Raw genomic sequence first — 144,179 nt, 5'->3', positions numbered from 1 at the left:
CAATTCCTGTAAAGTCACTTCTAATTTTTTTAAATGAATGTCAGAATGTGATATATTGTATATTTTAAAGTACTTACCATATTTATGTACTTGTATGTCACTGTTATAGAAATAAATATCTCTATCTATTAAGTTTTGAGTTTTGACTTTTTTTGTGATAGGAGTGAGAAGCAGAACTAAGAGGAACATATGCTAGGCCAGATGCAAAAAATTCTCTTTGTTATTGATTTCTTTTAAGGAATCCCTTGTACGTGTCGTTTTGTGTAACTTTTTTCTCAGGGCTTGCCTAGGCATCTTGCTATCTGTTCTGCTGCCATTCGGGAAACATCCCCTCATGCATTTCCCTTCCCCACCTCCTATCCCATCCCCGAATTTTTTGCTTCTTGAGCTTTCTCTGGAAACAGCAATCAATACAATAAATTGCTGTTGGAAAGGGTGCAGAGGGAAGGAGACATAGCCTGATGTATGGCTTGAGAAAACCTTGACTGGAGAATCAAGAGTTGTGGTTCTAATCCCATTTGAAGATGTTAATAACTCAAATTTCTCTAGCACCAGTTTTGAGTTGTTTTTGTTTTACTCCTGTCCAACTCTTTCTGACCCCATTTGGGTTCTTGTCAAAGATAATGGGGTGGTTTGCTGTTTCCTTTTCCAGCTCATTTTACAGATGAGGAATCTTGAGGCAATCAGGATTAAGTAATTTGCCCAGTCACAAAACTAGTAAATGTCTGAGGCTGGATTTGAACTCAGGTCTTTCTGACTCCAGACTTTTATCCACTGAGCCACCTAACTGCCTGTCTGACATATAGTAGGTGCTTAATAAAGATTTATTGATTAATTGGTTGATGTACAGTCAGGCTTGAAATTACAAAGAAGTCTACTAGTTTCTGGAGAGGAAAGATTAGGAGGGGAAAGGAAGAAAAGGGAGGAGAAAGGGGAAAAAAAGGAAAAGGAAGGGATAGATGGAACTATCAAATGAGATAATATATGTAAAGCACTTGGCAATGCCTTATAGTTATATATTAATGATCTCTAATATTGTTAGTCTTTGAACCTGTATTTTCCTTGGAAGTAGTCAATAGGGGGAGCTATTTATTCTAATGATCCGCAAAATATTCTTTTTGGGATTGCCTTTTGAATAGATTCATGAGAGATATAAGAAAATCCATTTCATCATTTAATAATCATACTTCTTTTTTAAAACCAAAATTGTATTCTCCAACTTGGGCACTTTATTAATAAGATTTTACTCTGAATGACTTGCTGGTTGTTTCCAAAAGTCAGATCTATTTTGAAAAGATAAAGATTTGTCACAATTGAGGATAAAATGACACAAAGGTCTTAAGAAGAGCTCATTCATACATGCATAAATAAGCAGGGGCAGCATTGTTGGATTAAGTGTACAGACATCCAAGGAGGGACTACTTTGTTAGAGGGCAACACCCATTTGGATATCTAAGGTTTAGCATGTTATAATTGTATTGCTCCGTAGTCATACTTTGAGTTCATGGTGCTGAAGGGAAAAAGGAATTTGAGATGTTCCAAGTTTCGTCCATAGCTGTAACACTTTGCAGAGCCCCCATGATATAATGGAAAATGCACTGGACTTGGAGTCAAGAAAGAACATATTTTCAGTCTTATCTCTGACAATTGTTAGCTATGTAGTTCCTGGATAAATCAATTCATCTCTGAGCTTCAGTTTTTTCATTTGTAAAATGGAAGTTAACACTTGTGAAAACACTTTGTAAACCTTAAAGTGATATAATAATATCATAATAATTATTGTTATTGTCATTAGACTACAAGTTCCAATAGGCCAGAAACATGTATTGTCTAAATTGTGTATTCCTTTCAAGCAGTGAAGGCATTGTGCACACATAAGTATCAGTATTTGTTTAATGATTAAATGGCCAGATAGATGGGTGAAAGAGTGATTGGAGGGGGGAGGAGGGAAGAGGGAGAGCAGAACTCCCACGTTTACTTCTTATTGTGGACTCTTGATAAAGTGAGCAACTCAGTTGTTTAAATCCAAGGGAGGTTACTAAAGTAGTCCCTGCCTTCTTACATGAATAGAGACTGAGACTATTATTTCTGTAGTATAGTGAAATCCCAGGTGAAATCCCTGCCATGATGTTTACTTGTATGGGTTGACACTTCCTTTGAAACTTATAGTATTAGAGGGAGTCTTGCATGGAAGGATGAAGTGATTTGTGTGTAAGTAGTATGTGTCAGAGACAGAATTTGAAGCCAGATTCATTAAGTTTTGAGAGCAGTTTGTTAGCCATCATTTCCCCCACTTACCTTCCCACCTCCTCCCATTGTCTGCTCATAAGAAGCAGAAAATTCCAGGTAAGCAGAGACTATTTAGGCCACTGAAAGTATCAGAAATTATCAGAAGATAATTGGATTATGAAGTTGGTAGCCTGAGTTCTATTCAGTTGAACAGCACTTATTAAGTGCCTGCTTTGTGCCAAGCATTTTACCAAATGCTAGTAATAAAAGAAACAGATAATTAAATCATCTCTGCTTTCCTTGGACTTGATTTTACTATAAACTAGGAGGTGATAACTGACAAAACCCCAGTCTCTCTTATTTACATAGTCTTATTGGACCCGTGATATCTTTTTGACTTGGAATGGATCACTTCCCTGATCTGTACCTTGATTTCCTCACTCATAAAATGGGGATAATAATTCCTGTCTTAACTCTGAATGAATAAGGTTTTTTGACTTATAAATACCCAAATTAACTATAAAGGACATATATAGAAAGTTGAAATTATTTCATCTAGAGAAATGATTGATAAATAGAAGTGCATATAAAATAATTTTACATATATGTGCTTATTTCTATCTAATGATGATCATCCAGGGAGAAGAAAAGAAATTTACATGACAACTTTGTTGTGTATTTAAAAGGAACAGCAAATTTGAAATTTGAAGTTTCATATATAGTCACCTTTTTTAAATTACACTATATTATGGAAATAGCTTGTTTAATTTCATAAATTAAGAAAATAAAAATAAAAGCACATAGAAGACTCAGAATAGTCTGTAGTGAGACAGTTAAAAAGAATCCTGTCCTGTCTTACCAAGGTTATTATTATAATGTAAAAGTTGTTTTGATTAATAAAAAGTTATATATACAAATGCCCAGTTCTGTTTATTATTTTATTGAAATGACTGAGAAGAGATGTACTTTCTTACCCCACCCCTCCTTGTCTGCTCTCTTAAGTCACATGTAAAACTACAAATACCAACCCTTGGAGAGACCTTTCATATCACAGGCAGAAATCAGCTGCCCATGACACTTCCTGCAAGACTGAGAACCTTATGATAAGTCGCAGTGGGAGCAGACCCATTCCACTGGGTGGGGCCTGGCTTCCTCCCCAGGAGGTTCTCGTTTCCACTTGTCAGGCCAGGTTTCCTCTCAGCCAAACCCTGACTGCCAAGGAGCCCCCAGGGGACAGGAATCAATGGCTCGCTCTCCAAAGTGTTGTAAAAGCTGTGAGTCTGTCACTGCTCCTTGCTGGTGGGAGGGATGTTAAAATCACACCAACGGTTTGTGGGCAGCAAATCATCATCCCCACCACAGCCTTCCAGCCGCAAGCCCAGACAGGAACACTACACTTTCCGTTCAGGCCCTGGACGATGGTGGAGACCCAGATTAAGGAAGTCTTGACTAGTCTGCATTGATGAATAATATGAATTGTAGGATCTTTAAAAATGCTATTTTTACTTTCTACCCAACCTTGCCCAAGCAAAGATGTATAAATAAAACTATATATATTATATATCCTATATATGTGCAAATATGTGTGTGTGTGTGTGTACCTATATTTTCTCTGTTTATATAACCCATAAATGAGCTCTTTGAAGGTAGAGATTATTTTGTTTTTATGTCCCTAAGGTCTGGCACAATGCCTGGGACTGACTTAACTATGGTAAGTGCTTAGTAAATGCTTCTTTATTGGTCTAGGTAGAGGTGACTTTCTACTAATCATATTATCTATTGGAGGCCTCCAAGTGATCCACAGTAATGATTATCATCTGGGGACACTCAACTGCATGGCAGACAAACCCAAAGCAGGGAATCCCAGATTCAAGTTACTCTGTGACTTAATGTCCACTAAAGCCTATCAATGTGTTTACACTTAATAGTTTGCCAGAGAATACAATTAGGTTTTTTTTTTTTTAATGCCGTTTAATGAAATATTGCAATAAGAAAAGTAAGAATTACATTTTTTTTTTTCCTTCTTAAAGCAACTAGGTGGCTCAGTGGGCAGAGCCCTGGGCCTGGAATCAGAAGACCTGAATTCAAATTTTACTTCAAATATTTATTAGTTAGATCTTGGAAAAATTATTTAACCTTGTTTTCTCTTTCCTTTCCTTTCCACTCACCCCAGCCAAGAAGTCATTTTCCTTTCAAATTTTATCATTTTTCTGACCTCTTTTGTACTTAGCCCTTTCTCCCATCATGTATTATAGTATAATTAAGTCCACAATCAAAATTGCCCTTCTTGTTCCCAACTGAGCATTTGAGAGCATGGGGACATTAAAGATAATGAACTCCTTGACTTCTAGCCATGTGATGACTCACAACCACATGGACTTGATCTTTTGATGGTTATTACTGTTGATCAGTTCACTCATTTCTAACTCTTTGTGACCCCTGGATTAATAATATGCCAGTATTGTCCATGGAGTTTTCTTGGCAAAGATACTGGAGTAGTTTGCCATTTCCTTCTTGTGGGGACAGTTATGACCTCTACCCAAATTAAAATCAGAAACCCTCTCAAGGTAGAAAAGCCAAAAAAGCATATGTTACAATCTTGGGAGAAAGGGCAACTTCCAACAGATGAGGTATCTTTAGTAAAGTAGTGCAAACCACAAATTGCAAAACAAGATTATATGGACCCTAATGCAGAACCTTGCCTTCCCTGCCTTTTCCTGACCCTTCTTCCTATGGGCTGGGAGTCTGGACTCCTATTCTGATGTGAAAATCTACCCCAGAGACAAAGAATAAATTAACTTAAATGCTAATGAAAAGTTGGGGGGATTGGGGAGGAGAGGAAGGGAAGTGGGAATAAGAGGGGAATATAAGTTTGGAAGGGAAGTGGGAATAAGAGGGGAATATAAGTTTAATATAATTGAACATTTTCAGCTTTTAGCTATAGTACAACTTGTTAATGCAAAGTCTCAGGTTACAATTAGGGCACAGATATAGGCTTTTTTTTTTTTTTTTTGAGATTCTAAAGACTATCAGGAATGTAAATGAAGTATAGGCTAGCTGAGGAAATATCTGCTAGCTTAGGTTACTCCTAAACAAGTAGGTATCCTCAAACAACCCACCTAATTTCTTTTTTAAAATGATTTTTTTATATTTAAGCCTTTTATTTTCAAAACACACATGGATAATTTTCCTCCTTCACTGTTTCAAAACCTTGTGTTCTAAATTTTTCCCCTCCCTTTCCCCATCCTCCCCAGATGGCAAGTAATCCAATATATGTTAAACATGTGCAATTCTTCTATACATTTTAACATAATTATCATGCTGCTTAAGAAAAATCAGATCAAAAAGGAAAAAATGAGAAAGAAAACAAAATGCAAGAAAACAACAAAAAGAGTGAAAATACTATGTTGTGATCCACACTCAATTCCCATAGTCCTCTCTCTGGGTGCAGATATCTCTCATTGGAACTGGAGGCCATATTCTTATGAGAACTCTTCACTCAGTTCATCCCATTCATTCTCCAGCTCATTATACTGATGAGGAAATTCAGGCAAACAGGGGTAAGTAACTTGCCCAGGGTCACAAGACAATAAGTGACTGAGGCCAGATTTAAACTCAGCAAGATAAGTCTTCTTAACTCCTAGTTGCCTAAATGTTATAATCCAGTTAAATGACTCAAAATTCATCTGACACAATAATTTAAGATTTACATTCCTTTTCAGGCATGCTATTTACTTATAGATCATCCTTGTATTCTCTTCCCTACTTCCCCAATCAGTCATGGGATTTTCCAGGACTAAAAGGAAACAACTCTAAAAAGGAAAAAAAAGATTTTCCTAGGGTTCCCATATATTACTTTAAAAATAGTTTCGGTGTTAATTGAATTAGAAGCCCCCAAGATAAGAATTTGTGAGGGAAGGAGGTAGAATTCATCTTGTTTCCGTGGCTTTCAAGCCAAGATGGGGGTTAAACCTATAAGCAGGATTAAACCAATTGTGGCTGGGACAGTCAGCCCTAGGGTAGTGAAACTGCATTTTCAGGGGTCACTACTAGTCTCCTCATTGCCAAATTCTTCAATTCTCCTTGCCATAGCACTGGTATTGTTGACCACCCTCTCCCTGTGAAGACTCCCTCTTCCCTGCTCCCTTTCTTGATCAGCATTTTCCAATCCCTCAAGGTTTTGCCCTTAGGCCTCTTTTCTCCTCACTCCCTCATCCAATAGTCTTTCTGATCATCATGGCTTTGCAAGAATCCCCAGGTCTGATCTCTCCTCTGAACAGAAGGTTACATCCACAACTGCCTATAAGATACTTCTATTTAACTGTCCCAGTTTTAAAGCTAAAACTCAACATATCAGGAGTTAAATTTATCCTTTTCCCTAAGAATAGACTCCTAGCAAGTATTCCCCATTTCCACCCTTGAACCCTCTGTGGTTCCTCCATCTTTCATAAGCACAGATCTGGTCATAGCCTTGTCTGCTCAAAATTGCCTATTGCCTACCAAGTAAACTTACTTTGATATTCAAGGCTCTCACAGTCTGGTGTTACACTGCCTTAATAATAGTCTACTACTTTTCCCGGTCAAACTTTCAACAAAAGTGGCTTACTATTCCTCCATCCATCAGTGCCTTGTAATTTCATGCCTTTGTTGTCAATATTCCCCAAGTGTACAGTCCCTTCCTTGTTGAATTCCCCTTGCTTTCTTCATTTTATATTTTATATTTTAATTATCTAAGTATATGTTAAAGCTCTATATTAGACTAAAGATCTATAAAAGGCAGAGACTGCCTTTTCTATTTTCAGAGGATCCTGGATTTAGAATTGGAAGACTTGAGTGATCATCTAATCCATTCCTCTCACTTGACAGATGAGGAAAATGAGAGTGACTAGTCCAAGACCACATGGGTCATAAGTGACCCACCTGGAAATCCAACCTAGGTTCTCTAACACCAAGCCCATCACCTTTCCATTATCTCCTTAAACTAAATTTTGTATATTCCCTCATGCTTAGCACAGTGCCTTGTACACAGCATATGCATAATAAGCATTGTTGAATTACTCCTTGTCTTTTTCCAGTTTATCTTGTATTTAGATTGTACATAGTTAATTTGCATGTTGTCTCTAACATTAAACTGTAAGCTCTTTGAGGGCAGGGACTTTTAACTTTTTTTTTATTTTAGTATTCCTAACACTTAGCACAGTACCTAACACATTTGTTATTCAGTCATGTTTGACTCTTTATGATTTTATTGGGGGTTTTCTTGACAAACTGGAGTAGTTTGTCATTTTTTTCAGCTTATTTTACAGATGAGGAAACCGAGGCAAACAGGATTTAAATAACTTGCTCAGGGTCAATAGGTAGTAAGTATTTGAGGGGGGATTTGAATTCAGGTCTTCCTGATTTTAGGCTGAACCCTCTATCCGCTACCCCATAGAGTGCTTAATAAATGTTTATTGACTGATTAACTTGGAGGCAGGTAGGTGTTACAGTACATGGTGCTGGAGTTGAAATCTGGAACGGTGATATTAGCCCAGTCACTTAATCTTTCTTAGCCTTGTCTATAAAAGTTGGAATAATAACAGAACTTAGAAAATTGTGAGAATCAAAGGAGATAACATAAATAAAATACCTTGCAAACTAAAAGTGCTTTATAACTACTAGCAATTATTATTATTGATCTGAAAATCCCCAATTAAATAGAAAGCAGTACCATGGGGGGAGTGTCATACTGAAATGGTCACTGTAAAGTGAAGGGCAAAAAAGACTCAATCCTTAGTATGAGGGTTTGAGGTGATAATTGAAAAATCTCCAGGACACTTTCTAGAACCTAGAAGCCAGGGGGTGCCAGAAAAAAATCCAGATACTCCAGATCCCTCTGGAGTATCCCTCTGTCCCTGCTGTTATTTTCTTAGAACTAGGCTCAGGCCCTGGCCACCAAGTCCTGATATCATTGACATGATCTGATACATGTTCCTCACTATATAGTGATGGTCTATACAAACCTTGACTACAAATTAAAACTCTAAACATTTATAATTATGTTCACAATTATATAGTTTGCTCTTTCTGTTGCATTGAGACTCTAAAAAATAATCTAGGACAGAGTCACTTGTGTCACTTTAAGTCTCCAGTGAAGGTAGCGTTCAGTGGGAGTCAATGCTCAAAAAATCCTGTGTCCAGCTTTGTATGAGCCTACAGTCTAAAAATAGCATGATTGAATCAGGAGGGGAATGTGCAAGCCAGGAGCTACCATAAAAGACATGCTTGAGCTCAGATTTTCTGATCGATCTTTATATTGCTATGGTGTTTAGTATTAATGTGGAGGTTTGCATTTTCATTACAACAACTCAGTTTCTTATCCATCTTAATCCTTGATACCTCTACTCTACAAAGAAATCCTAGAACTGACCTGGCTTGCTTTTTGGTTACTGATAATTTAGATTTCATTTTAGGATTCCACTCCCTTCTCCAAAAGGGAATTGTTTTTCCCTTGCCCTAATGTTTTCCTAACCAATGAAATGAGATAGTTCTTCTCAGAGAGGATACCCCTTGACAATTATGCTAAGAACTCACTTATTTGCCATTATTGTGTAATGGTATTTTCTTTTCATTTCCTGTTTTTCTTTCAAAAATTTATTTTCAACAATCATCAAGATGAACAAACATTTCAAAACACAGAAAAGAACAAGGAAGAGGCATGTACTAGGAACTATATATAAACTTATACCCTGTATAGTAATTTAAAAAGAAATACAGGATGTTCTAAAAGCCTTTTTGCTGTTTTAAACTTTAATGACCTTTGGTGTACAATTCCAAATTATTTTCCAGAATGGTTGAAGCAGAACTCCATAATTTTGAACTAGTTTGCCTTGTCTTTGATAAACTCTGACAATATATTTTTGTCTTTTGCCATTTTTGTCACTCTATGGTGTGCAATGGTAAAAGAGAGGTTTTTAAGGTCCTTTTTTCATAGCATTTTAGATATATTTTTTCCCATATGGTTGTTAATGTTATATTTTTTCTCTCAAGATCTACTGATTCTTCTCTTCTGACCTCTTATTTATTGATGAATGGCTCTTTTTTTTCATATATACTTAAATCAATTCTTTATGTAAATGTATATCATATAACATAGACTCATGGGCCATTTGTAACAGGGAGTTATAGATAGACTTTTTAATACCGTATTCCATTTCTCATATATTCTTGAATTCTTCTAGGGGTTCTTAGCCCTTTTTGTGGGTGTGTAAAAAGAAATTTAAATGTCAACTGGACTGGACCTGTCTCTAACTTGTGGGTGGTTGGAGCTTAATAAAGCAGGCTAGAGACAGATCAAACAGAACTCAACAGAAGTTTAATTTCAAAGTGAGAAATAGTATGCAAGCAAAGTCCATCTTCCTAAGAAAGGGGGATCACTTGCTTATGGCAGGGATAGAGCTTTTAAACATGAAAGCCACAGAAGGCTGGATTACAACACAGGCATTCTTGGGTCTTGTGTGATTAGCCTTGTGATTATCTCCAAGTCATTGGTGTTATTGAGCCTTGTGATCATTTAGGAGGGCACACTGGTTCAGTTCACTTGATGGTTACAAACACAGGGATTCTTAGCAAAACAGGGGATCTGATTGATCAATTGTGGCTGCAAATGTCAGCTGCAATCTCTGTTTCCATGTCAGGATCCCCTGAAAAGTAGGGGCGCTTCAACAAATCTAAATAGTTTGATTAGCCATTATCAATTAATCATCAATTAATTAATATTATCAATTAATCAATTTATTGTCAATTGATATCAATTAATAGGAAAATTAGAAATCTCAAAACAACAAAGACCAGAATGGCCCTAGAGATGGAGCAGAGTTGACAATCTAGAACATGTTCTTGTGCAGGATAGAAGTGGAGAGGTGAGATACAAGACTTACATCTCAACAGATGATAAGATAGATGGTAAATAAGGAGGTGTATAAAGAGGAGAGACATTAGACTAAAGAAGACAGAGTGGAGAATACTTTCAAAATTTCCAGGTAGCCATGAGAAAAAGTCAAAGGAAGGTGATGAGGAGAAATGTTTTAGTATATTTTGGTCCCTATTCCATAAATCTTTTACTTGTTTGAAACACTAAGATCCTCTTCTATAAGGAAGAATAGATTGATATAAAAGCAACATTCCTCCCAAAAATATCCCGTTGGCAGGGCATCCAGCATCTGGCAAATTTGTAATATCAAGAAGGCAAGAGAATTACCTTAAACTTGGAGACTGGTGATGAGCCTGCCAGTTGCTCTAGGGCTAATTCCACCAAGAGGAGTACAGCATGCCCAAAGTGGCTGTGGTACAAGTCAAGGATCCAGGGCTAACAGAGCCACAATGGACAGAAACGTGAACCAGGGGAACCAAGCAAGGTATCTAGAGGAGCAACCCACCAGGAATTCAAAATGAAGGTGGAATTCACATTGTTTGGGATTGAATGATCCTAAGTGGGGGCCCTGCTGCCACTTGTATCCAGGATACAAAGCAGATCCTGAGCTTCTAGAGAGACTCCTAAGAATAACAGATCCTTAGATAAGGCTCTGAGATACGTGGGACCTTAAATTCTGTGGTCAGATTTTCTATTTTTTGTTTATGATGCTCCATTTTCCCATATGGAAGGGCTGTGAGAATAGGGGTGGAGATAGAAATTATGACCTGCTTTGCTTTCAAAAACCGTAGGGGTGTCTTCTTACTATGTTGTAGGGACTGAGGTTGTGGAGACCAGATGGGCTATATCTGAATCCTAGAAGAGCTAAAGGAAGGACTTGGGGCCAGGGAATGTCTAGCTCCTCAGAGACTTTAGCAAGTGAAGTTTTAAATATCCCTTTAACTCATAACTACGTGTGATGACTGGGGCTGGTGCTGAGTAAATGGCCAGGATGAAAGCAGCTTAGCTAATGAAGCTCCCTTAAATTGTGTGCCTCCATCACTATGTATTTTTTTAGGAACTCTCCACAATGCAATGGTTTTTCTCCAAGAGGATTTTTGCTACCCCAGCGTCAGTAGTAGCATGACAGAGAAAGATCTCTATCACCAGGAGAACTTACAGACCATAACCATAGCATATTTGTAACCATGGGCCTGTGGCAATTGAATGAGGTTGATCTGCCAAGTTCCAGAGGGTGCTTCTAGGAGAGGTAACTGCTCTCGAGCAGACTTCAGAGGCTTGGGTATATTGTGCTTGGGCCAAGTGGAATACATCTCACAGAAGAACTTTCCTACCAATGTTTTCAGGAGAGCTCGACTAGCTTGTCAGGTCCCTGATGGTTGAATGAATGGAGGTGTTTCATCATAGGAAGGGATCCGTTCTTAGGGAGTACTACAAAATGGTTTGGGTGGATCCAGTTTTTTTCCTTTTTTTTAATTAAAGCTTTTTATTTTCAAAACATATGCATGGATAATTTTCAACATTCACTTTAAAAACTTTGTGTTCCAAATTTTTTCTCCCTCTCTCCCCACCCCTCCCTCAGGAAGCAAGCAAACTAATACAAGTTAAACATTCAATTCTTCTAAACATATTTCCGTATTTGTCATGCTACATAAGAAAAATCAGATCAGAAGGGAAAAAACACAAGAAAGAAAAAAACCAAGCAAACAAACATCATCAGCAACAAAAAGATGAAAATATTATGCTTTGATCCACAGTCAGCCTCCATAGTTCTCTCTCTGGATGCAGATGCCTTTTTCCATAATGAAATCTTTTGGAATTACCTAGCATCACCTCATTGCACAACACATAGTCTAATAAATGGAAAACTTGTTTCTGATTCTTAATAGGCTGTCTTGAAGAGATGAAAAAACTGCAATGTTTCCATAATATCCCCAAATCATGTGCTACCCCAAATGCAACCTGGCTGTCAGTATAATTGTTAATCCTTTTTCCCTTCCTTAATTCACAGGCCCTAGCTACTGCCTCAAGTTCAGTTTGTGCAAAATGGACATCAACTATTTCTATGATTTGTTGTTTCATCCACTCATTCTTTAGGATCAGATTATTTAGACCAATTAATTTTTGGTCTATTTTCCCTGGCTCTTTATTACATGTGATTCTTATTGCATCATGATCTAAAAAGAATGCATTTACAATTTCTGCCTTTCTGCATTTGATTTTGAAGTCTTTATGCCTTAATACATGATCAGTTTTTGTATAGGTTCCATGAACTGCTGAGAAAAAAAAGTAAATTCTTTTCTGTCTCCATTCAGTTTTCTCCAAAGGTTTATCATCTCTAATTTTTCTAGGAATCTATTTACCTTCTTAATTTCTTTTTTTATTTGTTTTGTGCTTCAACTTTTCTAGTTCTGAGAGAACAAGTTGGTGATTCCCCCACTAGTATAGTTTTGTTGTATAATTCTTATTGCAGTTCTCTTTAACTTCTCCTCTAGGAATTTGGATTCTATATCACTTGTGCAGATATGTTTAGTATTGATACTGCTTCATTATCTGTGGTACCCTTTAACAAGATATAGTTCTTTCCTTATCTCTTTTAATTAGATCTATTTTTGCTTTTGCTTGCTCTGAGATCAGCATGGCTATCCCTGCTTTTTTTTTTTTTGAACTTCACCTGAAGCATATTAGATTCTTCTCCAGCCTTTTACCTTTACTCTGCATGTATCTCCCTGTTTTAAATGTGTTTAAATTGTAGGATTCTATGCCAAATGGACATCAGGTAAAGATGAAGCTTCAGTCACTTCTGTGGCAGTGACAACTGAGTCTACTTACTCATTCATAAGGCAGGATTCATCAGTGTAACAGTCAAAGTCCACTTGATCTAAGGGAATTTCCCAAAGGGAAAGATATAGAAATAAATCGTGCAATGTTGTTTTAAAGTGTCGTCATCATCACTTTCCACCTCAGATAGCTAGGTGACAAGATTGAGTATATTTACATGTTTGATGGACAGATTAGTTTTGAATAGCAAAGTCACTTCAAGTTTGGCTAGTGTGCTGGAGGAATGCTGGCTATGGTGTAAATTAAGACACATTTCAAAGGCATGGGGAATGTGAACCTTCAAGGAACAGTCAAGACAAATGTCTTCATTGTTATTAGAATAACTGGGCTCACTACTTAGGCAGTCTGGGAAGCCCTTGGTGATGCTGTTCAAAGTCATATATTATCCCATGAGGCAAAAAATGTCATCAATTTTTGTGTGTGTGTCAGAACACTTACCTGCATTCTTTTTCTCAGAGCTGAATAAATCAAATAAGAGAGAATAGTTGGGTAAACCTAAAGCTGGTAGTTGTAGAGGACCAATTTCAGAGAGTCAAAGCAATCCTGAGCACTGGGGAGAAAACCAGGGACCCAGGTAGAGTGTCCTTTAGGAGATCATAAAGGGGGTAGGCAATGCATTACAAATCAGAGATCCAGAGATGGCAATAGCCGGCCAAACCAAGGAAGGCACGGGCTGATGCTTAGTATGAAGTAGGGGGGACTGAGTGATAGCCATAAAGAGGAATGACTCAAGGTAGAAGCCAGAGGCAGAGAGATGTCCTAGAAATTTTACAGAGGAAAGAACAGATTTGAATTTGTTCCAAAGGTTTTATGACCCCCTCACAACTAAACCATTAAGAAAGTATACAGAGTCCTGAATGGAAATGTCATGGGACAGGGAACAGAGGAAGAGGCCAGTAAGTTACTGGAAGAGAACAAAATCCTTAAAATCTGATGAGGAGAGATATTAATATCTGTGAAAGATAGGATGGTGATTCAGTGAATCCTGGAGGAAGAATGGTCCAAATGAAAGCAAAAATGATTTGGCTTTCAGGAGCAACAGGGCTGGAGGAGCAGGCAGGACTCAGATTAGCCTCCATGAAGAGTGCTGCCTAGGGAAGGACAAAGTTAAGCAGAGTCTGAGGGTTTGGGGCCACAGGCACTTGGGGCAGTGCAAGAATGGTAAGCTCTCAGAGATCATCATGCACAAGTCACCAGTCTTTTCCATCAGACTGCAAAGAGGGCGTGTTCACCAGGGAAGCACAGGGGACAATACCCCTGGACCCCTGGACAAACAGGCATTGATAAGGGGCCAAAGCCCCTCAACGGCCTCAGTGCTAAGTAGCTATCAATGCATCAAAGGTAAGGATGAATCAGTACAAATGTGCAACAATAGGTGGAACCTTAATGACTGATCTGATACTGGGGGATGTAGAGGGCTGAAACTATTGAGTCAATGCACTGAGGTCAGGACAGCCAAGCACTTGAGGCTAATTACCAATTGGACAACACTCTATGGGCACATGCTTGGACAATGGTCCTTCCCACTATCCTTTGCTGGCTCGATGATTGGTGTATACAGAGGATTGTAGGAGGGACTGGGGGGTGGAGTAAGACGAGCCAGAGTCACTTTAGCAGTAGATGAGGAAGAAGGCATTTGTGGAGATCCTACTTCCATCCCCTTCACTTCTATCCCAAAGACCAAGAATAAAGACTAAGGACTTTTGCTTATCCTGACTGGCTGATTCTGGGGTGGTCTGGGTGCTAGCGTGGTCGTTAAATTTGGTGCCCCAGCGTGGAACCCAAGGACCCTACTTTCACTGAAGAAGTCTCCGGTGACCAGGAAATACAGGATTTAAATAGACAAATAGGGAACTTACTTTGTTAAGGGCTAAACTAGTAACTTTTTCTAGCTGTAATGGGGCAAATATTGGGAAAAGATTCTCCCTGATCCCCACCCCACCCTGAAGGGATGCTGTAGAAAGCATACTTAAGTTGATCAAGGGACAAGGCTTACTTGTAACTTGGTTGCAGATTGCTGGACTCTTGGGTACATTAGAACGCACATCCCCTTGGTTCTTAAAGGAAGAAGAGTTAGGGCTAGATAATTTGAAGCTAGTAGGACAACAATTATACAAATATTACAATGATAAAGGTCCTCATTCAATTTCCAAGGAGACAATCTATCCATACAACATAATACAATTGGCCTTAAAGAATCCTGCAAGTTATAGACAAAAGGAAAATTCTAAGAATGGCCAGATGAGGAAGTGTGAGAAAAATAAGGAGCACAAAGGAGGGATTAAAAGCGGTATCACCAGAGGGCATGGGGAGTTAAGTGAGGACAAAGGGCACCATGATTCTCACTCTCACAAAGCAGCTTCAACTCTGCCTAAACTAGAACTGGTTCTTGACACACCCCCATCAACTTCACCTTCCGAGATGGAGGGGGGAAGAGTAGTGGGAGGGTCTGTGACACCACCAGCACCTCCCCCTCAGAAATCATCCCCTCAGAAATGACTAGATTGCAAAAGGCAGTACTTAAAGCCACAGAAGAAGGGCAGGATATAGCTGATTTGAGAATAGAAATTTATCCTGTGATTCAACAGTTTGACTCTTCAGGTCAAGAAAGTAGAAGATATGCTCTTTTGATATAGAAATCCTCAAAGACCTGAAAAAGGCTTGCACTCTTTATGGGGCTACATCAGCTTATGTTAAGATGTTATTACAGAATTTGGCTTATGAAGTCTTAACCCTTAGGGATGGGAAATCTATAGCAAGGACATGCTTAGAACATGGACAGAACTAGTTGTGACTTTCTGAATATAGTGAGCTCTGTAGGATACAAGCCCAACAAAATAGTCAAAGTGGAGTTAATCCTCTAATCACCTGTGACCAACTAACAGGTGTAGGTTCTTATGCAGAAATTTCAGTACAAATTAATTAACCCTTAGCAGCATATGAGCAAATTGCTGCTGCTGCTATCAAAGCATGGGCTTCTCTCTCCAGTAAAAACGACAAGGATGAGGACTTCACAAAAATAACACAAGGGCCAAATGAACCTTTTGCTGATTTTGTGGGACATTTGCAGACAGCTATCACAAGAACTAATGTTGAAAATGCAGTAACAGACATGATAAGACAACTGGCTAAGGAAAATGCTAATGAGGTTTGTAGAAGAATTATACTAGGATTGCACAAGGATGCACCTTTAGAGGAGATCATAAGACTCTGTGCCACAGTGGGCACAAATGCCTTTTATAGCCATACTATGATGCAGATTTCCCAAGATCCCAACATGAGAAGACAGGGTTCCTTCTGGCAAGGGACTTGCAGAGAGACTCATCAATGCTTTCAATGTGGTAAAGTAGGGCATCTGAAAGCTCAATATTGGAATAGAGACAGAGTGAGAAAACAGGGTGGGAGAACGAGACCCAATACCCCATGTCCAAAATGCAACAGAGGCTTCTATTGGGCTTCACAATGTAGACAGACAGGTTCAGTGAAACAGGATGAGGGGCCCAGCCCCAGGGCCCCAGGCAAAAAACACTTGGGGCATGATGGCAGCCAATAGTGCACCCAGAAAGTGCCTAGAAGTCCAATACCTAGATAATGACCAATCATCCAGGAAGCAACCTGATGGGAGAAAGGGATTACACAATCAATCAGTCAGTAAGCAACCTGATGGGAGAAAGGTATTACAGTTGGGGAGAATAGAGTTGTATGCAGCTGGGACAACTGAGATACCCCCTGAATAGGTGAAATCTGTTCCTCTCCAGCCTATGGATCCCTTGCCTCCAGGCACAGTAGGCTTGACCATTTCACCTCCTGAGAGTACTTACAAAACAGTGTCCATCCACACACTGATGTGGGAAACTGGGGAATGTGTAGATAATATCCCAGTCACTAATACAGGTAGACAATGTGTGACTTATCACCCAGGAGAAGTAGTAACATCAGGTTTATTAATACAGACTCCTAATAAGCAATCTGGTGATAGTTGCCCAGATTCTGACTCCAAGCAACAAAATCCAAGAATATACTGGATAGCAGCTGTAACAGCTGACCGACCTCTACTCACTATCTATATAAATGGTCCACCATTAGGAGGATTGGTAGACACAGGTGCAGTTCGTAGTCATTAGAGATGCCAACTGGCCTAGTCCCTGGCCAAAGGTTAAGGCAGACACCTATATGTCTGGTGTAGGAGCAGCAATAGCAGCTGAAGTTAGTGCTACCCCTTTGAGATGAACTTTTGAAGGTGAAACAGGAGTTTTTACTCCTTTTGTAGTTGAAAAATCCCCATCAATCTGTGGGGAAGAGACATTTTACAACAATTAGGATTAAAAATGAGTATCTCGGTTTTTTAGGCTGGGCTGCTGTTGAAGGCCTGCCAACACTTTCACCTGTTCCTATCCAAGGGAAAACTGATATGCCAGTGTGGATAGAACAGTGGCCCTTAGGTAGCAATAAAATTCAGGCCTTATTAGGTATAGTACATGAGCAACTTGACCAAGGACACTTACAACCTTCTCTAAGTCCTTAGAATCCCCCAGTATTTGTTGTAAGAAAGAAATCTGGAAAATGGAAGATGTTGACTGATTTAAGAAAGGTAAATAAACAGATGAAAACTATGGGAGTTCTTCAGCCTGGGCTTCCATCTCCTACTCAATGGCCAATGGCCTCTTTGGATTGTAGACATTAAGGATTGTTTTTATTCTATCACTCTAGATAAGGATATGAAAAGATTTGCCTTTACAGTGCCCAGTGTTAACTTAGCTGAGCCTTATAAAAGATATGAAGGGACAGTTTTGCCACAGGAAATGAAAAACAGCCCTACTATGTGTCAAATGTATGTTGCTGCTGCTCTTACACCAATAAGAAAAGCTGGCATGGTAAGTTTAAAGCACTGTCTCCCCTTAAAATGTCATATAATGGTTGCAATTGATAGGTAGTCAAGTCTAACACTGGACACATCCATTGGATATCTCCTATCAATTTCTGAAAGTCATTTAAGGTGTTTGCCTTCCTTTCCATGCTCCTACACTGCCTCCAGGGGAAGAACCCTAGTGGTTTGAGACCCAATGAAATTTGGCAAATGGATGTGATCCTTTATAAATCTTTTGGTTGCCTGTCTTTTATCCACATTATGATAGACATCTTTTCAGGATTCACTTTTGCAATACCAGTAGCAAAAGAGACAGCCCGAGTGGTCACTGAATTCCTTATCCAAGCATTTGCATTTATGGGTGTGCCACAAGCAATAAAACCAGACAATGGACCTGCATATACTTCTAAACATTTTGCACACTTTTGTACACAGTATAAGATTTTACACACCACTGGCATACCTTTTAATCCTCAAGGACAGGCAATAGTAGAGAGGAGAAACAGAGACATTAAGGCGCTCCTCCAAAAACAAAAGAAAGGGGGAGCCACAGGTAACCCTAGAGAACTTCTATATCTAGCCCTTTATACTATTAATTTCTTGATTTTTGACAAAGATGCACTGGCTCCGGCAGACAGGTTTTATAACCTACCAGAAGAGCAGTGTCCAGTGCAAGCAGCTCCACTATCTTTAGATAATCACCAGGTGATGTGGAGAGACCCAGAAAGTGGTGAATGGAAGGGACTAGATAGGCTAATTGCTTGGGGGAGAGGGTTTGCTTGTATCTCCACAGGTGGAGAAGGAAATCAGATGGGTGCCATATTCGCCTTGTCCATCGCAGAGAAATGGAGCAGATCCTTGAAATGAAGGAGAAGACCCAAGAAACATCGGGTGGTTTTGTTGCTGATTGTGCCCACCACTGAAAGAGCGTGGCAGTTATGGCATTTGGCTCACGGACATCAAAAATTGTTGGACTTGAAAACCCTCAGGAATCATTGGATTCTCTGAGACATGAAAAGATTGTTGTAGGACTTGAAAATCCTCAGGAATCATTGGATTCTCTGAGACATGATAAGATTGTTGTAGGACTTGAAAACCCTCAGGAATCATTGGATTCTGAGACATAAGATTGTTGTAGGACTTGAAAGCCCTCAGGAATCATTGGATTTTCTGAGAAATAATAAGACTGTTGCAGGACTTCAAAAACTTGCAGGGATCATTGGATTCCCTGACTCGTGAAGCAATGGACAATAGACTGGTTTTGGATTATCTCTTGGCTGCTGAAGAAGATGTATGTGTGACTGTTGTTTACATACCCTCCTCCTAGAACTTCTGGCGATCTTTTACAACACCATGCTGATTCATATTGTCTGTTATATCAGTACTTGCATGTACAATTCATGTTTGTTACACCACATTGAGCCTCCACTGGCTGTGGGGAGAGTCATCACTAATAGCCTGAGCATTATTGCTATGTGCTTGGGCAATACCTCCCATGCTGATAGGTTTGTGCATACCTGTTTCTAGTAAGACCTTTCAGCCCAGAAACCTGCTAGCAATCCCCACTTCCCTGTGGTACTTTTCATCTCCCTTCCTGAGAAGTCAGGAGGGATGTGATTATCTCCTTTTGGGGGTTCTCACCTCCCTGAGAAGTTTGGGATGGTGTGACCACCTGTGTTCTAAAACAAAAGAAAGTGGGAGATGTAGAGGGCTGAAGCTCTTGAGTTGCTGCACTGAGGTCAGAACAGCTGAGCACTTGAGGCTAACTACTGATTGGACACTACTCTATGGGCATGTGCTTGGAAAATGGCCCTTCCCACTATCCTGTGCTGGCTTGATGATTGGTGTATACAGAGGATTGTAGGAGGGACTAAGGGGTGGAGTAAGACTAGCCAGGGGCACTTGGGTGGTGTAGGAGGAAGAAGGTGGTTGCAGAGATCCTACTTCCATCCCCTTCACTTCTGCCCCTAAAGACCAAGAATAAAGACTGAGGACTTTTGCTTATCCTGACTCCAGATGATTCTAAGGTATCTTGGGTGCTAGCACAATCGTCACAAGTGGGGATGGTCAGAAGGGGTTGAAGGGAAAAGACCTAAAGGAATGGAGACAATCTTAGAGGGGCAGGGTACTGGGGACAAAAGGCACAAAGAAGGGGTTCTTTTGAGATCCAATGAAAAGATGGCTTGTAATAATATATGGAGCAGATCACTGGTAAAAGGCACAAAGCCCTCCAATAAAAAGGGGTAGAGGCTCTGAGACATGATCTTCGGTGGTCTTGTTAGCGATCCCTATACTCGTGACTTGGGGGAAGGCAGAGAGCTCTAAGGTGAGAGTCAAGAAGACCTCCTCCCTCGTGTGAGTAATGATACATCCCCAACAGGAGTCATGGGGATAAAAGACATAGTCTGAATATCACCCATCTGGTGCAATCCCTCCCCAGAGCCACATCAGGCTGGGTGATCAGGGTTGTTGTTTTTATTCTTGTGTGTATGTGGGGGATGGTCCCCTTTCTAAAATACTTTTCTTTTTTTAATCATCTGACCTAACCTTCATTCTACGTTCTGTCACCTAGTGACCAGATCTGTTTGTTTTTAATCTGTTATCACAGTTTCCTAGCTTGCATTTCTTGTTAATTTATGGGACCATACTTTCCTTTTCTGAGGATGCAGAAAAAGAGACTCTTTGCAGTTGCAAGGGAGTTACAAGGAAAAAAAATTTTTTTTTTTTTTGGCATTTTAAGTTCTTTCCTATTGATTTTGTTCTCTGACAAAATGGAAGATAGTCATTGTAGTCTTGAGGAAAAACTCAACGGATATTGCCAATTAGAAAAAGTCAGCTTAATTTGTTTAGAGATGGGTAAATGAAAATTATTAACCATAGGAAAATGTGGTTGAAAATGTTGCTTCTGCAGTCATCAAAACCTTTGGTACAGGCTAAGAAATAGAGTAGCTGATCAGTGGAATAGGTTAGGTTCACAGGACAAAATAGTCAATGACTATAGTCATCTAGTGTTTGACAAAACCAAAGACCCCACCTTTTGGGGTAAGAATTCACTATTTGACAAAAACTGCTGGGAAAATTGGAAATCAGTATGGCAGAAACATAGCATTAAATCACACCTAACATCCTATACCATGAAAAGATTGAAATGGGTTTATGATTCAGACATAAAGAATGATGTTATAAGCAAATTAGAAGAATATAGGATAGTTTACCTCTCAGATCTGTGGATGCACAAGGATTCAGCAAAGATGGTGTGGGCCATAATAAAATGCTTTGAACTATTGGGATTATTTTTTTTTTTGTTACAGAATTAACAATTATTATCCTCCAATAATGTCCTTAGCACTGTGTAGAAGTGAGTCTGGGTTTCCAAAAGTAGAGGAAATTTAATCTCCGGGCTTTGACATAATTCATATTTCTGATTGGACACAGCAAGATGGAGCTACCCAGGACCTCCAGAGAACTATAAGGTTGAACTGATCCCCATCAGCCAGGTGGAACTTCATTTTGATCTGTCCCTGACCTCTCCCCAATTTCTCCCTTACTCTCTAAAGCCTGCCTCTGCTCCCCTGAGATTTGAAAAAATTGTGTTCCCCCAAAAGCAAATTGCTCATTCATGTATGACTCTTCCTTGCCTAGTTGTATTTGCTTGAGCCTGTGAAGCTCTTTCATGTAAAATAAAATAGCAAATCTTGGTAATCTTGTGACTAATGCCTGTGACATAATTTCTTTATGCTATGTAACAAATCTCTATTATACTATTTTTATAATATTTTTTTTTGAGGAGAAGAATTTTTTTTAATTAAAGCTTTTTATTTTCAAAATATTTACATGGATAATTTTTAACATCCATCCTTATAAAACCTTGTGTTCTAAATTTTTCCCTCCCTTCCTCCCACTGCTCCCCTAAATGGCAAGTAATCCAATATATGTTAAACATGTGCAATTCTTCTATACATATTTCCACAAATATCATGCTGCCCAAGAAAAATCATATCAATAAGGAAAAAAAGTGAAAGAAAATAAAATGAAATATAATAATCTATTACAATTATGCTCTCCCAAATTTCATATTACCACTCCTACTTCCTTTACTTTCACTTCAGCAGATAATACAGAACAATTAAAGTCATGCAAAAATAGTTTCCTAATTTGTTTTATCCTTTCTCTAGTCTCTCTTTTACATCACTGCCCAAGGAATCTTTCTAATATACTGCTCAGATTTTGTTTCTCTTCTATTCAAAAACCTGAAATTGCTACTACCACATTAAATATAAACTCACCAATTCAAAGGCCTCTCCAACTTGACCACAATTTTTTTCCATGTTTCCTCATATTAAGCCCTTTTACATACACTATATTCCAATTTGTTTATCACTCTTCTTGCCCACTATTGTCTCTGTGCCTATAATCATACTGTCTGCCCCTCCTGAAATGATCTTTTCTTTAATAATACTTCAATTTGATGAAGTCTCTCCTTCCCCTTAATCCTAAATTCAGGTGCTGCCTCTTCCAAGGACCCATCCCCGAACTTATGGAAATTCTCCTGTTCTAAAGTGATCATTTTAGAACTTCAAATTCTATCAAAATTTATCTTCAAATTTATCAAAAAATTTACCTAAACATGTCTCATTTGTACATATTTCACTCTCACTCTATTTATATTCATGTCTAACCCTTCTCTATGAGACGGAACTCTTTGAAGGGCAAGATGTGTTGTACCTCTTTTTGTATACCCAATATCCAGCACTTTGCATGGAGGAGATGATTAAAAAAGGTTTGCTGAAAGTTGACCCCCCAAAAATGAAAATTGTAAATGCTTTGTAAGTAAACAGGTACATTAATACACTGTTGTAGGATCTGTGAACTAATCTAACCATTGTTAGATTAAATTATTAAACTAAAGTTATTATACTGTGTATATACTTTGACCTAGTGATACTGCTACTATGTCTGTATCCTAAAGAGATCAATGAAAGAAGAAAAGAACCCATAAGTATAAAAATATTTAAAACAGTGCAAGAATTGGAAACTGAAGGAGTGCTGTTCAATTGGGGAATGGCTGAACAAGTTATAATATATGAATTTAATGAAATGCTGTTGGGTTGTAAAAAATGAAGAGGAAAATGGTTTCAGAGAAATCTGGAAAGATATGTGCTTTGATGCAAAGTGAAGTATGTAGAACTAGGAAATTAATTTATATAATAACAACTTGTATTGTATTGTATTGTAAAAACAAACAGGACTTGGAATTTGGATAGAATAACCAGGAGTCCAGCTGACTCATGATGAAATATGATATCTATTTTTAGATAGAAGTGGATCATAGGAACTTGAGATGGAAAGAATTTTAAAGATTATCTAATTCAAGTATTTCTAACTTGGGATTCTTGAATCTTTTTTATCTTTTTGAAATCTTTTATCTTTTTGAAATCTTGATCTCTGTAATTCACATAATTGGTTTCTTTTGAAATCTTAGGTATTTTGTTGTATGTATTTAAAAACTATATTCTGAGGAGGTGTCCATGATCTACCAGGCTACTAAAGGAAACAATAATATAAAAAGTTTAAGACCTTCTGATCCAGTCTTTTTTTTTTTCTTTTTTAAAAAATTATATTATAGCTTTTTATTTACAAGATATATGCATGGGTGTTTTGTCAGCATTGACAATTGCAAAACCTTTTGTTCCAACTTTTCCCCTCCTTCTTTCCTACCCCTTCCCCCAAATGGCAGGTTGACTAATACATGTTAAATATGTTGAAGTATAAGTTAAATACAATATATGTATACATGTCCATACAGTTATTTTGCTGCACAAAAAGAATCGGACTTTGAAATAGTGTACAATTAACTTGTGAAGGAAATAAAAAATGCAGGTGGACAAAAATAGAGGGATTGGGAATTTTATGTAGTGGTTCATAGTCATCTCCCGGAGTTCTTTTGCTGGGTGTAGCTGGTTCAGTTCATTACTGCTCTATTGGAACTGATTTGGTTCATCTCACCGTTGAAGAGGGTCACGTCCATCAGAATTGCTGATCCAGTCTTTTGAGAGTTCCTTGGATAACTAAGATGAAAATAAGTCAATAATCAGGCTATTCATTGGAAGGTGAAATACTGAAGCTGAAGCTTAAATACTTTGATCACATAATGAGAAGACAGGATTTGTTGGAAAAGACTGATTTGGGGGAAGATTAAAGGCAAAAGGAAAAGACAGAAGAGGATGAGATGAATAGATAGGATCATAGAAACAACAAACATAAATTTGGACAGAATTTGAGAAGCAGTGGAGAATAGAAGGACTTGCTATGCTTTCATTTATGGGGTCAGTCACACATGACTGAACAATAAGAATAATAATGATGGAGTCTAACCCCTCATTTTACAAATAAGGAAACAGATATAGTGAAATGAAGTGACTTGTTGATGTTTACACAAGTAGGAGGGTTAGGATTTGAACTCACCTTCTGTGATGCTAAATTGAGAAGATTTATAACTCGCACTATTTTCATATCTATGAAAACACCACAAAATGTAGTCCAAGCAATCTATTTTAATGGTGCCTTTGGATCAATATTTAACACAAATTCGGCTGAATTAAGGTAGTAGGGAATAAGAAACCTTGGATTTTTGAGCACAAGGTCCTATGGGGAAGATGCAGGAATCTAGGGCAGTTTGGGCAAGTCCTGGGGAGTCACTAGGTATGAGAGCATAGCTAGTTTAAGTATTGGAAAAACTTCTTTGAGGGAGGAAGCAGCCATCTGGGGGATTTCTATTTAAATTAATTATTCTTGCTGACTAGATGTCAAGCTCAATTGTTTCTGCCTACAAGAGGAGTTCAATCTTGGTCAATGTTTTCTAGACTACAAGTCCCTGAGCAGAGCCCCATTTACCTCACCTTAGATACAACTCTAAAATCCAGTGCTCTTTCCACTTCTCCTTCTCTAGAGAAGTTGGCCTGATTTAATAGGCCTCTGCAAGCCAGAGGGGTTTGAGAAAACCAGGGTAATAACAGGGAGGTGAGATTCCTGAATTGATTTAGTGACTTGGGCTGCCTTTATAGTTCCTTTGGGAACCTGTAGCTCTGATTAAGGATGTCAACACAAACTTTTCCACTCAATAGCTTTGGGGATTTTTTGTTAAAGGGTGGGAGTAAGAAATAACTTAAGGGTTTTTTTTTTTTTAAATTAAAACCATAGCATTATGTCTCGAGAGTGGGTGTTTTGCTTTCTCAAGCATATCCAGAAGCCATTTTCTCAAGTAGAAAAAAAGTATTCTCATAATGCATCATCCACCCGGAGTGGCTACCCACTTCCTCAAATGCACGGAAGCAGAGGCTTCAAGAAAAAGAAAAAAAATAAAGAGAGAGAGAAGCAAGGTCAGACGTTGCTTATCACAGCCTCTCAATGAAGTCTGAGATTCAGCACCAGAATTTCTTGGCCTTTCAAGGCCTGGGTGGAGCTCTCCGTGGGGCACCTGCCAGGGAGAACTAAAAGGATCCAGCACCTTGGGCAGGGGTTTTTAGAGCCCTGCTGGGGCCTGACCAACTTCCCCCTAAGGCCAGAGTGAAAGAAGGTACTTTTTTGTGAGGTGCTTACCAAACATTTGAAAAGGAGGAAGCTTTCTGGCAAGTCTTCCAGAAGTCCAAGGCTGGTATCTTTCTTCAAGCAATCTGAAGAGAAGGCAAGGCCCCAGGGGAAGCTCGGATAAAAGACCGAGAACGGCAGCAGCCCCTTACTTAGATCCACCCAACTGCTTCTACCCCAGATCTGGCACAAAAAATGTCTCTGAAGTTACCGAGGAACTGGGAGTTCAACCTGAGAGCAGAGGCTGGGAAAATAGGTATGGTGTCTTGTATGTGCTTCTTACTTATAACTGACTGTCCAATCATTTGCATGTGGGTCAGCAGAGAGAGAATGAGTGGTTTCCTTAAAAAAAAAAAAAAAAAGTCAGGTTGGGCTTAGGAAGAAATTTGCATTAAATCCAGATATGGGGCTGAAGTTTCTTGTCTCTAGTAGACCCCAGTTGAATAAAGAGCAAATAATCTTGATTTCCAACCCCAGAGTAAAATAGAATTGGTTCCATCATTCATTCAGTGGATAGCTGGTCAGTGAAGTGCCCTTGTGAGGCAAGGGTTACTGAATAAACACACTTACACAGCACATGAGACTGCTGAACAACGAACCGCATACTCTAGTTCTTAGGTTCCTTTATCTTTCAAACAACGGAATTTTTAATATCTCTCTCTCTCTCTCTCTCTCTCTCAGTCTGGTGAAGCCTATGGATCCCTTCTCAGAATAGCATGTTCCCCTCTACTTAGTATTTTATTTTTTCCAACTCCATGTAAAGTTAGTTTTCAACATTCATTTTTTGTAAGATTTTGAGTTTTGAAATTTTTCTCCCCCTCTCCCTCCTGATTCCCCTTCCCAAGATGACAAATAATTTGATATAGGTCATTCATGTACATTCCTCTTTAAATATATTTCCACATTAGTCATATTGTAAAAAAAAAGAATCTGAACAAAGGGGAGGAAAAAACATTAAAAACAACCCCCAAAAAGTTAAAACAGCACGCTTGGACCTGCATTCGGACTCTATAGTTCTTTCTCTGGACATTTTGGAATTTTTTTTTTGGAATTTTTTTGGAGTTTTTTGGAATTGTCTTGGATCACTCTATTGCTCAGAAGTACTGTATCTCTTACAGTTGATCATTGAAAGAGTTCTAGTTCTGCCCTCTTTACTCAGCAGCAGTTCATTTAAGTCTGACTTTTTCTGAAATCATCATTTCTCATAGCACAATAATATTCCATTACATTCATTGTTCAGCCATTCTCTAATGATGGAAATCTCAATTTCCAGTTCTTTGCCACCACAAAAGGAATTCCTTTAAATATATTTGTACATGTGGGTCCTTTCCCTTTTTTGTGATCTTTTTGGGGCACAGACCTCATAGTGGTATTGCTGGAACAAAGGATATACACAGTTTGATTGTCCTTTGGACATAATTCCAAATTGCTCTCCAGAATGATTGGATCAGTTCGTAACTCTACCAACAATGCATGAATGTTCTAATTTCCCCACATCTTCTCCAACATTTATCATTTTCCTTTTCTTTTATATTAGCCAATCTGGTAGGTGTGAGGTGGTTCCTCAGAATTGTTTTAATTTGTATTTCTCTAATTAATAGTGATTTCGAACATTTTTTCATATGATGATAGGTTTAATTTCATCCAAAAACTGCCTAATTATATCCTGGGAAATGACTTGTATTCTTATAAATTTGACTCAGTTCTCTTTATATATATTTGAGAAATGAGGCCTTTGAGTTTATTAAACAGTAGATTACTGTAGTCATTTACTACTGGATCTTGTATAATTAATCTGTTCCACTGATCTACCACTATGTTTTTTTAGCCAGGATCTACCTGTAAGTTTTGATGATATCTGCTTTATAATATAGTTTTAGATTTGATATGACTAGGTCACCTTCCTTTGCTTTTTTTCCAATAATTCCCTTGATATTCTTGACCTTTTGTTATGTTTTTTTTCTAGCTCTAGAAAATGATTTTTTTGATAGTTTGATGGGCATGCTGCTAAATAAATAGAGTCCATGCAAATTCCTTCCAACTGTCCTCAAGAGTTACAAGTATCATCTTTGTATCTAGGGATGTAAACAATTTAACCTTATTGAATAACGTTTTTTTTCTTTCCTGTTTATGTTTTTATGCTTCTCTTGAGTCTTGTATGGTAAAGATTGAATTTTCTGTTCAGCTCTGTTCGGCTTTTCATGAGGAAAGTTTGAATGTCCCCTATTTCATTGAATGTCCATCTTTCCCCAGATTATGCTCAATTTTTCTGGGTGGTTGGTTCTTGGTTGTAATACAAGCTCATTTGCCTTTTGGAATATCATATTCCAAGTCCGCTGATCTATTAATATAGAAACTGCTAAGTCCTGTGTCCTGACTGTGGCTCCTTGATATTTGAATTGTTTCTTTCTGGTCCTTGCAGTATTTGCTCTTTGATTTGATAATTTAGCTACAATATTCCTTGGAATTTTCATTTGGGGATCTCTTTCAAAAGGTGATTGGTGGATTTTTTCAATGAATATTTTACTCTCTGGGTCTAGGATATCAGGACAGTTTTGCTTGCTAGTTTCTTAAAAGATGCTGTTCAGGCTCTTTTTAAAAATTATGACTTTCAGATAATTCAATAATTCTTAAATTATCTCTCCTACATCTATTTTCTATCAATTTTTTTCCTCAATGAGGTATTTTAAATTTTCTTGATTAGAAATTTGGAGAGTAGAATCAGTCCTACTAAGCAATTGTCTGGATGGGCTAAGAATCAGAGGAAGATTTGAGGAAGAGGAAAGATTCAAAAGATGATCCTAAAGTTTTAAGTCTATGTAGTTAAAAGCCTATTGGTACCATCAATAAAAATAAGAAATAATAATTAAGACGAAGAGCAAAAGAATTTTTTTTTTCTTGGTGGAGGAAGATGAATTCAATTTTAGACATTTGGGACTTGAGAGGTGCTTGTAGAATATCTGGATGGAATTCTTCATCAGGTATTTGGAAATATGTGACTAGAGTTTGAGGAGGACTCTGGTAATAGTGTTATAGATTTGGGAGCTATATAACTAGTGTAAGTGAAACCATAAGAGTGAAGGAAATCGTCAATTGATAGGCCTATGGATGGAGTGCCGAAGGGCATTTGTACTGAACAGGAATTAAAAGATGAAAAGACAGAAAAAGAGTAAATAAGGAAGAGATATTTCTCTTTTATTTGCGCCTGAATTGTGGTGGTCATTTGTATATTGAATATTTTTGTGAAGGAGACTAAGAAAACATGAATTGCTAATGAATATTTCATAGTAGTTCAGTAATTTCATACATGCAGGTAATAAGATGTTAGAACTAGAAAACTTTCAAAACCCATCTAGTTCATCTCATGGCTTTATTTTATTTAAAGACTTATCTAGGTTACAAGTACACGGGCTATATATAGACCTGGTACCATTGCTCATAGGCATTGTCCCTTAGCAAAAGTGACCTGTTCTGATTCTGGCCTGGCCTGATTTGCCCCTCCTTGGGGCTTCACCTTTTCCCCCCTCCACTCCCAGGGGCTCACTATATTGATGCCAAACTTAGACATAGAGCAACCTGATCCATACTAGGCCTATCCTCGTCATTTTACAAATGAGGTTATTGAGGATCAGATAAGTGAGATGATTTGCCTATGATTATATAGATATATAAATGGTGGAGTCATGACTAAAACCCATACTTTTGAATGCAAGTCCTGGGATTTTTTCATTATGTGCACCAGAGTTACCAAAAGAATCATTCATAATAGAAGGGGCTACAGGGTACCTGGAATCTATCAAAAAGAAGAGGAAAAAGAGAAAGAAACTGGAAGTATTTTTTAAATTATAGGAAAGCAATATGGGATTGGGTATGAAATATAACAGAAAAGTTGAAAGGAGGAAAGTATTCCCAAAGAGTAATTATCTAAAGGTATTCTACCTTATATTCCATCAGAAAATTTCCCCCTCTTTTCAGGTTCTATTCCTTAACCTGCTATGTCTCATATCCTCTTGGTTCCTAGTTTTCTTCTCCATACACTTCCTTCTCAGAGTATTTGATTTACTATGTATGATGGCATGTCTTTAAAGTGGTTTAAATTCTGGGTCCAAGCAAATCATCCTGTGAGTTTAGTAAAAGTATCTTCTTATTAGTATGAAACTGGCTGTTCTCCTAATGAAAAGCTGACAATAGTTATGTTGAGAAGATGTACTTAAACTTGCCTCAGATGTGCTTAAATTGCTTCTCTTCTAATGAAGAACTATAATGATAAGTTATTTAATTTAAAGGGAAAAAGCATTCTGGTAGAGGGAGAGAGATAGACAGGAGAGATTGGAGTTGGGGAGAGGGGAAGCACATCCATTCACATCTTATCGTCATATTTTGTCTAAACATGAAGAATATCTGGCTAAACTGTTATTTTACAGATGAAGAAGGAAAAGCTAGAGAAGGGAAATGAGGAGGGGGAGATGAGTTTGAGTTGGGCCATCCAAGAAGGGTAGAAATTCAATAGGAAAAAAAAAGAGAAAGAGAGCTTATAAATAGCAGTGTTGGCATTTGAATATTCCCTGCAGTAGGATGTTTTGTCAGGAGTTCTGGACCCAGGTAGAGAAGCCTGGACTCTGAATTCCAGCTGTACTGCTAACCAGCTGTGTGATTTTAGAGAAGTCACTTTCCTTCTCTGGGCCTTATTTTCCTAATCTGTAAAATTAAGGTATTGGACTAAATGATTTCTAATGCACCCTTTATCAACTGAGATGATAAATTTAGTTTTCTAAATCTTATAAGCTACTCTTATAAGTATACACACACACACACACACACACACACACACATATATATACTGCTTATAAACTGCTAAGTATAGAGATGAGAACTAAAATTATATGAGGAACTGTATAAAGAGCACTAGATGTGAAGTCAGGAAATCTGGGAAAGTCCTGGTCTTCCATGTAACAGTGGTACTACTTTGTACAAGTCCCTTTAAACACTGTTTAAACCCCATTCTCACCCCGTACCCCTAGGTTGTTTTCCCATATGTAAAATGTTGAGATTCTCCAGAGAGGCAGTGTGGAATTGTGATAGAAGCCTGACCTTGAAGATAAAACCTGAATTGAAGTCCTGTTTGTGATACATTCTCTGTGACGGGTGTTATATTTGACTTTTCTGGGACCCAGAAAAGCCTCTAACTACAAGTTACAGATAAGCAACTGATCTTCATTGGTACAATGAGTATCCAGGAGTTCCTTCCACTGATGAAATCATAGGTCTGAGTCATCTCCACCTCCATCCCCCAGCTCTACTCTTTCTTCCCCACTCTCTCAGGCTCACTCTCCCCATACCTTTCAGCACATGGCCAGGGAAATTCTTTGTAAACCTTAAAGTGCTACAGAATTTTGTCTTGATTGTTTCTGAATAATACTTTGATTCTTCAAGAAATTAACATTTTCCTATTGCCTTTACTAATCCAGATTACAACCTTTCCATACCTTTGTAGATGTTTGATGGGTAGGTGGCTGGAGTGGGGGAGCAGGGGAGGAGGCAAAAAGAATTCATCACCTCATGGCTCACTTTTATATCTGTAAAGTTAGCAAAGCTCGCTCCAGGATTATACACACGCAGCCTGTCACTGTTTGCTGTCACTGTTCCCCAGACTTGTCTACTTTGAGAGGGCCTATATTATTTTACCTTCTACTGTCATAGCCTCCAAGAACCCAGAACCCCAGAATTCATGCTGTGATGAGACACCCAGGAAGACTTAATTGCAAGAGGATTATTATTATTGAGTCAGCTAGTGACCCACTGGATAGAGTGCTGGATCTAAAGTCAGGACTCCTGGATTCAAATCTGGCCTCTGATACTTCCCAGTTTTGTGATCCAGGCCAAGTCTTTTAACCCTGTTTACATCAGTTTCCTCTCTATAAAAGTGGGGAAGGAAATGGAAAACCACTCTAGTATCTTTGCCAGAAAAACTCTAAATGGGGTCACAAAAAGTCAGATTAGAATAAACAACGACAAACATTTTTATTTTTCTCTTCATAGCTTTTATATTTTGCTATAGAATATTGTAGGGATCTCAGAAGTCACATAGCCCAATGCTTTCATTTTATAAATGAGAAAACACAAACCTAGAGAGATTAATTTACTTATCACACGGTTGATAAACATCAGAGGTAAGATTCAAACTTAGAACAACAAAAGTTATTATCATTAATGTTAGGATAATACTTGTTATGAATGTGCATCTCTCCCTCAGCACAGAAAAGCTTCATGGCATAGTGGATTAGAGAGCATGCATTAGAACCAGGAAGGCAACATTCAAGTCCCACTTTTGACACCCACTGTTTACAAAGGCTTATCTCTTCGGTGTCTTCAGGTACCTTTTTAAAACTATTAGTTGCAGAGGAAATGCTGACCTACTTTAGTTAAGAGTTTCCTCATCCAGAGATAGACCCTAGAAGGCACAGGTCTGGTTCCTCTCCTTATTCATGCTTCAGGAAATGTGTCAGATAAGCCCATGTATTCCCTTCCAGGAAACTGGTCGTGCAGATAAAACTGAGACTGAAGAAAGTAAAATTGGTTTTTCCAAAGTCATTCAATAAGATGGTTATTTTGTAATTGATGAAGATAATGATGGGGGAAGAGAGATTTGACCTCATAAGGCATCCATAGTGAAGAATCCTTGGACAAGTAGATCTAGAGAAGTTTCCAAAACCCCTTCCCCACCCCCATTGAATAGCTGCCATGCTGCCATATGCATCTTTTATTTCAGCAACAGGAAATGCTTTCATAATCTATGATAGAGAACTCACCTCAGAGGAGGAGACAGTGAGAAAGAAAATGAGCCCCAGTGCTCTTAAAAAACCAACACCCCATCCCCCCTTTTCCCTCCAAAACATTTACCAATTGTTTATATAATCAAGGATGCTCTATCATAGCTTATAGAGCCTGTGTACTTACACACAGCAAACACCTTATTTAGTGACTAAAGTTCTGAAAGTCTTCAGAACTTTTCATTTCTTAAGGGTTATTTATTAAAATGCCCCCAGGAGAGGAGTACTACATAAGACTGGCCGGAAGCAAAACTGCCTTGAGAACAAGGCAATGAGGGAGTTTTACATCTCAGGGATGTAAAACTTAAAGAGATGGGAGGGTACCAGTTTTGCATCTTTTGTTGATGCTGTTCAGTTATTTTAGTCATTTTTGACTTTTTTTGTGACCCCATTTGGGGTTTTCTTGGCAAATATGCTGGGATGGTTTGACATTTCCTTCTCCAGCTTATTTTACAAATGAGGAAACTGAGGCAAATAAGGTTATACAAGGTCCTACAGCTGATAAGTATCTAAAGCCTGATTTGAACTTAGAAAGATGAGCCTTCCTGATTCCAGGTCCCTAGGAAGGAGACCAGTTAGTAGTAGTTAGTACTAGTTAGTACTCTAACCATTGTGCCACCTAACTGTCCATTGAAGGTGTATTTGGTTGAACTTTACCACTTTATGTGGTGGAGTGCCTTTTTTTATGCTATCTCCCAGTGTCTTGAGGTAGCTGACACCTGCAGAAGGCTGTGATGGGATTGCTGAGAAGGCAACATTGGCAGCTATTAGCTGTGCTCCTTAGTACAGAGTATGGCCCAAGGCCAAGACTGACCAGGCCTTCAGCCACCGGAGGCTTCAGGATGTGTGGGATCACTGTTTCTGGCTGGGGAGTTTTCTGGGCCTAGGCTACATTTGATCACAAGGGAGGTACTGTTTCTTTTCTTTTCTTTCTTTCTTTCTTTTTCTTTTTTTTTTTTTTTTAAATATACTTATCGGTCACTATCTTATTGTGTAACTTTGGACAAACCACTTTTACTTTCTTGGTTTTGGCTTTATCTGCAAAATGAATGAGGTGTGAACTAGATGATTTTTTCTCCTTCTAGCTGTCTGTGATCTCTTTAGGAAATAATCATTCTTTAAATATACCTGGTGAGGAAATAATGAGAAGGCAAAGAAAAGAGACTTATTTGGAAATTGAATCAAAACGAATAATCTTACTTTTTGAATCCTGTTGTGGCTTGTCTTTCCTTCTCAAACAGGACCATGACATCAGGAAAGTGATGCAAGTGAATTGGATGTCAATGAGGGTGGGCTGTGCAAGGTCACTTGCCTCACATTCCTCTCCAGAGTCATCTGGGTCTAGTGGCAAGATTTAGATTAGGAGGAGTAGAAATAGTTCTGGATGCAGTGGGAGACCTTGGCCTTTTTATTTTTATTTATTTTTAAAAAGTTTTAAAATAATTTTTACTTTCAAAATATATGCAAAGATGATTTTCAACATTAGCTCTTAAAACCTTGTGTACAAATTTTTCTCCCTCCCTTCTCCCTACTCCTCTAGACAGCTAGTAATCCAGTCAAACATGTGCAGTTCTTCTATACATATTTCCACATTTATCATGCTAAACAAGAAATATCAGATCAAAAAGGAAAAACAATGAGAAAGAAAAAAAGCAAGTAAACAATAATAGAGAAGATAACATGATCCACATTCAGACTTGACAGTTCTCTCCCTGGGTGCAGATGGTTCTCTTCATCACAAGTCTATCAGAATTGCCTTTAATCACCTCGTTATTGAAAGGAGCCACATGAGCTTGGCCTTTTTACATTCAAATCTTTCAGAGATCTCAGTTTGGTTGAGGCAACGTTGCTCAGTGACTAGGCTAGGTAAGAAATGAGGCAGAGGATGGCTTCTTTTACCTAGTTCAAAAAAAAAAATCAATCTTGGAGGAGCAGACTGTAAGGATTTCTGGCCAAAAGAGAAAGTCAATTATATCTAAAACAGAATTTATTATCTTCTCTTTAACCTCTTTCTTTCCTTCCCTCAGCCCTTCCTGCCTTCCAAATCTTCCTATTTCCCCTAAGGACACCACCCTCCTCCTCAGTTCAGCCTCCTTATCTTTCAGGATGTAAGAAGTACAATAAAAATTCACCTTCCTTATCTCAGGATATAAGAAGAACAATAAAAATTTTTATATATTATATATGTAATTTACATAGATAATAGCCTTGCAATGTGATATATTGATAGTAATACCAATTGTAATGATTACTACTCTTTATTTGAAATTAATTTTATGAGAATTGTAATACTATGTAGAGCCCTGGATGTGGAGACCGGAATATCTGTGTTCAAATCCTGTTGATACCTACCTTCTTTGTCATATGGACAAGTCACTTGATTTCTTTTAGGCTGGGTTTTCAAACAGTGAGATGACATTGATGAGTACCTCATGATTCAGACCAATTCCAATAGGCTTGTGATGGAGAGAACGATCTGCATTCAGAAAGAGGACCATGGGGACTGAATGTGGATCACAACATAGAATTTTCATCTTTTTTATTGTTGTTTGCTGTTGTGAATGTTGAACACTATTTTTGCATATATTTTAAAAATAAAAAGCCATTATTAAAATGATAAAAGTACCTCAATCACAGGATTTTTAATATGTCTAAGCAAATAACACATAAAGTGCTTTGCAAACCTTAAAGCACAATTAAGTCCAGCCTCTTATTATCATCTACATCTTATATTTAAAAAATTTGGCATGTTTAGGTTTTTTTTTTTATCTCCAACTAGACTATAAGCTCTTTTGAGGGCAGGAGCCATATCTTGTGTGTGTGTGTGTGTATGCGTGTGTGTTAGCATCTTCTTTAATTCCTAGCTATAGTAAGTAGGTGCTTAATAAAAATATGTTGATCAGTGGGTTAAAGAGTGAGTTTCTCATTAGCCTGGTAGGCAAGAAATTATAGTCCTCTTTTTTTGGTAGATTTTCCCAAAATGAAATGGGGAAAATGATAGAGGACACTATAAGATACCAGATGAGAAAAGGAAAGAGATGTAGAGGCAGTGTGATATGGTGGGAAGTGCAGGGACTCTAGAGTCTGAGGACATGAGTTTATTTGTTGCTTATTTGTGTAACCTTGAAAGCAAGGCACTTAACTTCTTTGGCTCCCAGGTTCCTCATCCATAAAACAAGAAGGTTGATTAGGTGGACTGCAAGGCCCTTTTTAGCTCTAGGAATATGAACTGTTTGTTTATATGTAGCAAAAAAGAATCAGCTCATTATCTTCTAGCAGGTACTCAGTTGGTAAAAGGAATGAAAGAATATCCAACATTTATTTATATAGTAACTAAAGGTTTGCAATGTGCTTTACTTAAACAGGGTATCCCAAATGTTTTAGAGCAGTTTAACTTATTAAAGCTTAAAATCAGCACAATTATCTTCTATTTACAAAAAGATTAGTCATTAGATGATACTATTTTGTTTTGTTTTATGTCCACTGGTGGTGAAGTAATAGAAAAGGGCTGAAATGTAAAGACTTTTATAGTACTTAGATATCTAAAGCTTTAAATGTAATCATTGGAGCTCTTAATGTATGGTCTTAATTCAATGACCAATTAGCTGACATGCTATGGGAAGAATTGAGCCATATCCAGATTGAGCACATTCTCACTAAAAATGAAGCAGAAATTGCAGCTGAATGAAAGGTTGGTCTTTAAGATCTCTTCAATAGTTTCATTGAAAGCACAAAAACAAGAAAAATCATTTAATGTGACAATTCCTCACCTCATCTTTCAGAGCTCACAATGAGAGTAACCAAAAAACATAGCTTGAAGATTAATTGTAGCTTATTTGCCAATATCTATTATAAAGGATTAAGAGACAGAAATTTTATGAGGAACTTGCCAAAATCTGAAATTATCAACATAGAATTTGATACATGATAATTTCATTGCAGAAGAAGCCATTTGGAACATTTTCATCATGTTGTTGATGATTGGTGTTTCTTCTGAAAACTCTTCACATATTTTTACTCATATATTTGTTAAGGAATATTTTTTATTAGCTTGTATTCCTTCTTGCCCTTAAAAAACAATACAGCATGAATGAATGCATTTCATCTTTTCCTAAGTAACTTTTATCAATAGATGGCCAGTAGTTCCAAAATTATAGCATTTATGTTTCACCAGAGATTGAATACTTTTCTCCAAGATTAATTATAAGGCTCTAGATATGGTAATCATTAAACAAAATCATAAAACATTAAACATATAGTTTTGTGAACAGGAAATAATTGGTTTCAGGCATAGTAGTCATTTCAGAATCAGCTGTATGTGTTCAGTCACATCAACAACTGGTTAAAGTGAAGATCAAAGTCAACACCAGGTTGAAAAACACCAGGAAGGAATAAAGATGAATCTAGGTTATGTGTAATTGCAGTTTAAAATCTGACTTAATAAAGTAAATTTGGAAAATAGAAAATGGACAAAAATATAAGCAAACTATGATTATCAAGTATTTTCTGGAGAAATTTAATTCAGTAAAAACAGGCACAACAACTGAACCAGTCATCATATACTTCATCACAAAATTCAGAACTCACTCCCAGGTACAATTACCCACTCTGAAAACTTTAATTGAACTGACAGTCTATCTAGCAATTGTAGGATGCTTCTGGCTATGACATAGTCAATCTGTATCTTATGGAAAATATTAGGATTTAGATGTCAGCTATACTTCTCTTTGTTGCAGAGATATTTTGCATGAATTTCTAAGAATTTTTATGAAAATAAAATCAAAACAAACCCAAAATAATAGTATCTGTCTGTTTGTTTCCCATCTCTATTTCCACAACATTTTCCACATTTTCAACACAATTCAAGTCTATTGCTTTTTCAACCAGGGGAGCAATTATCTATAAATGACAGCTGTCATGGATTTAGATGGCATCAGTGAGGGAAAGATGACTATGTATAGCTTGCTGTTGCCAGGTAACACTTTTCCAGTCTCAAAGGAAATGTGCCATGTTATTTTACAAAGGGAGTGTGCTATGTTCTTTTATGGATGACAGGTTAATATATTCAGGATATTATTGCTCAGGTGAAGTTCATGTCTTTGAAGACTTTGTGTGTACAATGGAAATAAACATTTTTCTTTTGAAATGAAGTTATATTCTGCACTGGCTTGTTGTCATATTCTTATGCAACAATTCTTGGCAGTAAACATATTTACAAACATAATCTTTACCAGCCAGGAAGACAGAATCCAACTTTATAATTTGTTTATCAACTTGGTCATATCTCAAAATTCATCTCAAGTTAGAAGCTGGTGTGAAAAAAAAAAAAGAAAGCTGGTGTGAATAAGCAATTTATCCTTTCTATTGCTATATCCAATATCAGAGCAAATTATATATTTAGAGGAAACACTTAGACTATCAAAAGGTTTAGTGTGAAAAGAAAAAGGTAAAATCCATATTGTACAAAAGGAATCAGAAAACAAAATCACAAAAGGAATCACAGAAGGATAGGAGCATCCTAATGGATCTTAGAAGTTAGAATGTCAGAGCTAGAAAGGCCCTGAAAATATGAACCTTCAGATTTGGGAGGAATTTTAGAACACAGGATGTCAGAGTTGGGAGGAACCTCTGAAAAATAAACTGTTAAGAGTTGGGAGATTCCTTGGGAGATTAAGTCTTTCATTAAAAATGCTTCTTTTAATTTGACAAAACCCCTCTCTTCAAAAGAAACTTCTGGGGGAGTTGTGAAGATTAGTATGTTCCCCATCAGTATCAGGCCAAATAGAAGCTTTGTGTTAGTAGGAGGGGGACTGAAAGTACATTTGGCCTTTTTGTACTGTCTTTGCACCCAAGGTAAAATGTAAAACAATGAAACAGCAAGTTTAAAATGAGGTTTTTGATTTCTGATACCTATAATGGGGAAGTCCATTAGAACAGAAATTAAAAACATTTATCTAACCCTGTGCTGCAAGACCATGTGAATGAGCAAGCTTATCTTTTGTAACATGGGTCAGGATGGCCCCAGTGATTAATGCTAAACATTTCTATACCAGAACAATCAAAATTATTCAAATTATTCAAAATGAATAAAAAACTTGATTGTTTCTAATGCTCTAGTTTTGCAGTAAGTGGGTTCCAAGAAATGAACTTTTAAGACTACTCAAGCATTTCTGGAGGACTAAGGAGAATATAATACCTAAGAATTTTTTTCTCCTTAATGAATAATATTAGAAGAACCTTAGTTTAAATCATTCACTACCTTACTCCTGTAGACATTTATATGTAACTATTCTAGTTTTGGGTTATTTCTAACCAAATGATTTAATCTAAAGCAATTATAATTCAACAATTATTTAATATTACATAATAATAAAATAAAAAACTATAAGCAGCCTTGTTTCACAAAATAGTTACTCTCAAAGAAGAAAATGAGTTTGGGAAAGGTTTGGCAGGCGAGTCAGTTAAACCATATTATCTTAAGACCATTTATAGATGAAACTAGGAAAACAAACAAATGTGGAATGGAAAAAAAGCTTTTGTTTTTATACCCCATCAACTGCAATAGGGGAAGCATGGTTTTTGGCTTCACATTGTATTGCCTTCACATACAATGATTAGAAGAAAATAACAATGGAATTTAAGAAGATGAAGTTGGAATGAAGATCTGGACTTGGACAAATAACCATGGAAAAATAGCATTCTGATGTTATGTGATTTTTTTTCTCTTTTTAAAAAAATAATTTTATTTTTTGGTAAAAATTTAAGTTCCAAATGGTCTCCTCTCTAAAAAAAGGCCATCATTTGACAAAGATTTATAAAAATATGTAAAAGCATACTATATGTCCTTCTATTTATTAGTTTTTTTTCCTCTGGAGATAGATCACACCTTCCTTCATAGATTCTTTGTAGTTGATTTGAGTATTTATAATCCTCAAAATAATTAGGTCGTTCACGATAATTCTTTGAACAATATTGATATTACTATATACAGTGTTCTCTTGGTTATATTTATTACACTTTTCATTATTTCATGTATATCTTTCTATGCTTTTCTAAAACTAACCAGATCATTATTTCTTATAGCTTTTATTCCATTTTCCATTACAGTCATATATTCCATTACAATCATATATCACAACTTGTTTTGCCATTCCCCAGTTGACAGGCATTTCTTCAATTTCTAATTCCTTTCTAGAACAAAGAGAACTGCTATAAATATTTTAGAACATATGGCTTATGTTCCTTTTTTATTGATCACTTTGGCAAACATACCTGATACTGGTATTGCTACATCAAAGAGTTTGCACTGTTTTACAGCTCTCTGGGTATAATTCCAAATTAGACTCCAAAATGGTTGGATTGGTTCACAGTTCCACCAATAGTATATTAAGTTCCATATCCCCTCCAACATTTGTCATTTCACCCTTCTATCATCTTTGCCAATCTGATGGGTGTGAAATGATAACTCGAAGTTGTTTTAATTTGCATTTCTTTAATCAATAATGATTTAGATTTTTTTCATATGACCATATCTAGTTTTGATTTCTTCACTGAAAAATCATCTGTTCACATCTTTTAATTACTTATCAATTGGAGAATGACATATTCTTATAAATTTGACAGAGTGTTCTATAAAGTTGAGATATGAGACCTTTGTGAGACTGTCTGAGAGACTGTCCATAAATTTTCCTTCCTTTAAATTTTCTTCTAATCTTGATTACATTGGTTTGATTAGTACAAAACCTTTTTAAATTAATGTAATAAAAAGATCTGTTTTCTATCTCACAATGTTTTCTGTCTCTTGTTGATTCATAAATTCTTCTCATCCATAAATCTGATAGGTAATAATATATTCTGTGTTCTAATTTTCTTATGATATTTCCTTTCATATCTAAGTTATGTATACATTTTACCTTATCATGATAAATGCTGTTCAGTACTAAATTTCTACTAAACTGCTTTTCAGGTTTTCTAACAATTTTTCCCAAATGGTATATTTTTATCCCAAAAGCTTAGATCTTTACATTTGCCAGACACAAGATTACTACAATCGTTTATTACTGTATATAGTATATTTACTTTTTTCCACTAATGATCTTTCTGTTTCTTAGCCAGTATTAGATAGTATTGATAATTACTACCTTATAATATAGATTAAAATCTGGTACCACTAAATCTACTTCTTTTAGATTTTTCATTAATTCCTTTGATATTCTTGATCTTTTGTTCTTCCAAATGAATTTTATTATTGTTTTTTCTAGATCAATAAAACTTGTTTTCATAATTTAATTAGCATTATATTGAATAAGTACATTAGTCTAGGTAGAATTGTCATTTTTATTATATTGGTTCTGCTCACCCATGAATAATTAATATTTCTCCAATTATTTATATCTGATTTTATTTGTACAAATAATGTTTATCCTTATTTTTATGTAGTTATTGGGTTTGTTTTGGAAAGTATATTCCCAGGTATTTTATATTGTTTATAATTATCTTAAATAGAGTATCTTTTACTATCTCTTTTTGCAAAATTTTGTTGGTGAATATAGAAATGCTAATGATAAATGTGGGTTTATTTTGTTTCAACTAGATTTTTGGTCGACTCTTTAGGATTTTCCAAGTATATTATCATATCATCTGCAAAAAAAGATAGTTTTATTACCTCATTTCCATTCTGTTTCTTGAAATTTCTTTTTCTTCTCTTATTGATATTACTAGTATTTCTAGTATAATATTGAATAATATTGATGATAATGGGATCTTTGTTTTGCTTCTGATCTTGTTGGGAAGACTTCTAGCTTATCTCCATTACAAATAATGCTTGTTGATGGTTTTAGGTAGAAGCTTCTTATCATTTTTAAGAAAAATTTATTTATACCTATGCTTTCAAGTATTTGGGACATGATTTTAAATGTACTATATTTATATCTCAAATCAAGATGCTGATGGAATTTAAAATACCCTGGACAGAATGTGACCAAAGTGGGAGAAAGCAACATTATTGAATAGTAATTGATATGCCTGCTTTTTTGGTTTAGGATAATTCAGGATTGTCTATATACAAATTAAGTGTAAAACCATAAAAAAACATGAGATGAGAAGAGGTAGACTTTTGCAAGTAACTTTAGATAGTACACTATATCTTTAAGGTTAAAGTCCAAAGATGTAAAAAGTATAAAATGACATTGTATTTATTATTTGTTTATTTCAAGAAAGCATTTGAATTGATAAAACTCATGTGGAAAAAATATTATATTTGAATTAGCAGAGACCTGGGTAAGACAACAATAAGTATACATTGTTGTTCATCCTTTGTTTTAGAGGAAGGCCATTAACATCATGGGGTGATGTATTGACTTGCACTTGAATTGGATTTAAGTGATGTGGAGTTGCACAAAGTGGTCAGTCTTTCTCTCCCTTCCTGTGTCATTGAAATCCAGAGACAGGGTGAAAGTCAACATGACCGACAATGGCCAGGCAAATAGTAAATGACCTTGACATCTTTGATGTCTGACTAAACTCCAAGCATTCCACAGGGCCTGCTTCAGTTGCCTTGATGATCCTTGGAACACATTGTTTTTATCTGACCATTCTGCCAGGAGAAATCTTCAGATGGTTGGGGTAGATACTTCCCTAATTCGTTAATGGATTTAAGGCCTGCTCGTTACCCTTCCAGCTAGTTTAGCTGGTGCCACAGGTGAGAGTTAATTAGTAACCAAAGATGCATGAGCATCCTTGAGACAGGTTTGGCAAGCCCTCACTTAGGAAGTGTCAGTCTTCCCCTAATAATCCCTATACCATGGATTAATTAATTAATTGGAGAAATATTAATTATTCATGGGTGAGCAGAACCAATATAATAAAAGATAGTGAAAAAAATGAGAACAGGGATTCCATCTTATTTAAATGCAAAATAAGAGACTAGGTTCTCAGCTGAGAGGAAGGAGGGAGATCCTGGGGAAGTTTGAGGAGGGATGTAAAGGTTTGGAATAGGGGTATAGTTAATTGAAAAGGGGAGGTATAGTAGGATTTGCTAGTAGCAGAGAGAACCCAGTTAAAATTGGGTAACATAAATAGGATTCAATCAGAGCAGTTGCATGATATTCTTTACCTTCATTCAGCAGCATATGTATAGGACCAAAAGTTAGGAATGGTGGGATCCAAAATTGAGATTTGGATGGGTGATATGTATATGTATTGGTGATATGTATATGTATATTTGTAAGAGGGCTAGGGATTGAAAAGAGGAAGATGGGATAGAGTTTAATTGGTTCACCAAGTAGTCAAGAGGGAGGGAGGAGGAGAGAATGGCTTGTGCTTGAAAGATAGAAATTAAATAATTTTTACGTTCATTTAAATAATTTTTACCTTCTCCCAGTCATCTGTGTCAATGTCTAGAACAGAGACTTGTACAATATAGATATCTGTCTTAAATATTTATCTTTATCCCCATTGTCTTCCCAGACCTCCAGCACTGTACTTCAATCTCTCTTTTGGATAACTCTGCCTATTCCAAATGTGCTCCTCTCCCTAAGGTCTTTATTTCTGTTGATAGCATTACTAACCTTCCAGTCACCCAGGCTCAAAACCTCAGAATGAATTTGATCACTCCCTTTTTCACCATCACCCATTCCACTTTTCACATTCTATCCATTGCCATGCCTGCCAATTCCATGGTTCTCCATTGTCTCCTTAATAAACTACAAACTCTTTATTTAAACATTTAAGACTATCCATAATCTGGCTTCAATCTTTTCTGACCTACTTCCTCAACCATCATATGGCATTGCTAGCTACTTATCTGATTTCTCTATAGCAGAAAGTGCTAAGATCTGTGGAATCCCATGCTTAACTTAAAATTATGTTTCTTGAACCCACTGAGAAGTACCAAGCTGGAAGAAGTGTTAAAAACAGTATAACTCTCAGCTGACTTCTTATGATCTTTGGGTATTTGCACAATTTTTTTCTTCACTCTAGGGAGGGTAGTTAGTATTGATTTATTCAAATGGAGTTAACTCTGAGACTCCATCCTATTAGAAACCCCACCTTCCTCAATCCACTATATTTCACAAAGTTCTAGTAACAACTGTGGCATAATTGAGTCATTCCAAACAGAAGTTAACAGAATATCCTTAACTTTATACAGTATTCTATGCTTGGCACAGGCACAACTAAGGCAATAAATAATCAATATATATGTGAAGCCACACCCTAGGAAATCTTTAGATATTAATTATGTAGACTTTCAAACCTAGGTATTCTAAGAAACGCATAGTTCAGTTTGATTGGTGTGCCATTATGGCTCCTCTTGCAAGGAAACAAAAGAGTACATCAGATGGAAAAGAGAATGTAGGGAAGAGTTTAAATTCATTTTCCTGCCCATGGAGGGTAGAGTGTTCCCTTCTGTGAGATCCATTTCAAGAAGTCACATTGATAAACTGAATAGTTTCCAGAAAATGGCCACTAGGATGTAGAGGGTCTAAACATCATGAGATGGGGGTATCAGTTGAAGGAATTAAGGACTTTTAACCTGAAGAAGAGAATGTAGTAAAAAGTATGGATTTATTGTCCCAGAGTAAGGCCAGATACAACTCTCCCTGAGTTTTCTAGTGAGGGGATTGGGAGATTTCTGTCTCTAATAATTAAGGACTTGATCCCTCATTCAAGTGTATTCACACCAGTGTTAACTAACTATCAGTCATTAATGTCCTATTTCCATGTAACCAATCAGTATCAATTAACTTAAAAAAAAAGAGATACTTATTTTGATGAAATAGATATTATGAAACATTTTCATCCAATGTCTAGGGAAGATGCTTTTCCCATATCACCTTAGGCATTGGGGGAAGTAGGTTCAAACTTAAAGCAGTTTGCTTTATTTATTTTAGGAATTTAATTTTTTTTTCTTAATGTTATTTTATTTTTCCAAATATATATGAAAATAATTTTCAACATTCATTTTTGTAATACTTTTTGGTCCAGAATTTTCTTCCTCCCTCCCTTACCCTCTCCAAGTCAGCAAGCAATCTGATATGGATTAAATATATAAATTTCAAATTTTGCAAGAAAAATCAGAGCAAAAGGGGAAAAAACAAACAAAAGGCGAAAATACTATTATTTGATCCACATTCAGTCTCTCTCACATATCTTCTCTCTCAATGTGGATGGGCATTTTCCATCCCAAATCTATTGGAATTGCCTTGAATCTCCACATTGTGGAGAAAAGCCAGTTGATCATCATGTAATCTTCTTGTTATTGTGTCCAGTGCTCTCCTAGTTCTGCTTATTTCACTCAGCATCAGTTTGTGTAAATCTTTTTTTAATGGTATGTTATTTTTCCAAATATATGAAAAGATAGTTTTCAACATTAACCTTTGCAAAATCTTGTGTTCCATTTTTTTCTCCTCTTCCCTTCTCTCTCTTCAAGAGAACAAGGTGAAAAGTGTGTAATTTTTCTAAATATATTTCTGTATTTGTCATGCTGTGCAAAAAAGAATTAGATCAAAAGAGAAAAAAAAATACAAGAAAAAAAACCCAAGCAAACATACAACAGCAAAAAGGTGAAAATACTGTGCTTGGATCCACATTCAGTCTCCGTAGTTCTCTCAGGATGCAGATGGCATTTTCCATTCCAAGTTGATTGCAAAGAGCGAAGTTCTCCTAGTTCTGCTCACTTCACTCAACATCAGTTCATGTAAGTCTTTTCAGGCTTTTTTGAAATCAGCCTGCTCATCATTTCTTATAAAGCAATAATGTTCCAAACATTCCTATACCAAAACTTATTTGGCCATTCTCCAGCTGATGGACATTCACTCAGTTTCCAGCTTCTAGCCACTACAAAAAGGGCTGCCACAAACATTTTTGCACATGTGGGTGGGTCCCTTTCCTTCTTTTTTGATCTCCTTGGGATACAGACCCAATGATGAGACAAAGCATTTTGCTTAAGCAAACAGAGCATTTCCTTCATTAAGTTCACTTCCAACTTTGGTGTGAGTGACAGATAAATTGGAATAGGTTCATTTTGCTGCCTGAACTATCCCGACTCAAAGAGGACACTTGGTGTTTTGCTTCTCACCATCTGTCTTCTGGTGTCCACCTGATGTGGACTTCAGGTCTGGGGCATCAGACATTTGCCACTATGACCTATTGAAGTCGCAAGATCACAACTCCCTTCAATATTCTTTTGTCTAAATCAAGAAACAAACACAAAGAGGCGAAGAACAGAGATTTGCTCATATCCCTAAGTCAGATACTGACCCCAAGTGGAAAGGACTCGAAGCCTCTCTTCACACAGAGACTTACAACATGATTCTCTGTCACCTAGTCAGGGAGAAAAAGAGGAAGAGGGTTGCTTTGGTTGATTAATGCCTTCTGAATGAACTCCCTCTCTGGCTGAGCAGTCAGAAGTGCAGACATTTAAGTGACTGGGACCCGTTACAGAACGAGCAGGGTCTAAGTGGGGGAACAGGGTCCTTCCATTACATTTTATGCTTTTGTGGAAAGCAGTCTCCCCAGTTGGTCTGGCTGCAGGCAGAGCCCACCGAACCCACTCTGAAGATGGAGCTCTCATTAGCCAGTTTCCTATTACACATGCAATGCAATTCCCTATGGAGGTTTGACTCACTCCATCTAACAAAGCCAATCATTAGGGGAAAAATCAGTAACTCTAGAGGCAGAAATTAGCTTTTCTTCCTTAGATCATGGTACATCAACTTGGGATCTGGTGCAGCCTGTAATTTCTGTCAGACACTTTCGTGTTCTGTTTCTGGCAGCAAACTCTGACAGCTTCTCCCTGCAGCTTGCTAATTACTCATAGGGCAATGCTGCAAACAAGACCAGACCAGACATGGAGAGAAATTGTTCTGCTTGTCATCTTGCCTGTTCTTCCCTTTCGCATTTCTTAAAGTCTTCTAACTGTCTGAGGATAAGAAATCTGGTCTAATAATGACACAGAATCTGTAGCATAATACCATCCTTCCCCAGGCATGTGCCACATTCTTCCAAGACTCAAGTAGAACCCAATCCTACTTAATTCTCCTCCAAGAGCTGTGGGAATCTTATTGAAGTCCACTGACCTAAAACTTGACAGTCATGAAGATAAATTTTAACAAAAAGTCTCTATTTAAGGTAAACTTAGGTTTTGTAAAGAAAAGTAGAATGTCCATACTTAGGGAATCTTAGTTCTGTTTTATTTTTCCTGATCAAGGAATATAGAGCTACATTTTAAGAAGAGTATTGAGAAGCAAGACAGAATCCAAAGGATGGCGGCTAGGATGGTGGGGGGCCTAAAGAGGCCCTCCTATCCTAAATAGTGATGGGAGAAGAAATCAAAAGAATTCAGGACCTGTAGCCTGAAGGAGAGAATATTCTGGGACTTGTGCAAGCTGTCTTCAAGAATCTGAAACTGTCATGTAAAAAGAGTTTTTATGTCAGGCCCAAGAGAGCAGAACTGCAAATGTCAGGATGCATTTGAAAAGAGTCCTATTTAGGACTGACTTACAGAAAAAACAAACAAACCAAAATAAACTTTCCAACAATTGTAGCCGCTTGGGACAGGCTGCCTTAAGGAGCTGTGGATTTCCTGTCTCTAGATGTCATCCATCAAAGATTGGGGGACTATTTGTAGGGGTGAGTTCTTAGCATTCTCATTCAGGTTTCAAGTGTCCTAAATGACCTCTGAGTCTTCCACATTACTTACTTTGCAATAAGCCCAGCTGCACCAACATGAGGTTCCCCCCCCTCCGCCATTTTTCAGGCTCACTCTCAAGTGCATCCATAATGTCCTCCAAAAAACTCATCCATGGGTTAAGCATTGATTCAGTGTCTAGAAAGTGTTAGAGGAGCCTTGTCTAGGCTTAAAGATCTATTTGTTGTTTGTCATAGACTAGATTGAATTCTCAAAGATAAAAATTTATCCCAAAGATAATTCCTGAAGATGGAGTGATGGCTTTGGATTGAGGAAGACCTGAATTCAAACCCATCTTCAGACACTTATAGCTGTGTGATCCTGAGCAAGTGAATTAACCTGATTATCTCAGCTTCTTCCTCTGCAAAATGGAGATGATAATAGTACTTAATCTTACAGGAATGTTATGTGCATCAAATAAGACATCATTTGTAAAATGTTTTACAAACCTTAAGCTGCTATGTAAAGTCATCACTATTAACATCATCATCATCATCATCATCATCATCATCATCATCATCATCATCATCATCATGCCTGATGATGATTTCTAAAATCTTCCAGCAGGGGGCTCTCTTCTATTATCAGTAGTTTTAGCTATTATTGTAATGCTAATAGGAATGAGTAGGAAATGATCTTATAGACCAGTGGTTCTCAGAGTATGGTCTAGAGAATCCTGGGGATCTCTGAAACCCTTTTAGAGGGTCTACAAATTCAAAAATAGTTTTTATTTCCTATATGGTAAATGTCTATAAATATAATCCAGATAAACAAAAACTCTTTGGAGAGATCCTCAATAATTTTTAATAGGATAAAGATGCTGAAAACAAAAGTTTGAGAATCACTGCTAGAGACTTTTCTTGACCACTGGGAGATTCATTGGAATACTGTCACAGATATTAACCAGGGCCAGAAATTCAGTCAGGTCTTCTGACTGTGCAGAAAATATTTCTGGTGATTGGAAGCAGTTAATCTCAGATTAGTTCCAAATGCTACCATAACCAGTCTCCCTTCCACGTGTCTGCCCACAAGACCAATGACCAATGGCATCACTATGTTGCTACTACTCCCCAACTGCAAAGTTGTAGCGCCTTGGGCTTCCTCAACTTTCATCAAGGGCTGTCCCATGAGCAAAATTATGAGTTATCACTTAAATGATAAGGCCAGATGAGAACCTTTGCATAAGAAAAATGGTGTTCAACTATGAAGATGAAAGCTGGCCAAAGAAACTCCAAGTCAAGGAAAATGACTCTGGGATGTGGAGTCAGAAGAACTGTGTTTAAATGCCAAAAGTTATTCAACTAACTTTTCTGAACCTCATTTCTTATATAAAATGAAGAGTTCCGTCTCAGTGATCTCCAAAGTCTAGTCTCATGAAACTTTGAGGAAGATCCATTGAGTGGGGCAATGGGGGTTGGAAGAAAGTAAGAGAGGACAACAGGTTTTTGATGAGGGGAATTTAGAGACAAAATTAGGGAATATAATTAAGGAAAGAGGGAATCAGTTGCAGTGGGAAATTTAGCTTTCTGCTTGCCAGAGGGGTAATTTCCATGCTCAAAGCCAGGGATCTGAAGACTCTTCTTATGTATGTTTTCTCTCCAGGCCAGTGCCTCTGCTGTGCATTGATAGCTGTTCTAGATGTGGAATTTGGGAACTAGCCCTGAATACCTGAGAAAATACTTGATTAAAAGAGGGATGTGGTCAGTGAGAGAAGGGAACTGGATGTGACATAGTATCAAGAGTGTTAGATTTGGAATTGAAAGAATTGATACCAATGCTGGTTCTTTTGATGCTTGTGATGGGAAAAATCACATAATTAAAAGTTACATTAGATAATCTTTAGTATCTTTCAGTCTAAGCTTCCTTCTAGTTCTGAATCCTGTGCTCTCTAATTCCTGATCCAGTTGCCTGTCCTAGGGCCTACAGAGAAATAGAGGGGCTCTTAAAGAAGGGAAAGGCTACGAGAGCTTACTCTTACTTCAGTCTCTCCCCTGCCCATCCCACCCTTTATTATTCCCCCTACCCCTGCCACATACACACATGAACAGGGTCACCATCTATTCTGACTGGTTGATGTGTTACTTCCTGAGTGCCAAGGCCCTCACTTATTCAGGAAGAGAGGAAGTCCAGGAACATCATCCGGACCCCATAAAAGGCAGTTCCCAGTCTGACATGTCAATAAATTGGCAGCCCCTGCCCATTCACTCTCAAGAATTTCCTGTTACTAATGTGAATAGAGAAGTGACATGAACGCGTATAACATGCAAAACATTTCCGTAACAGTAATGTTGTGAAAGAAAACATGGATCTCTCACTCTAATTTAAAAAACCTTCAAGAAAAAGAAAGCTTAAAAAAGGAAAAAAAAGGAATTGTATGATACTAGATCTTGCTAGATTTTTTAAAATGAGAGAATTGGACTACATGACCTTTAAGACATTTTTATCATTATTTTTTGTTTCTACAACACCTACATTTCTCAAAGGAGCTCTATTGTTCCCATTACCAGAGAGCTAACCTTTGTAACAAAGAATAAAAAAGAGGGGAAAAAAGTTCATTAAAACTAACCAACATATTGAAAAAAATCTGTCATATGCAATGCTCTATGCTCTTAGTCGCCCACCTCTGCAAAGAAAAGGAGGAAGTCCTTTCTGACATCTTCTAGTGGTTAAGATTTGTCATTACTATTTAAAAACATTAAACTTCAATTATTTTGGTATTTTTTCTTTCCATTTTTATTGTTGTAGTCATTTTGTATACTGATTTTTATATTAAAATACTTTCACTATTTCTTAGGCTAGTTTGTATAGCAATAATAATAATAATTTTAAAATGGCTGACATTTAGGTAGTACTTCATGTAATTTATAAAGTTCTATGCCATGACATTTGGGTCTCAAAACACTCTTGTGGAGTAGGTAGGGTTGGTATTTCTAAATTGTCTTTTGTAGATTAGGAAATTGGAACTCAGAGAAATCCAGTGACCAATCTAAGCTAAAGGCTCATTTGTTGTTTTTCTTTAAAATTAGGTCATACCTATAACTGTATTCCCCTTCTCCCCACTCCCAATGAACTAGAAGGGATAATAATTTGTGATCACCTATGTGTACATAATGCTTTGATTCATGAAGTGCTCATATATAGCTAGATGACCACTAGATGGTGCAGTGATTAGAATCTGACTTCAAATATCACTTTAAACACTATCAAATGGGCAATTCACTTATCCTCAATCTCAGTTTTTTCATTTCTTCATCTCTAAAATGGGGATAATAATGGCACCTCCCAGCAATGGCTTTATGAAAGTCAGTTATTATTATTATCATCTCATTTAGCGCTCACAACAGTCCTTAGAAGCACTTAGTATTAATATTCCTATTTTACAGATGTGAGAATTGAGTCACACATATTATAACTAGGAGATGGAGGATTCCAGATTCAAACCCAGGCCTTCTGACTAGAACTCTAGTGCTCTTTTCTCCAATAATACTCAAATAGATCTGTGATTTCCTCAATGTGGATGTTTCCTCTGTCAGGGAACCCTTGTCTGCTTGTCTTGTGTGACTTCCCCTTAGCTGCCTCTAAAGTTCATCACATGAGGCTTACTCCACATCCTGGAGACCTTTTTCACTTTCTCCTGATATTGGGAAGATATCAGTGGAACACTTGACCAAGTCATGTTCTTTTTGACTCATTCATATATTTCTCTGATGGTATCTTTCACTCCTGTTCTTTTTCTAAGTGCCTCATCAATTATGTGATCAGCCTACTCACACCCACTGTAGGGTATATGTTGCCCTCTGTGTAACAATTCATGTTCAATTCTTTCGAAACTATTGTGTTCCATTACTCATATTCATTAAGCATGCTATAATTTAACTCATTTCTTGGTAGCTCAGTCACAAATAAAGCCCTGGTTCAGATGGATCATTGTTTTCATCCAGTGGGTTAATTCTTATGTCTTGGTAAAGAGGAGAGTTTCATTTTTGGAAGAGTAATTATTAAAACCTAATTTGGATCCAATTGAGGGTAATCAAACAAAGCATCTCTCCTTTGTGGTAAGTGGATGGGTTTGAGTCACAGTGACCACTGGTGAGAAGTTTCACATTGGAAACATTTCCTCCCACAATCAAATCATTGTGGATAACAATAAATAGCTCACTTTTTAAAAAGCATTTTTAGGCTTAGCAAGTGTTTTCTGCACAAGAACCCTATGAAGTAGACAGTACCATCATCCCCATTTTTCAGATGATAAAAATCAAGACTCAGAAAAGCTATAAATGTCTAAGCTAGAATTCAAGTTTAGGATTGTAACCTTTAAATTCAATGTCACTTCTTTTTGTGTTGAAGAAGGACAAGTTCTCTTGAACTTTTGTTGATCAGTTATTTCAATCATGATCTCATTTAGGGTTCTTATAACAAAGATATTTAGGTGGTTTGCCATTTCCTTCTCCAGCCCTTTTGACAGATGAGAAAACAGAGACAAAGAGTATTGAATGACTTGCCTAGGGTCACACAGCTAGTAGTAATCCTTAGGTTGGATTTGAAGTCTTTCTGACTTCAGATGTGGCACTCTATCCACTGTGTCACTTATCTGCCCTCTCTTGGACTTAACTTCTCTCAAGTTTCTCTTAACATTTCTTTCCTGCCTCCATCACTTTTTAGCTCTTCAGAGTTTTCTTTATACATCTAATCCAGATTATGGAACCTTTCTATTGAGATCTTTTGAATTCTCTCCTCCCATCCCTATTCTTGCCCAAAACAATCAAAGACCACACATAGCAATTTAATTTGGGCTTTATATCTATACATCCATACACACATATACATATGTGGGATGTATACATATACATTGATTCTTTCATCTTCAAAATGAAAACAAAAACTGAAAACAAAACTTTATTCAATAAGTACAAATACTAAAAATACATTTCATTTCTGTATTAAGAACATTTAAGGGAAACTAGCAAAGAATGAAAAGACTGAAGGGATGGGGGAGAAGTGGAGGCAGATAAAAGTAGAAAGTAAAAATAACAGTGGGGGAGGGATAAGAAGTATAAACAGGAGAGTGACACAAAAAGAGGAAGAGAGAAGAGGGAGGAGGAAGACTCAGGGAGGAGAAAGAGAAAGAGGAAGAAAGATTCAGAGAGAGAACATTAGAGATCATATTCTTTTGTTTCCTTGAATTGTGAGATTCAAAGTATCACCCCTTGTTATTTACTGCTCTTTGATTGTGTCACTCTGTGACCTGATTATTCATAGGTCATCGTATGCTTAAATTTTCAAACCTTCATGTGTAATAGGTAAGACAGTTTGTACTAGTTGAAAATTATAGGATGCAGGAGCAGAACCAAAGCAATTATCACTGTGAGGACCAGATGAAGTCAAAGCTTTCCCTACTTGTATTCTAAATGTTTCCACTCCTAAAATTTCATTCTAAATGCAGTCCATTTGTGGTAATGTTATGGCTTAGAGTAGAATCACTGGCTCTTGGAGAGTTGTAATTCATGCAGCTACATCATGCCCAATAATCTTCTTAAATAGCCCAGGGCACTCATTAAATTGCTTAAAAGTGTGGCTGCTGTCATGGAATTTCAAAAGTTTAAAGGACCTGCAAAGGTCATGTATTCTAATATGGACTGAATTGGATTTATTCCCTAGTGTCCCTGAAAAGGTTTTATATTTTATTTTCAATAGTATTTTATTTTCCAAATACATGTAAAGATAATTTTCAATATTTGTTTTTGTAAGACTTTGTATTGCAAATTTTTCTCTCTCCCTCCCTTACCTCCCCCCTCCGCAAGAGATCAAGTAATCTGATGGGTTAAATATGTGCAATTCTTTTAAACATATTTTTGTGTTTATCACATAGTGAAAAAAAAAACAGATCAAAATGGGAAAAAAACCATGAGAAAGAAAAAACAAACAAATAAATAAACAAATTATTCTTTGATCCATAATCAGTATCTATAGTCCTCTCTGTGGTTGTGAATGACATTTGCCACACCATGTCTATTGGAATTGCCTTGAATCATCACATTGTTGAAAAGAACCAAGTCTATCACAGTTAATCATCACATAATCTTATTGTTAATGGTTCTGCTCGCTCTATTCAACATCATTTCACGTGAGTTGAAAAATTTTTTTTCTAACATAATTTAGGGTCATCTTATGATAGGAAATTCTACTACCTCTAAAGGCAGCCAATCCCATTCTTGGACAGTTCTAACTATTGAGAAGTTTTTCCTCACATCTAGTCGAAATCTGGCTTTCTGTAATTTCTGTCCATTGCTCCTAGATGCTTTTAGTCCTTCATTGCCTAATAAAGCAACTCAAATCTTCCTAGAGACATGTCACCCTTCAAACATTTGAAAACAACATTTTTTCCTATTCTTTCTTTTTTCATCCCTTTTCCCTATCTCTTTTTTTTGGCTAAATATCTCTACTTCTTTTACCTGATTTTTCTCTGTTGTAAGTTTCCTATATTTTCCATTTTAGTCAGCTTATCAATGTCTTTGTGGAACGTTGTAGACAGATAACAATATTCCAGATTGCTTCTTATCATAAGGATAATAGCAGAATTGTTACCTTTTTTGTTTTGGATATTGTATTATAATAGTTGTTTGTTTTCAGTACCCTTTGTGACTTCATTTGGGATTTTCTTGCAAAAATACTGGAGTGGTTTGTCATTTCTTTCTCTTCATATGACAGAAAAGAAAACTGAGGCAAACAGGGTTAAGGGATTTGCCCAGGATCACACAGCAAGTAAATGTCTGAAGCTAGATCTGAACTGAGAAAGATGAATCTTTTTTATCCACTGCATGACCTAGATGCCTATATTTTAATTAATGCCCTCTCACATCTAAGCAAAACTGTTTTTGATTATGTCTGACTCATATTAAATTTTTAGTCTACAAAAACACAAGTCTGTTTCACATGACTTAGGCAAATTACTCTGCAAATATAATCTCTATTTGTACAGTCGATTTTTTGGAACCCAAGTATAGGATTAACATATCATTATAACCCTTCTTAAATACCAATGAATATAAATATAAGACCTTACTTGTAGTGGATGGACCCTTAATAAATGTGTATCAGCCTGAATTTTATGTTATTGGATCCAGATTTTAGTTGATGAAATTTTCTTAGGTTCTGATACTATCATCTGGTATATTAATTATACCTCTAAAGTTTCTATCATCCTTGTGGTTTTTAAGCACACATGCTATGTCTTTATCTAAGTTATTAATAAAAATTTGGAACAGAGAAGGGAAGGGAAGGGAAGAAACATTATTAAGTACCTTTCATGTGCCAGCCACTTTATAAATAATATCTCATTTGATCCTCACAACAACCCTAGGAGATAGGTGATATTATCATACCTATTTTGCAGTTAAAGAAACTGAGGCAGCATAGATTACCCCATCTTTTTCGACTGGAAACCAAATGAACTTGTTTTTGGTGACTACTGTCTTTGAATGACTGAGGAGAGTTTTTGGCAATAATGATAATATCAGCATTTGTATAATGTATTTAACTTTTGAGGATGTTCTAAATCCATTATCTTTTTTGATCCTTATTGTAACTTAGTGAAGTAGATGGGGATTGCTGTCCCCATTTTACAAATGAGGAAAATGTCCTTAGCAACAGAGCAAGACTAAAACACAACTCTGGGCTCTTTTTTATTAAGCCATTATGTTGAAAGAACTGAAAGATTAGCCTGGAAATGTGGATGTAAACCCATGGGATAATGCAAAGAATTGTATGATCTGAAGATGAGCAGGGGCATGGGAAAAAGCACACAAAATTTTGAAGGCAAAGTCATAAGATAAGGCTGAAAGATCAGTTCATCAATACTATGACTGTACAGGTGTGTTACCTGAAGATCTGATGAACATTGTTCTCTATGCTTTTATTCAAGTCATTGATTAAAAAGAAACCTATTGAACAACAAGCACAGATTTTCCATGAGCTATTGTGGGAATGGGTCCCTTCTCTTTCTTCTAGTACTTCCATTTAGAACCTGTCTAACACATTTGGGAGATTCAGCATAACCTAGAAGGGAAACAAATTGAGTGGAGAGGAAAGAGTCATCATCCCCAAGGGACTGACCAATTAGAAAGGGAAAAAAGAAAAATCTGAGAGATGTCTGGGTCTTATTTTTCATTGCCAGGGCAGAACTTTTTCTGGATTAGTAGTGTTTTTTGTCCCCTCACTAAACTCTCCTGAGTCTTGACAGAGTTCAAATTTGGTTGACAGGAAGGAAGACTGATATGGTCTGGTTGTTCGTTGTGGCTTTTTCTTAGGGACCAAGACAATAGTCTGAGAGGAAAAGAGTGTAAGTGGAGATATCCAAATGAGAGAATAGCCCCCATAAATGGATCCAACCTTATATTCCCAGATGATCATTGACCCCATGATATGCACTTGTGCATACATGGGCCCTCCTACATTCCACTTGCCCTTATGTTTTCCTTGTTGAGTCACCAAACTTAAATCACGATAGGATATGCTATGTCACCCATAATGTTAATTTTGAAGATTCAAGAGAAGCAAGTCCGTGTATGGCAGCAGGATAGTGATGATGTGTGGCAAGTGATGAGAAAATTGGCCTCTGCAAACTAATTTCCCCAAACCAGGGTCATTTGGGTCATAAAACTCACAGATTAATAGTTCATAAAACTATTTACTTCTGAGACTCCAAAGTCATCTAGGTAAGTGGTCCTGAGATAAGCACTTTTTATTCCCTTCCTTTGCTTTATGCAAAGACTGGCTTCTCAGAGTTCCTTAAAAGTCCCAACCATTCCTGGGAGCATTTTACATTTCTTTCATAGTCCATATGGGCTAATATAATGTTAAGAACTTACCAGGGGTTCACTGAATTCTGACTAGTGACTTGAATCCTCAAAAATTCTTTGGAAAGAGAGCTCTACCATTTATTACCAAATAACACCGAGGCAGCTAGGTAGAGTGGTGGTTAGAGCACGAGGCCTGGAGTCATGTAGACATGAATTTAAACTCAGACACCAGCTGTGTGACCCTGAACAAGTCTGTCTGTCTCAGTTTTCCTTCTTTTAAAATGAAGATAAGAACATCTACTTCCAAAGATTGTTGTGAGAGTCAAAAGATAAAATGTTTGTGAAGTGATTAGGAGTTGTACTGTTCATTTCAGTTGCTTCAGAAAAGACTCAATAAAAAATTACTCTGAATTTAGTAAAACTTTTAAATAAATTTTTATTACCCATTAAAAAATCTATATACATTTAAAGAATAGTAATGCATAAATGTGTAAAACATATTAATTGTCTAATCTACAAAAGGCATGTTTGCTCATTTATGGGTTCATGATTTCTTATAATAATCACATATGATTTTCTGCCTTCCTCCCCCAACCTGGAGCAGGACATGGCCCCCAGGTTGGAATTAGCTGTTCTTCAGTTTTGAGGAAAGGATTTTGGTTAAAGTCTATGGTGATTTAACCTCAATTCTTATTCATTTTTTAGCCCTTCCATTTCACATAATTTAGAGGTGAAAATTACTTTAGAGATCACATATTCCACCCTCTCTCATTTATTCTTAAAATTGAAGTTTAAGTGTTATATTCAAGATCATAGAGTTACTAGAAAGTAGAATCTGAGCTTGAATCCATGTTCTCTGATTAAGAATTACCTCTTGGGTTTTAAAATCAACAAAAAAGAATATATTGATAAATTGAAAATAACCACAGGACCTCACAAATGGGCACACATACATTTTCAAACCAAGATTAAAAAAGAAGAATTGAAGAAAGGTAATTAATGAACATGAAAGGTAAAAGGTTAATGGGCCAGTGGAAAGTTGGACTTAAAATCAGAGACACTGATTTGGAATACTGGCTTTCCTAATTCTTAGCTGTGAGACTGTGAGACTCTATGAGTCTCAGGTTTGCCATCTTTAAACAGGGAATGATAATATATTTATTGCCTGTATCACATGGTTGTTTTTAGGAAAACACATTTCAAAATTATTTGGATTTAATGTGTAGAGCTAGAAGCAAAGCACAAAAATTGTAAAGAGACAAAATGAGGCTTGGTGTCAGGAAAACTTTAGAACAATTATAGTTATCTGGAAAGCAGAATGGCTATCTTAAAAGGTAGTGAATTTTCTCCTACTGGAAGTGTTCATGCAGAGACTAGATAGCTATTTGTCAAATTCTTTTGGAATTTGGAAATTCCTTTTCAAGCATAGGTTAGATTAGATAGGGACAAAGGTCCTTTTCAACTTTAAAATTCTGCAGCTCTATGAAATTGCACAAAACAAAACAACCTCCTTAAATATATAAATGTAAATTATAAATTATAAATAGTATTATTTATAAATTATAAATGATAGCCATAAATTATAAATTATACATAAATATAAATTATAAATAGGAAAATAAAACAGATTTGCAAAACAGGAACAGAGGAAGTCAGGAGTTACCCAATTTACATGAGACTATTAATGTTTAATGCCATAGATTATATCTTTTGAGAAATTTGTTTTTTCTTAACAGATTCAATGAAAATGTGAAATTTGGGGACTACACTTTTGTATAGACACAGAAATCTATTTGGTCTGGCAAATTAAACTTTGTTGAATAGTGCATAGTTTTATTTAGAGTTAGCATATAACAAGCATTTAATAATTGCTTGATGATTAAATGATAGAACCCAAATCCCCATGCTTAAAAGAAAGGTACTGTGAAAATCGACCTTTTTTTAAATTATAGCTTTTTATTTACAAGATATATGCATGGTTAATTTTTCAGCATTGACAATTGCAAAACTTTTTGTTCCAATTTTTCCCCTCCTTCCCCCCACCCCTTCCCCCAGATGGCAGGTTGACCAATACATGTTAAATATGTTAAAGTATAAGTTAAATACAACATATGTATACATGTCCCTACAGTTATTTTGCTGTACAAAAAGAATGAGACTTTGAAATAGTGTACAATTAACCTGTGAAGACTATGAACTGTCTTCAGGCAGACAAAAATAGAGGGATTGGGAATTCTATGTAATAGTTCATAGTCATCTCCCAGAGTTCTTTCCCTGGGTGTAGCTGATTCAATTCATTACTGCTCTATTGGAACTGATTTGGTTCATCTCATTGTTGAAGATGTCCAGGTCTATCAGAATTGATCATCTAGTGTTGTTGTTGAAGTATATAATGATCTCCTGGTCCTGCTCATTTCACTCAGCATCAGCTCATGTAAGTCTCTTCAGGCCTTTCAGAAGTCATCCTGCTGGTCATTTCTTACAGAACAATAATATTCCATAGTATTCATATATGATCATCATGTTTTAGAGCTTGAAGAAAGCCTGGATTCAATTTAGTGCAATCTTTTCACTTTATAGATGATGCAACTAAATTCCAAAGAGGGCCTTAGCCAAATAAGGTAGAGTTTAGACTTGAGTCTAATTCTCTTGCTTCCTAGACCTGTATTTCTTTTGCTTTGCTCATTCTCAATGTAGAGTTATAATCAAATCCTATGACTGGGTAGTTTCCATAGTGCTGGTTGAAATGAATCTCACAAAGTGCCTTGGCCAAAATAGTGATAGATTTTGTTCTTGAGTCCAGTTCTCTTAGTTCCTAGACCTGTATTTCCTATCCCGGTTTAGGAAAGCCAAGGAAGAGCTGGAGATAGGTCCTATGACTAGGAGGTGTCCATGGTGCTGGTTGAACTTTTTTCCCCATTTGGGAAGGAGTAAAACGGTATACGTGACATGTTACTGCATACATGTGGAATGCATATAGGTGCTTAGGCAAGTGATGTCATTGATATGGGAAATTCTTGATGTAGAAATATCCTTTACTCATGTAGATCAACAATTTGACCAATTCATAGTTTTAGAGAGTTTTCTGGTGGTACCAAAACATTAAGTGGCTTGCCCATGATCGCTAAAGCAGTATGTATTAATATCTGATACTTAGCATTTATAGAGTGCGAAACACTTTATATATGGTAAATTCTTTTATCTTCACTACAGCATTTTGAGGTAGAAACAGTCAAATTATTATCCTCATTTTATGGAAGAGAAAACTGAACCTGAGAGATGTTAAATCACTAGTCAAATTATTATCCTCATTTTATGGAAGGGGAAACTGAATCTGAGAGATGTTAAATCACTTATCTGAGATTAGACAGTAAGTATATAAATCAGGAACCGAATTTAGGTTTTATAGTTTGGAATTATAATATTTAGAGAGCAATAATTGCACAGATGGTATAACAAAAGGTTAAAGGGCTAGAGGTAGGAGTGTATCTTTGAAATGGGAGCAAAATCAAAACCAGAAGCTACAGTTACCAGAAGTGGGAGTGAGGGGAGGTGAGAAAGTTCTAGGGGAAAGTTCAAGCTGAAATACTCTGATATGTAGGTAGTAACAGGGTGTTGAATTTCACCAAGTTATTTTGAGTTCCCACATCTGATCTGTGGAGATGTTTCCGTTTTTATGTCTGGCCATGTGTGACTACACCCAACCTTTAGTTTCCTCTGAAACCTCTTTAAAGGGAAAATGCCCAATGAGAGCTGATGAGATCATCAAGAGAGAGAGCGTGTGTATATAGAGAAGAATAGGAGGCCTAGGGCATCTTTACAACTACACTGGGTCAAATTGCATAGGATGGAATATAATAGGAATAAATAGAACTTTTTCAGATGGAAATCGCCACCCCCCCTCCACTTTGATTTTTCAGATAAACTACTATTTAGCTTCTCTATCTTGAATTTATTATTCCATTTCAATCATCATCTTCATACTCTCGAATCCCTTATCTTACACAATCAGACCTCAGTTATTTCTACATTAGCACAAATGCAAATCACTGCCATCCCTCTTCCAGGGACATTTGCATTTAAACTAGAAGATCAGTTTTTGTACTGGAAACAACACTGGACTTGGAGGTCAGGTTTTATTGATTTTTTTGAACCTCAAGAAAAAAAAATTTAATATGTATCATCTCTATTCTATTTATTTCCAGATTTAGGTGGTGATAAGTATTGCTATGCCTGTATCTAAATCACTGATACTTAATGATAGCTCGATGGTATAGTACATAGAAAATTGGATTTTGAATAGAAGACTTGAGTTCAAAGGCAGCTTCAGAAACTTGCTAAATATGTGACTGAAAAAGTCACTTGATCTCTGTCAGCCTTGTGTTCATCATGTGTCAAATGTGGATAGTTGGAGTAGATGCCCATCAGTTGGAGATGGCTGAATAAATTATGGTATATCAATGTTATGGAATATTATTGTTCCGTAAGAAATAATCAGGAGGATGATTTTAGAGAAGCCTGGAGAGACCTACATGAACTGATGCTGAGTTAAATGAGCAGAACCAGGAGATCATTGTACATGAAACATCAATATTACACGACAATCAATTCTGATGAATGTAGCTCTTTCCAACAATGAGATGATTGATTCCAGTTCCAATGATCTTGTGATGAAGAGCGCCATCTTCACCCAGCAAGAGGACTGTGGGAACTGATGAGGATCACAACATAACATTCTCTTTTTGTTGTTGTTTGCTTGCATTTTGTTTTCTTACTCATTTACTTTCTTTTTTTTTCTGATTTCTCTTGTGCAGCAAGAGAATTATATAAATATGTTTTTACATATTGTATTTAACATATATTTTAACATGTTTAACATATATTGAATTTCTTGCCATCTAGGGGAGGGGGGGAAGGTGGAGAAAATCTGAAACACAAGGCTATGCAAGGGTCAATGTTGTCAAATTATCCATGCATATATTTTGAAAATAAAAAGCTTTATAAAACAATGTGGATAGTTGTTCTATCTCTCAGGATTGTTGAGGGGATAAAATAAGCTAATATTTGTAAAGCACTTGACAACACTTAAAATGCTACATAAATGTTTTATTGTTATTATTAATATATATATAGCCACAATTTCTCCCCTGAACTCAAATTCTGCATTACCCAGTTTGTTTGTTAATTATTAAAATTATTTTAAACTCAGTATTTCCAAAACACAACTCAATTTATTCCCTCCTATTCCAACCCATCTGTTTTACAAATTTCCCTATTTCTATTAAATACTCCATTCTTCATTTCTACCAGGTTCATAAGTTTGGCATTATCCTTGACTCCTCAACTCTCTGTCCTATCTGTGGGAGGCTGGGTCATCACTAATGGTCTTGACTCTTGTCTTGCCACTGAACTCTGACAACTGGAGAAAGGAGTGAAACTGATAACTTTGCCCAGTGCTGCCTCACTTAAATCCAATTTACTCTCAAGTTAAGACATTATCCTCATTATGTCATTGGTCTTCTTTGAGAACAAAGGACAAACAGCAACATTTACAATCAATTGCCAAATTTTGTTATTTTTACCTCCTCATCTCTTATTCAATACCCCCCTCTCTACTCACCCAACTTTCATCTTCGTTGTTAATTCTCTCTACATTACTTCAGTGGCCTCTTGATGGATTTCCCTGCTTCAAATCTCTCCATATTTCAGTCCCTTTTCCACATTGTTTTCAAAGTAGTTTTCCTTAGATGTAGATCTGACCATGTCACTCTTTTATTCAATAAGCTCCAATGTCTATCTATTGTCTCTTTTTATATATGTATATATTAAATTATTAATATAAATTAAATTATATATGTATATATGTATACATATATATACATATATATAAATATAAATTTTTTTGTTTAGCTTATAAAACATTACAGCCTTGTCTCAATTGATCTTTCCATTTCACATTGTACATTACTTCACCCAACTTACTCAGCAATCAAGACAAACTCACCTTCCTTCTGCTCCAGTGTTCCTTCTCATGTCTCTATGTGGCTGTCTCCTATTCCTTGAATGAGCTCCCTCCTCCCTTGATAGAATTTCTTTTTCCTTCAATGCAAAGCTCAAACACCACCTCTACAGGAAAGAATCCTCAATTGCTTGTACCTTTCTAAACTTCCTTGTATTTCTTTTCTTTGTAACATAAAAAATTATTCTGAATATACCTAAATATATTCTTGTTGTCTCCCCCACTAGAATATAAGTTCCCTGAGAGTCAGGATTATTTCATTTTGTTTATTTGTCTTCTCAGTGCCTAAGAACAGTGCCTGGCATAGTCACTACTTAATAAATACTTGCAGTTTGATTGACTGATGGATTGTTCTTGATTCTATCATTGTGTATTTGCAAATATCATTGACAAAAGCCAAATATTTAGTCAGAGTTTGGCATTTTTCTATTACTACACTACTCTCTCTACCTTGTCATTATTGGCTAGGACACCTATTATTAAAACAATTAATTTCTAATGAGTCCTGAAATGTAACTTTCATAGAAAAGAAAATGCTACCACCTGTTTGAGAAAAGGTTAATTTTAGGTAAAATACCACAGATGGGAATGATTAGTATTCTATTCTCATAGCACTTACCTTTGTTATCAGATAGCATGCTCAGGCAGGAGAAAAGAAGAGAGATAATAAATCTTTAAGGCAGCATGGATTTGGGGATGAGAGCATGGAGGTACCTGTGATACTATATTTCTCTTATAGGAGTAAATACTAGATCTGTAAGTAGAAGTCAGGGAAACAGTGTGGGTGATGGTTAGTATGTGTGAGATGATTCATGAGAAGAATAAATCTTAGAAAATCTTTTTATTAAGACTCAATATGAGGGAAACTTATTACATTACCTAAACTCTAGATTTCTATACAGACCTGGATAGGAAAATTACAAAACAAAACCCCAAAACAAAAAAACTGGGAAATCTCTGACAGTCATTCTATATTACAAAGTTGAACAATTAGCAAATAAATGAATTTATTCTGTTTGTATATATTATGATGATTCTTAATTTTAAAAAATATTTTATATTTTTTCCAAATTATATGTTAAAACAATTTTTAACTTTTAAAAAATGTTTGAGTTCTAAATTCTATCTGTTTCTTACTTCCCCCCTCCTTGAGATGGTAAGGAATCAGATATAGGTTATATATTTGCAGTCATGTAAAACATTTCCATATTAGTCATTTTGTATAAGAAGACTTGAATATAAAAAAAAATGAAAAAAAGAAAACAATATCATGGTTTACACTGTATTCAAACAAAATCATTTCTTTCTCTAGAGGTGGATAGTATGCTTCACCTTTAGTCCTTTGGGATTATCTTGGGTCATTGCTTCTCTAAGAATAGCTAAGTTATTTATAAGTCTTCATTATTTAACATTGCTATTACTATGTACAATTTTTTCCTGGTTATGCTCACTTCATTTTGAATCATCAATTTATATAAGTCTTTACAGGTTTTCCTGAAATCATCCTGCTGCTTATTTTTTACAGCACATTAATATTCAATCACAATCATATACTACAGCTTATTTATCCATTCTTCAGTTAGTTGATTGATCCATTCTTCAGGCATTCCTTTCAACTACTACCTCTTTGTAAAGGTGACACCAATAGAGCACCAACTGTTAGAACCTACCAAAATGAAAAAGCTTCAGATCTAGGGATGAACTGGGTGCTTGATGTCTAAATTTCAGCCAAAGGATTATTGCCAATGGGTAGGATGGTGGGTGTTGAATTTTTTACTTTTACTTTTATTTGTTTTGTCATAGTACCTAAGAAATACTAAATAGCAAAGGTAGTTGTAACAGCATCTCTGTTGTCACAAGCCCTTAAGATATTCAACTGATCAATTGCTATGGTAACCTCGATGCTTTGATTGTGGTTGGTGAAATTTGAAGGTGATCCATAATTCTTGGTATGAAATTGCAAAGGTTATTATAATTAAGGGAAATTCAAACACTTATTCATTTACATATAATTTACTGTTATTTGTAACAGATCATTTCTTTAGTTTTACAATTGATGAAAGATATGAAGAAAATATAAAGCTTTTCATTGGCCACAGCAAAATAAGGCCTGAAAGACTATCTTCCAATAAATTGTCTGTGTTAATGTTTGGAATAACATGAGGCCCTCACAAGCCTTTGAATAGTTCACAGAAGTTTTCACTATGTGCTAATGGACTTTTTCCCTTCCTGGACTTGGTCCCCACCCCCACCCAGATCTTGCTATGAAATTGATTCTGGTTAGCAGGGCAGGTAAGATGTGAGGCCTGTCCTCCAGGTGAGTGGGACTTTTTTATGCCTTAGGTGATTAGGGGATGGATTAAAGGAGGCAGAGGTCATTCAGATCCCAAGGAAAGCTTTGTTGATTTTTAGGCAAAATTAATCCTGATGGCTGGGAGGGAAGAAGTTGATCTAACCCATTTTGGGGGAGGATGTTGGAAGGGAAAGTATGGGCCCTATCCACATGTTGTGGGGAAACACAAGTAGTTATTAGTCCTATCACAAGCTAGTAAAACCTTAGCTAGTCCACTTGTTCAACTCTGGGATTAGAATGCAATAAAACCTCTTGGATTCTAAAATATTCAACAAAATTATTTATTTCACCTTGAAAAGCAGATTCAACATTGATTCAGCTGAGTGCTGTTCCCTTCATTCAATGCATCTTTTACAGAGGCAGCCCCCCAATCAGAGAAGTATATTAGTGGTTCAACACTGGCAATTCTATCAGACCCGAAGAGCAGGCTTTTGAAATCTAAGCTACCCAGGAAGGGATATCCGTTTTCCAGAGCAAGCAAATCCTGATAATAGCCTCCTCGTTCCTTTAAGGAGAAATCTCCCAGGCTATACAAAACAGGTGCTACTTCCCACATACACCCCCACCCTCCCCACAAAGACAAACTAGGGGCCCTAAGGTGGTCCAGTGGGTAAATGCTGGGCCTACAGTCAAGAAGACTGAGTGTAAAACTGACCATAGTCAGATAGTATTATCTGTAACGTGACACTGGGCAAGTGATTTAACCTCTGTCTCATTTTATTCACCTGTAAAATGGGAATAATAATAGTACATACCTCTCAGGGTTATTGTGAGGCTCAAATAAGATAATTATAAAGCATTTAGCACAATACCCATAGAAATATAAAACAAAACAAAACCCTCACCCCACCCCAAAAAACCCAACATCAAAATCATACAAGATTCCATGAAAAAGATGACACTGGCTCTAACTTTGATAATCCTCCCTGACCATTAATATTAAATAAGGTCTAAAATAGAACAAAAGTTGTGTTTTTTTAAACACTATTTTCATGGCGGATGTCCTGCACAGAAGCCTGATGGAAGAAGGATTTCCTGTAGATGTTGAGGAGATCCTCCAGATGTTTCTGTTGGCAGATGGTATGGTGCTGATTACATCAAGCCCCTGAATGATGGTAGAAACCTATTAAATGACATACATAATCACTCAAAAGTATATTCCACATAAGAAAAAAAACAAATGAAGAGTGAAGAATGAGTATTATAAAAGTATATTATGTAATTGTCTAGAAAACCCAAGGAACTAGATTTTCAGTGTGTGTATACATATACATGTATGTACACATACATAAATGCACATATATGTACACACACATATAAACATATGACAGGGAAACATGTGGCCACATTCCCTCTCTACAATATAGGAATTAAATAGCCAACCTGTAAATATACATAATATACATACACATCTGTGTTTACATGCATGTGGGTACATATAAACAGACATTCTCCCAATTGTGCCAGATATCTGAGAGCCACAGCACATACTAACTTCCAAAGCATTAAAACTGAAGGCGATGGAGAAGTACCTGCTGAGCGTGAGTAAGCTGCAATGTAAGACCACAAGGAATTTTGCAGAAGTGCAATAAAGGACCAGAGCTTTGTATTCCCGGAGATAAAAGATGGGTCACTTACGGGGTGAGAGTGAGAGATAAACAACCAACATTTCTCTTTACATGTCACTAGTGTGGTGAATAGAACCAACTCAAAATCAGCAATACCTGAGTTCAGATGTGGCCATAGACACTTACTAGCTATGTGACCCAATTGTACTCTGTTTGTCTTAGCTTCCTTCTCTGTAAAGGAGACATAACAATACTACCTACTTCCCAGGGTGCTGTGAGGATCAAATGAGATAATATTTGTAAAGCACTTAGTAAAGTGCCGGCACGTAGTTATTGCTGTTGTTAGTTATTGTTATTATTCTCTCCATTAATATAGTTATTGCTTGTTATTATTCTCTCCATTAATATAGTTATTGTTATTATTCTCTCCATTAATATCCATGCGTGTGAAGAGGCTTGAACTAGTGACCAAAGGAATGTCCACACCATATTGGATGGCTCCTTATAGGGGATTTATAGGAAGCCAAGCACATAATCAGAAGACATGGATAAGTTGCTCCGTGTATTGGAAAATCAAAATTAAAGTTAGTATTCCCACTAAAGAGATCAGAGACCCATTGAAGCATCGTTGACTTAAGAACACAAAATATCTTACCTAACACAAATGATTATGTGTAGTAGTAGATTGAATTTGAATTAATCATTATTCAGTCTAAAGCAAATTGCTCCCTACTTGTTATAATATTAATCTGTTAGGACTTTTTAGCTGAGGGAGATGGGGAACTCAATTGTGATTCCCAAACTAGCCAGTTTTTTGTTTTCACAGATAAAACTGATGAATTGTTACATTTCTACTTCATCATGAGGAAGAAAGTCTCTGAGGCAACTTAGAATAGGAAGCTGGGAAACGCTTAACATTCTGCAAGGTCCTTGTTATTACTATCAGCTTCCTGTTGTGTAGAGATAGGCAGAAAGAGCTGGGTTAAATGTTGCAACGGATGTTGACACTTGGGACACACATGCACATGCACCAGAAACACTGAGTTCTATGTTTTGTAGGGAAACTGAGGATTACATTTTGGGAAAACCAGGATTTAAATCTAAAAAGGAATGGAGGGCCTTCTGCTCCAGCATTTTCATTTTAGAAATGTATAAATTATGTATTTATTCAGTTAACACAAATAGTAAGTCAAGATTTGAACTCAGGGTTGTCTCCAAACCTAGCTCTTTATATTATATTTTTCTATCCTGCATATGGATGGTCTTAAAAGTTTATTGAATTATAGTAGATTATCTGTAAGTGGTACTAAAATGTAGTCTCAGACTAATGGAGTCCTGGATTCAGGTCCTTCCTCTGACCCATACTGGCTGTGTGAATTTGAGCAGGTCACCTGGATCTGTTAGTGCTCCCAGGTGGCTCTCTAAGATTGTAAGCAAATCAGTTACAAATCTCTGCTGATAGTATCAGTGCTTTTGTACTGGCTATGGGTATCTAGAATGCTCTCTTGCCCCATCTTTGCTTCCTGACATCTTCAAGACAGTTCAAATCCCAAAATTTACAAGAGGTCTTTCCAAGTCTTCCTCAAGTGCTAGAACTTTCCCTTTAGAGATTACTCTGCATATATTTTGTATGTTCCTATCTCTCCCTTATAATGTGATCCAGTTGAAGGCATGAACTACTTTGCTTTTTTGGGGGAAGAGTATTCCCAATGCTTATCAAACTATTCAGAACATAGTAAGCACTCAATAAATGCTTGTTAACTAATTGACTTGGAATTTCCTTACACTGATGAACCACCATTTCTATATATACTGGACCCATAGTCTTTTTTATTTTAATAATATTTTATTTTTTTCCCAATTATATTTAAAGTCAATTTTTAGCATTCATTTAAAAATTGACTTCCAAATTCTCTTTTCTTCCTACAATGATAAGCAATTTGGTATAGATAATATATATTCAATCATATGAAACATATTTCCATATTAGTCATGTTCTGAAAGAAGTAACAGATCAAAAGGGAAAAGATCAGGAAAAAATTAAGTGAAAAATAGCATGTTTTGATCTGCATTCAGAATCCACCAGTTCTTTCTCTGTATATATATATATATATATATATATATATATATATATATATAGCATTTTCATCATGAATCCTTTGGAATTCAGATTTACAGTCTTAAGGCCATATAAATTTTCTGAAGTTTCTAAAGGGAAAGGGAGAAACACATTGTATTATCACCTTTTTTGTGGGTGCAAATTAATAATATGCTAATAGCATTGTTGGTCTCTTCTCTGCATTTGTAGATTCAATTAACCAATTAGAATGTATTAAGGACCTACTATGTGGCAGGTACTGTGTCAGCTTTGCATGATTCAAATATAACTAATTGAAATAATTCCCCTCATAAGGAGCTTCCTTTACAGAGTGATGTCAATGGCTAGGGAAATGGATTGGGATTGGTTCAGCTCCTTATACATGCCTTCCCTTTTTAGAGAATTCTCCCTGGTGGGATGATAGAAAAAGATGAGCTCTCATAGCTATAACTTGGGCAAGATACATAACTGAAGACTCATAGCACTGACATAATTTTTTCAAAGTCATACAGATAGAAATTGGACCCATGTTTGGTATAGAGAGCTTCCAAGCATGGAAACTACCTCTCCAAATTCAGCTGACAGCTTCTCTACTTACAGTTTTATACACTCAAATATTGAGAGATTAGGGGACTAATCTCTGCGGGATCACTCAGATAGTTTGTGTCAGAAGCAGAACTTGAATCTAGGTCTTCCTGGCTTTGAGACCTGTTTTCCATCTACTCCATCTACAATTTGTCAGGATTCAGACCCAAGACTTCAAGAGTTCTTTGACCACATATCAGGACCTTTCCTCTGTATCACTTTCTTTCCCCAGAGGGAATACTAAGTGTGCTTAGCTGATAAAGCCAGTAAGTAGGATTGTTAGCTGGGCCAACCTTCTGGCCAACACTAAGGTGTTAGCGCTCTGTGTTTGCTTTGGGAGATAGGACATTCCTCTGCTATTCCACTCAGCCAATGTGTGAAATTGTATTTATACATTTATAATTGTATTTACATTTGTATACATTTATAATTGTATTTATAATTTATATTTATACAAAGCCATCCATTCAATGATCAGAGGATCACAGGACTTAGATTGTTGACATCATTTAATAGATTAAGAAACAGACTTAGAGAGGAAAGTGAGCTGATCATAAGGACACAAAGCTAAATAAATTGCAGTTATTTTAAATGGAATTTCTATAGCTATTTTAAAGAACATTGCAAAAGTGGATATTCAGATCCTGTTCTGGACAAGTCACTTAATCCTGTTTACCTCAGTTTCTTCATCTATAAAATGATCTGGAGAAGGAAATAGCAAACTACTCTAATATCTTTACCAAAAAAATCTGAAATGGGGTCATGAGGAACCTGAGACAACTGACAACTGGACAAATATCTATTTTTTATCTCTCTCTCTCTCCCCCTTTCCTCCCCCCCTCTCCTTCTTTTTCTTCCTCTCCCTCTACCTCTCTCTCCTTTCTTCCTCCTCTCTCTGCTCTCTCTGTTCTTTCTCTTTCTTTCCTTTTTCTCTCTTTCTCTGTGACTCTCTCTCTTTCTCTGTGACTCTCTCTCTCTCTCTTTCTCTCTCTCCCTCCTTTCTTCCTCCTCTCTCTGCTCTCTCTCTTTCTTTCTTTTATCTCTTTCTCTGTGACTCTCTTTCTCTCCCCTCTGTTCTCTCTCTGTTTTCTCTTTCTTTCTCTGATTCTCTCTCTCTCTCTCTGTTCCTTCCTAATGTACAAATAAGTAAGCACAGTTAGTCTTCCTGATTCCCTCAGGCCACATTAGCCTTTTGATGTAGGCTACATGTCAATATTAATTAAGAGCTTAGGCTAGATGCTCTGTCAAGCATCATCCGTTTACCAAATATGGCTATTCCTCTTGGTCTATTCACACAGCCACTGTTTGTAGGGTTGAGGTTAAAGTACATCTTGTGTGGTTTTAATTAACTTATTTGTTTATTTTTTCTAGAGCCTGATGATTGCCAGGTGCATTCTGGGTGGAAAAAATAGCATGCTGTTGTTTGTGCAGGATACTGAGGGAAGAGAGGTGGTGATATTGAGATAGAGGTGTCATTTTTTTTAATTTATGACCTAAGCAGATGAAGGATGAGGGAACCTTTCTTACAACTCCATCCCATAATAATTGATATCTTTTTTATCTGAGACTACATAGAGTTTATTGTCTAAAGCAGGAACTCTTAACCTTTTTTCATGGGCAGTCATTCTGGTAAAGCCAATGGACCCTCTTCTCAGAATAGTATTTTTAAATGCCTAAAATATTTAGGATTACAAAGGAAACCAACAATATTAATATATACATATATATCCCATCTATATTCATAGACACAGATGATTAGATTCTCTGGAGTCTATGGACCTAAAGGTTAACAACCCTTATTTTAGTCACCCTTGGACATAAGACAGCTGGTGGCCCAATGGATAGAGTGCTGGACCTAGAAAACTTGAGTTCAAATCCAGCCTCAGATACTTTATTAGCTGTATGAAAACGGGTCAGGCACATAACCTTTGTTTGCCTTACTTTCCTCAACCACAAAATGAAGATAATAATAATATCTTCATCAAAGGGTTGTTTTGAGAATTAAATGACATTTGTTTCAAAAAATCACTGAGAATAGTGTCTAGCTCATAGGAGGTATAGCAAAAATGCTTATTCTCTTCCTTTCTAGCATTCATTGAATATTAGCATCAGTGGCCTAGTGTTATTTATCTTTTTAAGGACATTTATCCCTAGAAGACAAGCACTTTTTGGCAAAGATTGTGCATAATGAAAGCTGTTCTCCCCATTCATGATAATATATTCTAAAGAAATAATGAAAATCTTCTAAATGGATTTTATTATTTTTTTAGCTTTATAAAAATTTTTTTGGGTACTTTGGTATGTTAAATATTGTTAACATGTATTTGGGGAAAAATAAAATATTATTTAAAAAACAAGGAAAATTCCATTTACCTAAGGGAATGAAAGATGCTTATTAGAACTGGTCATCAATACATATATATTAGACAGATCCTGTCAATGGACAATGAACTGGGCACAGAATGGAGCAGGAGGCTGGATTGCCTTTAAGATCTGCACACAGTTTTTAATGACCCAAGCTCCTTTTGAAAATAAAAAATTATCTTAATACTAAGGTTCTTCCGTTGATGTTGTATCATTCTAAGTCATGGAATAGCATAGTTGCCAAAGAACTGAAGTTGACAATGACCTAAAGGTTAATGGAGTAGAGCGCGGTGGGTGTGAGCAAACTGCAACAGATTAGAAATGAGGAATTATATTGGAGAAGTGATGTAAAAGATACCATGAGAGAAACATATGACTGAAAAAAAAGATAGGGACTAGTCATATAGTGAGAGTGAGAGATAGTTAATGGATAGCCTTTCTGCTCTACTCGTAACCCCGCAGTGTGATGACGTTGTATCCTCAGCAAGCTGGCTGGACTCCCTCCCCAGGTGAATCCTGGGATTTATAGCTCAACTGGAGCTTAGATTTTATCTAATACAACTGCTTCATTTTGCAAATAAGAAAAATGAGACCCAGAGAACTTGTTGCTCTTCTAAGATCATATCAATAATAAATGAAACCTAGTCCTCTTAGTTCCAAATATGGCACTCTTTCTAGGGATGGGGTAGATTTCTTGCAAGTTGATGAGGTTCCTAGATTAGGGGGATTCTGTATGTTTGTGGTACAGTGGATAGAGTGCCAGGTGTGGAGTTGGAAAGACCTGAGTTGAAATTCTGGCCTCAGACACTTATCTGAATCTGAATCTGAGCAAGTCACTTAACTCTGCTTGCCTCAGTTTCCTCTTCTGTAAAATGATTTGGAGAAAGAAACTGCAAACCACTTCAGTACCTTTGCCCCAAGCCCCAAAATGGAGTCATGATGTGACTGTATGACAACATGCTTATTCTCCAGATACTTGGGTACAGAGCTCATCCCCCTACAAATCTTCCCTCCTTTGGGTTAATCATTTCCAGTCCCTTAAAGAGAGGCTCAGAAAAGAGCAGTTGTGGACATAAACTGATTATATGTGAATAGAATAGGGGGATGTAAGAGTGGAGAGGAAGAGAAAGAGGGGAAATCCCTCCACTTCTGATTTCTCAAGTGGTGAAGGTGGTAGTGACTGGCAGCCCAGCCAAATTAGCTTTCTTTTTGATGGCTGCCTAATTGGGGTCAGGGCCCCCCTTTTATCATATGACTAATTACCAGTTACTGAGTGGTTTCATGTCTATGACTAGTCCCCCTTCCTCATTTTTAGGATTTGACTCATCTGTCTATACAGAATTTCTCCCTGAAGTGTGCATGTATTATCGAATTGTACATCTGGGAGGCACCTTGGAAATCATTTAGCCTGTCCTCTTAATTTTATAGAAAAGGAAACTGAATATCAGAGAAGGGAAGTGATTCATCCAGCATTACATAGCTAGTAATGGCATATTTGGGAGGTACCAAGAGCTATGGATTTGGATTTGAATTCTTCTCTTCTACTAGCTGATGGTGTGACTCTGCCCAGTCAACCTGCCTTTCTGGGTCTCACTTTCCTCATCTATAAAACAAAAGCATTGAAAGAGATGACTCTGAGCTTCCTTCTAGTTCTAAATCCTGTGAATTGAACCCCGGACTTCCTAGGACAGACAGCCTTCTTTTCCTAAAGTACACCATTATGGCCTCTTCTTTATGATTCTGCCTCTCCTTTGGTTCCACAGTGAACCCAGGGAAGGCCTATTGACTTCATGAGGGCTTGGGCAAGGGTGTGTTTACCTCTCTACTCTGCATGTTATCAGTCTAATTTAAACTTTACTCCCAAAAGGCAGGAAATATGCCAGGATCTGTACAATGATTGGCACTGGATCAAAGTTTATCACTATGTCTGTTTTTGTTTTCAGGAAAAAAAAAAACCATTACTAACAATGACATATGTTCCTATGAGCTTGCTCTTATAAGTCAAGGGGGACGACCTTGAAGCAGAAAATTTGCCAAATGAAACTAAAAGGGAAAAATTAACAAAGCAAAGTACATAAATGAAACCCAGAAGCTTATTGGAGTCTAGCGTCTATCATCTCAGTGGACTAGAGTCATTTATTCCTGAATGAATCCCAGGTTTATAAAGGTCAGGGTCGTTGTTTTCTTGTCTTCAATCATAGGATCATAGGTTGTAGGGTTGAAAGGAACCTTAGCCATCATTTAGTCCAATCTCTCCATTTTACAGATGAGGAAACTGAGGATCAAAGAGGGAAGTGATAAGAGGGAAGTAGGTGGCTCAATGGATAGAGCACTGGGCCTTATCTGAGTTCAAATTTGGCCTCAAATACTGACCACTATGTGACTTTGGGCAAGTGACTTAACCTTGCTTGCCTCAGTTTCCTCATCTGTAAAATTAATTGGAGAAGGAAATGTCAAACCACTGCAATGTTTTTGACAAGAGAACCTCAAATATGGTCATGGAATCTGAAAATTCTCAACAGCAAAAATGTGTGGTTTTTTTTTTGATCCCTTAGTAGGAAGATGGTATCAACACAGAAAACTATAATGAATAATGTTATGTGATAAATACATTAAAGAGGTAAAAAAACAAAGTGCTAAGTGAAGTCCAAAAGGACTGTCCAGGAGCTTAACCAATCTTCATGGAAGAGGGAGAACTTGAGCTATCTCTGGCACATAGTAGGCCCTTAATAAATATTTATTCTTATTATTTAAGGGTTCTGACCTCATTTCTAAAATATATGAAGAATTGATTCAAATTTATAAGAATTCAAATCATTCTCCAGCTGATAAATGGTCAAAGGATATGAACAGACAATTTTCAGATGAAGAAATTGAAATCATTTCTAGTCATATGAAAAGGTGCTCTAAATCACTATTGATCAGAGAAATGCAAATTAACACAACTCTGAGATACCACTACACACCTTAAATTGGCTAGGATGACAGGAAAAGATAATGACGAATGTTTGAGGGGAAACTGGAATACTAATACATTGTTGGTAGAATTGTGAATGGATCCAACCATTCTGGAGAGCAATTTGGAACTATGCTCAAAGGGCTATAAAACTGTACATATCCTTTGATCCAGCAGTGTTTCTACTGGGCTTATATCCCAAAGAGATTTTAAAGGAGGAAAAGGGACCCATATGTACAAAAATGTCTGTGGCAGCCCCTTCTGTAGTGGCCAGAAACTGGAAATTGAGTGGATGCCCATCAATTGAAGAATGGCTGAATAAGTTATGGTAAATTAATGTTATGGAATATTATTGTTCTGTGAGAAACAATCAGTAGGATGATAGCAGAGAGGCCTGGAGAGACTTACATGAACTGATGCTGAGTTAAATGAACAGATCATTGTACATGATATCACCAAGACTATACTATGATCAATTCTGACGGACGTGGCTCTTCAACAATGAGATGATTGAAGCCTGTTCCAATGATCTTGAGATGAAGAGAGCCATAAGAGGGAGGACTGTGTGAACTGAGGGTAGATCACAACATAGCATTCTCACTCTTTTTGTTGTGATTTGTTTGCATTTTATTTTGTTTCTCATTTTTTTCCTTTTTGACCTGATTTTTCTTGTGCAGTAAGATAATTGTATAAATATGTATCCCTATATTGGATTTAACATATATTTTTACCATGTTTAACACATATTGGATTGCTTGCCATCTAGGGGAGGGGTAGGGAGAAAGGAGGGAAAAATTGGAACACAAGGTTTTGCAAGGGTCAATATTGAAAAATTGTCCTTGCATATGTTTTGAAAATAAAACCTTTGATAAAAAATAAAAAAAACCAAAATTAAAACAAAACAAAGCAAATTAAAAAATATTTATTGATCAGTTGACTGAAGGAGGGATAGGAATTCTAAAATTGAAAAGTTAGAAGGAGGCCTTCTCAGACATAGGGAGCAATATGTAGGATATAGGTGGGGATAGTGAATAGTCTAGTTTGGTCGGAATATGAAGTGCACTGAGGGGAGTACCATGAAATAAGATCAGGGACAGTTAGGGGGCACAGGGGAAAGAAAATTGGGTCTGGAGTCAGGAGGCTCTGAGTTGGACTTCAACTCAGATAGTTGATACTTACAAGTTATATGACTTTGAGAAAGTCACTCAACCCTGATTGCCTTGTAAAATTAATACATTAAAAAATGAAAAAAAAATGAAAACCCAAACCAAGATCATAAAACAGGGCAGAGAGCAGATTGAAGGCCGAAGTGTTGAAATTTTCGAAGATTTTTGATCTCTGCATGAGAAAGAACACTCCAGCAGGGGTGTGAAACACAGGTGGGAGGAGGGTGACCTCCTGGAACTGGAAGCCTGTCAGTAGGCAACTGTATAGCCTTCCAGGCGTGGGCATGGGTGCCCTCCCCCATCACTGAGGCAGCCCCGGGCCTCATCCTTAGGGGCACTTTTCTAGGCCCTTTCAGGAGTCACACAGTTTCCTTGCATTAGCTTTTTTGGGCTGCGGCCAAGCGAATGGGTTCTCCTGCTGGGGAAGGGTTCTGGGGTGATGGCAAGGTTAGAGCCCCTTGTTCCTCTGTGGAGCCGCTTGATCTGGACGGATGCCAGGGCTGCTTCCAGCTGCCTTCCCAGCTGTTGCATGGGGCTCACCCCTAGCCGGCCCTCCCAGCAAAGTTTTGGGTTTTTTTTTCTCTTGTCAGATATTCACTCCCACGCAGGAAAAAGGAAGCATCTTTTGTCAAATGCTGTGGCCACTTCCTTTTCAAAAGCCTCCAGCCAGCCTTGCATTCTGCAGACCAATCCGGCTGTGATCGGTACTCTAGGACCTGAGGTGGTTTTTTGTTTTTAAGCTTTAGCCTTGGATCAACTCCTTCTTTAACTCCGTCCCTCCCCCTACCCCAGCTAGCCCCCCGGCGCCACGGGACCTCAGGCCCGATCCAGACCGGGGTCAGACGGCCCGGCCGCCCTCCCTCCCTGCTCCTGCCCCGCTGGCCCCGAGCACTGTTCTTCGTGTCCTTCTCTCAGACCGCCTCTCTGTTGCTCTCTCTAGCTCGGTCAAGGAGTGTGATGACTGGAGAGCAGATGGCTTCCTTCCATCAGCCATCACCCCCCAGTGCCCTGGAGCGGCCTCTGAAGATCGGCTGGCTGAAGAAGCAGCGGTCCATAGTGAAGAACTGGCAGCAGAGATACTTTGTGTTAAAAGGCCAACAGCTGTTCTACTACAAGGAGGAAGAGGATGCTAAGCCTCAGGTATGATCCTGGGGTTCGGCAGGGAGACAAGGGTGGAAGGCACGGGTGACCGAGTACAGCACGGAGGCTCTTACGCTCAGACCCAAAATCCTGGACGAAATTCACTCCCCCTTCCCATTTCCCAGATTTGTAAACTGAAGTACAAAGAGGAAAAGTGACTTATGCCATGAAGGGAAGGGAAGCGTTTTATGAAGCACCTACTGTGTGCTCTTATTCTCATTTTATAGTACTTAGCATAGTGCTTGGGACGTAGTGGGTGCTTAACGAATATTTACTGATTGAGACAGAAGTTAGATGGCTGACCCAGAGTCAGACAGTTATTAAGTGTGTGAGACCACATTTGAACTCAGGACTTCCTTACATTTTTTGCCATTCGGAAGCAAGGAGAAACACCAGGATGAAAGTTTGGGAGCTTCTAACCACAGCTTTGAGGGGCTTAATATGATGGCGGAAGAGAACTTGGCCGCATAGGAGTTTGAGCTGGATGGGCCCTTAAAGATAGTTTAATCCAGGGGTCCTCAAACTTCGGCCCACGGGCCAGATTCAGACGATTATCTCACTAACCCAGGGCTATGAAGTTTCTTTATTTAAAGGCCCACAAAACAAAGTTTTTGTTTTTACTATAGTCCGGCCCTCCAACAGTCTCAGGGACATTGAACTGGCCCCCTATTTAAAAAGTTTGAGGACCCCTGAGTCATGGATTCTTAATTGGGGGACAATGAACTAAAAAATACACAGAGATGCTTTCCTTTGTAATGTGATTTTATTTTGTGTCTTTAAACCACCTTCTGAGAAAGGATCCATAGGCTCCACCAGACAACTCACAGGGTCCATAAAACAAAAAGGATTAAGTACCCCAATCCTGTTTAATTCCCTTATTTTACAGAGAAGGAAATAGACTCATCGAAGGGGAAGCCTGAAATCACAAGGATAGTAATAGAAATAGGATTAAAACCAAAGCTTCATGACTTCAGCCTACTTATCTTTCTTTAACTCCCACATTGTTAGCTGATGGATGTGGGTGGGAGGAGTTTAGATTTTTTTTTAAGGTTTTTAGGTTTTGATCTTTGATCTTTGACCATACCTTTGACATTTACTCCGTACCTTTTAGCAGCCACTGTATTTCTCACAGGTTCTATTGAACCCCAAAAGGTGAGGTCCTATTAATTAGATAGTGATTCTTAATTTACTGGCTAATGCTGGTCAAGGTGACTCCATGATCGAGGAAGAGAGAACTAAATAGAGCTATCAGACTTGGTAATTAACAGGAGCCTAAAAAAGCCTAAGAATGGCGAGAAAGAGAGGAAGAAAGAAAAAAAAAAGAGATAATTTTAGAAAGAGGATAGTTCTCTTAAAACCCAGATAAAGGAACTGAAAGTGCGTCTCTTCACCCACATGCCCAAACCATTTTGAAGTTGCCTAGTTAAAAAAAAAAATAATGACTTCTGGAGTTGCACCAGCATGGGGGAGAAGGGCAAGAGAAATTCAGGCCTCAGTAATGACTTGTGAAAAGGCCGGGATGTAGATCTGGGCCTAACCATACAACCCAACTCTCCCCACTCGCATGATTTAACCTGTTGTTTTGAGGGTGTGGGATGAAAAAAGTGTTGGACATGGAGACAGGAGAACTGCATTTGATTCATTTTCTGTAGGCCTCAGTCCCCTCATCTTTATAGTGGGGATAATAATATTCTTATTATCCCCTTTAGAGTTATTGTGCTTTATAAATCCCAAGGAACTAATAGAAATGGTAGTTGTCCTTTTTATTGCTGGTCTTCCCTGTCTCTGTGAAGAACCTGGATGATGTCTAAGAAAGGATGCAAAACCATTCCCCAGTTTGGAAGAGAGACACCATTCCCCACTGGGAATATAGAAATCCTTATGGAAATGGGTCTGAGTGGGAGAGGTCAGTCCTGATCCTTTTCCCTTTTAGGGGATTTTCTTATAAGAGATAACAAGGAACCTCTTAGCAGAGGACCAGAAACTGACTTGTAAGCAAATATTCCAGGTGGGAAAGGAAATATTATAATAATAAATTAATTAGTTAATTAATTTGAAAAACTTTTATGGTGCTATGTTCAAGGTTCTCATTTGTTTAATCCATTAGCTGAAAACATTTTAAGCTATTAGCCTTTTCTAAGGATGCTTGCTTTTTAATAGGATATTCTTGAATTGGATCTAAATGCACAAATCTCCACCAGAATTTCAGGCAGATTGGGATGCAGTGGAGAAGGTAGTTTTGTACAAGATTGGTTACGCTTAGTTCCTCGGGCAGCCCCTAGATCACCTCCATGTCCTTCTGGTTAGTCTATACCATCTGTTTCAGCACCTATAATGGGAGTAGAAATCACAAAAGTCAGGAGTCAGCCAAACTGATGCTCTAGTTGGAGTAGCATGGGCTTTCCCAAGTGAAAAATCCTCCTTGTCTCTCTGAATTGACTTTCTGGAAAGGAGAGGAGAGGGACTAGGAAATATGTAGAGGGAATTTCCTGCATGGTTAAGGGTTGGAGTAGACAGATGACTCTTCAAGTTCCTTCCACAATGAGATTCATGATCTTATGAAAAAGAAAGAGGAGAGAGAGTGAGGGAGAAATGAAGGGAATGAATCGATAGCTCCGTCATCGTGTCTCCTGGGTTCTCTACTCTCAGACCTATGTGAATCTGGGGAACTAACTCACTTTGCTCTTTACCTCCTTGTTTCTCCATTAGTAGAAATAAAGGGCTAAAGTCACATTTATAAACGCTCAATTGATTAAATAATTCATTCAGAATTTTTGGCTTTGCCTTTAGGTAGATCCTAGGAAGATAGTGAAACTGAAAAATCATAGATTTATAGAAAGAAGCATTTATAACTGAAAAGAACCTTAGGGATTAAATAATCATTCAAAATCTCTTTTTTGGAGACAATAGATTGAAGACCACACCATTCTTTACATAAAAATAATCTTTCTCTTAAAGAAAAATATGTGAAATAGGTAAATATTATCTGCATTCTAATCTTACTTACTAAGGTAGAGATCTAGTCTTTCCACTCAAAATCCCAGGATCTGAATGAGTCTTAGGTGTCATTTAGCCCAACTAACAGCTTCTTCCAAATCCCCTCTTCAAAATAACCAAATAATAATAACAGCTAACATTTGCAAAATGTATTAAGTTCCTTGAAGACTTGTAGGGAGAGGAAACTCTCTTTTTTCTGAAGGCAGACCAATCTACTTTTGGATAACAGTCTTCATGATCAAATGCCTGTCTTACATCTAACCCAAGGTTGCCTCTTGGCAACTTCTCCTTGTTGATACTGGCTTTGCCCTCTGTAGTCAAGCAGAACAGATTCATTTCCTCTCCTACTTCAGAGTCCTTCAAATACCCGGCCACAGCCAACACGTGCCTTCTAAGTTTTCTCTTCTCTGGGCTAACCATCTCAATTTTCTTCAAGTTCTCTCCACATGGCACAAACTTGAGGCTCTTCACAATTCTGGTTGCTTTCTGGATGTTCACCAGTTTACAAATGGCTTTTCTAAAATACAGTGTAGTCCTAAATAGGATATTCCAGATAGGTTTTGAGAAGTGCAGAGTGGCATTTATTCCTCCCGTTACTGCATTTTAGGGTTACATAATAGCTACTATACTGTTGACTCATTAACTTGCTGTCTACTAAACTCCCCAGATCTTTTCCAGATTTTGCCATATGCTCCATCTTATTCTTGGGAAGCTGATTATTTGAATCCAACTATATAACTTTGGAGTGGCCTCTATCAAATTTCCAACACCTCGGTGTGATCCTTCCCATCTTTACAGCTTTGTCCATTACAAATTTGATAATATTAATAATGGTTAGCATTTATATAGTACTTTAAGACTTTCAAAGAATTCTACACTTAATATTTCATTTGATCTTCACAATAACCATGGGAGTTAATAACAATGATAACATTTATTATTATAATTTATAAATATGGCTGGCACTGTGCTAAATGCCTTATAAATATTATCTTATTCAATTTTCACAGTGCTTCAGGGAGTTATAATAATGATGATGATGATGGCTAGCATTTATTTAGTACCAACTATGGCAGGCACTATGCTAATCACTTTACAAGTATTATCTCATTTGATCCTTACAACAAGCCTGCAGAGGGAGGTACTACTAATATTTCTATTTTACAGTGTAGAAAACCGAGATAGATAGAGGTTAAGCCACTTGCTCAGAGTCACCCAGCTCATAAATGTTTGAGGCTAGATTTGAACTCTGGGGAAGTTAGGTGACATAACAGATAGACTGCCAAACTATTTAAATCCAGCCTTTGACATTTACTAGTTGTGTGATTTTGGGCAAGTCACATAACCCTGTTTGCTTTAGTTTCCTATTTGTAAAATGAGCTGAAGAAAGAAAAGCAAATTCTGCCAGTATCTCTGTGAGAGAATTCTGAATGGGATCAAGTTGAGACACAATTGAAATGACTGAACAACAACAGCATAAAAACTTGAACTCAAGTCTTGACTTCAAGTCCATTATACAGCTAGCTGCCTCAAAGTTTTGATCAGAATTCCATCGATGCCTTTATTCAAGTCATTATCAAGATCTCTAAGAGGCAGACAGGATTTGATTTGGAGTTAGGAAGACTGGCCTTCAGATATTCCTTCATATTTTTATTATCTGCATTTTGTCAGGAATGAATGATTAGGAAAAAAATTATTAATTGCTACTATGTGTGCTAAGTACTGGGAATAAGAGAAAAGTGAGATAGTCCTTTATTTCAAGGAGTCCTCCTATGCTAGTTGGAGATAGGATGGAAGAGCAGGGATGATAGGAAGACCTGGTGTTCCTTAGGGTTCAATAGCAGGGCAGATGAGTATATCTGACTACATTATTATAGGACTATATTATGCCTTTGTATCCATCTGTTACCTGCTCTACCTTCCATCTTCTGTACTTATCATTTAAAAATTTTAAGTTGATTATCAAGTTCCATGTGTAACCCACACAGCCATTTTTAACAACTCTATTGTTCCCTACTCATTATATCTATTTTTCTTTGTAACTTCATAACTTTATTTTTGAGAGTTTTTCATTTTCTTTCCACTGACTTCTCTGGTGGAATTTTGTCCTACAGAATCCTATCTATACTTCTCCTGAACTCTTTGAAATCAGTTCCTTTAAAATCTGTGATGCAGGTCAAGCTATGCAAAGTTTTTTCCTGCCCCCAAATCTGCTGTTCAAAAATTTTCCGTTCCTCCTTATTGCTAGTAGGATAGAATATAAATGTCACCCAAAAAATAAGCCCTTTATCATGTGACTACAACCAACTTTTCTAGACATTTCATATTATTTCCCTTTATCCATTCTTTGTTTCATCCAAATTGGATTATTCATTCCCCCCCCAAATTTGGCATTATATCTCTCATCTCAGGGCTGCTTACCATGCCTAGAACATACTATCTCCTCTAAGAGTTTCTTAGAACTCAACTTTTTAAAAAATTGTTTTATTTTTTTCTGGTTATATATGTATGTTAACTTTTTAAATATACATTTCTTTATGAATCATGTTGGAAGAGAAAAATCAGAACAAAAGGGAAAAGCCATGGGAGAGAAAAAAACAGAAAAAAAAAGTGAAAATAGCATGTGTTGATTTACATTCAATCTTCATAGTTCTTTTTCTGGATGCAGATGGTATTTTCTATCCAATTGTCTTGGACCACTAAACCACTGAGAAGAACCAAGTCTTTCATAGTTGAACATCACACAATCTTGCTGTTGTTGTGTGCAATGTATTCGTGGTTCTGCTTGTTCCACTCAGCATCCGTTCATGTAAATCTTTCCAGGCTTTTCTAAAATCAGCTTGTTTATCATTTTTTACAGAACAATAATATCCCATTCCTTCATATACCACAACTTGCTCAGCCATTCCCTAATTGATTTACTCATCATCTACTCATCTATTCATTTCTCAATTCTTTGCCACCACCAAAAAAGCTGTTACAAACATTTTGCACATGTGGATCTTTCCCCCTCTTTTATGATTTCCTTGAGATACACACCCAGAAATGGCAATACTGATCAAAGTATATGCACAATGTTATTGCCCTTTGGGATAAGAACTCTTAACTTCTTCCAAGGGCCACATATTATAGAATGCTTTCCTGATTTTCTATATATTTTTTTGTCTCCTCGAATTTCATCTTACTATTTACATGTGTCCGTAATGTATTACCCAGTAGGGCATAAACTTCTTGAGGGCAAACATGGTGGTATTTTTGTCTTTGTAATCCCAGAACCTAGCATGGTGCCTTGTACATGGTGAGTTCTTAAGATATGTTGGGTTGTATTTCTTAACAAGAAAACTGATGCTTAGAAATATTAAATGACTTATCCAATGTCATGTAGCTAGTACTGGCAGAGCCCAGAGTCTAGTTCCAGCTCATGTGATTCCAAGTTCAGAATTCTTTGAGCTAGAAGTCTGATGCTCAGAGATGAACTTTAACCATGGACAAGAATCATGGTTAAATAGCTCATTAATGATGTTGCTTAGAATTCCTTTCCTAGCATTTAAAAGTTTTTAGATATAATTTTCTTTCTCTCTCTATTACTGTCACTATTATTAATGGCCACTAAAAAAGAAAAATAAACATATTAATGAATCAGGATTTGATTACTATTTCTAGTATAAAGAAGAATTATTTGTTTCTTTGATGAATCTGTGATGGTACCTGTGAGGGTATTCTCTACACAAATACAGATTGTAACTCATATATGCTTCCTCATCTCATTTGGCTATTATACATGTCTTTCTATACATTTTTCTTAGGCATTTAACTAACATATTGAAGGACTTCTTCCAGATTTTTTAATATTTTGAGCAACCCTGTTTGTTGGTTTAAGTAAAAACCCTCTGTTTGTAATGATGCTATTGATTTAATGTACATTTCTCCTGGGAAATGTAGGACATATGAAGTTGAAACAGACTTTGCTGCATATCATTTATCCATTGGCATGAATGACCTATTTTAATGAAGGTAGAAAATGTTATTTCAAGTAAACTTTTCCCCCACATTTAAAACTTTGGTAAAGAAGCACAAATAGAAGTCTAATTAGTAAAGGTGCAAATTGTTCTTTTGTGGTATAGATAATAGCAGACAAGAAAGCGTCATGCAGGAGAATTCTGCTTGGGAATCAGACTTGGTTTAAATTTAGTCACTGTTGCCCCTTTTCCTTAAGAATATAACACATCCCCTCAGGGTCTCTGTTTTCTCATCTTCAAAATAAGAAGCTTGAGTTCTCTTCTGGCTCTTTAGCCATGCTTTTGTGATCTCTAAGGGATTTTAAAATCCTATGATCCTTAATTGGGGCATTTAGATTTTTTTCCATATCACTGTTTGAAAAATAAGTGTAATCATTAATCAGGGCTTAAAGATATGTCTCTTCATCTACTCATCCTTATTTAATATTAAAACTTAATAAATTATAATTAGTAAATGATTTAGTGATATTAAAAATAATTGTTTTATAACTTTTATGAAAAAAGTTAATTGAGTAAAACACATATGGTCCTAATAATGGTCCTATAGTAACACCAGGGACAGAGACGTTTTTATTAATAGGAAAAGTGACATTGAATTGATTTGGATTAACTTCATGGCCTTTAGTTTCTAAAAATTGGCCCATATAATCTCTACAGGTATGTTCATCTTTTTTGAGTTCTGGATTATGTGACACTCTTTGATCTCTTCAAGTTTCCTAAATTGTCACCCCACCTTATCTATTGGTTTATTTCTGGTTATCCTCCCCATTGCTGAAAAGCCTTTGGATGTTCCAACTATCCTATCAATCTGTTTTTTTATGTCTCTCCCCACTTTAACAGACAAACTCACAGGAGGAAAAAATCACCCAAACAACAAAACAGTTGATAGTAAGATATTCTTATATTCTCACCTCCCACTCACTTTTCAACCTCTTATAATTTGACTTTGATAGGATCACTAGACTGAAACTGCTTTCTCTTAAGTCACCAATGACGTCTTTATTGCTAAATCCAGTGTTTTTTTTTTTTTTTTTTTTTAACTCTCATCCTTATTGGTTTCTGAACTTTTGACCGATAATTATCTCATCTCTACCCTGACATTTCTGCATATTGACGTGAACCTGGGTTTTCATGAGACTGCTCTGTTAAGTCCCTGAAGAGAATATTCATTAATGAATCTTTCAATCTCTTTCAGTCTCTCCTCTCTCTGATTCCCTCTCTCTCTCTCTCTCTCTCTCTCTCTCTCTCTCTCTCTCTTTCTCTTTCTCTCTCCCTGTCTCCCTGTCCCTTTCTCTCTGTCTCTGTCTCTATGTGTTTCTCTTTCTCTTTGTCTTTCTCTTTCCTTCATATCTCTCTTTCTTCTTCTTCTTCTTCTTCTTCTTCTTCTTCTTCTTCTTCTTCTTCTTCTTCTTCTTCTTCTTCTTCTTCTTCTTCTTCTTCTTCTTCTTCTTCTTTCTTCTTCTTCTTCTTCCTCCTCCTCCTCCTCCTCCTTCTCCTCTCCTCCTCCTCCTTCTCTTCCTCATTCTTTTTTCTTCTCTCTGTCTCTATCTCCTCTTTATCTTTATCTAGCTGATTGATCTTTATCAGTCTCTTTTGGGAGTTCTATCTTGGTCCCTCTTCTCTTTTCTTTCTACACTCTTAGTGATCTTATCAGCCATATTGAGTTCCATTATGTACTTGACTTTCAACTCTACATACTCAACAGGCATCAGTTCCTTAAGCTCTAGTCTTTAATTTCCAATTACCTGCTAGACATCTCTTCCTGAAGATCTCATGGGCATCTCAAGCTCAGTATATCCAAAACAAAAATCATTCCCTTTCTCCATAAACCCACTCTCTTTCCTAATCTCTTTATGCCCTGCCAGTTATCTAGATTTACCATCTTGGTATCATCCTTTTTTCTTCAGCTTTTCTCATTTCCCATTTAAAGTTTATTTTCAACTCTTGTCAATTTTTATCTCTACAGCATCTCATGTTTGTTCCAATTTCTCTGCTTATATTTTAACCCTACTACTCCAAGACCCATGACTACTCATTTAGATTTTTGTAAGAATTTCCTTATTGAACTCTGTGCTTCCAGCTTCTCTTTTTTCCAGTCCATCCTCCACACAACTGCTAGTATATGATGATTAAAGTATAGATCTGACAACTTTGTCTCCTTCTGAAGAAAGTTCCACTGGCTCCCTGTCATCTATAGAATCAAATCTAAGCTTCTTTGGAATTTAATTTCCTTTACAATCTGCCTTCAATCTAGTTTTCTAGGGTTAATATACATTTCAGTCTTTTTTCCATTTTATACTCATTCATCACAATTTTCACTTATCATGTTATATCTAAACACTTTTACTCATTTCCCCCTATGGATGATTCTCTATTTCGCAGCTCCAGGCTTTTGCAAGGAGATTCTCTCCATCTTCACCTCAGTCTCTTATAACTGGTTCATTTCAAAGCTCAATTTAAGTACCATTTTAAAATAAGTTTTTCCCTGGATTCCCTTTGATTAGTTTTATATTTATTTTGTTTACATCCTATTTTTATTTATCTGAGAATGTATTTCATCCCCTCTATAAAATATAAGCTTCTTGAGGGAAATTACTCTCACCCTTGTATTTACAAGTTCTAACTACTATACAGTGCTGGTACATAGTAAATGCTTAATAATTGTGTGTTGCCTGACTTCTAGATCTTAATTCTGGTTCTTGGATTGGCCTTTCAAGTAGACATATGACTAGATGACATAATTTCTGGGTTAGAGGCTTTAGGATTTAGAATGTACTGCTCAACTAGCTTGACCTTCTTATTTTATGAGAATAGAATCTTAGACCCAAAAGTGAGGTGACTTGCTTAAGCTCATAAAGTAAATGACAGAACCAGATTTGAATCCAGTTCCTCTGACTCCAGTTCAATGCCCTTTCCATGCCTTGTCCTGAGGAAAGAATTCTGAGGTGGAGTCTTTTAAAAAATGCCATTGCTTATATTTACAGGGCTCTATGTATCTACCAGGAAGCACCATCAGAGAAATTGCTACAAATCCAGAAGAAGCTGGGAAGTTTGTCTTTGAAGTTATCCCAGGTGAGTGGCTGTGCATCAGTAGGACCCTCCCTGAGACTATCAGTAGCCCCACGCCTTTTATTTCTCTATAAGTGAACTGATCATTGTGACAAAGAGTACTTTTTAATAATAATGATGATGATAACTCACATTTCATAAAGTTTTATGGTTTAGAAAGCACTTTCTATGGGTAGAACATTAGTTCTGGAGACAGGAAGAACTGAGTTCAAATCCAGCCTCAACTATATGATCTTGGGCAAGTCATTTAATCTGATCACATCCAAAAAAACCAAACAAAAAATATAAAAAAGAAAGCACTTTCTATGCATTAGTTTATTTGAATGTTTTAGAAAAAAACTAAATTAAGCAAAGCAAATAGTGTCCCCTTTCTAGAGTTTAGGAAACTGAGATTTATGGAAGCGAAATTGTGACTTGTTAAGTTTAATGTAGCTAAAAAGAAGCAGTGGTAGGACTTAAACCCAGGCTTCTTGATTGATTCTGAATCTAGTGATTTTTCCCACCAAAACATGCCTTTTCTTCCTCTCCACTACAAGAAAAAAGGAAGGAAAAATAGACAGAAAGACAGGAAAAAAGAAAGAGAGAAAAAGGAAGAGGGTGAGAGGAAGGAAGAAGAAAAAAGGAATGAGAAAAAAGAGAAAGAAAAAGTGAGGAAAGAAGAATGGAAGGAAAAAAGTAAGGAAGGAAAAAAGAGAAAATGAAAGAGAGTGAGGAGAAAAGAAAGGAAGGAGGAAAAAGAGACAGTAGGAGAAAGAAAAAGAGAAAGGAAGAATGGAAGAAAAGAAAGAATGAGAGAATAATAAAGAGGTTAAAAGAAAGGAAGGAAGAAGAAAAGAAGGAAAGATGAAAAAAGAGAGGGAAGAAGGGGAAAGGGAAAAAGGAAGAATGGAAGAAAAAAAAGAAGAGAAAGGGAGAAGAAAGAAAGAAGGAAGAAAAAAGGAAGGAAGGAAGGAAGAAGTAAGAAGGAAAAAAGAAAGAAAAAAGACACTTTTTTCTCTGGAGCCATCTGCCTCCAGTGGCAAGATATAGATCCATATGACTGGAGATAGCCCCAGATGAGGAAGACCTTGTCCTTTTAAAGGTAAGATCTTTAACAGGTCTTAGTTTGACTGAGGCAACCTCCAATCAGTGATTAAGACTATACATGAAGAAAAGAATGGCTTCTTTTACCTAATTAAAAAAAAAACACATTTAAAAAGTACTCTATTAAATAGCTGGATGGAGGTAGAGAGGGAAAGGGGTGAATTCCTCTTTCAACCCTATAGATATCAATGAGAGTAAGGCTTTGTAAAGTGCTCTGTAAGAATGACTTCTTGTTCTTGTTCTTGTTCTTCTTCTTGTTTTTCTTGTTCTTGTTCTTCTTGTTGTTGTTGTTCTTCTTCTTCATTACTTGACTTCACCAAAAATGAATGTGGGTATAATTTCTCTGGTTTCTAATGTCACAAGCTCTTGATCCATCAATCAGTTAATAAATATTTATTAAATGCCGATTCAATCTTCTTTTCCTTTGCGGATCCTAACCTCTCATGATTTATTTTTTCCTTCTGGCAGCCTCATGCGACCAAAATCGAATGGGACAGGACTCCTATGTTCTCATGGCCAGCTCACAGTCAGAGATGGAGGAGTGGGTGAAATCTATTCGAAGAGTCACTGGATCACCATCAGGAGGTAACTGACCATTGAGTGTCACTCTCATTTGGAGGACATTTGATGAGCGCTGTCCATCATCAGAGCATTATGGGGATTTGGAGGAAGGAGAAGCCAGGTCCACACACTTTTGAGAAGCATACAGTAGAGATGAGGGTACAGAATGTGTCTCCAAGACCCAGTGGGAACTTAATCTCCCTGGTGTTTGCAGTGATGAGACTTGCTCCCTTGCTAAAAGATTTACAGTTTGTCAAAATGCTTTTGTTGCAACTTCTTTGGAAAGTACAAAGTGAAGATGCTTATCTTTATTTTACTCTTAGGGAAACTGAGGCTCAGGGAGGCTGGGACTCACTCAGAATCATCCATAATCGTTTATTATTTGAACCAGTTCTCTTACCTCCAAGCCAAGGCTTTAGTGGAAGGTTCTTTCTGAGTTACTGTTGTCCAGACTGGTCATAAGGATTGGGAAGCCACCTGAATTTTTTGTAACTTGGTCAGCAAGGTCATGGTAGTGAGGTATAGACTATATGCATGTATTCTGAGGGAAGTCTCAGGAAAGGGGTGATCAAGGGAGAAAAACACATTTTAGGTGGAAGTCCTCAGTGCTATCCTCCTTAGAAGAGGTATTTACTTGTTCTAAGATTTTTTTTGCAGATGAGGGGAACATCTTGTTAATTAAAATAATGAAATACATGCTGCATGGAAGGCATGGTGGGTGACTCAGTGGATAGAGCACTAGGCCTGGAGTTCCAGTCTCAGACAATTACTAGCTCTGTGACTCTAGGTAAGTCACTTAATCTCTGTTTACCTCAGGTTAGTGGAGAAGGAAATAGCAAACTAATCCTGTATCTTTGCCAAGATGGACAGTATTGGCTTCCTATAGTCTACAGAGTCATGAAAAATTGGACATGACTAAACAACTAAATATAAATTTATATATAAATATAAAGACTGAAGTAAACTATTTTTAACATCAATGGGAGAGAGTATATGAACATATAAAAATATATTTGTCATGGGAGGGGATAATAAAGACTTATACCTGGAAGAAAGGTTAAGACTTGCCCAAGGAAGTGGGCCATTTTGGTCAGGGGAATAATGGAGCCAAGAAAAGCTAGGGGTTAGACATGAAAATGGTAATTACTTTTTAAAAAAATTACATTTAAAGGTTTTTAAAATATATGGAACATTGTCCTCACAACAGATTTGATCAAGGCAGGCAGATCAAGTATGTAATCATTTTACAAATAAAGAAGTTGAGGGTCAGTGGAGTGAAATAACATAAGTTGTAATGAGTTCATGAAGAGATATTCTTGATCTTGCTATTATCCACAAGGGTTCTACTTCCATGTTCATGAAGTCTGATATTCCTTTATCTGATCATAATTTCTGATAATACCTTTCTCCTTTACTATTTATAACCTTGTCCTTTGTTTTTTCCTATGACCTCTATTCTTTCAACCCCTCAGTTCTTTCCCAGATCATAAACCCAATACACAGGTTACATCTCCTCCTTTCCCATTTTTATCCTTTGCTAGATGAATTCAACTCTATCTTTTCTTCAGTCCTTTGCCCCTTTATCTTATCAGTGATGCTGTTTTGCAAAGTCTCAGCCTTAGATTACTACCAATTTCCACTGATTTCACACCTATTCATATTTAGGGAACAAAAATTTCCCCAAACTCTGTTGACTGAGTACCTACAAATACATATAGCATAATCTCAAAATAATCTCAACTGGGCTCTTACAGGGGCGAGGCAATATTTTTACAACTCCTCTAATTGATTTACTATCTCATGCTCCACAACAGTTTTTCTAAACCCTTTAATTCTTCCTCAAACTTCTCTTGATTTCCTTTTCTCTCATCTTCTTAGCTGAAAATCTTGCCTCATATTTTACTGAAAAAACTGAGGTAATCAAAGAGTTCACTTTTATTTCCTCTTCATCTTAAGTCATTCAGAAGTTCTTTTACAACTACCACCTTCTTACATAAAGCTAATTAGCTTTTTAAGCTAAGCTAATAGCCAAGGCAATTAGCATTTATATAATACCTACTATGCCAGGTTGTTATTATTGTTATTTAGTAAAATCTTGTTATTGTTATAAGTTACCTTGTTATTTAGATAAATCTTCCTGTTTCCAGGTCTGGCATTCTCTCTACCATGCCATCTACTGTGGCTCTTTTCCTTGCCAAGCCAAAGTTCTCTATATGCACAAATGACCCTATTTCATCCTATCTTCTCCACAGATTGCTCCTCTATCATCCCTACTCTCTCATTAATATTTGATCTCTCCATCTACTTTTCCTGCTGCCTACAAACACACCTGTGTCTCCCTCATCCCCCCAAACTCTCATTGATCTATCCATGCCTGCTATTTTCCTTTATCTCTTCTCTCTTTCATGGTTAAACTTCATGGCAAAGCCATCTACAATTGGAGTTCTCACTTCTTTCTCTCTTATTCTCTTAACTCTGCAGTCTGAATTCAGATTTCATCATTCAACTGAAATTGCTCTCTCCAAATGTTTACCCATGATCTCTTAACTGCCTTTTCTAATGGCCTTTTCTCAATTCTCCTTCTTGATCTTACTCTTACCCATCTGATCATTCCTTCTCAGTCTTTGCGATTTCCTCTTACAAATTGAAGCTGCTAATTAAAGTGCCCTCCAAGTTTCTGTTCTTAGCCCTCTTCTCTTTATGTACTTTGCTTAGTGATCTTATCAGCTTCCATGGATTTAATTATCTTCTCTATGCAGATGATGCTAAGATCCAGCAGCCCTAACTTCTCCAGTCTTGCATCTCCTACTACCTGTTAGACATCTTGAACTGGATGAACCATAGACATGTTAGACTCAATATGTCCAAAATTGAGCTCATTATCTCCTCCTCAAAAAACCTCTTCTTTTCCTACTTTTCCTATTACTGTCAAGATCACACTCTCATCTTCCCATTTCCTAGGCTCACCACTTAAGTGTCATGACTTCATACTTATTCACATATTACTGAATTTATCAATTTATCATTTTCTTTCATGCTTCCCTCCCCAGCCCCTCCATATCCATCCTGTTGCCAAACCTTACTATCTTCACCATATATCTTGTATATGTCTAATACTACCACCACTTTGGTTCAGGTTTTCATCACTTCACAACTGCGTGATTATAATAGCTGCTGATTGGTCTTGCTGCCTTGTCTTTCCCTACTCCATCTTCACTCAAATATCAAACTGAACTTCCTTAACTATTTGCTTTTTAAATAGCTTTTTATTTTCACAATATATGCATGGGTAATTTTTCAGCACTGACTCATGCAAAACTTTCTATTCCAACTTTCCCCCTCCTTCCCCCCACTCCCTCCCCTAGGTGGTAGGTAGACCAATACGTGTTAAATATGTTAAAGCATATGTTCTTTAACTATTTCACAGGCAGTACTCTATGACTGGAATTCTCTCCCTCTTTATGTCCACCTTCAGGCCTCTTTGCCTTCCTTCAGGTCTTAGCTAAAATCTTATTCTCTATAAGAAGTCTTTCTCTATCTCTCTTAAAGAGAATGCCTTGCCTCTGGGATTATTTTATATTGTATATATCTTGTTTGCATCTTACTGTTTATAAGATGTCTTTTCAATAGATTGTATACCCATTGAGGGCAGACCTTATGGATGTGCTTTTCTTTGTATACTTAGTGCTTAGCTGAAACATAATATTGACTTGATTTGAAATAAAAGAAAAGGAATAGAACATTGCAGTTTCATGACACCTTAAAGACCATTCACGCTTAAGGATCTTTCATTAAGTAGGAATGGGCAGAAGGCAACAGATTGTAACTTTAGTACTGGAATGAACCTCATCTAGTTCATTTTTTTTCCATTTATTGGTGAGGAAATTGAGATTAAGTGACTTCTCCAAGATCACAAATAGATAAAGGTTTCTGAATTTAGGCCCTCTGACTCCAGGATTATTATTCTTCCTACTATACTAAACTGCTTCTCTTATAGTTAATTTTATTCTGTAGCCTTTTATCCAAATGTAGGATGTTATTAGAGTGACAAATCCTCAAAGAGGAACACAGACAGTGGAAATAAATTAGTGCTATTTGTTAACAAATATGAAATTGGTAATGGAAAGCAATGATCTAGATCAATGGTGTTAAATTTTAATAGAAACAGAAACCATGAAATGGTACCTAAGGATCCCTGAAGTCTACATATTGACTTCAGAAACCATGTATTACACTTATCTGTGTTTTATCATATTTTATTTTGTTAAATATTTTCCAATTACATTTTAATCTGGCTGAGCTACACTTAGGAGTGTTGTGAGTTTTTGTGTTTGATTTATGTCCTAGACATCTAACATTTTTATTTTATAGACCAAGAAATAAGCCTAGAGAGACAAAGTGAGTTTCAGTGTTGTACACTTGTGACAAACACAGGACAAGTGATAGTTTACTTTTCTAAAGGACTTAAAAAATTACTTGTTAATTGGCTTTTTTCCCCTTCCAAAGTAGTTTAAACATTATAGGATAATTCTGTTTTACAAATTAGGAAACTGAAAGAAACTAAGCACTTTAGCAATTGAGTCTTGGAACCCAAATAGGAATTCACTTCTCCTGACTTCAAGGCTGCTCTTCCTCAAAAATAAAATAAAAAACCCCAACAAAGGAAGTTTCATATGTGGTTTCCTGAGTTTTGTAGTTTTACATTACCCAGAATGGTTTGGAGCTGAGATACAACAAGGGCAAGGTCCACAAAATGATATCCTTGGATCTGTTACTTAAGTTTATGCTCTGGTTGTGGGGCCTACCTTAAGAGACCCCACATTCAGACAGCTTACCTTAGCACGAATGAATCAAGAAGTGAGCTTCTTAAAAGAATACTTTGTATTCCTCAGAGATTACAAGCTTCCTCATTCAATTAAAAAATGTAATTTCATATGACTTTTCAGGAACATATCTTTTAAGAAAAATGAGATATGCCTAGAAAGGCTTTGAATTTGAGATATCATTTAGTTATAATATTATAGAACTGAGATGGAAAGGGCTTCAAGGTTATCCAGATGATGAAGGAGCTCCCTTGATCAGCACGTTACACAAATATCATTTTCCATTTTATATAAAATGGACTTGATTCAAAGAACTTACTATCTACATACAACTGTTTCTGCCTTTTGCTTGGGTCTTGTATGTGTCTTCTACTGGAAGGTATCATCCTTCTCTGAGGTCAAATTTCTCTGATCTAGGCTCACCCCAAGGTGAACTGGCCAGTCCTAACTAGTGTGGAATAGGCTATTTTAGAAGATCAAACCATTTTGTGCTGGCTTGTAAAAAAGGGAGGCTCCAAACCCTTTTTGCCTGTTCTTTCCCTTTTGTCTTTCATTTTTCTTAAGTTCAGTAGAGCTAAGAGCATGGCTTGGTCTGGGATGGGGGATCTTCCCAACTAGGAGATATTTATCCCATGTGTGAGACAGAAGCATCTGGGAGCTACCTATGCTGTTACCCATATGGCTCAACAGGAGAGTTCTTAGACAACTATCAACTTCTTGGCACTAGCTTTGGGGAGGCAGCAAACAAAACAATTGGTGAGAGTTCCTGAGAATAACCTTTCTTGCAACGATAAATCGTGATTTCTGGTCTTCTAGATGGAGAAGGGGTGTTTCCTGAGCAATGTGATCTTAAAATCTGGCCTTTTAACTAGAAAAGGGACTTTTTTTGGGACATTGCGATTTTCAGAAGTTTCCTGAAGAGCAATCCTAAGTTCTAAAGGAATTTCCTTACCAATCCAGTAAGAGAGGATTTTCACATTTGGCCCTCACAGCCAAGAGAAACAGTCACATGGTACTAAAGTCATGGTAGGGCAGGAGTAAATGATGTGGACTCTACCTCCAGCTGTTACTTTGATGGAAATTATCTGTGCTGTGGTAAGTGTGATTCCCTTCTTGGGGAGTCCAAGCCCTCAGAGGAGTTATATAAGGATTAGTATCTGGATAGGTTTCTATAGGTAAAAGAGGAGCTCTCCAGAAGGTCAGGATGTTGCTTTGTCTAACAGTCCCAACTCTTACTCAGATTTGGAGTCAGATTTGGAGACTCATAAACTTAGGACTTCTAGACTCCCAGAGAGGTACCCCTCAGTTCTCTTCTTTGTGGCTGGCATGTGGTTGTGAGGTTATACATTATTGCTCCCCAAGGCTTGGACCATATGATGAGGGTCAGGTAACTATCATTCTCTTCTGCCCAGTTAATGGGTCCTGGTGTTGGAGAGGAATTTCTCTTCTGGAACAGGTCTGCTTTTAGCTCTGTTGTAATCTCAGACCTCTTCAGAAGAAAGACAAGGGAAATAGACTTCAAAAAGTCTACAGACTCCCTTTTATAGATTAATTCAAGGTGACCTCTTCCAAAATAATTTTTGGAATAATATTGTCCATCAATTTATCTTGGCAATAGGCCTGAACAGTGAAATTTATCCAATATGGAGGTGTCAAGGGACTTATCCATATCATCCATAAAGTATCATAAAATTTCCCCAAAAAACTCACTTAACTATAAGCTTTTCAAGGTAGTGGTAGTGATGGTAGAGGGAAGTGTAGCTTCCTGGATCAAGTCCCTAGAGTTATAATAAATGCTTTTATTTTATAAATTTAAAGCATTATGCAAAGATAAACTATTATTATTTGAAATCTTTCCAATGTAAGAGAGCCCTTCTAGTGGGAGACAGTGTGCAACAGTGGAAAGAATTTTGAAGCTGAGGTCAGAGGATCTAAATTCAAATTTTGTTTTTGTTTTTCAATACCTGCATGGAAAATGTGGGTTTACATTGGGCAAGTCATTTAATCAGTCCAGGCTTCAATTTCTTATCTGTCAAATAAAGTAGCCAGACTAGATGCTATCTAGTATGTTTTAACTTTAAATCTTTGGTCCTTTAGGTTTTTAAACATTTCACAGATACCAGTGCTGTACTTGGATAATTCATTTACTATATCTCATTCTTGCCATATTACTGACCTATCTTTTTTTTCTGATCATATGTTTCCTAGATCATCCCTCTTATGCCACTTCTTGTTTTAGTCAAGAGCCATTTATACCCATCATGCACCTTTCTTCCTCCTTTAACTCATCAGCAATTTCGATTCTTCAAAGATTATGGTTTCATGACACTAGAACATATAAAACCTCAACTCAACCATCTCTCTACTGTCCCAACAAACCACCATCATGACTATTGTCTCAGAATCACATGCAATGGATAAACCATTCCATTTTGAGAGAAAGCACTAAATAAATAAATAAATAATAATAAATAAATAAAAACCTGTATTCCCACAAAAATGAATAGTCTATAGAGCCATCCTGATAGAATGACTTTTTTTTCTTGTGGACTAATGAAAAGAGTTCTGTACTTAGAGCCAAGACAGATCTGGATTTAAATTCTGTCTTGGACACTCGCTAGTTTTTTGGCAATGGGCAATTTATTGTAGTAGAGGCATTTTGGAATAGTGGCTAGTATTAAATTTGGAGTCACAAAGACCTGAATTTAAATCACTTCTCAAACATTTACTAGCTGTCTGACTAACTAGCAGTTAAAAGAACTGCTTTCAGCCATAGTTTCCCCATCTGTAAAATTGTGATAAAATTACACCTACATTACAAGAGTGCCACAAGGATCGAAGAAAATCATTTTGATAAAATGCTTTGTAAAATTTGGAGTGCTACATAAATATCAGTCACTTTCATTGGAAGCCTCAGTTTCTTCAGTTGTAAAATTACACGTGTGGTAGCTCCCTTCATGTTGTTGTAAAGAGTACATGGAACAGTGTGCATATAAAGATTTCATGAATCATAAAGCCCTCTATCAGCCAGATTCTCTTGGTGATTCCATGTTAACAGGTTTATTATCAGTATCCTAGGATACTGAAGAAATAGTCACATGTGATTGTTGAATCACTATTACTAATCTTTAATAAAAGGTGGAAAATGGGAGAGGAACCATGGGCTTGAGAAGGGAAAATGCTGTCCAGATTTTTCAAAAGAGGGAAGAGAATGATGGCTGCAAAGTATAAACCTTGATTTTGGGGAAACTTTTCAGAGGAGTTATTAGGAGGGTTAGTGTAATGATAGCCGTGTTCTAACCCTTATTTTGGTATGTGCTGATCCATCTCATAGATCCGAAATCCCCACTGCGGCACACTCCCATTCTAGCACTGGAGTAGATTAAATTTTACTTGGGGATCGTAATTAAATAATTCATATTTTTATAGCACCTATAAAGCCTCACTACAACTTAGAGGCATAAGCAGTACAAATAGTATCACGAACTTTTTGCAGATGAGGAAACTGCCTTTCTCAGAGCAAAGTGCTTGCTGTAGGTACCTAGCCCCTAAATCAGATGTGGATGTAAAATCTCAAAATTTCATCCTTCCTCTTCCCCCGGGCTGCCCCCTTGTGGTAGGCAAAATAGTTAAGGGGAGGACAATGTCTCTCATCCTTAGCCCATTGCCCTCATTCATGATCTTTCTTTCCTTTCCTTGAAATCCATCCACCCACAGGTCCCTGCTTTCCCTCTGATTTTAAAGCTCACTTAGAATCATCTGAATTAAAAGGAGTGGAGATAAGAAAAGCTCTGGGAGTGGAGTGGGTAGAGTGGAGGGCTAGGTAATAAGCTCAGGTTTGGGTTTTTGGTTTTGTTTGTTTTTTTTGTTTTGGGATGACAAATTTAGACAAGATCTAGGAATTCCAAACCATTGAGTAAGTACAGGAAATGTGTCAAATTCTGACCTGGAAGAATCGTAAGGGAAAAAATATGTTCTTTAATGCATGAAGATGAGATAAATGTCCTCCCTGTTAGGAAAGAATGTGTTCTGATTCTTTTCAGACTTTGGGAATGGCTTCACCCTAACCCATACTTCCACTGGGTCCCCTTTGAGCACATTTCTGGGAACTTCCTGGAGGAACTTAGGGAGGTCAGTTGCCTTTTGTGGAAAGTATGCTGGATTTTGAACTAGGGGACTCACATCTTAACTCTCTACTTAACTTCCTGTGTGTCTTTGAGCACATTATCCAATCTCTGTAAGTCTCATTTTTCTCATAAGTAAAATAGGGACAATAATACCTACACTATCTACATTGAAATCAATGTTCTCAGCATAATTTGAATTAAAGAAAAATGTGGTCAGGTAGGCTGAAAAAGGCACTCAGTCTAGGAGTGGAATAGATTGTAGGGGGTGTTTAAGTGGTCCAGTGGACAGAGTGCTGGACCTGGGGTCAGGGGTCCTTGAGTTCAAAGACAACTTTAGACTAGTTGTGTTGAGACAAATCACTGTTTCCTCATCTGTGAAATGTAGACAGTACTAGTATCCATTCTCTAGGTTACTATGAAGACACAAATGAGATAGTATTTATGGAGGACTTTGTGACCCTTAAAGTGCTATTCAAATGCTAGCTCATTAAACTTTTATATTGTTTGATCTCCTTGATTAATTCCCCTTCACTCCTTATCCCAATCCCAGTCCTAGCTTCTCATTAGTAGAATAAATTTTAGTAGGAAATAAGATTGCAAAGGGGAACCTGTAAGTCACATATAAACTGCCCCCCTCTAAAATCAAAAGAATATAATTTACAAATTGTATTATATATTAACTAAAATTCACAACCTACTGATAATACTGAATTAGGGGAAAGCACTTTGATGCAACTTGTCAAGGTTCTAGTCCTATGATTTGTAAATTCCTGACAAGTGCCAAACCTCCATATTTCCATATCTGTAGAACTTCAAATAGATGCTGTAACTTTGAAATGATTTTGAGATGTTAATGAAGTAACCCCAAGATAGCAGAGATAAGAGTCTGTTTCCCCCCAAAATCCTAAATGTTAGATGAGATGTGGGAAACTAACACTAACTCAAACTCCTGCCTCCTCCACCTCCCCAAGCACTCTTCCATCTCCATAGGGTCCATGTTGCTTAATGCTTCCAACTCTAATCCATAGTTACAGGAATGATATTCTGTATCTTTGTTTCTCCCCATCCTCTTTCTTACTCTGCCTTCTTTTACCATCCCATTCCCTGGTCCTGAACTATGTCATCTTCCTCTGTCCAACTTTTTCTGACTTGCCTCAATTACTTATTAAATTTGCCTGCCGCCCATTTCCTGCTGTCAGTTGTGGCCTTTCTCAGCAAGTACCCAAAGAACTGGCCATTCTTGCCCCCATTTCATAATTTCATAAGTTAATTGATCAATTTAATCTTATAGGATTGCTGTGGGGAAAATATTTTGTAAAGTATACCCACTGGAAATTCCAGCCTATCCAGCCTAACTTCTCTGCCTGAGTCTTAGAAACTCAGAGATTTGTCTCTGGTCACTTCACAACAAAATATGATGGGATGTCATTTGTCTTTCTGGCCCCAGTGCAACATTTTCTTCCCTGGAAGTGTTTTGGTATTATTACCCTCATTTTACAGATCAAGAAAGTGAGGTAAACAGGGACCAAGTGACGTGCCCAAAGTCACACAGGTAATGTCTAAGATTTGAATTTAGGTATTCCTAACTCCAGGGAAAGTAGGTGATACAGTGTATAGAGTGCCAGGGCTGGAGTCAGGAAGATCTGAGTTCAAATCTTGCCTTGGACACTTACTAGCTGTATGACCCTGGGAAGTCATTGACCCCTGTGTACTTCAGTTTCTCATCTGTAAAATATAAAATCAGTATCTTTGCCAATAAAACTCCAAAATGGAGTCTCAGAGAATTGAACATGAGTGAAACAACTCAGCAACAATGAGAAGTGGAAGAGGTAGATGGTGGAAAAAATCCAAGGATGGATTGGGTTTGACAAGGCATGAGTAGAGATAATGCAAAGAAATAAGCATTTTAAGAATAGGACAAGTTGGAGAGAGCTGACTTGGCTAACTAAGAATTGAGTCTGGAAAGGGAGGAATATGAAATCAAAGTAATGGCCTGAGAAAATACTGAAGGGTTCAAGGATTGAAGGTCTTGGTGAAGATGAAGAGCAGATTGAGGAGGCAAAGGTTAATAAGAGATGTTATGATTGGAGGTTATTATCAGATAAAGGAATTGCAGAGTTTTTGGTCTTGGAATCCAAACCTTAGAGAATGATGATAAGAACAGGTGCATCTGATCATTCCCATGTATGGTGGAATGGAGTGGAGGAGAAGGTCACAAGAACTGAAAATAATAGAGTAGGAGGTTAGTGTATTTGAGAGATAGTTAACAGATATGTTGAAACCCCTTGGTATAAAAGCAAAAATTGGAATGGATTCTTGAATCCCTTCTTTATTTTTGTCTTTGTGTCCCCAATTCTTAGCATCGTGCCTGGATAACAGTATTAATGCTTTTTGACTGAGTGAATAAATAAATATATAATCAATAGATAGTCCTCAGATCACAAACTATGTTGTATAGTCATTAAAGTAGCACCCGGGACTAATAATTATAGTATCTCCTAATTCCATATATTTTATGGTTTATAAAGAACTTTCTGTACACAATAATCCTTTCAGATTATTTTCCTTTACACAAGAGGAGTCTGAAGCTCAGTTATTTGCCCAGAGCCACAGAAGTTAGTGAGTTTGGAGACAGGACTCAAAACCAGGACCTCTGATTTCTAATACAGTAACTTGGCTATAATACTTGTGGGAGTTTTCATACTTTCAGGAGGTGATTGATGGATTCTTTTAAATGTCTATTTTACCCTCTGGTTCTAGAATATCGAAACAGTTTTCCCTTTTATTTTAAGCATTTTTTTTCCTTTTTTATTGTTTTTTTTCTGGTTATACATTTACATTAATTTTTAAAATACATATTTCTTTATGAATCATGCTGTAAGAGAAAAATCAGAACAAAAGGGAAAAACCATGAGAGGAAAAAAAACAAATAAAAAGGGAAAAAAGTGAACACAGCATATGTTGATTTACATCCAGTCTCCATAGTTCTCTCTCTGTATGCAGATGGCATTTTCTATCCAAAGTTTATTGGAATTGCTTTGAATCATTGAACCTCTGAGAAGAACCAAGTCTTTCATAGTTGACCATCACACAATCTTGTTGTTACTATGTACAATGTATTCCTAGTTGTTTCGTTCAGCATCAGTTTGTATAAATCTTTGCAGGTCTTTCTAAAATCAGCTTGTTCGTCATTTTTTTTATAGAACAATAACATTTCATTACTTCCATATACCACAGCTTATTCAGCCATTCCTCATCTCACTTTCCAGTTCTTTGCCACTACAAAAAAACATTTTTGCACATGTGGGTCCTTTTCCCTCCTTTATTTTCCTGAGATATAGATGCAGTAGTAGTATTGCTGGATCTAAGGGTATACACAGTTTTATTGCCCTTTGGGTATAGTTCCAAATTGCTTTCCAAAATGGTTGGATCATTTCATGACTTCACCAACAAGGCATTAGGGTCCCAGTTTCCCCTATCCCATCCAACATTTATCATGATCTTTTCCTGTCATCATCCAATCTGAGAGGTGTGAAGTGATATCTCAGAGTTGATTTAATTTGCATTTCTCTAATCAATATTAATTTAGAGCATTTTTTCAAAAGATTATAAATGGCTTTAATTTACATCATCTGAAAATTTTCTGTTCATATCCTTTGACCATTTATCAGTTGGGGAATGACTTGTATTCTTATAAATTTAACTTGGTTCTTTATATATTTTTGAAATGAGACATTTATCAGAAACACTGACTGTAAAAAAAAAATTCCCCCAGCTTTGTTCTTCCCTTTGTGTTGGTTTTGTTTATGCAAAATCTTTTTAATTTAAAAATTACACTAATTTAGTGTAATCAAAGTTGTCCATTTTGTATTTTGTAATATTCTCTAGTTCTTTTTTGCTCATAAATTCCTCCCTTCTCCAAAGAACTTACAGATAAATTATCTCTTGCTCTCCTAATTTGCTTACAGTATTACCCTTTATGCCCAAATTATGTATCCATTTTAACCTTATTTGATATGGGATATGAGATGAAGGTTTATGCCGAGTTGCTGACATATTGTTTTTCATTTTTCCCAGCCATTTTTGTGAAACAATGAATCTATCTGAGAAGGTGGAGTTTTGGGGTTTATCAAATACTCGATTATTCTCCTACATTGCTTATGGTATCACACTTTACATCCAAATCATATACCCATTTTGATTTTATTTTAGTATAGAGTGTGAGATGTAGATATGTGTCAAATTTCTGACATACAATTTTCCAGTTTTCCCAGCAAATTTTGTCGAATAGTGAGTTATTATTCCAGAAACTAGGGTTGGGGGAGTTATCAAATACTAGATTACTATAGTCTTCGATTTTTGTGTTGTGTACATCTAACCTATTGCACTGATCTACTATTCTATTTCTTAGCCAATACTAAATGGTTTTGATGACTGCTATTTTAAAATATAGTTTTAGGTTGGGTACTGCTAGGTCACTGTCTTTTGTATTTGTTTTTTCATTAAGACCCTTGATATTATTGAATTTTTGTTCTTCCAGATGAATTTTGTTATTATTTTTTTGAGCTCTATAAAATAATTCTTTTGGAGTTTGGTATGGCACTGAAAAAATAGAACAATTTAGGTAGAATTATCATTTTTATTATATTAGTTTGGCCTACCCATGAACAATTGGTATTTTTCTAATTGTTTAGATCAGACTTTATTTGTGTGAGAAGTGTTTTGTAATTATGTTTATATAATTCCTGGGTTTGTCTTGACAGGTAGATATCCAAATATTTTGTTTACAATTATTTTAAATGGAATTTCTATTTCTATATCTTGTTGCTAGACTTTGTCAGTAATAAATAGAAATTCTGTTGATTTATGTGGATATATTTTATATCCTGGAACTTTGCTAAAACTGTTAATTGTTTCAAGTAGGTTTTGGGATGATTCTCTAGGATTCTGTAAGTATATTATCATATTATCTGCAAAGAGTGATAGTTTTATCTCATTGCCCATTCTAATTCTTTTAATTTCTTTTTGTTTTCCTATTGCTAAAGCCAACATTTCTAGTATTATTGTAATAATAACAATGCGTAATAGGGGTGATAATAGGCATCCTTGTTTCATCCCGATCTTATTGGTAATGCATCCAGCTTTTTCTCCATTACAAAGAATGCTTGCTGATGGCTTGAAAACTCCCTTTATTCCTATTCTCTCTAGTGTTTTTACTAGGAATGGGTGCTGTATTTTGTTAAAAGCTTTTTCTGCATCTATTGGAATTGGCATATGATTTCTGTTAGTTTTGTTATTGATATGGTTGATGGTTCTTGAAAGATGCTTTCCAGCCTCATTTTTTTTTTTTTTTGGATCATGGCTTTCAGGTAGATCAATAGTTTTTAAATGACCTCTTCTAGATCTATTTTATAAATCAGTTGTTTTTACAGTGAGATATTTCACATTATTTTCTATTTTTTCATTCTTTTTAAAAATCATCTTGATTTCTCATAAAGTCATTAGCTTCCATTTGTTCATTCCTAATTTTTAAGGAATTATTTTCCTCAGTAAGCTTTTGTACCTCCTTTTCCAATTTTGCTTTTTAAGGCATTCTTCTCCTCCTTAGTTTTTTATATCTCCTTCTGACTCACTCTCATTTTTCTTCTCAGTTTTTCCTCTACCTTTCTTACTTGATTTCTAAAATTCCTTTTGAGCTCTTCTATGGCCTGAGACCAATTTTTATTTTTCTTGGAGGTTTTAGATGTAGGAACTTTGGCTTTGTTACTATTTTCTGAGTGTGTATTTTGATCTTCTTTACAAGAAACTTAGTAACTTTCTATGGTCAGAATCCTTTTCTGTTGTTTGCTCATTTTCCCTGTCTATTGCTTGGCTTTTAACACTTTATTAAAATAGGGCTTTGTTTTCAGGGTGGAGGGTGTAATGTCCCAAGCTTCAGGAGCTTTTGTGCAGGGACCTGTACTTTGAGCCAGCACTGCTATTCAGATCCAAGTATGGGCAAAGCAACAAAATTGTGTAATAGTCTCTGCAATCTCCCTCTGACCAGTTACCAGGCCCCACTACCTGTGGGCTTCCTGCAGGTCACCACTGTCCGTGCTGAGGTAACTGCTGCAACCACAGCTCTACTTCCTCCACTGTTGATTCAGTGACTCCCAAAGCCCAGTCTTGGGCTGGGGCTCCCTTCAAACCCTGGTGTGCCGAGTCTTTCCTGATGAGTTGTCGGCCTCTGTGGGCTGAGAGAGCTGGAGATCGCTGCCACTGCCGCCATTTTAGAGGCCCTCGTGGTCTGTCTTTGGTTTCCTGGGGCCTGTGCTGTGCTGGCCAAGCCTGTGCTGTGATTGAGCTCCATATCTACCCTGTTGTCCCTGCTGTCCACCTTCTAAGCTGCCTTTATAGAAAATTGTTCCACTCTGCCTTTTTGTGCATTCTGATGCTCTAAAATTTGTTTAGAGTCATAATTTAAATGTATTCAGATGAGTTTGGGGTACTCTGGTGACTCTACCATCTTGCCTCTGCCCTCCTGATTTCACAATTATCTGGACCCAGGAACTTGTCTTAAAATTTTTTTTTTGATAACTGTTTCAATATAATTTGTTTCCTTTGTAATAGTATTTGTTTTATTTTATGCATTTAAAGACATCATTCTGAGATAGATCCCTAGGCTTCCCTAAACAGCTAAAGATATATTCATGATATTAAAAAGGTTAAGAGCCTATAAAGAGTACAGTAAGATGGGGTATAGAGCAGAGGAGAGAGCATTGGAATTTGAATTACAGGACCTGGGTTTGCTTGCTTGCTACCTGTGTAGGTACCAAGATTTTCACAGTGTCTGGAATATCATAGGTACTTAATAAATGTTTACTGGTATTGATTGATTTTTGTAGTCTTTAGCAAATTTTGTCATCTCTTTGGTCCCAGTTTCCTCAACTGTAAAATAGAGATATCGAACTACATCATCTCTAAGGTCCCTTCTAGCTCCAGAGTCTATACTGGCATTTGGGAGGGGGTAGGTAAAATTGACATAGCAAGGTGACCAATTTATTGAGAGGAAACCTGGTTTTGGAACTGATGGGGAGGTCCCATTTTTGGCTTTTCTCTCTGTAGTGGTATTTGGTCAGCGACTGGATGAGACTGTGGCATATGAACAAAAATTTGGGAATTACTCAGTGCCCATCCTGGTGGAGAAGTGCATGGAATTCATCAGAGAACATGGCCTGAATGAGGAAGGTATCTTCCGACTGCCAGGACAGGACAACTTGGTGAAAAAGCTGAGGGATGCCTTTGATGCTGGGGAGAGACCTTCTTTTGAACGGTAAGTCTAACCTTTCCTGAATGCTCATCTGTACTTGGATTAGGAGGAGTTGCTGTGTACTACTTGTATTAAGTAATATGAAAGAAGAGTGGAACTATAGGGTGATATCAGACCTTGAAGAACCCCAAATGCCAGATTAGGGAGTTTAAGCCTTCCTTTGTCAGAATGTAAATATCATTTAGTCTAATACCCTTATTTTATGAATAAGGAAATTGAGAAAATAAAGAAATGCAAAGCATGAATTCTAGAAGAAGGTTGTTTTTGACTTGGAGAAGAGGGTATAGGTTTAGGGAAGGCTCCCTGGAGGAGGGGGTATTTCACTTGATCTTTAAAGAGCAAGTAGGAATTCAGCAAGTGATGAAGGAGAGGGAGGAAATTGTAGATATAAATCAGATAGAACAAAAGCATGGAGATAGTCAAACATAGGTGTGTCTTTTCTAGCTCTCTCAGTGTTTTTGTTTCTATTATACAGAAAGTTTAAATCCTCTGTTTTTGATGGGTGTGTAGAGCAATAAGTCACCAATTTGTCTAGAAAAGCAGACAGTGTTCTTGGGCAGAATCCATCTCCTAGTCCATAGAAGGTTCATCCTTGTGGTTGAAAAGTATTGGTAAAAGATCTAATCTTTTGTTGGAAGCAGGAATTATGTAGGGGAAGAGGAAAAAAATCCTACAATTCTAGGTTGAATTTGCAAGTTTCAGAACTGAAAACAATCTTAGGAATCATATAGATTAGTAATGAATTAAATTGGAAACTCCTCCATTAAATTGTAATCTCCTTGAGGACGGAAATTATCTTTTGCCTCTTTTTGTATCCCTAAAGTTTAGCATAGTACCTGGCACATAGCAGACCCCTAATAAATATTTATTGATTGAGATAATTTGACATCTTCATTTAACAGAAGAAACCCAGAGAAAGAAAATGATTTTCCTAAGATCATAAAACTATTTCTGTCAGAATTAGAATTCCAACCATAAGTCTTTTGACCCAAATCCACTGAACTAAATGGTTAGATCAATAGTTGTCCTAGATCATCATTCTTACACTAGGATTGTTGCTATAGATTGAGGACTTTGTGGTGATTGTACTTAGTGGATAGATATATTTAGAGGACACTAGCTCAAATCTTATTTTTAAATCTTGTGATCTTGGACAAGTCACTTAACTTATTTTGAACCCAAGTTCCTCATCTATAAACAAGAGAATTGGACTACATGATATGTAGAGTTTATTTCAGGCTATTATCTTACAAAGTGACATATCTAAAGTCAAACAGCAAGTTACTATGAAAACCAGAATTAGAGACCAGGACTTAACTCTTGACACCCAGTCTAGGCTCCTTTTTCAAGATAGTCTCAGTATCTTTTTAACAGATTTTAACAGATCTAGAAAATAAATCTTCCACCTCTCTAGGGTTACATCACTTTTCCAATAAGTCGTCAAGAATATAAATTGAATGGTTCTTGCCCATTTTAATCAATCAGTTGGCCAAGTATTTATCATTAAAGACATTGAACTTAAATCTAGTTGTGTGTCTGGTACCATGGGATTATTAAAACAGATGCTGGGTTAGCATGCCTTTGCTGTGAAAGGATGCTATTTTTGCACAAGAAATTTTTTTTTTCCCCTATGGACTCAAATTTTTCTTTTTCTTTTTCTTTTTTTTATTCAATAGCCTTTTATTTACAGGATATATGCATGGGTAACTTTACAGCATTAACAATTGCCAAACCTCTTGTTCCAATTTTTCACCTCTTACCCCCCTCACCCCCTCCCCTAGATGGCAGGATGACCAGTAGATGTTAAATATATTAAAATATAAATTAGATACACAATAAGTATACATGACCAAAACGTTATTTTGCTGTACAAAAAGAATCAGACTCTGAATTATTGTACAATTAGCTTGTGAAGGAAATCAAAAATGCAGGTGTGCATAAATATAGGGATTGGGAATTCAATGTAATGGTTTTTAGTCATCTCCCAGAGTTCTTTTTCTGGGCATAGCTGGTTCAGTTCATTACTGCTCCATTGGAAATGATTTGGTTGATCTCGTTGCTGAGGATGGCCTGGTCCATCAGAACTGGTCATCATATAGTATTGTTGTTGAAGTATATAATGATCTCCTGGTCCTGCTCATTTCACTCAGCATCAGTTCGTGTAAGTCTCTCCAGGCCTTTCTGAAATCATCCTGTTGGTCATTTCTTACAGAACAGTAATATTCCATAATTTTCATATACCACAATTTATTCAGCCATTCTCCAACTGATGGACATCCATTCAGTTTCCAGTTTCTAGCCACTACAAAAAGGGCTGCCACAAACATTCGTGCACATACAGGTCCCTTTCCCTTCTTTATAATCTCTTTGGGATATAATCCCAGTAGTAACACTGCTGGATCAAAGGGTATGCACAGTTTGATAACTTTTTGAGCATAGTTCCAAACTACTCTCCAAAATGGTTGGATTCGTTCACAACTCCACCAACAATGCATCAATGTCCCAGTTTTCCCGCATCCCCTCCAACAATCATCATTATTTTTTCCTGTCATCTTAGCCAATCTGACAGGTGTGTAGTGGTATCTTAGAGTTGTCTTAATTTGCATTTCTCTGATTAATAATGACTTGGAGCATCTTTTCATATGACTAGAAATAGTTTCAATTTCTTCATCTGAGAATTGTCTGTTCATATCCTTTGACCATTTTTCAATTGGAGAATGGCTTGATTTTTTATAAATTAGAGTTAATTCTCTATATATTTTGGAAATGAGGCCTTTATCAGAACCTTTGACTGTAAAAATATTTTCCCAGTTTATTGCTTCCCTTCTAATCTTGTCTGCATTAGTTTTGTTTGTACAAAAACTTTTCAGTTTGGTATAATCGAAATTTTCTATTTGCACAAGAAATTTTTTGACAGAAGTTACATGAGATGTTGATAGTGTGGTGGGATGGAGACCTATGTTTAAATCTTAGTCTGGACCCTAACCAGCTGTATAACTACACACAAATCACTTTCCTTCACTTGGGATGGCTTCCTCATCCATAAAACCTGCCCCCCAGAATAATGTGAGTGAAATGTCATAAATCTAAAAATGTGAGTTACTGTTACAAAGTAGTATCCTTGAAGGAGTTGACCCAACTTCTGTTCTCTAGTTTTAGGTCAGTGCTACAGATGCCCTTTTCCCTCTCCTGCTTAGCCCTTGGATTTGACTACCCTGCCTACTCTATGCTTGACCTGGCATAGATTCTTGTTTATTTTCTCCAATCATGATTCAGAGACCACATCTTCCTTCCTGAGGAAGGTTTTTTTCCTTTTGGGCTCTGTTAACTCACCTCCAATCACTGGCTTGGTGCCCCATCTCCTCCCTTTGGGGAAAAATATTCAAAGCTGGAGAGATGAGATTAACACTCAGGACGGAATTAAAGAATAATGTGGCACCAGATTGAGTGGTTCTGGCTTGGTACCACTGAAGTTTAGAGAAGGGCTCTCCCTTCTGTAGGAGTATGGCCTGATTTAGTCAGGGAAGGATGCCAGAAGATCTGGATGTGGCCTTTGAAATCATCTGATGTCTTCATTTTGTAGAGGAGGAACCAGAGATATGAAAGAAGTGGGATTTGAGCTGTGCCTTGGAATATAGGCAGTAAAATTTGGATAAGTAAAGGGCATTCCAGTATGAGGGAAACTTAAAAATATCAGTGGAATTCATGCTGTCTTAAATCCTTACCAGATTTTAGCCTTCTGTCTAATTGGACAATGCCCCTGGATGTAAGAATGAATGGAAAGGCTCATTCTTTGTCCACAAGATCATCCTACATGTCTGTAGGATCTAATTAAAATTAGATGGAACTATGGAGAATCATTAATTTATTCTCCTCATTTTATAGATAATGACAAAGGCTTAGAGGGGCCTTGAGAAGTAGGTGTGTGATTGAGCAGATGGATAGTGAAAAGAGGAGTGGATTTGGAGCAAGAAGCCTGCATATAAATCCTAGTTCTGACACTGTCTAGCTAGCTCCATAATCCATGGATGAAACATTTACTTAGGATCAATTTCTTAATCTGTAAAATAAGAATAAATTATATTTCTGCTAGCTACTTCACAGAATTATTGGGAGGAAAGCATTTTGTAAACACTAAATGTAATGGGCTGAGGTTTGAGTTGATGCACTGAGGTCCCAAGTACGTGAGGCTAAATAGTAATTGGGCTATACTCGATTAATATACATGATTGGATAAAGAATGGTCCCTGCCCACTCTCTGTGCAAGTCCTTATGTGTTGTATAGGAAATGACGATTTTGGGGGATGGAGGCAGAGAGACAGGAAAGGAAGCTGAGAGAGATTGGGCCTGAGTTCCATACTCCTAGCTGCTGGTCGTGTGGCTGCTGGTCTAGCTAGCTTCTTGACTCAGCTGCACACATTGCTATTGCCCATTCTCTTCCACCTCCGATCCTTCTTCACTGAGAATAAAGATAGACGATTTTCCCCTAACCTGAATTCCTGACTCTGGCCGATTTTAAAATACGCGGTCTTCACAACTAAAGTGTCATAGAAATGAGACATTATTGTCTAAAAGCAAATAGAACTTCATGGCAGAGCCAAGACAGGGACTTAGATCTGCTGATTTCTAGTTTTGTCCTTTTTCCATATCATATACTTCATATGATTAATGCTAAAATATTGGAGTACCTTCATTTGCAAATATTAGGGCTTAGTAAGTATGAACTTCATAATCTTTTTGTCACATTGCACAGATAATGATATCTTATAAGAGTTCACTAGCGAATGCTGATAACCAAAGGGAAACCATATATTTAATTTTTGGTAATTTTCTGCCTTGTGAATGGCAGAAATGTCAGAAAAACATCTGAATGGTTTTCTGGACCATGTAATTACTATATTGATATTTTATTAGACATCATTGGAACCATCATACATTGATCATCATGTCTTGTTCCATGTGAGGTGTGTATATATATATATATATATATATATATATACATAATATACATATATATACATATATACATAATATACATATATATATATATATATATATATATATATATATATATATATTTTTTTTTTTTTTTTGCTGAGGCAATTGGGGTTAAGTGATTTGCCCAGGGTCACACAGCTAGGAAGTATTAAGTATCTGAGATCAGATTTGAACTCAGGTCCTCCTGACTTCAGGGCTGGGGCTTTATCCATTGTGCTGCCTAACTGTTCCCAGGTGGATTTTCTTTTAAAACATTCTTGTTATTACAATAGAAATCAAAATAAGGGAGCCAGAGCAGATGGTCTTTATGGTCACCTTTAGCTGTAACATTGCAGACTCTGTTCTAAGGGATCTTCTACCTTTGACAATTCATGTTCTATAGTCTAGATAGTTTCTTCTATTTCTAGTGTTCTATGATGCTGAGATGTGAAATTAAATATTTCCCTTTAAGCCAAGGTTACCTGTTATCTTGCAGAGATACAGATGTGCATACCGTGGCCTCCTTGTTGAAGCTCTACCTTCGAGAACTCCCTGTCCCTGTGGTGCCCTGGGATCAATATGACGGATTTCTTCTGTGTGGCAAACTTATGAATGCAGATGAATCAAAGGTATTATTGTGCCCTGAATCTGGGCGTTTTTGCTCAGAAAGTAATTTTTTTACTGGGAATTATTCTAGATGACAAATATTACCAAAATTAGTCCTAATTCAGGTTCTTTTAAAAAATTCTATTTAGCACAAAGTAGCAGCTATTTCTTACTTGTTTGACCATGAGTATCCTCTCTTACCTTATTTTTAAAACCAAAAGATTGGACTCAAAACTCTAAGCCTTCCTGGCTCCAGATTTTATGATTGAATGAAAATCTCTCTCTATATCTACATAAACACATCTCTACCTATCTATATGCATATACAGATATGCATACATTTGTAATAATTTTTCTGTAGAATTCTAGAAATGAGAATTTTTTGAAAAATGATACAAAGAGAATATTTCCTTCCCTTCAGTAAAAAGTTTTATTGGACCATTAAACCTAAGGGATGATAAAGTCATAGGACTTTAGAGGTCATTGAATTTAACCTTATCATTTTTACAGATGGGGACATTAGGGCTGAGAAGGCTTAAATTTTTTTCTGAAGGTCACACAACTGATAAGTGTCTGAAGGAGAATCTGAACTCAGGTCTTCTTTGCCTCTAAGCTTAGTGCTGATCCCCTGTGAAATTTTTAAAAATAGTATTTTATTTTTTTCCTCAATTATATGTAAAGAGATTTTTTACATTCATTTTCACAAAATCTTGAGTTTCAAATTTTTCTCTTTCTCTCTGTCCCCTCCCCTCTTCCTAAAATGGTAAGCAATAGATTATATATGATCCACTATGAATGTGATGCCTATATGAACTCTAAATTAAATTGGGATGAATTTGTTAAGCAGCTTTTCTTTATACAGAGCCAAGATCTGCTTCTTTTCTACTTCATTTCTTAGTTTTTTCCCTCTGGGATCCAGTTGATTGATGAATCTAATTCCTCTCTTACCATCTGAGAGTATTACATCATCTTGAAGATCTCTATCAAGTTATCTCTTGCACTTCTTCATGCTGACATCTTAAGGACAAGTGCTTCCTCACCTTTTTCTTCTTCACCAGCTCACTCTGATCAGAAGTGCAGCTATCTCTCTTCCCTGAGACCTATCACAGAGTCTATCTTCCCTTCTTTCTCCAGTTCCATCCAAGGGCAAGTTCAAGAACTCTCTTCCAACACGGGGGGACCCTGGAAATTGCATTCTCCTCTGCATCAGTGCATCACTACCAACTATTTTTGTCTTAGATGAAAATATTTCTCAATTTAATTGTGACTGTTGCAACTGTGTGCATTTAATATGGGTGCTCACAGCCTCTAGCTTAGTCAAGGGAAACATAATTACTTTGGCTTCTTACCATTTAAAGGAGTAGAATGAAGTTAAAGTGGGGAGAACAAGGGCCTTTTGTTAAATGGGCAACTCCATTGCAGTGAATAAAACACGGGGCTGAGTCAGGAATTCTCGGGGCCTAGTACCAACTTTGCTTACTTATTTGCTATCTTAGGTTTAAATCTCTCAGACTTTCCTTAGCTATTAAACAAGGGGTATAAGACTAGATAATTTTTAAGATCTCTATCTAATCCATGTGTTATAATCCTATAATCCTATGATGTGATAATTTAAAATTATTGCTCTTTGAGAAGTGAAAGGAACAACTGGAGGTAAAAGAGAACAAGCTATGGTTTTTCACTAGCACAGGGCTGGTTTTTTTTGATCTTTGATGAATGCTTCTCACTAATCTGCCCATGAACAACAATAAATTCATTGTAGTCAGATTAACAAATTAACCACAGACTTCTATCTCTCTCTCCTCTACATCTTCCCCCACCCTTTTTTTAAAACTAAGTTTACCCAAAGATAGAATAATAAGCAAAATTTCTCTTTATTATGACGTAGTTAATCCATTGGTAGATTTGAAGAGAAGTTGTTGGGTTTTTTTCCCTTTCATTTTGTGGGTCCATTTTGATACTAGTCCCCATGACAAGATCTTTGTAACTACAAGGTAAAGTAGAAGGAACCTGGGTCTTGGATTCTAATCCTCTGCTTTACAATCAAAAAAGAGTTTTCAAGCAAGCTAGATTAAACAGAATGTAGAATTTTCATGGGTGGGTTTTTTTGTTTGTTTGTTTGTTTGTTTTATTTTGTTTTACATCTTAGTGAATAATCACAGACTTAGCTAGAAGGGACCGTGGAATTCATCTCCAACCCTACCATTTTGTAGGTGAAGAAATTTAAGGACAGAAGGAGAGGTCATTTGCTTCAGGCCACTAAGGAAGTAAGGAGCAAAGCTGAAATTCAACTCCCAATTTGATCAAATCCAATGATCTTTCATTTCTATTAATGATGTCACAAAACTCTTGTGAAGAAAATGCTTTTTGGAGCTCCTAGAAATTTCCTAGAAGTACTTTTTATTCATTGAACCATACAAGTTTATTTTTCACTTTCTACATGAAGCGAAGCTTGAGAAATTAATGAAGAAACAACTTTCATTCATTTTCCCCATCCATCTAATAATAAAACTATTTTGCATTTTGTTATTTTGCAAATACAGTTACTTGCATTTGGTGACCTAAATTATCTTTTAGGGGCCATTTCTTTTGTATTAGTTCATTTGGAATTAAAAAACCCTGTGAGTAATATGATTCAGATATTACCACCTTTGAAATACTAAGAAAGAATTCAATTTACCAAGGGTAAGTAATTTGCCTGTGACCAAAGTGACTCTTTGTTGTAGCTCTTTGAAGGTTTGCAAAAGACTTTCTTCATAGCAGACCTGTGAGGTCCGTAGTGCAAGGGTTTTTTTTTTTTTTTTTTTTTTTTTTTATAGGGGAAATGAGATGCTGGGGTAACATAGCTGGTGAGTTTCAGAGTAGAAATTCAAACTCAGATCTCTTGGTGTAGCAGACTCTCTATTATATGATATTTATAAGGTTTATAAAAGGGCTTTCTGTTTTTGGCTTGCTATTGAAATTTTTTTATTAATGTCTTGAAGTACATTGAATTGCAGATGATGCAAAAGTAGGAGTGTGATTATGAGTGATTAACTCACACATTGGATGATCAATTGGATTTAATCAACAAATCAGAGATCATAGAATCATAGGATCACAGATTTAAAGGTGGAAAACACCCAAGAGATCATTTTTCAGATAAAGATGACTTGGCTACTGTTTCAGGGCCAGGATTTTTACCCAGTCTGGTCTTCCTGCTTATACCACTCTGCCCACCAGTTCAATTGAATCTGTGTTTATTAGATGTCCACTAAGGACATGGGAGCTAATGTAACATGAGCTTTGGGATTTGGGATACACACACACACACACACACACACACACAGTCTCAGTTTTCTCTTTTATAAAATTAGGAAGATAGACTAGAGCAGAGCTTCTTAAACTTTTCCCACTTGTGATCCCTTTTTGCCTGAGAAATTTTTATGTGATTCTGGTTAGGTATATAAAATAGATATACAAACCAAAGATTTACTGATAATAACTCATAATTTTATGCCCTCCACATTTAGTTATGAGACCTAGTAAGAGGTTGTCAATCACAATTTAAGAAGCTTTGGATGAGATGACCCTCCCATTCTAGCTCTATGATCCTCTTAAACTTTCCTCCTAGAATGTTCACTACAACTCTGACAGCTTGTTGTGATCTTATCTTGAAAATTCCTAGAGTAATGATTATTTTGCTCTCTCCCTTGGGGAATTATTCTAATGTTCATAGTGAATCTCAAGAGTCTTGCCTTGAGTCCATGAAGTATATTAAACTATATTTATGTATATCTCTGTGTGTATATACATTATATATATACATATAGAAATACTTATACACATATTTACCATTTTTCATTTTAATTCTAGGCACACCAGGAGTTGATAAAACAGATTTCCAATCTTCCCAGAGACAATTACAACCTTTTGAGTTACATCTGTAGGTATGTATTTTGTTGATTTGTCTGGGAAATAAGTATTCAAAAATAAATCCCTCCTGTTATATTCCTGGTCAATGAGACCAACAGGAAACACTTTTGTTAATAAAAGGGTGGGGCAGCATCAGTTTGAAATGTTTGGGGGCCATAGTCCAGAAAAAAACAGAATTTCTTCTGTTGAACCACCGCCATCTTAAATGAATTCTCTATCAATGGAAGCTTTCTAGCATAGGCTGGATGTTTAGGTGTCAAGGTTGTAACACAGAAAGATCCAAATGTAAATAGGCATTGAACTAAATGATTTTTAAGGTTTCTTTCCATTCCAAGATTCTATGTGATTGGTGAGCTAATTGATTGTGAGTACTCCTTCCCTTGTAGACTTTGCCTTAATGCTACTCACAAAGCTTAGATCCAAAGACAGTGGTCCTAGGTTTGAGAGGCAATGTCAGAAACTCAGAAATCTCAGAAACCAGAAGGGTCTTCTTCATTTCTATGACAATGGATTCAGAATAGAAGTCCCAGATTAAAATCTCATCCCTGCCACTTACTATCTATATGAGATAGGGCTAGTTACTTCACTCCTTTGACCTCACATTTTTGGTTTGTGAAATTAGGAAGTTGGACTAGATAACCTTTAATGTCTTTCCATTTCTAGTTCTATGATCCTATGATTCTGACTAATTGTTTTGACCTTATTTTAAAATTTCCTGAAGTGAGGATTATTTCATTATTCCCTTGAGGAATCATTTTAGTATTCATAGTGAATTTCAAGAGTTCTTGCCTTCAGTTCACAGAGTATGTAAAATATAATACTTAATAATATGTTGTTATTCAGTCATTTTCAGTTGTTTGACTCTTTGTGATCTCATTCAGGGTGTTCTTGACAAAGATAGAGGAGTGGTTTGCTATTTCCTTCTCTAGCTTATTTGACAGATGACAAAACTGAGGCAAACAAGATTAAATGAGTTGTCCAGAACTAGTAAGGAAGATGAATCTTCCTGATTCTAGGTCTAGTTCTCTCTCTATTTCACCACCTAGTTTCCCTTAATAACATATTAGGGATTCATAATATAATTATTATATTTATAACATATATTCTATTAATATATTAGTAATTGATATTACTATATTTTTAATCTATGTTACTTAATACATATGGTATTAAATACTTAAATGAATGCTTTATATACCAAATGCTTCAGATAATCTGGGTCAGATTGATTAAACATTCTCAAATTGAGGTCTCTAATCTCTGTGATCACATCTTCTTAATTTTCCCTCCCTGTCTCCTCCAACAAAACAAACTTTCATTCATTTTCATTTCTGCATTTGGAAATGTGAGAGCTGCTAAGAAGGGGAGAGGAGATGGAAGGAGGGATGGAGATTATAAAAGGAGATGGAAGATCACTTAAGACCACTCTTGTCTTTCTTTTCCTCTGTGTTTGAGTGCCATCTCTGTGTAGTCCATGCTGGTATCAATACTCTCAGAAGATTCTGAATTAGGACTAGAGTCTCTTGAACTTTTCATTAGTGAAATTAAAGCTATCAATCCCTCACATCTGTTACTGTCCTGATACTGCCTGACAAAGGACTAGGGAAAGACTATGTTGCAGAGATTCAGAGGAAATTGGGGTTTATTCTCTGGCATTTTGTAGAAAACGTGAGGGCCTTCGTTTCCAAGGTTATAATTTTCCCCTGCGGAATATATTTTTTGTCAGATTCCTACATGAAATCCAGTTGAACAGTGCGATTAATAAGATGTGTGTGGACAATCTGGCCACTGTGATTGGTGTGAACCTCATCAGGCCCAAGGTAGAAGACCCTGCTGTGATCATGACAGGTATGAATTAGTTCATAAATTAGAGGACAACTCAGAAGAAAAGCCATGTATATAAACATATAAACAATATCTATCATATATACAAAACAATATAAAATTATTTTATATATTATCACTTGCTTTTTCATATTCAATGAAGATAAAATAATTTATTCCTTGCTAAAATAAGTGACACATCTCTACTATGCATTTATTTTGCAAATTCTAGATCCATAATATGTTTGATACATATATATATATATATATATATATATATACACATTCTACATATACATGCATATATGACATAGAGCTGCAAGACTTGATTTCAAATCTTTGCTCATACAACTATGTGCAAATGATGTAATCTCTTTTAGCCTCAGTTTCCTGATCTGTCAGACTAGGAAATTAGACTCTATATTTTTGAGGAGGAATCCTTCCAGTTTTTAATTTATGATCCTATGACATGAGATTCTCAGTTGCTAGTTATTAGAATTGTGCAGATAGAGATAGAATGGTGCAATGGAGAGAAGGTCAGCCTTGGAGTATGGAAGATTTGGATTCAAGTCTTGTCTTTGACACGTATTAACTGTTTGTCCATGGTCAAAATAGACACCTCAGTGCTTCCAGGCAATTCTCTACAGATGACCCTTGTGAAGGAAGGAATTTGTATAATTTAATGCACTTATCAGGTACATGTGTCTATTATGAGTTTGTATTTTATTTCCCATTAGAATAAAATGTCTAGGCAGGCAAAGACCAAGTCTCATCTAAACACAGAGAGCATTTAATAAATATCTGTGGAGCTCAATCCCATTTCAGAGTTCTGTAAGTTATTATCTCATATACTATCTTATTTAAATTCCTTGAGAACAGGGACTGTTTCATTTTTATCTTTACATTCTAACATTTTCCAAAATGCTTGGTACCTAGAAGGCATATAATAAATGTTTGCTAATTCAACGACTGATCTTTATAACAACATTATGAAGTAGCAGGGTGATTATCTCCCCATTATACATCTGAGGAAAATAAGGCTCCTAGAGGTAGAAGTGGTTTCCCTATGATAAAGTAGGCAGGATAAAAAAGAAAAAAAAAATTATCCTCTAATAGAATGTATATCTTTGAAGGCAAGATCCACTTCATTTTTGTTTCATTATTCTCAATCCCTAAATCGAGGTCTATAATAGACACTTAAATAGACCATCTTTATTTATTTGTTTATTTATTTATTTGCGCTGAGGCAATTGGGGTTCAGTGACTTGCCCAGGGTCACACAGCCAGGAATTGTTAAGTGTCTGAGGTCAAATTTGAACTCAGGTCCTCCTGACTTCAGGGCTGGTTCTCTATCCACTGCTCCACCTAGCTGCCCCTAAATAGGCTCAGTGTGCTGCTCCAGTCTTTCCCAACACCCTGTGGGCAATAAAGAAGCTCAGGTAAGGGACAGAAGAGCCCCCCACATGAAAATTGAAAGCTCTTGATCCACAGCAATGTACTTTTTAGTTATGGGAGTCAGGAATCCCAGCTACAATTGCCTCTAATCCAAAGCCTCAGAAAGCTGTTGTGGGCTTCATGGAGTCTGATGAAATATAATATTTTAGTACAGAAATTAGACTTGTCCAGTTTGGAAGTCATATATGAAGAGCCACAATCGACCAGAGAGCCACAGTTTGTGAATGCCAGGTGAAGAGATTATGTAGGCTCCCATTTCTATTATCCTCAAACTTTGTGAGATACATTGTATAAGTATTTTTATCCTGGGTTTGGATGAGAAATTGGGCTCTGACAGATCAAATAATTTGTCTGGGATCCCATGGCTAATAAGCTAGATTTGAATTCAGGCTTTCTCATAGCAGATCCAGTGTACTTCCTTCCTTCTATGACTAAGAGGAACATATCTATTTGGTCCTGAAAGTGAAAAGAAAACAAAACTTCTCGTGTAGATTCTTTTTACCCCTCGAGCAATAAGCTTGATTGCTTCTACTTTCCTTGGGGCAGCATATACACTCATTTGAATGGAGAGTAGTGCCCTGGAGCCAGATGAGGAGCCAGAGCATCTGGGGAGGATTGTTACTGTATCTTTCCCTGTTTGACTTGTATTATCTTCTTAGGCTTTAGAGACAACTTAATTTTGTGTAAAATTGGTGAATCTTTCTGTGATATGGAACTCAAACTCTATTTTATTAGCTTCCTTAATCAGGATTTTCTAATATTGGGTTTTCTTAAATTTTTTTTTTAAGTTTTCTTAAACTATTTACATGGGTGGGCGAATGCACCTACAAATCAAATTTTTGGATTACAGGAAGATAAAAAAAAAACACATTAGCAGCATTAGTAGCATTCATTTCAGTTCTTTGGATTCAGGATGTGTGTGTGTGTGTGTGTGTGTGTGTCTGGAAATATTTTGTCATCTCTTCTCTTTCAGGGACTCTCCAGATACAAAGAGTGATGACCATGATGATTCGAGACCATGAAGTGCTCTTCCCAAAATCCAAGGATGTCACCCCAACTTCACCTGCCCAGAAACATGACTCTAAGAAGTCTCCAGTCCCTCGGAGCTCAGTTGGCTGGGATGCTGCTGAGGATTCCTCCATACCCCGAACAGAAAGTTTTAGTCAGATGGTAAGATAACAATTTAGCTCAGAGCAGAAAGGCTCTTTTAATCCATCTGATGTTTTATTTTAAGCAGTCCCAAATAAAGATTCCTTATAACTCATATTTTAAGAAACACATATACAGGCCCTCATCTGACCTACATGAGATAAAATCTCCTAAGTTGCCTTTCTGTTACTAGTTTTTTCTTTTCGAATCTATTTTTTATAAAACTGTTAAAATCATCTTCCTAAGTCATAATTCTGACCAAATCCCTCCTTTCCTCATAAAGCTCCAAAGATTTCTTCTTGAATGAATGGGGATGGATGGAGGATAAAGTATTTATTAAGTGCTTACTATGTGTCAGAGAATGTGCTAAATGATCTAAATTAGCAAAGAACACAGTTTCTCTTTTCAAAGTATCTAAATGTGTGGTGTTCCACCATTAGAATGGGGGAATAAGGGAACTAAAAAGTGGGGAGAAGAGGTACTGAAGAATGGATTCAAAATGGTGGCCAGAAAATGATTTTATAGGGGAGAAACTGAGGCAAACAAGTTAAGTGACTTGCCCAGGGATCACATAGTTAGTGTTTGAGGGTACATTTGTACTTAACAAGATGAGTCTTCCTGACTCCAGACCTGGCATTCTATACTTTGTACCACCCAACTGCCCTTTAGAGTTAAGTTTTCCAGGAGTCATGGACACACACACACACACACACACACACACACACATTTACTCTCACTCCACAAAAAACCCTAGTATCACTCAAAAAAGTACAAAGAAGTATGATATTTATAGAACCACAGAATTATAGCATCACAGAATATAAAATTGGAAGGGATCTTTCTGAGATCATTTAGTTCATACCTATCATTTTAAAAATGAAGAAACTGAGGTCCAGAATTAAATGGCTTATCAAAGCTAAGGGACAATGACAGGCAGTCAGAATTCAAGAAAGAAAAGTAGTTATTATTAGTAAGCCTTAAACAATGCACTCAGAGAGGGACATTCATTTTCATATTTTTGATTTTTATCTAAGCACTTTTGAATTGGATAAAATCCAGTTAATATCCAAGACTTTATTTTTTCAGACCAATGACGCCAATAGCAACAGCTCTACTGGCCTAAAGACAGCTGACGAAACCCTGGAATTGTCAGCCAGCAAAGCAAGTAAAGAACTCCCAGGATCATGGAAGCTGCAGTCTCGAAAAAGGACTCAGACGCTTCCAAACAGGAAATGTTTCTTAACTTCAGCATTGCAATATACCAACAGCAGCAGCAAAGTAGAGATCTTTAACACAGAGTTCTGGTCCCCCTCCCCTGAAGGCAAAACCAGCGGACACAAAAGAACTCTGTCTCAGGACCTGCGGCACTTTTCAGACCTAGAACTGACTTCCCCATGCAATAACATCCCCAGTGGCTCATCACCTGTGGGTGACAAAACCAGCCTACCTGATTTCCAGTCTTCCTCCAAGACCAATTCTCTGGCTAGTTTAAACTCTGAGGAAAAAGAGTCTGCTCAGGAGGACCAGGAGTCTCTGCAGAAAGTGATTTTAGAACTGAAAAAGGAAATGGATGCACAGAAACAGGTTTATGAGGAACGGATCAAAAGGTAAGACATGGGCACAAGGTGGCACTTAATGTTCAACAGGCTGTCCATAAATGGACTCTTTAGAAACCCAAAGAGCACTGCCATTATCTAGAAATGATCTTTGGGGCATTTCTAAACCACAATATCAGGGGCTAACTGCAGGAAAAGGTCACTATTATAGAATGGTGGGACAAAATTCTGGGATAGCCCTAACTAGCAAATTTTGCATCTGAGGCTAGCTCTGCAAAAGTACCCACAAATGAGTGTTTTTTTTAAACTAATAATATTAATAGTAGAGAAGTGATCTTGAGATGTTCTCTTTCTCCTAAAAACCCTGTCCTCTTCCCAACTTTCCTGTTACTATTGAGATCACCATCATCCTCCCAGTCATCCAGGATCACAATCCCAGGATCATCCTGGATTCCTCATTCAAGCTCATTCCACGTGTCCATTCTGTTGCCAAATCTTCTCATGTCTACCTTTGGAAAATCTCTACTACCTGTCCCCTTTTCTCAGTTTACATAGTCACAACCCTTGTTCAGGCCCTCATCAGTATAGGCTATTTTAAGATAAATTTTATTATATTTCTCAGTTGCATGTAAAATAAATTTTCAACATTTTTTGTTGAAATTTTGAATTTCAATTCTCTCTCTCTCTTACTCCTTCCCTCCCTTTCTCTCTCTCACATTCTCCCTTTCTGCTCAGATTCTGCATCTATAAGAGGTCTATCTTCCAGTCTATCTGTTCTTTTTCCCACCCTCTAATACCTTCTCTCTAAGATTATTTCCTTTTACATTATATCTATTTATTTTATATTTATAAATTTTTTTGCATGTTGTTTTTAATAGAATGTAAGTTTCTTAGGGTCAGGGATCATATTTTTTTGCCTTTGTGTACTAAGAACTTAGAATAATTCCTGGCACACAATAAGGATTTAATAAATGTTTATTGAAATGAGGAAAAAGAAACTCTTTGGTACTACTTCTGGAAGAGTCTGTGTTTGGAGGTAGATATGAAATTAAGATAGGACCATGCCAGAGAAAAGAAAGAATATCATTTGGTAGCCTCCTATTTTATTTAACTAATTATTTTTGCTAACTAGATTCTTAGCCAAATAATTCTGATTCTGCTGAAAAAGTATAAGTGAACCTTTTAAATTTCAATGACCTGGGAACAAAGCCTTAACCTATTTTAGAGGTTCATGTAATCTTTCCACCTATATAGGTTGCATCCCCCCCTTGACAGCCTTAGTAGGTGGCTTTATAACAGGAAAAACAACCAGCTGATGGCCCAACTGCTGGTGTGGAATCTGACTTCAGAGAGGCAATCTCTGAGATGACAGCTACAGAATCTATGCTCAAGCCTTTACTTAGGACCTTTCCAGCTTGATAGGTCTTGCCAGAACAGGAGCACTGTTGATATAACCTTCCACAATCCAGGATCACTGATACACTTTGGTGAGACTCCAGATTATGGCTTTAGTGCTGAAGGCTATGCTTATGAAAATTAAGATTTAATATTTCCATTGAAATTCCATGGAGTTCCAATATAGGAACTCCAACTAGGTGAATGAAGTCTTGTTAAATGCTTAATAAAGTGTTACAAAGTCCTGATCCTTCAGGTACCTCTGTTAGTGATGTGAGAAGAATTATTTGTAATTGATATAGCAGTTATGCATGAATTTATAATTATGAATGAAAATTATCTATGTGATACAGAGAAGGGGAACTTTAGTCTGTATTAGCACCTGCTTATTGAACAGTGATATCTCCAAGTGAAATTCCTTCATGCATCTTGAAATAAATATGACTGTAACAAAATTAATTATGCTTCTCCTCACTTCCCCTACCACCCTCTATTCCCTGTCCTTCTTTGAATCTACAGGATTCTATCCTGTAGAATCAAAGCTGATAGAGATAGCAGGATCTAGAGGACATTTTTTTTAAGGATGGAGAAGAATTAAGTATGTTTGAAGGCCAGAGTGAAGGAACTAGGAGATAGGGAGATATAAAGACTAATGTGATGACCTTGTTCTCAAGAATCTTAGTAGAAGAAAACACATGGAAAGAAATAACTATGAAACAATGGAGAATGAGATGAGTACAAAGGAGAGGTCCAGGTCAAGTGCTATGAAAAATATTTCATTCAGAAGTCTTTGAGTAGAGAGATTTCAAGTACAGTAGAAACAACTCAGCTGAGATGGTGAGAATATATATACATACAGAGGTCTTGAAACCTTGAAACCTTGATGTTGCTTTAAGCAGTTAATCAAAATGATTATTCACTGAGAATTTACTTTGTGCTGAGTATTATGTGTTATTGGATTATTATTTGTTCTTTGTTCCAAAGATAGATAGGACTTGACAAATATTTGTTTACAAGAAGCTTGCTTTCTAGCTGGGGAGACAAAGCATGAACATATGAAAAATAACAGAAGAATACAAGACCTGCCAAAATAGTGTAAAAAGGGCAATTGTTTCATGGACAGTTAGGGTTGTGAGTTTACGGGAGGGAGAGACTACTTTTTGTTGGATGATTCTGGAAGGGTCTGTAATCATAAAATATCAGACTTAGAAGAAATCTTAGGATACAGAACTTAACATTTAATGAGCACTTCGAGCACCTACTATGTGCCTAACATAGGGCTGAGTAAGCACTGAGCATACAAGGAAAGGCAGAAACAGCTCTGTCCTGAAGGAGCTCACAGACAAATAGAGAAAGATAGCCTGTAAATAATGAGGAAATACAAGATACAAATAGTAGATCAGAAATAATCTCAGAGGAAGAGGAATTAGCAGTTTACCGTAGAAGGTAGAGTTTGAGCTGAAGAAAGTTAGGGAAAACACAGTAAAGGTGAAGAAACAGTTTTCCAGGTATGGAGGCTTTTTTTTTTTTTTTGCCAAGGCAAGGAGAAAGGAGGAGGAAATATTCAAGGAAAATATATTCAAGGAAATATAAGTAGATTAACATAGTTTGATTCTGTAGTTCATAAAAAGGAGTAAGGCATAAGGAGACTGAAAAAATAGGTAGGGATTAGGTTATTAAGAGCTTTGAATGACAAAAAGAAGAATTTAAATTTTATCCTGGAAAAAATTAGGGGCCACTAGAGAATAAAGGTAATATAGTTAAACTTATACTTTAGAAAAATTACCTACACAGCTGAATTGAGGATGGATTGGAGGAGAAGGAAACTGAGGAAAGGAAATCAGAAAATGTTATCATAATAGTTTAAGCAAGAAGTAAAGGTCTGAACTAGGGCTGTGGCTGTGTGAGTGGACATATACAAGACATTTTGTGGAGATAGAACTGACAAGATTTGGCAACTGATTGGATTTATTGGATGAGTGAGAGTGGGAACTCAAGGATAATGTGGAAGTTTGTAGACAGGCTGAGGCTGGACATGTAAATCTGGGAATTCTTTTCATAGAGATAATGGAACTATAGGGACCGATGAGAGCTTCAGGTAAAATAGTATAGAGTAAAAAGAGAGTCCAGGACAGTTTGGGGACCATACAATTAGTTGATATAACAGGGATGAAGAACCAGTAACAAAAAATGAATAGTGACCGCATAAATAGAGAACAGAATCCTGAAAACTAAAGGGGAAAGAGTATCCAGGAGGAAAAGATGATTAATAGTGTTAAATACTAGAGCTAGATTAAGAAGTGTGAAGATTAAGAAAATAGGTAATTTGGTAATTAGAAATCATTTGTAAATTTATAAGGTCAATTTCAATTGAATTATTAATTTAGAAGCAATTTGCAGAATGTTAGTTGTTTTTTAATTTGTTTTTATAAGCATTTATTAACTTCCTTCTATTATGTCCTCCCTCTCTCCTACACCACTGAGCAATTTGCAAAAGAGAAAAACAAGGTCTTTGTAACATGTATGTACAGTCTAGAAAAGATATTTCCTACATTGGCCACTTTGAAAACCATATATCTTATTCTTAGTTCATCATTTATATGGAAGGAAACAGTTGGCATATTTTACCTTTGGTCTTTTGAACGCATGGTTTCTTACATTGATCAGAGTTCTTAAGTCTTTCAAAGTTTTATTTCTTTATAATATTGTCATTGTATCTCCTTACTTCTTTCTCTTCAATTCATAGAGATCTTCTTAGAGATATTTCTTTGATATTTAGAGTACAGGCCCACTGGGACAGAAAGTAAGCCCAGTTTAGTAACAAATTCCAAGTTGCTTTCCAGAATGATTGGACCAATTCACAATTCCACCAGCAATGTATAAATTCTCCATTTTCCCTGCATTGTCTCTGTCTTTGCCAAAGAGATGTGAGATTCAACCTCAGATTTTCTTTAATTATTATTTGGAACTTTTCTTCCCATTTTTTTGTTGTTGTTGTTGTTGATAACTGATATATTCCTTTGAAAACTGCTTATTCATATCTTTTGACCATTTATAGGGGCAATGATGGCTCTTCTTATAAATTTGAATCAATTCCCTTTCCACCTTAGATATGAGACCTTTATCAGAGAAACTTGCAGCAAGGATTTTTTTTCAACTTACCTATTTCTTTTCTAATGTTAAATCTGTGAATGTTTTTCATGTATGCTGGTTTCTTTTCTTTTTTCTTCTTTTTTTCCTTTTTTATTACAGCTTTTTATTTTTAAAACACATATATGGATAATTTTTCAACACTGATCTTGTGTTCCAAATTTTTTCCTCCCTTCCCCTCAGCCCCAAATAATCCAATATATGTTAAACATGTTAAAAATATAAATATGTGGATTTAAAAAAGACACAAAATTTTCTTGAAAAGATAGACTGACTTTTGCCTTATTTTTTATCCTTTGCCCAGAGCAGAATGCTTGGCACATAATATGTGTTTGATAAATGCTTATTGAGGATCTGATGGGGCACTGAGTGTTGAAGACTTTCTCAAGAAGTTTGGTTAGTTAAGGAAGGATATAGGGAAATAGCTAGCAGGGATGGCGGGATGAAGTGAGAATTTGTAGTTTGTAGGCATCAGGGAAAAAGCTAGTTAATAGGGAGAGGAGTGAAAATAAGAAAGGATGGAGATAATAGTAAGGGCAATTTGTTAGAGAGGTTGGGAGAGCATTTACATATTTTTACATACTTAGATTAAATATAATTAAATTCAAAATAGATACAAAGTAATGAGAAGGGGTAGAGAGTTAGAACTGAGGGAATCAGCTACAGCTGGATTATACTTTATTTAGAACATAAAACATCACCTGAAAGGGATCTTAGAACATTAAGCATAAACTGTTAGAGGGGTAATGGATCTTAAAGATCACTCCCCCTTTCTTAAAATTGAAGAAACTGAGCCGGAAAGAAGGTATTTTTGACCAAGAAGTGGGAGAGTTTGAATTTGACCCCATGCCTCCCTACTGTACTTGTCACGGGGGAGGAGGAAATTTAGCTAATCCCTGGATGATGGGTAGGATTCAGTTGCATGGACAGGGACAAAAATAGATTTGACACAAATAGGATGGTAGTGGAACTGGTGTTGAGGGACTGGGAAGTCATTGATTGAAAGGACTTCTTGGGGAAGAGTTCAGGAAAAATACAGAGGCAGTGCCTCAGATTTCTCACTTCTTTCTTTCAATCCTCCGCAGCCTCGAGAAGGAGAACTATGACGTTTGGGCCAAAGTAGTGAGGCTGAATGAAGAGCTGGAGCAAGAGAAGAAGAAGTTGTCTGAGCTGGAAATCAGCTTTCAAAGCATGGAACGTTCACGGCAGGACATGGAGAAGAGGAACAAAGTCCTGGAGGGAGAGCTCAAAGAGTATGCCAAGTTGAAGTTGACAAAGGAGCCCAATTCAAATGCTTGATGTTGGAGAGGGCAGAGGGTGTTGATTTAGGACACAGTCTGACTTATGAGCATCTGGGATGTGATGCAGACACAATTACCTCTCTTTCCTGATAGGGGACTTGGAAGCAAAAATGGTCCTGGTGAGAGAAAGGACCATTTGGGAAACAAACAAACAAGCAAAAAATACCCTTTACTTCTGCCAGGAAGTTAATATGGTGGTCTACATAGGATGTGCCACATGGATCTCCCTATTGGATGAGTTTGGAAAGGGATAAGACTTTTTCCTCTGTATACCAGGATGAGTGAAGATGACATCAACTCTTCTAATAATGAATGTAAAATGAAAATATCTCTGGAAAGCTACAGTTCAGGAGAATTCAGAAAACCAGCTGGTTCTGGGCCATTGAATTTTGGTTTCCTGGTTCTCTGAGTTCTGAATGACAAGGGACATGCAGTGATAATCAATCAACCCTTGTTTATCTGTAGTATGGTTGGGTTGCCTTTTGATATCCAGTTTTGAATTTCCTACCATTACTGCCTTGAAATTGAGGCAATCTGACTCAGTGGGACTCAGGACTTGGGTTCAAGTATCATCTTTGACACATACAGGCTGTGTGACTCTGGGCAAGCCACTTGCAACTTGTACTTGCAGAGATGGTGCTGATAAGCATTGATAAATTCTGTTTTCTCATCTAAGTATCCCCTCCAGGGGTCCTCAAACTACAACCCGTGGGCCAGATGCGGCAGCTGAGGATGATTATCCCCTTCACCCAGGGCTATGAAGATTCTTTATTTAAAGGCCCACAAAACAAAGTTTTTGTTTTTACTATAGTCCAGCCCTCCAACAGTCTGAGGGACAGTGAACTGGCCCCCTATTTAAAAAGTTTGAGGACCCCTGTGATATCAATGACATCAAAGATTTGGTTTCTGTTCTTCATAATGTCTATCAAGATCCTAGACTACTTGCATTCAATTGTTCTCAAGAATCAGGAACCATCATAGAAAGGCAAAAGACTTTAGGGTGTGTTTGGTACAATTTATCATTTTACAGAAGGGGAAACTAAGATCCATGGAGGGGATATGCTTTTTTATGTCCTAGATGGAGTTAGGGGCGGAACTGGACCTAGAACCCAGGTCTCTTGGTTTCCCACTTGATGTTTTTTCTATTGTCCCACACTGCTTCTGTAAGAAAGAACTGCTGGAAGAAAATATAAACTATTTCAAAGCTAAAAAGAAATATCTTTTGCATTATCCATTGCTTTTATTATACAGGGCACTCACTACTCCTTCATAATAGGGACCTGGCTTTCGCTCATTGTAAGAAAAAACTAACAAAGAGTGTGGAAAAATGTAATATTCTCTTTAAAATGTAATGTTTTCTGTTGAGGTTTTCTTGGGGTTCTCTGGGAGCAGCCTTCGTTTTAGTTCAGTAATCGCCACACTACTAGCCAAGGGTTAAAGTCCAAATCCTTTATTATCTCTTTCAAAGTCTTGTCTCTTTTCCTGGGGTTTTGGCTAGCTTTCTTGGAGGCCTTCTGTAGTCTTGGTTCCAAGAACTTGAGCTCCTGCCTCCTTCTCTGGCCTCTGAATCTCTCTGAATTCCAAGGGTTTATGCTTCAGCCTCCAGCCACCACAAAGGTGGACTATGGAATGAATGTGTCCCAGCCTCCAAGAGCTTCTAGTGTGTGCTTGTCCTTTCTGGCCCTGAGAGCTTCTTGCTTATATGCTGAACACTGAGTATATACCAATCCTTATATCACTAGGAAACCATTATTTGTTGTAGGGTTAAATCAATGCTAAACCACATTTAACCATTGTATCCTCAATTCCACTTAGTACCTTGTTTCAAGTTCTGGCTCATGACATCTTGTAGGATTAAATCCATCATACTGAACCATGCTAAATTAGATAACTTTTGTCTCTATCAATTCCACTGACTCAGTACCTTGTAAGAATCCTTTGTTTCATGTTCAGAGTTCTGGCCCATAACAGAAAAAGACAATGGGCTGCTTTGGAAGATAATGAATTCCAGTCACTGGAGGTTTCTAAGTAGAAGCTGGATCACCATTGTCTAGGAGTTTTGTAGAAAGGGATTCCTATTGGATTAATGATCTGTAAGAGAGCTGAGACACTCTGCCTCTACAATAGTAATATAAGTAAATCAACATTTATTAAACACTTACTATGTGCCTGGCATTTTGCTGTAAATATTTTGAGGATATATAAAACTTAAACCAAAGTATTTTTTTACCTTAACAAGCCCTTATTAAACATCTACTATGTGCCAGGTATTGCACTATAAATATTTTGGGGATATATAAGCTAAACCAAAGCATCTATATTTTTGTGTTAACAAGAATTTTTTGAGCATCTAGTAGTGCCAGGCACTCTCCTAAATGTATTTTGGGGATGCAAAATCAAAAACAAAAGTATCTCTTCCTTCAAGTCAATAACCATTTATTAAGCACCTACTATGTTTTAGACCCTGTGTAATGCACTGGGGACACAAAGAAAGGCAAAAGATGATATCTGTTCTGAAGGAGTTCACAGAGGAGACAACATGCAAATAGCTACATACAAAAAGTTATGGATAGGAAATAATCTCAGAGGCAAATAACGAGCATTAAAAATGTATTATATTCCTGCAGTTTCATGGATGGTTTGCCTCTGAGAAGGCAAGAAGAGTAAGGTTTGGCTCAGGACCAGATGATGAAGTCTGGATAGTTTGTCTCTGGCAACCTTGCAAGTTTTTTTTTTAATCCAGCTTTAATGTCCCAGTCCTCTTAAAGAATGAAGAACAAACAAAACCAATCCAGCCTAGTAGTAGTGCCTCGAAATCCACTGTACTTGTTTTCCCTATAGAAACGTTTTCTTAGAAAATCATCCGATGTCTAATTGGGAATTTAGATACCTGTTCTCCTTTCCCTCTCCTATTACCCTGCAGGTGTTTGCATTTTTAGCCTTATGGTCTTTGTCCCCTGAAAAGACTTCCAGGTTTTAAGTGGGGGCAAAATGAGCTGAGGGAAACGGCAAACTCCATATGACATCACAAAGAGCCAGACACAATCAAAACAGCTCAACAACATATGTATGCTTTTGTATGTGCGTGTATATACACAAGTGAACATGCTCACGTGCACACACATATACACACAGATAATCAGGAGGCACACTGGCCAGGAAATCCTGAATGAAATCTGACTTCAGATACTTAGCAGCTGTGGGACCCCAGGGAAGTCACTTAACCCTGCCTGCCTCAGTTTCTCCATCTGTAAAATGAGAGTTGGAAAAGGAATCTCCAGGATTTGGTCAAGAAAACTCCAAACAATGTCATGGGGAGTTGGAGAAACAATTCAACAGGAAATTAAAGCGATTGTCTTTGACCTTTCTGGCCCCAGAAACAAGAACCTGTCTCCTCAGCCCTGGGTATGGCACCTTCTTTGAGGAGCTATTTCTAAGATGCTTTCCAAAATTCAAGCATTCTGTGCCTCCAGGAAAATTGCTGGGCTAGCTGCCCACAGCTCCGGGGCTGTGTTCTCATGGTACTATTTCCCTAGATGGCCACCAGGTGTCAGCAGGAGAGCAGAGCTCTACGGGGTTGCTCAGGGATGTGAGCGGTCTCCAAGGCAATCACTGATGAGGCTCCCCTATGGTCCACTCCGGGTCTGTCTTTGCCCTCTTCCTTCTCTAAACCCCCCCCTTTCTGGTCCTCCCCTCTCCAGAAGGCAACTTGTTCGGCATGGAGCACTGGGCCTGAAGTGAGGAAGATCTGATTTCAAATTCTTTGACCTCGAATATGGAACCAACTAGGTTCCCTTACTGCAGGGGTATAATAATACCTACCTCCCATAATTGTTAGGATCAAATGAGATAATATTTATAAACTCTGCAAAATTTAAAGCATCCTGTAAATGTTAGCTACATTATGATCCACTATCGTGCGTATGGCAAATGTTGCCTTGTGTCTCTCCAGTAGTTCTCAAACCTTTGTTCTCAGTATCTTCATGTTGTTAAAAAACTATCGAGGATCTGTTCAGAGTTTTTGTTCACATGGGTTATATTTATAGCTATTTACTATATTAGAAACAAAAAATAATTTTGAATTTGTAATCCTCTGAAAGGGTTTCAGAGACCCCAACAATTCTTTGGACTACACTTTGAGGACCACTGCTCTAGACACTTTGCTAGTTGAGCTAGGTTGACTTGCTTCCCTTCCTTGCTTTTAGCTTCCATCAGTAGTCTACAAGCTTCTTGAGTACAGGACTGTCTTTCTTATTCATATTAGTATCCCCAGCATGTGAGCATCCTGTACTACAGGGCCAGACATTAGGCACTTATAATGTTTATTGACTGCCAGTTGGTCAGTGATGATGGTGGTGATGGGCTCCTTCGTCATAAGCTCTGTTCTCCTCCATGATGACTGTGAGGGCCAATTTAGGAGGAAGGGGGTGGGGGTGGGGTGGGATGGGAGGGCGCTGCTGCTCTCAGAATTCTTGGGCTTATCTGTAGGAACTGCTGGCTACTTCTCCAAGCGATTCATGTCATACTCCATACATCCCTCTATGCAAGAAGTCCTTATGGGAAATTCTTTTATTTACAGAGTTCAACAGGCAGTAGTAAGCAGTCATATGTTTACACTAACCGTCCACCAACAGGAGAAAGGTCATCTCTTCACAAGCTTTACTTCATGTAGCGACCAGTTTTCACTCTTTGCCTTCTGAAATGGGATGGTGCTGGAGGCCACTTATATTACAGAAATATAATGCTTTGTTTCTTTAGATATACTTATTCTTGACAGAAAATTGAGCCTCTCCATTGATATTTATGGTAAGTTTTACACTGTTCCAGATCTGAACAAATCCTTTGCAATTTGTTATCTCTCCTGATCAGTTTGTGAGTTATGAAGTAAAGGAAAGGAAAGGAATATTTTCCTGGGCAGGAAGCCCTTTGTGAACTTGAAAAACCAAAAACCCAAATATTGATCCATGATGTCAACATATTGACAAATGGCTCATAGAGTCTTGAATTTAGGACAAACTCCTAGTCATCTAGCCTGATCTCGGCTTGTTAGATGGATCTCCTCTTTATATCCCCACTAAGCAGGCACATTATCTTCTTAAAGATCTCCAATGAGGACTGCTTACTTCCTAAGGCAACCCATTCCATTTTTGAATCCTGTTGAAGTTTTCCTTGTATCCAAAAAAAAGACTAATTCTCACACATTGCTCTAGTATTTAACTTCTATCATCAAGTAGATCAAGTCTTCTACATGACAGTAAGTGATTATGCTCCTCCTAAACTACAATTCTCATTTACTTATTCAGTCCTCATATCATATGGTTTCAAAGTGCCTTATCATCCTGTTAATTTGTTCTGGATTCTTATTAGTTTGTTAATGTCTTCCCTAAAAATGAAGTTCTAGAAATGAACTCGAATTCCAAATGATGCCTGATTAGAATAGGATATAATAGGACTCTCAACTCCCTAATTCTGGATTTTTTTTTATTCCAGATTGATCAAAGTAGCATTTTTTACTTCCTCCCACATTGTTGACATATATTCATTCATTTGCAGTTCAATCAAGTTCCCACCTTTAAATTTTTTTTTCATTTATAAACTATTTCTCCCCTTTTCTCCTTCCATCCCCATTGGGGGAAAACCTCCCTACTAACCCTTGTATCAAATATACAGAATCAAGCAAAACAAGTATCTATGTTGTCCATGTCCAAAAAAAATGTATGTTTCATCCTGCAATTTAATCTATCACTCCTCTTGTCAAGAAGTAGGTAATATTCTTCATCACTGGTCTTCTGGAATCATGATTGATAATTACATTGATCAGAGTTCTTAAGTCTTTCAAAACTATTCATTTTCATAATTTTATTCTAGTACAAATTGTTCTCTTAGTTATGTTCATTCCACTCTGTATTAGTTTGTACAATTTAGGTTTCTCAAAACTGTCTTTCATCATGTCTTATAGCATCAAAGTATTCTATTACATTCATATGCCATAATTGGTTCAGCTATTTTTAAAATGAAAAACACTTTACTTGCCATTAGCAAAAGAGTTACTATAAATATTTTTCTACATTTAGGATCTTTTTCTCTTTTTTGAGATCTTCTTGGGAATGAAGGCTTAATATTTCATTACTAGTTTAAAAGGTATGCCCAATTTAATAACTTTGGGGACATAGTTCCAAATTGCCTTTCAGAATAGCTGGACTAATTCACAGTTCTACCAATGTTTCCTGGAAGCTCCTCCAATATTTGTCATTTTTCTTTTCTGTCACCTTTGCCAATTGGGTGTGAGATAGAACTTCAGAATGACTTTTTTTTTTTTGCATTTCTCTAATTATTAATGGTTTGGAATTTTTTTTATATAGCTGTAAATAGTTTAAATTTCTTCCCTTGAAATTCTTCCTTGGTAAACTTTGTTCTGAATTCTTTTCAAGATTTGACTTTCTATGTTTTAAGTTCCCTTCCAATTCAGGTATTCTCATCTATATTCTAAGGATCTTTCCAGCTCTGTTAGATTATATACTTCTATGGTATAAAATCCTTTTCAAAACTGGCATTCTGAGGCCTGTTTCCAGTTGGAGTCATTGTAGTAAAATCCTCTAGTTGGACCATTCAGTAGCTCTTCCATTCCTAGAAACAGCAATGGGAAGCAGCTTAGCAGTCTCAAGTCCCTTTCCAGAGGGAACAGTTTGGTGACAAGGGAGAGTCAGCCTTTGGAAGGCTTTCCAAGTCTTCTGAGATGTAGACAAGTGCACATTACCACAATATAAACTTCCACATTCCTTCACTTCCTTTGCAGATAGGAGCAATGGGGCTGTGTCCTGCAGCAACTATTTTCTGAGCAGCATAAAAAAGAGATAGTACTTTAAGATCCCTTTTCTTCCCATTAAAGCAGAAGGATTTGCAAGAATCTTTCTAAAGTCATGTGCACCCCATTGAGCAAGCCACTCCAGTTAACTCCAAATCCAGTTATCTATTTGAAAAAGGGGATCAAGATGGCTTATTTTGGGACTTGGGCATTGAGGAATCAACAAAATTGTCCTGAATTGGGGAAGCATGGTTCCTTAAAAATTCTGGGCTAATTTTTTGGGAAGCCTATATATATATATATATATATGTATATGTATATGTATTTTTTTTGGAGGTAGTCATCCATTTCATTTAGGTTATCAAATTTATGGCGTAAAGTTGGGCAAAGCAACCCCTTATTATTTCTTTAATTTCCTCTTCATTGGTGGAAAGTTCTCCCTTTTCATTTTTAAAACTACTAATTTGACTGGGCTAATTTTTTAAGGGAGACTTTTATTTAGAGAAATAAGAAAATTTCCAAATGAAAACCATTTCTTTTGCCTCACCTGTTTTTTATATTTGTGATACCTTTTAAAATCATAGACTGATAGAGCTATCTCTATCTGAGATCTGCTACCTCAGATTTCTTTAATTTAACAATTTAAAATGGAAATTTTCTTCCCTGATCAGTCTCTTCCATTTCTCAGCTCCTGAACTCAATATTTGTTGTTGTTGTTGTTGTTTTTTATCATGATCTTTGGTCTCTCAAACCCTTTTTATTTTCTAAATTTATCAGATGTATCAGAAATTTCATTCAATTCAATTCAACAAACTTTTATAAAACTCCTTCTATACTTACATGCCAGACATAGCACTAGTTATTTAATACCAAGACAAAAAAACAACTACACACACACACACACACACACACACACACACACACATTCAAATATGTTCTTGCCTTCAGGGAGCCGACAATCTTTCAAGAAGAAACAGATACAGAGTTAAGCAAATCCATCATTTATATAAGATATAAAATTTTGGAAGAAAGGTCATCATAAGATGTAGAACTGGAAGGGATCTTATAGATATTCTACTTCCCTTCCTTTATAGCTGACGGAATTGTGATATAGACAAGTGAAATCACTTGCTTAAGGTCCACTAAAGCAGAACTGGAATGTGATCTCACATCTTTCTAACTCCTTGAAATTCAAAGCTCTTTTTACTATATCACAGCTCTCTCCCAAGATGGCACTTCTCTGCCATTTTGTCAATGGAAATCACTGATATTCAGAAGAACTAAATAGCTAACCCCACATTGGTATGACAGTTAACATTTGTATAACCCTAAAGGTTTGCAAAGTGATTTCTACTTAGGATCTCATTTGATTTTCAAAAAATCTCTTAAAATTAGTGCTATTATTATTCCTTCTTAAAGTTTAGGAAACTGAAGATATGAAATGTTGTGAACATTTTGGGGGATCTTTTTTGGGTATCTGACTATTTAGCATATTGTCAGGCACATAACAGATCAAATCATGAAATAATTGAGGTTTGTTTTGCTTATTCTTCCCTTCTCTTGCTTTTCTTTCTCTTTCATCCTTCTTACCTCAATATCATTGTTCCCTTGAATTCTTTCTAGAAAAGGTGATCCAACAAATTAATGGGTTTATAGGAAACCCACCAATATACAGATGAGGAAATTGAGGTCCAAGGAAGACAAGTGAGCTTCACTGTATAGGATGCAGGTAGCAGAGACAGGATCCAAGCCCAGCTGCTCTCTCTCCAAATTCACCACAGTGTATCACACCAACTACACCATTATGGGAGAGCCAAGAGGTTGGGGATGGCCTTTGCCTGCTAAAAGACTTCTCGTTGCCTACTTGGAGGCCTTCATTTTGGATTTCTTTAGCTTCTCCATGATGCTCCCATACCAGGTACCACCCTTTCCCCTTTTTTCTCTTTTCCTCTTTTTTTCGTCTGTTGTCTTCCACTGTTAATTGCATGCATTTATGTTGTATCCCCAGCAGACATCACAGTGGTTTGTGCAGTATAGACGCTCAATAAATGTTTATTGTCCAACTGACTAGACACCAGAAGGGCAATGGTAAGCCCAAAGAAGTGACACTCTAATTGTGGAATTGGTAAAGGAAATAAGAGGGGCCTTCACAGTTAACCTGAAATTTCCCACCTGTGGGAGAGAATGAGAATGGTGGTGGAGAAAGACATGGTGGCATTTGGCCCAGAGCTGGTTCCAAGCACAACATCTTGAGCATTATTAACCAAGGTACCTGCTGGGTATAAGTTGCAAAGAAGCAGCTTTCAACCTTATTGGGAATATTGGCAGGTTTTATTCTTTCAGTCAGAGCTTCCTCTAAGTGGAATGGGCTGCCTATTAACAACACAAAATTACTAACATTTATAGAACTCATTAGGGTTTTACATAGTGCCTTTCATATGTTATTTCATATGTTGTTGAATCCTCAGTTAGGGAGGTACTATTATTATACCCATTTTACAAACAAAGAAACAAGAAGAGGCTGAATGATTTGTGCAGGACCATACATGAAATGGGTATGAGGTAGGATTTGAACTTGGGTCTAGTCTAAGTTCAGCTCTTGGATACAGGATGGAGGTCAGTGGGAATTGGACCGCAAGGAGCAGATGGGCAGGATTGGGATATTTGGGTATTTCGAGGTCCAGGATTATTTTTGATAGAAAATAGACACAAACAAAACAGCTCTACCTCTTAGCCCCCACCTGAGAGAAAAGACTATATGTTTTTTTTCTCCCTAAAAATACTCTCTTCCACAGTATAATTAGACTTAATTTATTCACCTCCAGTTACTGACACATCTAGCTGCCTTGTTTGTAGCTTCCCTTTCACTGGGACATTTTCCGTCAGAAGTTCACTGGGAATATTGTAGACAGGATCCTCGGTAAGATATGGATTGCATTGAACTAGAAGACCTCTGAGATAATCATTCAACTTGAAGTCCTGTTTCTTCCTTTAAGAATCACAGAGTCTCACACTTCAAGTTCTTCTTGTAGCAGAATAAGTTTTAGTTTCACTAACTTACCTCAGATTCAACATCTCCCAAGTCTTATACTCACACCTTCCCCATAGATTTTGTTGACTCTTTTTGTTTTCATCTTCCTCTTCCTTAAATCTTGAGGTCCATAAGAGGAACATATTGCTCTGGATGAATGAATTCCCTGGGACGAGGGGGCTGAGAAAGGGCATCAGTTCCACATCTTTCTTTTCTTCTTCTCAAACTCTTTTCTAGATCTCCAGAAATTTACTAAGACAGGCTCTTCCTAACTGGTGAGTTCCTTTGAGCCTACATGGCTGCAATGACTTACTGTTAACATGAATTTTCTCAACAAACTCTTAGGGAAAACAGAGAAGATGGGAAGTTGCTTTCCCACATGACTACACTGGAAATAAGAAGGTCTTGTCTTAATGATCCATTTACACAGACTTGACCTTTCCTCCTTGACTTTTATCATTTGTGAATATTTTGGCTTGAAGACAAAGGCTTTTTTGCTCTTAGAAGCAGCTTCCATAAGCCAAAAGGGGAAGGATGGCGGTTGCTGAGTTTGGCCAGCACGTGGGAACCCAGCACAAACCCCTGTGAGGAATTACTTCAGTGGGACACCAGGGTGGAGGTCAGTGGGAACTTGAACTGCGCCACAAGGAGCAGGTGGCCTGGATTGGGATATTTGGCTATTTTGAGGTAAAGGATTTTTTTGATGGAAAATTAACACAAACAAAACAGTTCTATCTCTTAGCTCCCACTCCAGAGAAAAGGCTATATAATTTTTCTCCCTAAAAAAAGCTTTTCCACAGCATAATTAGACTTAGTTTACTCACACCCTGAAATTTTGGTCATTCAACTGTTTAGCACGTGCGAGAACAGGGATTTTGTCTCTAAGACTCCTTTCAGTTCTGGTCAGAATGATTTAAGCATCTATCATCAGTTCTTAAAGGGTCAACAAGGGCTAGTTTGGACTCCTTTTATTGTTATTGAGATAATTTACATGTGTTTGAACATCCTGCTTGATGCTCAGTGCCACCTTCTCACTCTTTAGGGGAAAAGAATTTAGGAATCAAAGAAATCAGGAATAAGTTTCAAAGACCTCCAGATAGCAGAATAATACAAAATGTGAGACTCATAACTTTTGTACCATCTTTGAATCTCAGATTATAATCATGAAACCAATCTTTTTTACACCACCATTCAATGATTTTAGATAGCTGGTGACCATAAAACCCCATGATTTCAAAGAGCAAAAATTGTAGCTTGCTGATAAGGCAACAGAAACACATGGTTGCATGCATAACCTTTGGTGTTTTATCGGTGTATATGCCTTCAAGGATTTGAAAGGCTATCAGTGGGAAGAGGGATAAGACTTGTTTTGCTGGGGCCCAGAGGGTAGAAGTTTGAGCAAGGAGTAGTTGCAACAAGGTAGATTTAAACTTAAGCTAAGGATAAAATTCCTCACAATTATGTCTGTCTGGCAATACAGTGGACTTTGCCAAAAAGTTGTGGGTGCCTCCTCCTTAGAAGTCTCTTAGTAGAAGCTGGATGCCCACTTGTTTTTTTTTTTTTTTTTGGAGGGGGGAGAGGAACTTTTTCCTATATGGGTTGCAGTATATAGTTATTGAATTCTCATTGCAATTATGAGATTCTGCAATCTTGTTTAGTGGATGAAAAAATCATGGCTAGAGCACCAGCCCTGGAGTCAGGAGGACCTAAGTTCACTAGCTGTGTGACCCTGGGCAAGTCATTTAACCCCAATTACTTCTCAAAACAAAAAAACAAGAACAATTTCATTATAATAGGCATCTTTGCAAAGAGGTAGATATGCTGGATGATTTAATTTTTGATGTGATCTTTAATAGAAAGAAAAGATAAAATAGAGTAAAAGGATTAAATATCATTTCCTCTCTACATTCTCAATGTAGAGAATTTAGGAATCAAAGAAATCAGGAATAAGTTTCAAAGACCTCCAGATAGCAGAATAATACAAAATGTGAGACTCATAACTTTTGTACCATCTTTGAATCTCAGATTATAATCATGAAACCAATCTTTTTTACACCACCATTCAATGATTTTAGATAGCTGGTGACCATAAAACCCCATGATTTCAAAGAGCGAAAATTGTAGCTTGCTGATAAGGCAACAGAAACACATGGTTGCATGCACAACCTTTGGTGTTTTATCGGTGTATATGCCTTCAAGGATTTGAAAGGCTATCAGTGGGGAGAGGGATAAGACTTGTTTTGCTGGGGCCCAGAGGGTAGAAGTTTGAGCAAGGAGTAGTTGCAACAAGGTAGATTTAAACTTAAGCTAAGGATAAAATTCCTCACAATTATGTCTGTCTGGCAATACAGTGGACTTTGCCAAAAAGTTGTGGGTGCCTCCTCCTTAGAAGTCTCTTAGTAGAAGCTGGATGCCCACTTGTTTTTTTTTTTTTTTTTGGAGGGGGGAGAGGAACTTTTTCCTATATGGGTTGCAGTATATAGTTATTGAATTCTCATTGCAATTATGAGATTCTGCAATCTTGTTTAGTGGATGAAAAAATCATGGCTAGAGCACCAGCCCTGGAGTCAGGAGGACCTAAGTTCACTAGCTGTGTGACCCTGGGCAAGTCATTTAATCCCAATTACTTCTCAAAACAAAAAAACAAGAACAATTTCATTATAATAGGCATCTTTGCAAAGAGGTAGATATTATGCTGGATGATTTAATTTTTGATGTGATCTTTAATAGAAAGAAAAGATAAAATAGAGTAAAAGGATTAAATATCATTTCCTCTCTACATTCTCAATGTAGAGAATTTAGGAATCAAAGAAATCAGGAATAAGTTTCAAAGACCTCTAGATAGCAGAATAATACAAAATGTGAGACTCATAACTTTTGTACCATCTTTGAATCTCAGATTATAATCATGAAACCAATCTTTTTACACCACCATTCAATGATTTTAGATAGCTGGTGACCATAAAACTCCATGATTTCAAAGAGCGAAAATTGTAGCTTGCTGATAAGGCAACAGAAACACATGGTTGCATGCATAAGCTTTGGTGTTTTATCAGTGTATATATATGCCTTCAAGGATTTGAAAGGCTATCAGTGGGATAGCCCTACATTCTGCCATTAATTAGCCTTTTAGAAAAAATTTTATTTCTTTGATACCAAAGAAAATATTCAGGCTATATAGCTATGTGATATCAAAAATAATTTGTCAGTTAGATCAAGTCAGTCAGACCAGTCAAAGTGAAAATAAAATCAGTCAATCTAGTGGTTCTGGCATCACTTGAATATAAAATGGAGCTTTAAATTATCTATTTAGAGAGAATGGAGCAAGTTCTAGACTTGAAGTTTGAGTATTGATTAAATAAAAAATATATATTTATAGATTTATTTATGCACCTGGTACTGGACTGGTCACTAAAGATGGTCCCTACGCTCAAGGAACTTACATTTTAATAGGGCCGGATGTGGGATAAATCATGTGAATAAATAAATAAAGAAAAATATTTATATTTGATGGAAAATTGGTTGGTAGAGGAAATAAATCAGGGGTTCCAGGAATGGCTTCTTGAATGAAGTGACACTTAAGGTAATTTCTGCTTTATCTGATCATAATAATTTATTATTTCATTTTTTCTGTATCTCATAATACATCACCTTATTCTTCATCTTCACATGACCTACATTCCTTCTAACTTCGATTATTTCCTAGACCTAATTGAAATAGAGTAATCATTCTATATCTCTCTAATGTATTTGATATTCATTCTCCATCTCAGTTGTATCAATTCAAAAAGTATTAAGTCTTACTTGTGGTAGGAAATGCATTAAATGCTGGGGATACAAAGAAAGACAAAAAAAAAAAAAAAAGACCTTGGCTTCATGTACCTTACAATCTAAAGGCAGAAGACAACATACAAATAATTACGTATAAACAAAATGTATTCAGGATGAATTGGAGATAATCCTGGAGGAAATATATTAGTATTAGGAAGACTTGACAAGATTTCCTTAAAACAATATTGCTATTACTGTATACAATGTTGTCCCGGTTCTGCTAACTTCAGTCTTTGTTATTTTGTACAAGTCTTTCCAAGTTTTTCTAAGATCACCACTTTCATAATTTCTAAGAGTGCAGTAGTATTCCATCACAATCATAGGGTTTTATAATACAAAGATCACTGGCTCTTGGATTTGAGGACCTGGGCATGAATTTCACCTTTGCTACTTCTACCTGTTTGACCTTGAACTATGAGTTTCAATTTCCTTGTGTGTAAAATGGAGGCATCCCAATGCATCATTTGTGTGGTACTTTCTGTGTCAAATCTTGATTCCATGAGTTTTAAGCTGATGAGCACCCCCAAAAACAAGGCTCTCCATTTAATTAGACTTCACAGAATCTCACAATTAGAAGGGGGTCTCTGTTACCTTCCAGTCCAACTCATATCTAAAGGAAAATTGCCTCTCCAACGTGATTTTCCAGCCATATCTTGAGGACCTCAAAGGTCAAGGAATTCACTCTCTCATGAGGAGGGTCATCTCAGATTGGGACAGCCCCAAATATCTGGGTCACAATCTGCCTCTCCGGGAATTACACCCGTTGATTTTAGTTTACTCCTTAAACTATGTATGCTTGAGATAGAGCTGGAAATCTCCAACTAGGTATAAGACCCTTCCCTTCTAATCCTGCCCAAGTTTTATCTGGCAAGATACAAAATATTCCATTACCCATTTTTTCCCCTTTGTTCAGACAGTTCCCCTAGGGCTAGAATGCTTTTAATCTTGTCACCTCTACTCTCTAGGATGACCAGCTCCCTAAAAGGTGACAGTTCAAGTGTCACCTCCTACATACCTTCTTGATCCCCCAACCCTATTTGTCAGCAGTATCTTTTCTCCAAATTATTTTTTTTAATAAATTTTGTATTTATTTATCTGTCTACATGTTTTTGCCCCATCACAAGAGAATACAAGCTCCATCTGCACAGAGACTATTAAATTTTATCTTTGTATTCTGGAAACCTGGCAAATCTCTGGCATATTATGGGTATTTCACCAATGTTTTTTTAATGGAGTTGAGTTATACTGAATTTGGGAGAAGGCAGGATTGGGAGGGGAGGAGGATCATAAGCAAGGAATGGCAATAATATCATCAGTGGTTGCTGGTCCGGCTTGTGAAAATGTGTTTTATCATGCGTAAAAACATGATGTGAGATTTCAACCCTCTTGACACAATGTACAGATAACAGGCCCTAGGGATGAGGGAATGTGCCTGTAATCACTTCAGTTGGCTGGGTGACACCATTCCTGCTTGCTCTTTTCCAAAAGTTATTTTCAAACCAGGCACTTAGCATGGCCGGAAACAGCTGGGAGAGGTGGAGAAACCAGGCTTGTGTTCAGAAGTCTGAAATGAAAGTCTTATTTTTCAAGGTTGTCACATCATAAAGAAATGTCTTTTAATTAATAAAATTACTTTTAGTTAGTGAATGGTGGTGGAAGGAGGCAGTTTCTTTATAATGTCACAACCACTGAGCTTGGAGTCAGAGATTAAAATTTAGTTACTGGTTCTAACACTTTCCTGCTTTGTTACCTCAGGTTGGTCATTCAACTTCTCTGAACTTTAGTTTTCTTATGGGTAAAATGGGAATAATAATATTTGATCTAGAGATTTCATAGATATATATGTAACATGTTATATATGTTAATAAATATGCATTTAAATATAATATATGTCATACTATGTTATGGAAATGTACTTACATATTTAAAACGTTTAAACATATAAATGCAACATACTATCAATTCTCAAAATAGTTTTTTAAGATTATACAGTTAGGACTGGTAGTGACTTTATAAATCATCTAATCTAAGTCCATTTTATAAGTGAGGAAACTGAGGTTCAGAGAAGTTAAGGCAAAGAAACAATTTTTTTATGTTTTAAGCATTTATTACGCACTTACTATATATCAACATGCTTTTAAGAGCTGAGGATACAAATAAAAGCAAAAAAAAAAAAAAAAGAGCTAAAAAAAGGGAGAGGAAATGAGAGGATTCATTTGGTGGTATTTGGTGGTCAGAAATATGGCCAGCATGTATAACCATTGTTAACACAAGCCTGATCTCAAATGGAAGTACCTTGGAAGGATCTCCAAAGTAGAAGAAAGGGAGAGAAGAAGTATGGCAGAAAGATAGTCATAGATGAGGAGGCATCTGAGTCATGGTAACAAAGCTTGGAGAGTCAGAAGCCCAGCCAGGGTGGGCAATAAAACACAGTTGTCCTGGGTCCATCCCTGAAACGGAAACCCTTTCTTCCCAACCTCTTCTCCCCCTCCTTCCAAGTCAATCAGTCAAGAAATATTTATCAAGCACCTTCTATGTATCAGACAATGTCATGCTGAATAAGGTTAAGATGACTTTGTCTAAAGTTACTTATATAAAAATGATAGGGATAGGATTTTAGCCTATTTCTTCTGACTCCAAATCTAGGGGTCTTTCCATTATACAACCTAAATAAATATTTTATACTTGAGAAAATAGAAAAGTTAATGCTCTGTTAGGAACCTAATTTAAAATCCTGAATCCTCCCATTTTATTGCCAGTTCCTGCTTCTTATAACTGTCAAATAACCAAAGAGCAAAATAGAGATCTTTTTTCCTTGCATGTAGTGATCCTTGCTTTGTAAAAATCTTAGCTACAAGAATTTAAAAAAAACCCTCAAACATCATCACAGCAGAGAACTCTAATAATACTAGAGGTAAACAGGTTAATCTATAATTAGAAGACATGATAGCTCTGTCTCTTCTAAATCACTTAACTTTTCCTTACCTCAATTTCCTTCTCTGTCAAGTGAGAACAATAGTGGCTGCTCTGTCTCCTAGTCTGGTGTGTCTTGTGCATCTCATAGCAACCCATTCCAACAATACAGGATGTATCCCATCCATGGCTACCTGACCTATGTGACTCTTGTTTATGTCCTACTGAAAAATTCACTGCAGGAATCTATTCAACATGTTGAGGGCCTTGTTCTAGTTATCTTGACATTGCCCGAGTAACAGTGGAGTACATGCATAAGTTACACATTATCTCTTGCTTTTACTATGTGGCCAGACCATCCCTTTCTCCAATCACACGTTTCTTTGAAGATATTAATTATTCCACTTCTCCCATGTGATTCTTCATTTGCCAAGTGCTGCAAGCCACTCACTCCCAATATATCTTTTCTGGTTGCCTTTTCAAGTTAATTCTGCAGGGGCTAATTAATTCAACATCTCAAAAGCCATATGACATTATCAGAAGCACACTGGAATTCAAAATCTAACTCATAGTTTGGGGAGAAATCAAATGTGAGGGAAAGTGCATTTTAAAACTGTCTTTTTTTAAAATGTGAATTTAACAAGAATTAATAAACATATACATTCAAAAACAAGTTACAGAAAAAAGAATTGTAAATGGAACTACAAAATTCAACTGTGTACTTTGTGTGTGTATATACATATATATACACTCATAAACACGCCTTATCTATATCTATATATGTAACACATTAATAACAGAATGATTTTGCCTGTCTGAACTTACTAGTTATGTGACCCTGGACAAGTCACTTCACCCTGTTTGCCTCAGTTTCTTCACCTGCCTGGACTTTTGCTCTTCTGTGTAATTTTTAAATGTTTCATTGATGGTGTCTTATTTGTATTTTTGTCACTATCTGTATCAATTCCTCCTAACTCTTCCCGCTTAGAAATTCTTTTTTATGTAACCAATAATTGCAGTTAAATAAAACTAATCATGACATTGATTGCAATTGTTTCTGCATATCTCTGCCGAGGATTGGGAAGCTTATTTTAATATCACTCTTCCAAGTTCTAATTAGTCACTGGATTAATTAGTGAATTATCAACAAGGTGGTGCAATAGATAAGAGTGCTGGACCTGGAGTCAGGAAGACTTTTTTTTTAATGAGTTCAAATATGGCTTCAGACTCTTACTAGTTATGTGACTCTGGACAAGTCACTTCACCCTGTTTGCCTCAGTTTCTTCATCTGTAAAATGAGTTGGAGAAGGAAATGACAAACCATTTTAGTATTTTTGCCAAGAAAACCCCAAATGGAATCTCAAAGAATTGGGCATGATTAAGATGACTCAACAACATTGATCAGAACTTGTCTGTTAAATTTGTTTTCCTTTTTATTATTATATTTAGCATGCATAGTTTTCCTGATTCTTTTCACTTCACTATGGATCAGCTCATGAGAAGTTTCCCAAGTTTCTCAGATTTGGTCATATTACCTATTTCTTATGACATAATAAACTTTGATTTGTATACCATAATTTCTTCAACCATTCCCTAATTGATGACATATATTATATTTTACTGTAAAAGCATAATTCTGTACATTCTTTTTTGGAAATTTGAAAACTTTCCTTATGTATGTGATTTTTTGAGGTCACATATATATCACGTAGTGGTATTCATGAGTCAGAATTTGTGTGCACAGTTTAATGACTTTTGGGGCAGAGTTTCAAATTACTTTACAAAATAGACTAAGTAACAGCTCCAGCAACAGCATATTAATGTGACTGTATCTATAACCTCTCCAGCAATTACTATTTTTCTTTTTTGTCCCTTTAGCCAATCTGATGGATGTAAGAGAAAATTTTAGAGTGGTTTTAATATATATTTCTCTTATTATTAACAACTTGGATGATTTTTTTCATATGATTCTTGATATCTTCCATTTCTTCTTATCATTGTCTTTCTTTGCAAAAACTTCAACATTTCAAAGATCCATGGGTTCATGTGTATTAGTGCAGATCTCTGGAGATGAGTATCTCTGCACCTGCTAGACTGTCCTGAGACAATATACCAAATGTCCACTATTGGTAGCTCAATGAATAGCTTTCAAGAACCAGTGGTAACATGTATACTATGATAAAATATCAGATGACTTTAATAATGGACATTACAAAGATTATCACAATAGCCTTTCTGCCTCATGTCTTTTCCCACTCCAATTCATCCTCCAAGTAATTTT

The 144,179-nt window shown here is 36.8% G+C and overlaps 1 protein-coding gene across 2 annotated transcripts; it reads left to right on the top strand.

Annotated features, from left to right (window-relative positions):
- Positions 1-25,190: 25,190 nt before the first annotated feature.
- ARHGAP25 (Rho GTPase activating protein 25) lies at positions 25,191-126,065 on the top strand. 2 transcript variants are annotated; one of them, XM_012539931.3, is made up of 11 exons: positions 25,191-25,692; positions 75,803-76,002; positions 86,003-86,090; positions 87,639-87,755; positions 103,786-103,993; positions 109,464-109,596; positions 113,429-113,502; positions 115,215-115,336; positions 117,741-117,937; positions 119,003-119,523; positions 125,103-126,065. In XM_012539931.3, exons 1-11 carry the CDS (start codon positions 25,632-25,634, stop codon positions 125,314-125,316), a joined length of 1,935 nt encoding a protein of 644 aa, XP_012395385.1. In that variant the 5' UTR covers positions 25,191-25,631; the 3' UTR covers positions 125,317-126,065. The 2 variants fall into 2 exon arrangements, with proteins under 2 accessions (XP_012395385.1, XP_012395386.1); XM_012539932.3 differs by lacking the exon at positions 25,191-25,692 and adding an exon at positions 75,458-75,583.
- The last annotated feature ends 18,114 nt before the right edge of the window (positions 126,066-144,179 follow it).

The sequence above is a fragment of the Sarcophilus harrisii genome, chromosome 2, assembly GCF_902635505.1.
Source record: "Sarcophilus harrisii chromosome 2, mSarHar1.11, whole genome shotgun sequence".
NCBI classification, from domain to species: domain Eukaryota; kingdom Metazoa; phylum Chordata; class Mammalia; order Dasyuromorphia; family Dasyuridae; genus Sarcophilus; species Sarcophilus harrisii.
This window is presented reverse-complemented; position numbering and strand designations above follow the sequence as displayed.

What these genes read in the sequence shown, in the direction of transcription:
- ARHGAP25 (XM_012539931.3), top strand. Translation starts at nt 25,632, where the DNA reads ATGTCTCTGAAGTTACCGAGGAACTGGGAGTTCAACCTGAGAGCAGAG. An exon ending in TGTCTTTGAAGTTATCCCAG is followed by an intron (nt 86,091 to 87,638) that starts GTGAGTGGCTGT and finishes TCCTTCTGGCAG; the next exon opens with CCTCATGCGACCAAAATCGA. An exon ending in CCCTGCTGTGATCATGACAG is followed by an intron (nt 115,337 to 117,740) that starts GTATGAATTAGT and finishes CTTCTCTTTCAG; the next exon opens with GGACTCTCCAGATACAAAGA.